The sequence below is a fragment of the Suricata suricatta genome, chromosome 9 (assembly GCF_006229205.1).
Source record: "Suricata suricatta isolate VVHF042 chromosome 9, meerkat_22Aug2017_6uvM2_HiC, whole genome shotgun sequence".
In the NCBI taxonomy this organism is placed as follows: domain Eukaryota; kingdom Metazoa; phylum Chordata; class Mammalia; order Carnivora; family Herpestidae; genus Suricata; species Suricata suricatta.
The window spans coordinates 110348511-110489173 of NC_043708.1; the positions used below are offsets into that span (position 1 = coordinate 110348511).

Below are 140663 nucleotides of genomic sequence, written 5' to 3' on the forward strand. Positions count from 1 at the left end.
GCACACGTTAGGTGCTCAATAAATATTTGTTGAATGAACAAATGCTAAAAGGGAGGGATCAATGGCAGCCTTTGTTCCCCAGGACAGGCCCAGCTTTCTGGCTTATTACCTGGTTTCTCCTCAAACAAACAGAGGGTGAGGTATAGTCCAGAGAGCCCAGTGTATGGGCTTTCATATGGGGCCGAGGCTGGGGCTGTGGGAGTGAGGGGGCAGTTCTCAGCTTGGGGTCAGTCCTGGCAAGATCATGTTCTTCACTCAGGGTTCCTGCATCCCTGCAATACCAGAGGCTGGAGGCTGAGGAGGAGAAGGCACTGGATCTGGAGTTCAAAGTCTTGAGGGTGGGGTTTAACAAGGAGAGCAGATATGCCCTGCAGCTGACAGCTAAGAACCCCAGCAGGCCGGCTCTGGGGCTGGGGTACACTTGCAGGTAAAGGATGGGGACCCCTTCCCTACCTGCTCTGCTGCCACTGATGTCATTGAGCAGCAGGATCCTGGCCAGAGCCTCGCCCCCAACAGGAACAAGTCTTCTTTACTTTGCCCAAAAGTGTGAAGTAAGGGGTGGTGGCAGGGGGGAGAGAAGGATCCTGTAACTCCTGCCTCAGCCCCTATCAGAGACCCAAGGGAGCCTCAGGGATACTGGGAGGGGCAGAGTCAGAATTCTAGACTGGATCCCAAAGCTTGGCCTGCGTAATCTTGGGCAAATGCTGGTCCTCAATGAGCGCCTGCCTCCTTCAGTGTGACACGGAGACACTGATGCTGATCACACGGTTTTGGGTGAGTAAAAAATAAAAGGACACATGAGGAGTGGCTTTGTAAATTTATAAGAGCTGAGTGCACAGCAGGTTTGAGCACAGTCCTGCTGTATGTCACACTGAGTGCCAGCCTGAGCACCACTGTGGGCATGGGGTGGACAGAGAGGTGGAGACCCAGGTCTGGCCTTCAGGAAGCTTCCAGATTAGGTAGGGAGGCAGGAATCTCAAACAGAGATTAGTTAAGTGATGTGGAAGGAGCAGAAGATCCACACCTAGACTGTGAGGCCATCTAGGCAGGCATCCTAGAGGAGGAGGGATTTGAGGGAACGGGGAAACCACGTCCCAGGCCTTCAGGTGGCCAAAGATCAAGGACAGGTTGCACTCTTCCCTCCACGTGGTCATATACAGGACCATCTACCCAAGTAAGAGCCGTCCCATCCCCACATGGGTAAAGCCAGGAGCCCGAGAGGTGTCAACCACAGGGAAATCTTAGCTAAGCTTCCAGCCAAAGGACAGTTATCCCAGGTTTCCTGAGGGCCTTGCTGGTTATTTCCACTCCTCCCTCGACCCCCCCCCCCAGGAGGTAGGGGAGGCCCCAGACACCATCCGGAGCCTGACTCAACACTTTACCCCTCTGCCCAGGGTTCTGCAAGAGGCGCCTGCGAGTGGAGGTCCTGTGGCTGGGCGGGGCCTCAGGACGAGCCGCCCAGTGGCTGGGCGGGGCCATCTTCCGGGTCTTCCGGTTCCAGGTCTCTCCGCATGAGCTTGTGGGCCTGAGAGCCCGAGGACCTGTACCAGCACTGCAGGCCACCCAACCTTGCTATGCGACAGCGGGGACCCCATGGCACGCCACTGCGGAGGTCTGACCTACAGCGTGGTCTTCCGCCAGCACTAGGTCCCTCAGCCTCCAATCCCAAACTGCCCTCCAGGGCCGGCCCCCAGGCCCCATGTCATCACCTACGGAGCCCCAGCTGCCCCGGCTGCAGGTGGGTGTTCCCTGGGACCCCGCTCCGGTTCTGGCTTCACTGCCTCCCCAGTGAGAAGACCCAGAGGTTCTGATAAGCCTGGATGTCCCCAATCCCGAGCAGAGAGCCAGAACTTCCCAGAGTGGCTTCCTTCAGTTCCAGAGAATACGCAGTCTGAGAATGGGGGCGGGGAATCCCAGTCTGAAGGGGGCGACAGAAAAATAGAGCAACGCCCACACAGAGTAGGGACACTGCGGGGTGGGGTTTCTTTTGCCCAGTGGATGAGTGTCCCCCAAGAGCCTTCAGTCCCAAAACTCAATTTCAGACGTTGTCACCAGGTCTTGAGGGACTCCTGAAGTGACCAGGAAACAGAAGTCTGTGGATGTCCTCTTTCAGGCCCCTCCAGTGCCCACCACGGCCAGGAAGGACTCAGCCCTGAGCCAGGATTGTGGCAGCCTGGGACCCAAGTAAGAGAGTCTGGTCCTTGTCCAAGCTGAAGGAGGGTGTCCTAGTACTATTGTGTGCCGCAGCTGGCAGTGTGCCTGGTGGGCCTCAAAGCTGTTATAAGTGGAAGCTGGTAGAGCAAATAGCAGCCCATATCATAGGTGGAGGAACTGAGGATCATCCCCAAGGATGCTTGATTCCATTTAATACCAACATTTCCTGGGGAACTTAGTGTACAATTGTGCATGGGATCCAAAACTAGGTCAATCCCGGAGCTCATGGTGCCACTCAGCTTAAAGACAGTGGGCACAGTGTGGGCATCATGTAGTCCTGGAAGGGGCACTCTGGTGAGGGAATGTACAGGTCAGGTTTTGGAGCCTCAGAAGAGATGTTATTGGAGATGAGTCTTTCATGTGTTCGTTCATCACTCATTTACACGTTCATTCATCCATTAAAGATTTTTAAGTGCTGACTCTGTCAGACCCTATACTACAGTTGGTAAGATCTCAGGCTGTCAATTCTGGGCTTTGGGGAAGGCATTCCAGGAGGAGAGACTAGAAGAAACTGGCTGAGGAGAAGGAAAGGGTTTAGGTGCCAGCAAGAGACTGAGCTGAGCCTGGAGCCATATAAGTGGCCGGCTTTTCCTGTAGCACCTCTCCTGGGCCGTGCGTTGGTCTGGGGCCGAAGCAGAGCCCAGGTGGTGGGCTGAAAAGGCTCCGGATGGCTGATGGGCCAGGGAAAGTGGAGGGAATCAGGGTACGGTGGCCAAAGAGCTAGGTGGGTATTCAATTCAGGAGGCGAAGGGTGAGAAAGTTGGTGCGGGAGAAAGATACAATATGACCTGGTGGCATGTGCCAGGAAGGTTGGAAGGAACCCAGGGACCAGTTTCTCTTGCCAGGTCTCAACCTGTTATGTGGACCACTTTGGCCTCTGTTCAGTCATTCATTCATCAGTCAATTAATATATACTTAAAAAACAAATCAACAGATACTTTTTACCACCTACTGAATGCCTGGGGCTGTGTGCTAGGGGCTGGGATGCCCTGGGTGTTTGAGCTCCCTGGGTTCTTCCATGACATTCCGCTCTCTCAGACTGCAGGAAAGACTGACTTTGGAGCCCTGGCCCCTCTGTCCTAGTTTGTCACAGGACTACACACACACGAGAGACTCAGAACTCATGGAGAAGCAGTCCCCTGCTCTCTGGGACCAAGGCAGGGCCTGGCAGACAGCTTGCAGGCTGCAGCCATGAATGCATGTGGCGGGGCGGCTGCTGCAGGGAAGCGGGGGGGCCTCGGGTGGCTGAGCCGTCCTCAGCAGCTCTAATTTCTGTTATTTAATGCCATCATCTCCCTGCCATTCTCCCTCTTAAAGTGTCAGATGTCTGCTTCTACCAAGACAAGAAAATGGCTTTCAAGGGAGAGGAAAATAGCTTCCCTCCTGGGGGCGGTCAGCAATCACAACCCCGACAACAGGGCCAGGAAGCTGCTAAGGGACAGATAATGCAGCGGAGTCCTTCAGAGTATAGAGGCACTGCCTTCTTTCAGCTCAGGTGAACTCATCCAGCAGATCAGCTTGAGGAAGGTGGGTACCTTTCTGGAGCAGGGACTTAGAGGTTCAACACTGGGGCTGGGGCTACATGCCTGTGGCCAGCTCCCTGGGGGAAGTGCATGTAGCCCAGAGCCACAGAGACCCTCGAAACCATCCTCCTTTCTCTCTGTGCAGATGGAGAAAATGGACCCCAGCGGGGAAGGATTTCACCCAGCTCTCCTTGGCTGTCAACTGAAGAGGCGGAGAACACATCTGAAAGTGGGGGTAGGGTGACAATGATCCGGAAGGTTGGAGAGAGGAGACTGCATTCATTGCATGCACTTCAGGGCCAGGAATAGATTTATGGGCTGCAGATGCAAAGGGGTAGACTCAAGGTCACCTCCTCCAGGAAGCCTGCTCTTCATAGATTTTGTTCCTTCCGGACTATCTTCCGTCCTGTATGCCTCAGGCATGTGAACCAATGAATCTATTCCATTTACAACTGTACTGTGAGCTCACAAGTTGTTCAACTTGTGTGTCAGATTTTTTTTTTAATGTTTGAGAGAGAGAGCAAGCAGAAGAGGGGCAGAGAGAGAGAGAGTGAGAGAGAACGAACCCCAAGCAGGCTCCATGCTGCCAGTGCACAGCCCGATGCCGGACTCGAACTCATGAACTCATGAGATCATGACTTGAGCCAAAATTAAGAGTTGGATCCTTAACCGATTGAGCCACCCAGGCAGACCAGAGCTGATCATGGTCATGGGGCTCAAGTGTGGCATCACGGGCCGAGGTCAAGGCGGTTAGGAATGCAATGATCAAGACTGAGTAGGCAGCAGGAGACAGGGCTCTGAGTGAGCTTCAGTGACTGACTTTGAGTCTGAACCACTGTGTCCCTCAGCTATGGCCTACAGGATACATAGCCATAAAATGACACACCAGGGCAGGTCACAGCATTTCCCAAATCCCGAAGACTCCACTGGAGCAATCGATCCCCTCAGACTCACAGTATATGGACAGGGAACACCTTCCCTTCTCCTGGCCTCAAGTTTCCTCCTGTGTGTGTGTTGGGGGTAGAGGTTGGTTGGTGATGAAGGGCAGATCCCCCATGGCTGTTTCCAGCAGGTACAGTCAGACTCCGGGATGGAGATCACTCAGTCGGCCCCCAGGATGGGGGGCTGGGGTGCACAGGCAGGGGCTACAGAGCGAAGTTTCCCGTGCGTGGGAGGAAGCCAGCTCCAGGTTTCCTGCCACCAGCTGCATGGAGTGTTTAGGTGTTTAGTGGCTTCCTTTCTGGGCAGAGCTTTACCAGACCCATCCTGTCCCCTGACGTTACCTCCTTATCCTCTTGGCAGGTTTAAGCCCACATGGCTATGCTACCCCAGCACCCCCAGGGCTCTCCTTCCCCTGAGGAGTAAGAGGGAGTTTATTTGACCTGAGTGAGGGCTGGCTGTCAAGTGCTGGGCAGAGAGCATCCCTGAGGGGGAGGGGAGCAGCAAGGTGCAGGCCACAGTCTGGCTGCTGGGCTGGCTGGGGTGACTCTAGCTCTATTCTTTCCTGGGGGGTCGGAGGGCAGGAGGAGGACACCACAGCCTTGGGCCTGGAGCCACAGGGTTCTCAGGGGCCACATGCCTTCTGGCACCTCACTGGACCTCTCTAAGAGACCCTGAAGGTTTAAGGACAAATTCCCGCAGGCTGAGCTGTTTAAGAGCAAAGCCTTGGGCTGGAAATTCCCAGTGATGAAATTTCTGGAAACATGAACTTAAAAATTCCTTGCGTGTAGCTGTGGGAGCCATGATGGGGGCTCTCACTCTCTGAGTGAGTGAGCATGAGCGAGCATCCTCCCACTGGAGCAGGAGCTGGGGGAGGGGAGGGTGTGGGGGCTCCCTACCCCCCCTCCAGCCCCGCATTTACCTCTTCCAAACAATCGCAGTTTTGTTTCATGGAAACGATTCTGTTCCCCAGGAGCCTTTTAAATGACGCTTTCAAGGGTCTTTTTTTTTTTTTTCTTATTCTTTCCATTTAAAACACCTTTTTTTTTTTCTTTTTGTCCCGGAGGGAGAAAAAAAAGAAGAAAAAGCTAATAAAGCAATCACCAAATGCTGAGCACCTGGCTCTAAGCCTCTGGCTTCTGATTGTGGATTTGGCACTGACTGGCTGGGGGCTTTCATTAAGGAGAAGTGGAGAGGAACGGAGCTGGCGGTGGCCGGCCCTGAGCGTCCCCTCTGCCCTCTGTCCCTAAACTTCTGGCTCTCTCTCCCTTTGTTTCCTCCCTCCCTGTCCCTCTCCCCAGTATCTTTCCCTTGTCCCCTCCCCCACCCCGTCTGGTCCTATTAGGGTGGAGCTCAGGGCTGTCCGGGCAGTTTTCCTGGCCTCTGGCTTACTGCCTCCAGTCCCAGCCGGTGCACTTCACGTCTACACTCTCCTCCCCTAACTCTTTTAAATTCATTGTGCCTTTTATTGCTCGCTATTGCATATGCTGTTTCTATTGCCCTGGAGACTAGAATGGTTCAAGCGGAGAAAGGCATACAATGTGGATTTCATTAACTTTACTGCCTGTTTCGTCTCTGGGTGGGGGTGGGGAGCTGGGCCGGCTGGGGGAGCTGGACACCTCTTTGCTCACACCCCTTCATCCCAGAGCCAGACCTTTGGTGTCCCTGCCAGCTTGCCTCATCTAGAGAAGCCTCCCGTTCTGCCACTCCCTCCCACTCTCCTGTGAAGGAGGACGCCCTTGGCCCATTTCACAGGTGGGGAAACAGAGGCTCCAGAAGGCAATGCTTGGGATGCTAGTAAGAGGGGAGAGGTGGGAAAGGTGAGAGCAGGTTAGAGCCAGCCTGCTGGCCCCCTCCCAGGCTACTGTTCCCCAGTCCCTCTGAATAGGGACTATGCTGTCGCCCCTCCTCCTCCTTTCCTGAGCTCCATCCAGCAAATAGAGAGGATTGGAGCAGGTCAGCGCCTCCTTGCAAATGAGGCAGTTTTATGGGCTTTAGAAAAACACTCCGATTGTTCCCTCAATTACCCCGAGCAGATTGAATATATTAATCTCTCTCTTAACTCGAGTGAGACTAGGCTGCTGCCCCTCCCCCAGCCACCAGCACCCCCCTGACAGCATGGCTGGAGTGACTCCCAGACCCTGGCCTTCCTGGCCCTAAGCAGGTCAGCCTGGGCCCAGGCAGCACGCTTCTGCTGCACACGCGCGCGCGGGCACACACACACACACACACACACACACACACACACACACACGCATGCACAGCAGACAGCTGCTTTACATTTCTCTATCAATTTTCATTGATTTCCTCCTTTGCCACTATTTGGAAGAGCCTTTTCCTTGAGTAAACTTGATCATGGGGAAAGTGGGGGTGGGGGTGGGAGGGAGACTGCAGGCAGCTCCCCCTTCTGCTCTTCTGACAACTGCCTCCAGCTTAAACACACTGTGCCTCAGGCAGCTGAGTCCCCGTTAAAAGCTACCTGAGGTTTCCCTTTGTAGCTCGATTTTCTTTTATTTCCGAGGAACAAAGGCACTGTCAAGGCGTTCCAGGAGAGCACTGTCACCCACACAGGGAGGGGTGCAGGCCCATCACTGGGAGGGGGCTGTGGGTTGGCAGGAGAGTCAGGACTGGCTCGTGCTGGCCCAGGGACGAGACATGATGAGCCCCATCACGAAGAGAAAGGCCATCAACTAAATGTACCACAATTGCCCTACAGGCCACCTGATGTCCCTTCTTCCTCTACAGTGCCACTGATTTTCTCCCCCAGGGACCTCTCAAGGAGACCTCAGAGGGTCCCTGGACATGCCTAAGTTGGGGAGTCCCATCTTTATGTCCTTGCCAAACCTGTCCCTGAGTCCCGCCCTGCCTGATTTCCATGTCACCTCCATATGCCTTTGAGGTTCTATCAGGGTCGGTGTCTGGAGCTCACAGGATGGGGGATACAATAGGTTTGGGGTTCAGGCAGCTTAAAGTAAGAGGCAGGTGTATTGGGGCTAGATAGACCTGGCTTCAGATCCATGTCTAGCATTTATTCAGGAGCTGTGTGGCCTTGTGCAGATTACGTAGCTTCCCTCGGCCTCCATTTCCACATCTGTGAAATGGAGGAGAGCAATTCCCATGTCCTCTACTGCTGGGAAGACACACGAGCCACCTCACAGTGGGCTCTGCCCTGCCAGAGGCGTTGAATAAATGCTTGCTGTTCTAGTAATGAGTTAAGATGTTTATATTGGGCAAAACTGATGGGTCTGGGCCTCAGTGTCTGCATCTAGAAAATAGGGTTGCTTCTTTTTGCCTAGCTAGCTTCCCAGGGGAGGGTGACAGGACCTTGTGAGCCCCACCCTGTAGGACTGGGGTACCATCTTTTGGAGTAGAGAAGGCTGGCCCAGCCTGGGTGCTAGTCTAGGAAGAAGCTCTGTTAGCAGATTGTTGTCACTGAGCAAGCCAGATGGCCCGGCTGCCCTCCCCCTATCTCCGCCTCCCCCCACTCCAGCCAGGGGCGACTGCTGACTCACACCTTCTGGAGTCTGTGTGAGTGTGTGTGTGTTTGTGGTGAAGGGGATGTGGAGCGGAAGGGGGTGCCTGCCTCTGATGTCCTTCCAGCCAGCCCCGGGGAGGGAACCATGGTGGCCCTCATCTCCAGAAATTACCTTCACAGTAGAAGACAGAGGGGGGAGGGGCAGGAGGGGATCCAGTTACCTGGCGTTTTGTGGTCATCTTCCTCTTTGCTCCTTCACTGATACCCCTGGAAGGTGGATGTGCCCCCAGCAGACACTCCTGCACGCAGCCACCCTCCTGGATGTGTGGGTACACACACAGCCCCCACATCTCGTCCTGGACAGGCAGAGAGCCTCCCCATCACAGAGATTCACACCAACTCACTGATAGCCGCACGTGGGTCACACACCCTCCCACACACAGATCTGTACCTCCTTGGGACCCTCCTGGCTTTATCTCTGTACAGAACCCCCCCCACCCCCCCACCCAGTGCAGCCTCTACCAGAGGAGAAAGAGACTTGGGGACATGGCATGTGTGATGTATGAGGTGAAATTAAAACCCCATGTGAAAGCAATCTTTAAGAACTGATCTTTAATAAAACAGTGGACGTGGGAGGGCGGCAGGGAAGGAACACTGACAGCATCCAGCCAGCCTGACCTGGGCCTGTGGGGAGTCAACTGAGACACCCCAGCCTGGGCTCAGGCTGGTTCTACAGAGGTCCTGGGCTCAGGAGCAGTCCCCAAGAGATGGAAAATGAGATATCCCTCCTCCATCTGGACCTGGAGTCCAATGGTCCAACCTCTCTGAGCCCAGGGTGTTCATCCAGCCATCCATCCACCTGCCCATCCATCCATCTGTCTGGCCATCCATTCCCCCAACAGTAAACAAGGTCCTTGTATCCCTCCAGCCCTGGGGAGCCACCAGGCTGGGTAGGGAGAGGCAATAGGAGGAGTTGGAGGACAAAGACTCTCCAAGCTGACTGCGGGGGCTGCTGGGACCTAGAGAGGAAGTGACGGGCATGACCGGGTGGTCATCAAGGACTCAGTCTGCTGTAGGAAAACCAGTTCCGGCCAGGAGGCAGAAGACCCTATTTCTCACTTGCATAAGAGCTTAGAACCAATCACTTGACTTAACTGTCCTCAAGTTCCTCATCTGTACAATGGGCAGAGAAGTGCCTACTGATAGCAAGGTTGTGGGGTCAGGTGAGGAAGAGAGTGAGAAATTGGTTCATTAAAACCCACCTCACAGATGTCAGGGGAACACCTGATCTCTGCCTTCAAGAATGGGTGGGGTTCCAAGAGAGATTGAGGACTGTGGTTTTCAAGTGGCCAGAACAGTGAGGGCAAAGGTGTGGAAGCAGGAACCTGGAGTGTGTGTGGGAACAGCAAGCAGGGAGAAGGGATGAAGTGGGGAGAGCGTGTTTATGGGGTGGGGAGTTGCAGGGATGCCAAGGGAATGGAAGGCAGGTGCTGCCTCCATGGGCCCCAAACCCTCTGCTATCACCTGTTTTCCCAGGCTGCTCTGAGCCAGGCTCGCAAAGTTGGAACCTGTGAAAGCCCACTGAAGTGTCATATGGGTCTTGGGAGGTGGGCAGGTAGCTTTCATACTGTCCATTTTCTGGAGCAGGAAACTGAGTCCCTAGAGGAGGTGGCTTGCCTAAGGCTTCTGTTTGGCAAAGCCAGGCTGGAATCCAGGGGCCTGCCATGTGTTTTGTTTTTTCAGGCATCGTAATCAGCATAGAGGTGGAGCAACCTGTCCCAGGGAGACCCCTACTATGATGAGCTTTCTAGATGGTGTGATGGGATCAAGAGGCAGCAGTTTGGGGGAATGGTTATCTTCCTGGTGGCCGCTATCACACCATGTCCAGGCAAGCCAGATTACTCAAGCTTAAATTGACCCCAATAACAAGTGCTCATTGTGCTGGGTGATTGGGGAGCAGGACCAGGAATGAGGCTAGGGCTGTCAACGGCTCAGAGTCCCCAGGCACCCCCCAACCCCCTGCCCACTGGAGTTGTCAGATGACACTGAAAACAGTGTTGCATAAATAATCTCAGGACAGAATCCAGCCATTTCCCACCCTGAGAGGTGAAAGAGAGTTACAGCCAAGAAGGTGCCGTGGATAAACATGGACCTTGGACTCAGATCCCTGCTCTGCCCCATACTGGGTGTTCCTGATCAGGTCACATCTCTGACCCTTTGTTTTCTCTTCTGTGAAATGGCTGTGGGAGTGGGGGAGTGATGGTTACTTTGCAGCATGATTGTGAGGATTAAATCTTAGGCTAGCCTGACTACAGTTGGGGGGGCCCTTCCTGGAGGAGAGGAGATTCCAAAGACTGCCAGAACAGAGACAGACTGGAAGGCACCAGGGATCCAGCCTAGGAGGCAGGGGCGGGACTCACAACCAAAGGCCTTCTGCTGCTGCCGGGAGGTGCCTGATTCTTCCGCACAAGAAATGTGTGTTAAGTCCTGATTCTGTTCCAGGCCTGGCCTCTCAGAGCTCTTGGGGAGATAAAAGACCATAGCGAAGCCACTGTGGTCATTGGATGTCAGAGGGGAGGCCACTGTGCCTACTACCCTGGGGGAAGGGATAAAAGACTTCTACCTTAAATCCCTGCTCTGTCGCCTTCCTGCTCTGGGACTTAACCCCTCTGTGCATCCTTTCTTCCTCTGTAAAATGGGGAATGATAGTCCTCCCCCTGCCCTCCTCCCCACAAGATTGTTGACTTGAATATACAGTGAATTTAAAGAAGAAACTAAATACAGAACATTAGCTATGATCCTTATGCCGGGTGCATGGCAGCTGGCCGGATCGACAGGTTGGAGGGCTACACTCCAAGGGGAGGGAATGTTTCTGCAAAGGTCCAGAGGCTGGAGAAAGCACAGTTTCCTTTAGGAACTTGGGGGAGATAAAAGGGTGGGGAGCATGGGGTCCGGTGAGGGGCCAGCCATGGGGGCACAGGCAGGAGAGAGAGGGTGGAGTCTGCCCCCACCTCTCACCCAGCAGGAAGCCTGCCCTTGAGTCACTGCTGGGCTGGGAGGCGGTGGGGGCCACGTGGAGCTGAGGCCCTCCGGTGGGCATGGGGGGTGGGGGTGGGGAGACATTATTTTAATTTTCTTCTTAAAGCATAATTGCTTTTTGTCGGCGGGTGTTCCGGGAGCTGCCTCCCCGAGAGATTGCTTCACAGGCTCCTGTCCGCCAGGAGCCAGGCAGGGCTGGGCCAGCTCCGTGCTGCATTAATACTCTGCAAATGCGATTTCATGGCCTCAAATGAGATTAGGGCCAGAGGCTGTGCTCTCTGGTAGAGATGGTGGGCGGGGTGGGTGAGGGACTGGAGCTGAGCAGGGAATCTGAGAGGGAGGGAATCACGGATCCCAAGCCCACTGGCCCTGAATAAGCAGTTTCCTGTAACTGGAGCTCCTCAGACCTGCTGGCTCATCCCAGCCGCAGAGCAGGCCCTGAGGCCCTGTCCGGTGGTGTAGGAGGGGAGGGATAGCTGGGGTACTCTCGGCTCTCTCCCCCACCCCAGACTCCCCACAAGCACCTCGGTAAGGGCAACGACTGCGATTACAGTCTCTGCAGCCATATGGCCTGGGTCTGAAGATTGGCCCTTCTGCTCCAGGCTCTGCCTCTGTTTTCTCATCTGTAAAATGGGGACTAGAGCAGTACCTATCTCATGCGTAGTTGTGACAACTGAGTTCATGTATGTAAAATGTATAGAATAGGGCCTGCCATGTAGCAAGTGCTTGTTAAGTGTTTGCTTTTTATTATAAGGTTCATACCCCAACTATTTGTACCCTAAAAGAAGAGAGAAGACCACTGAGGGCTTGGACCCTGGAGGAAGGAGCATTTTCTGGGGGGCAGTCACCATTATTCTAGGCTGAAGGGGGGGCTTCTGGGGAACTACAGGGAGGAGGTAGGCACCTGATGTTAATGTCATCCCTCACTCATTCAGTGAGCACCCACCTGGCCAGGCAACAGCCTGAGGATGGGCCCACCAGGCACTGTCCCTGTCCTCAGAAGAGATAGACCCTCTTCCAGAGAAGCTCACAGAGAGGCCTAGGCACTATGGATCTGATGCCCCTGGGGTGCAATGGGGGCAGTGGGAGAAGGTTTCAGGGCAGATTTGCTAGAGGTTGTTCCCTTTGTGTCTTGAGGAAGCCTCATGAATTATTCAGGCGGCAGAGGGAGGAGGACTGTCCAGGCAGATGGAGCAGTGGGTGTGAAGGTCGGGAGGCTGGAGAGCTCAGAGCAGGTTTCAGAGGACCACAGGTGTGTAGTGTGGCTGGAGCATGGGCGTGAGGCAGGGATCCGTTGCCATGAGGCTGGAGAGGCTGGGGTGAGGAGACTGGGAGGCCTTCAGGGGTCTCCTGAGAGAATTCCAGTCTCTCCCGAGAGCAGTAGGGCCCTCCTGAAGCATTTATAGAAGCAGATGGAGGGACTTAGTCAGATTTGTGAGGTTGGAAAAGTCAGAGCGAGGACTGAGCCTACGGTGCCCCCAGCCTGAGGGGACCCTGCATGGACCGCCTCCTCTGCCTTGATGGGTCTGGCCCCCACCTGAGGAAAGGGAATGGCAGGTGGCGTCACTGCTTACTCCTTTATTTAGTTCTTTGTTAATGAGTTATTGATTTTTCAAAAGAAAAATGCCCCCAAGCCACGTTGCATCTTTAGCAAAGTGATTCACGATGTGAAGATGGGCCCTGGACAGCCCCAGTGAGAATTCTGGTTACCTAACGCTGAGAAGGCTCTTTCCACAAGGTGGTCAGTAAGTGTGCCTGCCAGGCCAACAAGAACAGCACGCCTGTTACAGTCACCCCAAGTCCCCTGTTGCAAAGCTGGGGCCCCAGGGGTCCAGGTGGAGGGAGCACTCTCTCACCAGGCCCCTGCCAGGTAGGACATCCTCGCTGCTTTCCAGAGGAGGAATTGTAGCCCTGGCAGGCCAGGGGACTTGCATGGATGCTTGCGGCGGGGCCTCACCGGGCCAAGGTTAAGGCCAGGCAGGCTGTGGATTACAGGAGGCAGCTCTCCTGAAGTCTGCCACGCAACAGCCAACAGATGAGCACCTGCTGTCTATACCACCCCGGCTGCGGGGACGTGCTGTGGCGTTTGGAGAATAGAGACCCCCCGCTGGGAGAACTGCCTCAGTTGACACCTGTCAAATGCTGGGTGAGGGGCAGGGACTTGGCCAGGTCCCATACCCCTGCCTATGGTTTATCACCTCTTGAGGGATGACTCAGCAGCACAGACACAGGCAGGTGTCACCAGGGACAAAGAGGACTGTTCAAGGCAGGGGATGAAGGGAGTCAGGAATGCTTCCTGGATGAAGGACAGATTGAACTTAAGTAGGAAAGCAGGAGACCTTTCTGGTGAAGGGAGATGCCTGGAGAAAGGCGTGGCTGTGGGGAGGAAGCCGGAAGCCAGGCACAGAGTGGGACTGGGGAAAAGGGAGATTGGTGGCGGGGGAGGACGTGTGAAAGCTCAAGCACTGGATGGAGGTGTGCACACTTTACCCCACAGACATTTTTTTTTTGCTTCTCTGGCCCGTTTCTGCTGGGGAGAACCTGCCAGGTCCCAGTTTGCTCAGCAAGGAAAAGAAAAAGCATTTTTTGGAACACTCAAATCAGTGCTAAGAGCAGTACCTGCATTGATTGCCTCATTCAGCCCTGATTTCCCCTCTGTATGAGGAAGGACACCAAAGCTCAGAGAGGGTTATATTTTGAACTGAGATCACACAGCTATAAGCTTCCATTTGCTACAGGGTCACGCTAAGTTTCCCATGTCCTCCATCCTTTGTCTTTCCCAGAAGCCCAATGGAGTGGACCAAAGGAAATATGAGAAAGTGATTGGGGTGGGGAATGGAGGAGAGAGAAGAATATGGGGGATATCAAGGGGTGGGCGACTGGACTAAGGGGAAAGGAAGGCCAAGTTTGCGGGTTCTGGGAGACACCTTCCCTAGACTGGCTGCAGGGATATCTAGGCCTAAAGAGACAGTTGGAGCTGGGCCCTGGGACATAGTGTGAGGGAGTGTGGACAGCTGTTAATCACATGTCCCCACAGACTTCCCACTGCACAGCAAGGCCAATGCAAAGCCATGGGGAGAAGCAGAACCACCCAAGAGCCAGGCTCAGATCCAGTCCAGCGGCTTGCCCTCCGAAGCTGCAGGCTCCCTAAATGGCTGTGTTTAACCCCTGGCCTGGCTACTGGGCAGCTCCAAGTGCTCTCTCCTGGGGGGAGGCGGGGAGGGTTACCTATTAGCTGTGAGATCACTCATTACCTGCTTCTGCTCACACTGGGATCTCTCTGAGTCAGCAAAGCTTGGAGCTGGTCCCTGGGCATTTGGGGAGCAGGCTCATTTCCCTTGGCTTGGGGAGGACCGGGGATGGGCAATGAGGCAAGAGGAGGAGCTGGGAGGCAGAGGGAGAGGTGGGGTTCAAAGTGGTGTTGAGTAGGAAAGCCACACAAAGTCCCAGGCTGATAGCCATTTCACTGGCCAGGAGGAAGCAGTTCCGGGGGGGAGGACTAGTGTGGCACAGAAGTGTCCCAGGGGTCCTTGGCCCAGGGAGCTGGCCAAGCCACAAATAAAGTGGGAGAAAGGCCCTTCTGGGGGCTGCTGAGTGTGCAGGGCTCACTAGCGCTCTGGAGCCAGACTGCCCGGAACCAGTGCATTTATCTTCTCAGGCAGGAAGGCCAATGGGCTAGGGCTCCGGGTGCAAAACTCAGATGGCTGGTAGGGCAGCTGGGTGAGAGCCCAGAGCCCATGTGGGGGCAGCTCAAGGGGCTACAGTGAAGCAGGGAAGGGGCTGGGGTAAAAATTTGAGGAGACGGCGGCAGGAGCACTCTTGAGCCCCAAGAGCCAGTGCTTATTGACCTCCTTAAACTTTGCTCCCAAAGTGCCCTGCCGGCCTCTCGCAGCCCCGTTGCAGAATGCTGAACTGGGTCACGAATAATGGCTCCTGTAGGCACTGGGGCAGCAATGGTTTCCTCCCCACCATCTGCTGCTACAGGCTTGGGGACTAACAGGAAAGAGGGAGCACAGCAAGGTGGCTGGGAAACCATCACTGAGACCCTCTCCATTGTGCAACTGCCCTGTGGGGACATTATGGGTCCACGAAGCAGGGGCACCCCCTCTGCAGGCCTGGAAGGGAGAACTGCTGTGGGTCTCCTAGCTTCCATCCCCAGCCATCTGGGTGACCTTGGCTGGTCTTTCCAGTTCTAATTGTAAGTGAGGCCTCAGTTTTTCTGTCTCTAAATTGGGGGAAGCTACATCCTTCCTGCCTCTCTCTAGACTAGGGGTCAAGGGGGAAGGAGGAAGGCTCCACAAAGCCGTAAGCTCCTGTCTCTTGTTGCCAGGATGGGCCTGCTTTGGTCCCCAGACCCAGGAAAATGGGAAGGACCCTCAATATGGGCTCTACAACAGCTGACAGAAGAACGAGGCAGGCCGCAGGAGTCTTCCAGACACCTCTCAACCCCACCCAGTACCCCAGATCTCACCTTTGCCAGACCAGGGTTCCTGACCATATTTGGGGGCCCAGTTCATATGTGGCCTCTCTGTGGAGCAGACCTCGTCCCAGGCCAAGGGCCAGTCACTCCTCATGCTGCCATCTCACTGCACGGAAAAGCACTTAGAACCGTGTCAGGCACATAGCAAGTGCTCAGCAAAAAGAATTGTTATCTTTGTAATAATTTCTTGTGGAGCTCAGAAGTGGATTAGGCATAATATTGGGTCCATATCCTAGAGCCATTGTTGACCCTCTTTAGCTATTCATGATTTAATTTTCAACAATATAATGAACACCCCTTAACTGGCCATCCAGTCTAAGAGACGTTACAATAACACATCTACTTATTCCCCAGTCTGTCACCTTCCAGCCCAGCCTCCAAGAGGGTACTGTTTTCTTGAACTTTGTGTTTATTATTATTAAACAAATGAAAGACTACAGGTACCCAAAGAGGCAGGATGGCTGCAGATTCGTGAACAGAAATAGCTGTTTCTACCAACCCAATGGCAACTTCCTGTGGGTAGCATCCGGGTCTCCCCAGTGGTCTGGGCATATAGAGCCATTGACGAATTGGGTTGATAGGTTGTTTGGGGTCCCAAAAGCAGGGAGGGTGAGGACTAGATGCCAGAGAGGAGGCAGGACTCACCTCCAAAAATAGGGAGAAGGGCTTCGCTCCCCTGTCCCCCATGTACCTGCCCATGTGGCTTCTGCCCTGCCCTATGATGTCACACAGTGTTGCCCAGGTGACCCAGCGGGGTACAAAAGCTCACAGCTTTTCCAGGTCTTGGCAGAGAGAGGGCCACCCTTGTCTTTACCTTCCTGGGGATACTGAGAGCCGATTGTTTCAGCTGCTGACCCCTACCTAGCTGGTCACAGGCCAGAGCCCTGAGGACACCTTCACTCCAAAAATGTCTCACTACTGAGAACATTCCAGGCTGCCCCCTCACCTTGCCATCTCCCCTCCCCCACCCCTGTTTCCTCTGTCTAGGTCCCAGAGCCTGTGTGTGTACCCCCCTGAGACAACACTGACACTCCCTACTGTTTGCCAAGCCCCAAGACTCCGAGGTGCCCAGGCCAGCTGTCTGGGCAGGACCAATGTCTGGTCAGCCACCAATATCAGGTAATGGTCCCCAAGATTGTTAAACAAGGCCAAACACTCCTGGCCCCAAGAGGATGGAACGGAAAAAGAAAAAGGTGAGGCCTAGGGCCATGGATCATTCACCTGCATGAGCTCATCCCTCCTTCAAAGCACCTTGTTTTATTTGCTCCTAAATCATGACGAAAGCTTTCCTTATCTGGGCCTCAGTTTTCACAGCCAGGGAATGGAGAGTGAGGTGTTCTCTGTGTGTCCTTCCAAGTTAGGCATGCCATACCCTGGGGCCACGTGGGATCTAAAATTCGGTGCGCTTGCAGGCTCCTAGGACCCTTACCTGGTTGGTTCTGCCTCGTACCCCCATGATACAGAGAAAAATGTAGCTTGAATGGGTTTAGGACCCCTGCCCCTGCACAGCCTGGAAAGGAGTTTTTGCCCTGTTGTCACAAAGGCGCAGAGACCCCACTGAGATGGCTCAACTGGGAGTTAGGGCAGAGCTGGCCTGAAACCTACATTTGTGGACACTCTGGCCAATGGTCTTGCTCCCATAGCACTAAGCCAGGAGACTAACACTGCCGGAGAGTGGAGTGGATTATGGGGGGCACGCAGTGAATGTGGAACACCAGGAAGGCAGCATCTCTTAACTAGAGGGGAGGGATGACACTGAGCCTGCTTCTCCCCCTCCCCTCCTTTTGGTAGGAGTTCTTTCTGTACACTGACCTCCCTCCCCTCCTCCTACGGTAGCCTGGCAGGGGAACAGGGGAGAGGGGGAAGGGTAACTTTTAACACCTCTGCAGATGGTGAGAGGCCCCCCTGGGTCCTGCAGAGGGGGCATTCTTCAGGCAGAAAGAGGGGTCTCGCTGTAGGGCTGGCACCCTGGGCGGTTCTCACCTCCTAATTAGTCATCTTGTTAGTCAAGGACCACAGACTATACCAAGAAGGCCTTTCTGATAACATGAGATCTGTAGGCCACAGGGACATGGGATGGATAGACACGGGAAGAGGGACTGGCCCAGACAAAGGCTCAAAGGCGAGAGACCACTTGGGATGTGCCCAGAGGCCAGACGCCCCAGGGGTGTGAGGGAAGGTCACTTTTATGGGCCAGAGTGTGTAGGTCCTGACAGGCCAGGGAAGTTCTGAATGAAACAGGGAGCCACTGTGTTGAGCAGGGACAGATCTGGTGTGATTGGAATCTGTGAAGAATCACTCTGGCTGCTCTGTGCGATGGGCAGGAGCGCCAGAAAGGAAACAGGCATGCAGAAGGGGTCAGATTCTAGACATGGTTTCATGGTTGTTGTTGTTTTAATGTTTATTTTTGAGAGAGAGAGTGCGCATCAGTGGAGGAGGGGCAGAAAGAGAGGGTGACAGAGGATCCTAAGCAGAGCCAGATGTGGAGCTCAAACTCACAAACCCTGAGCTCATGACCTGAGCCGAAGTTGGACACTTAACTGACTGAGCCCCCCCAGGGGCCCGCTAGCCATGGTTTGAAGGCAGAGCTGGCAGGACATGCAGTCAGGGCTCATGGAATGTTCACTCCACTACTGTCATCACAACTGAATGAAATAAGAGGCATCAAAGTCAACAGGCTCTTCCTTTCGCTGTGCTGAGGCTTCTGAGAGCCAGGAGCCATTGCACCCAGGACCCCCAGGCTCAAGGTGGGGGCAGACAATGTGTGGGGACCTTGAGGCCTCACGAGGGAAGCAGGGCAGGTTCCAGATAGGCTGATCCATGCCCACATTGTCCCACTGGGAAAACTGACTCTCAGCGCATGACGGGCTTCAGGTCCATGGTGGTGAGGAGAGAGCCGGTTTAAACCCAGCTCGGCTGACACTCGGTGCTCATCAGGACTGAGCTAGGGGTCGGCCTGGCCAGGGCTGCCGCCAGCACCACAGCCCACCCAAGACCCAGGCCCTTACTCCTCTCCTGGCCTGTCTGCCCACCGCGTAACAGGACACTGTTCTCGGTCTCCATGGACACTTCCCTCTTTGAGGACTCCCCCTACCAGGGCCTGCCCTGGCATGCAGGTTCTGATGGATTGAACTTGCTATTATTTTGTAATGTTTGTTTATTTTTGAGGGAGAAAGAACACAAGCAGGGGAGGGGCAGAGAGACAGAATCTAAAGCAGGCTCCAGGCTCTGAGCCATCAGCACAGAGCCCAATGCAGGGCTCAAACTCATGACCTGTGAGATCACGACCTGAGGCAAAGTGGAACACTGAAACAGCTGAGCCACCCAGGTGCCTCATCCAAACTTTTGAGATAAAAGGGCAGCCCTCAATGACCCCTCAGGGTCCCATCTCCAAGCCCAGTAGGCAGAGACCCTGAGGGCCCTCAGAGGCTCCTCACATCAGCTAATATTGATTAATTAGCTGGAGGGACAAGGATGGGGGTAGCCTCCTGGCAGGTGGAGCCTAGTGAGGGTAAATCCTGGGTCAGTGGTGTCAACTCCAGGCACCGGGGATGAGAGTCACCAGCCAATGCAAAGGAAGACCAGGACACCCCAAGCCATAGCAGCCACACGTCCACACCCCTCCCCAGCCCACAGTGTTTACTTCCTACCATTGACTCCACCACCCTCTCTGACTCCTCCTGCCTCCGGAGCTCAAATGAGCCTGGCCCAAGCTGCAGGAAGCTCCCTCCCCACTTTGCAGCCTTGATCCAGCTTCCAACTCATCCTTCCAAGCCCATCCTTCCAACCATACACGTCTTCTCAGTCCTTCAAGTATTCCTCTTCCCAGCAGCCTTCCCTGATTGCCCCGCTGCTGCTTCTGTCTCTGTCTCCTCTCAGCAGCTCTCAATACCATGAGAGTCACAAGCTGGTGAGCTGGTGAGCTCCTGCGTGTGTGTCTGCATGGGACAGCCAGCCTAGGGGGTGCCATGTACAGGCCGGTGCCTCTCCTTCCTGGTCTGCAGGGTTCTCTGGGTAGAACGCAGAGGGGCATCTGGGACAGAGTCGTCCCTTTTCATTAATGCCTTGGATGACTCCCTGGATGTGGATGATCTTTGTAAACTCTAAAGGGCTGTGCACAGGAAAAACCTAAAGTGACAGGCAGACTGGGCTGTTACAGGAGAGACAGGGAGAAGGCTAGCTGCCAGGACCTCAAAAGCAGGTAGGAATTATGAATTAGAGGCAAGGGCTCCCGCAAAGGCAGAGGTTTTAGTGGTGAGACTGGACTTGAGAGATGAAGGCCTGTCTCCCTCTGTGGGAAGCGATCCAGGACTGGGGCAGACATGGGGTGTGGGACAGAGGTAAGAAGATGGGGTCAAAGGCAAGTGCCCTGTAGTTCCAAACTGGGCGGGTGGGCGGATGACAGAGGGAAAGGGCACTTGAAGGGGAGGGGAGCAGTGAAGGGCTGGAGTTCTAAGAAGGCTGTAAGGGCAGGGGACCACCAGGAGGCGGCCACTCAGCCCCGGCTCCTTCCACAGGTCACTGAGAGCCCAGAGGAGCCCCTGAATACCTTACAGAGTGTGGAATCTGTCACCAGCCACCTGTCTCCCCCTAACAAGGAGACCATCATGGTCACTCTCCATGGGGCCACCAACCTTCCCACCTGCAAGGATGGCTCTGAGCCATGGCCCTATGTGGTCGTGTAAGTGGTGCTGGGAGCAGGGGCAGGGGCTTGTGCGGGGCTGTGAGGAGAAACCAGTGGCTGCATATTTGGAATGTGAGCAACCAAAGGTTGGGGGCGGGGACCGTGATGCCCAGAGGGGAAAGCCAAGTGTGACTCACACAGAGGCTGTAGGCTCTGTACTTGTGAGGCCTGACATCTTCCCTGCTGCGTGGGAAACTGTTCACCAGGACTGGGGAAGGAAGGAAGAGACACTCCTTGATCCCACAGCCAGCGGGGCAGGGCTTGACCACAGTTTGACCTCAGGGAGGCAGGGCCCTGGGATGCAGAGGCCTGGGCTGGGCTCAGAGTGCAGTGGTGGTCAAAGGAAGAAGGCCTGAGCCTGCTTCTCCAGGACTCTGGTGACTCTGGGTGCCCGATTCCCCCATGCCTTGCTCTGGGGTAGGTCCTCACAGCCATCTTCCTCCTTGCCACCACCAACCCCCACCTCTAAAGTCATTTCTAGCTTAGGGGCTTCCCTAGTCTGGTCCTTTAATGCACCCCACATCCGCTGTCAGCTACCTGCAGTCAGGCTACACACTTCCCACTACCTGGGGGCCGAGTGAGGCCTGCCATGCCATCTGCTGTCCACGTCATGGGCCTCATTTCTCCCAGAAGGGCATCAAGGGGTGACGAGTGTCCATCCAGCCAATCTACAGTATGGATGTCGGACATTTGTTCAGTCCTGGTTATAAAGCAGTGCGCAGTAACCCCTCCCACAGGCTTGTCGTCCCTGAGCCCCTCTGTAAACAGTGGGAGCCACCAGGGCCTCCCCACAAGCTACTCTACACCTTCCCTCCTCTACTAATTCCAGCAGCATTCAGCGTCTGCCTCAGGCTCTTGCCCACATTTCCTTTTGGGGAGCGCCTGGACCAGCCGTCTCCCAGCACGTGCTGAAATCCTGCCTTCAAAGCCTTATTCATGACTACCTCCTCCTCCAGGCAGCCACCAGAGTTGAGCTCTCCCCTCTGGAGCTGCACAGCAGTGGCAACTCTGATCTGACACACTTCAGGTAAACACAGTTATGGGCTGCTCTTCTGTCCCCCAAACTGGGGCTCCAGAGATCAGATCCCAGGTCTTCCATCTCCCCCACGACACCCCCAGCCTAGGCCTGAGCAGACTCCAGGATCAAGGAACCACTGAGACAGACAGCCAGTAACTATGACAACAACCCCTGCACCTCCACAGAGTTGAAAGGAAGATAGATGGTGTGCTGGAGACCAACAGGTGGAACACTTGCTTGTCTCAAAAGGCCCATTTCCACCCACCCACCCAGCTCCTCGGTTCTCCCCTCCCCCAACTCCATTTCCGCCACGAGGAGGGACAGGTGGCAGAGAGTGGGCTTGGCAGGGAGCTCGCCTTCTCCCCTCAGCTATTTCCATAAACCAATTATCGCCGATCATCTCGGGAGATTGAGGCCCTGCCTATCACCAAGCCAGACTGGGCTGCGGGGCTGGGAGCAGGGGTGCCACGTTGCTCCTCGGCGGGGACTGTGACCCTCGCCTTCACCCGGTTGCCATGGGAACGCGCGGCGGGAGCCTGGCTGAGGGGTGAGGGGGCGGCGGGGAGAGCCCGTGGTTGCACCCATCTCCACCGAGGGAGGGGGCAGGGAGAGGAGCCTGGCCGAGACTGTGGGCCCCACGTTCCAGGGCGTTCCAGGGCGGAGCTGCCACCAGCCCCGGGGGTGCTAATGAGATGCAAATGACAGCAGAAGGGAGGGCTTCTGAGGAGGAAGGCCCAGCTGTCAGGGACCTGAAAGAGGCTTTCACAGACAGCCCCTAGCCCCAGGCAGGAACCCCAAAGGGAGGACCCAGACCCTCAGAAGCCAGAAGCCCTGGGAAGGATCTGATGCGCCCTGGATGTCAGATCCACATACACCATTAACAAAGCAGACCACAGGCATGATAAGCCAGCCCCCCACTAGCGACCAATATTGCCATGCTTCAAGTATATATGATATATATTTAATATATATTAATAATATTGATCTTCCATATTCTGTCAAAACACTTTCATCGTTCTCATGCCCGTGTTTCTGGTTCCCTCACCTTGGGCACCTGGCTGAGCCTCCTGCTCTCTGCTATCCTTAGGTGTCTCACCCCTGGGGCTTCCTGTCCCTGCCTAGTTCCGTCCTCTCTCTGGGTCTGTTGCATCCCCAGCAGGCCGGCCTGTGGGGCAATGGTGGAGTAGGAGTTAAAGCACAGACCTATGAGTAACCCCAGAGCCATTTACTCATTCAGCCCATTAGTGGGGAGCTGAAGACAGTTCAGGTCTGACAATGGGGACTCCCTAGCTGGGGGAGTGGCCACTTCACTCCCATGTAGGCTCTACCCTCAAGTGGGTCTAGTGTAATAGGGCACACCTCGTTGTGACAGACCCAGACCAAGAAGTCCATGTGGCCCATCCTGCCGTTCCATCTCTTTCCATCAGAGCCATTGGCCTGCTTCCAAGCTGACCCCACTACTCTGCTGAAAAAGCTTTCTCTCCCACAACAGCCGTGCTTGACCCTATCACATCTGCTGGGTGTCTCATCTTGCAAGATGCCGGCCTGTCCCAGGTTTCAACCCCTGGTCACTCCTCTTCCTCTGTACTGTCTGCATACATCCACGTCCTACTGTCAGTAATCATGTTCTTTCACACACACCCCCCATTCCATCCCTGAGTCCTGTCAGTGTCCCCTGTATCTGAAATCTGGCTGCTGCTCTCTGCCAGTCCCCCCACCTTAGGCTTCTTCACAGTTTTATTCACATGTCTGGTCTTGCCCCTCTTCAATCCCAAAGGTTCTCATTGCTCCCAGGGTACAGAGGATTCCAGGCCCAGCATGGTTGGGTCATTGCCCGCCCCTCCAGCTTCCCAGCAGCATGGCTCCCATGTCCCTTTCTTCACCCTCATACCTCGTACCTCAAATCTCTCGGTTCTCTAGCACACCCTGTTTCCTCCCACCCTAGGCCTTTCGCGATCCCTCCTGCAGAATGTTCTCCCTTTTCCTCCCCTCTTTGGATCCCAGCTAAGTCACCTCTTCAAGGAGGTCCTCCCTGACCTCCCAGACTAGGCCAGAGTTTCCTGCCTTCCATGCCTCCCTGGGACATTTTACTTATGCAGTGTCCCAGCCGGTTTTCACACATTTGATGTGCTTTGATGGGATTCCTGGTTTACTCTTCCTCGCACCTACCCCCATATTGCCCCTCTAGTTCCACAGGTGACCGCCGGGTCTGCTTTGGCAGATCCCTACTATTTAACATGGCACCCATTGCATAGAAAGCTGTCAATAACTAATTGTTGAATGACTCTGGCCCTGTTTCCAGCTTGCTCTGTGACTTTGGGAAGATTCGTTGTCCTCTCATTGCTCAAATACCTCACCTAGAAAGCCACCTCAGAGGGCCGTAGAGATGGTGGAGCCAGTGGGAGATACTGACAGGTGTAAAGGATGACACAGAGTAACGGGTACCCCTAGTGCCCACAGTGGGCATGCAAGATCTGCCAGAAGAAAGCTGTGGGGCAGTGAAGAAAAGCCAGAATGGGATAAGGAAAACCCAGAATCTGGCCCAATGCCCCTGACAGGGCAGTCCCTTCCCCTCTCTGGGTCTTAGTCTTCTAGTGGCCAGGATGTCCATTCTGGTCTCTGTGCTGTTCCAGGCTCACCAAGCTGATGTGTGCCCTGGCCTGGGAAATAGTGGCCATTCTTAAGGGACAACAAGAGTCTCAGCTGCAAGACAGATTCCAAGCCCAGGTCTGCTGGGCCAGCGCCCAGGCTCTGGGCCTCTCCAGACTGATCTGGGCCTAAGCAGTGCCTGACACCTGCCTCTTGGCCTGGCATGGAGAGATCTGCCAGTCAAAGCACAGCAGGGACCAGGAAGGCAGTGGCCCTGACAGGTGGGGGGTGCCCCAGCAGGCAGGGTATAGGGAAGGGGGCAGCCAGGGGGACATCCTGTGGGGTCCTGACCCTTGGCCAGAGGATTGGTGGCTGGGCTGCCAGCTGGCAGCTGTTTCTCTGACTGCCTGCTGCCCAGAGCTAACAAACAGGGCTGGAGCCAAGACTGGGAGGGGAAAGGCTGCTTCCTCTGTGCACGTGGGGGAAGGCTTGGCCAGAGCCACAGTGTAGGGTGGGGGACGGGGGTGGGGGGGTGGGGGGCGGGGTAGAGCAGAGACCAGAGCCAATGAGTCCTATTCAGAGGATCTTTGGTTTTCTTGGATGAGCCTGAGAGCCCTGACCTTGGCCCCAGACTGAGACTGACCTTGGTCATACACTGAGCCCTGACTCTGGCCATAGACTGAGCCCTAATCACACACTGAGCCCTTGCCCTGGCCACAGACTGAGCTCTGAACCCTAGTGACTAATTGAAGAAAGTATTGGAAGTAGGACAATTTTGTCAGGTCCTGGTAAGAGAAGGTTGAAGAAGGACACATTTATCGAATGCCTACCATGTACTTGGCAACTATGCGAGGTGTGCATGTGTTCGTGTGTGTGTGCATGTGTGTGTGTGGTCTTTATGTGCTGCACATAATTTAATCATCACTTAGCCCTTTGAGCTAGGTAAAATGTCATCTCCATCTTGCAGATGAGGTCACTAAGGGCTCTGTGAATTTCTATGACTTGGCCAGAGTTACAGAACTAGTGCACACCCAAGCCAGGGTGCAGGATTCCAAAATTGAATAGATGTTTTTCTTTCTTTCTTTTTTAATTTCATGTCAGACAGGTAATGTGCTGGCATCTTAACAAAGTTTAAGCGTGGCACATGTCACACAATGGAGTGAACACCCAATAATCCATCATGCTTATGAACTACAAAAGGATCTTGAAAAGCTTTTTCAACCACACTCCCTGACTTGATCTTCAGGCAGTGGTTGCCCCTCCTAGAAGGGCACTGTTGGCATCAGGGTTCTAACCCAGACCTCCGGAGAAGATCCAGCGAGCAGTATGAAGACCCCTCTTGGCATCTGGATTGCCCATCCCTTCCCCTCACCTGGCTGTGAGCCTTGGCCAAAGGCTCCAGAGGGCAGGGATTTGGGCAGAGTGGGTGGGGGCCTGGCATGACTCATAGGTGACCTGTGAGCTTGTTTTAGCAGCCAGAGGGCTGGGCTCAGCAAAAATAATGAAAATACACCCAGTGACGGTGAGCATGGGACAGTGCCAGCAAAAACAGCAGCCCCCATTTGCTGATGGAGGCCCACACTGAGCTCATGCAGAGCTCGGTTCTTCCCGCGCCCTGGGTCTAATACAGCAGCCCTGGTGCCAGTTTGCATTAGCCCTATGTGTTGGCCAAAGAGGTCAAGACCCAGGGAAGTGAAGGGGCTGGTCTGAGGTCACAAGGCTGGCCAGTGAGAATGGAGCAGATGAAGATAAGTGTCCTGTTTGGCCACTGACAACTCCCTCTGGTAGAGGCCAAAGTTCCTTCACTTCCAGCATGATGCTTGTGGGAAAAGGCACAGCGTCGGGAAGAAGACCCTGGAGAGGCCTGAGAATCTTGGGTCTTATCTCCTCTGCAGAATCCCCAGCCAGACCTATTCACACCTTCTCCAAATGATGTCAGTTCCTCGAGGGAGCTTCAGAATTTTTGTTCAGTGAGAACCTCCCTGTATCCCAGAGCTGTAAACACAGCTGGTGTCATGGTTAAAAGGGCAGGGGGTGCCCGAGACTGCCCTCCCCCCAGCCAGCCTGAAGCCACAAGGATCGTTCCAGATGTTCCCTTATCACCGCCATGCAGGGCCTCTGAGGTCTTCTCATGCCTGAAACACTTATTCAGACCCAAAAAGCATGAGCTCCTCCCTAGAGGCACTGGAGTCCTGGAGGGCGGCCCAAAAGGCCAATATTACCAAGAGAAGCAAGTTTTAGTGGAAAGATTTCAGGCAATGGGGAAGGCCAAGGGGGACTTCCTTACTGTATTACACATGGGCTGTGTCTGCTGCTTATTTCTGAGCAAGGGTGAAGCTGCTGGCAGGGCCCCTCCTTCCTCCCGGGGCATCACAAGCAGTCAGGAAGCTGGGTCCTCCCTGCAGGCTTTAACTGGCTTCTGTGCCCCTTTGCTTCCCACCACCAGCTTCCGGGTCAAAGGCTGCATGGCCTGGCATCCATCAAAGAGGGAAGCAGACCACTGGGAAGGGAACTGGGGTTTCAGTTCAGCTCCTCCTGCATGTCTCCCTACATGCAGTGAGCTTCCATCAGGAGGAGGGGCCCCAGGGGCAGCAAAATCGGTGCCTTCAGGAGCTGAGAGCTGCCGGCAAGTGAGACAAACTCAAGAGCACAGGGCTCCTTTAGGGAAGGAGCAGCCCCCAGTCATCCCCTCGGGTTCCTGCTGTGGAGGAAGGCAGGCCTGGGTTGTGGGCTCTCTATCTCATTTTCATGAGAAGCCAGAAATCCAGAGTGTTGTGTGAAATTAGCCAGTTTCTACACACAGACCAAACACCTCTGCTCAGCTGAATCTCTGGCCTCACCTCGTGTCTTCTCCTCCTGATCCCTCAACCAGCTCAGACTCAGCCTCCAACATGGCCAGCTGTCCTCTTCTCCCAGGGGCCAGGGGCCTCCTCGTGGGGGCCCGTTCTTTATACTTGTCTCAGAGGCACACCCCCCTTCCTGAAGCCTCCTCCTTCTTCGCTTCCAGTACAAACTTTCTCTGACTCCCTCTTTTCTCTGGCCACTTCTCTGTGGGATCCTTTGTGTCTATACCTGGGCAATGTTGATGCTCCCCGTTCAGTACTTAGCTTCTCTCTGGATCTCTCATTCTCCCCTGGAGATCTGCCTCATCCCAGGCTACCCCCAAGCCCCATCCTGAAGGCCCAGGAATGTCGAGATCCAGCCCAGGCCTCTCTCCTGCACTCCAGCCCTGTGCACCCACAAGCCAATGTATACTCCACCTGAGTGAGCCTTCCCCGTTCCCCTGCCCCCTGGGGGCTCACCATCCATCCAGAAGCCTGTGAGATACAGAACACTATCATGTGGAGGAGCTGAGCTGAGCTCAGAGATGTTTAAAGGATGAGCCCACACAGTCAGTATGGCTGGGACTCAAACCCACAGCCCGTGAGCCTGAGCACTAATCCATTCTCTCCAGCCTTCAACATGACTGGCCCAGAAATGCTCAAGAGGCTGTGGGTTTTATCCCTGGGGAGGGCAGGCTGTGGCTGCTTCCAGACAAAGGCAGGGGCAGATTTGCTGCTGGACCTGAGTGAGGAGAGAGGCTGGTTGTCGTGCATCTCCCTCCCTCATCTGACCTTCAGGCAGCTCTGGGGCTTGTGGGGAGTGCCGTGTACATGCTAGGCTGCTCTGAGGGTGTTGGAGAAGCAGGGCCTGGGGCCAGCCTGTGACTGTGACTGGGGGCCCTTAGGATGTCAGTGTGACAGGAGAACCAGACCCAGGATCCAGCCCTGGGTTCCCAGAGCCTTTCAGAGAGCCCAGTCCCTGCAGCTGGGCTCTGCTTCCCTCCCTTTGAGGATGTGCTCTTAGGCTTAGAACTTGAGATCTGAACCCTCCTCCCAGCCCATCAGCTGCTTCTGAGGCAGTACTGAGAAGCTACCCCAGTTTAGAGCAGGGTCCCAGCAGTCTGGGCCAGGAGGCTGGCCTAGTGGAGCAGGAGAGGAAGGTCTGCCACACCTGCCCCCGTTCAATTAACACTTGCTGGGGCCCACTGTGCCTAGGTGGGAACTGGAAACAAGTCCAGCAGTGAAAAGTCCCTGCCATTGAGAGGCTCACAGTCACAGTCTAGCATGTGTGTGGGGGGGGGGGGCACTAAACAGATAATACCTGCTTATCCTTTGCCCACAATCTCCCAAGGCAGAGAGGTCGGCTGTGAGCAGGCTCCAGACCACAGCACTTGGGTATCAGAAGGCTGGTCTCTTGGGAAGGGGGCAGGAGGCAGGGCTCTATGTCTGAGATGCCAGACTCAGAATGTGGACCATACACCATGCAAGTGAGGCCTGAAACAAGAATCAGAGTGATTCAGCTCATTCTCCTGAGGCTGGGAAATTCATGTCTGCCACCTCTATGTCTGTTCACATTCCTCCTGCGCTAAGGCCACATGCACGAGAATCTGATACTCAGAGAGGGAGTGTTCAGAGTAATGGATAAAGAAGGATCTCAAGTCATGGAGAGACCTCCCAGGGCTGTTTCACCCAGACCAGTACCTTGCCAAGGGACTGTCATTTCATCCTGTAGGGCCATGGTATTGTCATTTCATCCTGTAGGGCCATGGTATTGCCTAGCCAGCTGGACTGTCTTCCCCTCTGCCTACGAAGAAGTTTCTCCAGGCCCCTCACCAAGCCAGGCCACAGGGTAGACCCTCCAAAGGCTGGCAGATAACACTTGGCTCTATACCATCTCCTGCTTCCACAGAGAAGAAAGTTTTCTCTGGAAAACAAGAAAATCCTCCCTGGGAGAGGATAGAGGGTATGACAGTGCCCCACAGACCAGTGCTTGAGTCTGGCTTTGCACACATCACAAAATTCTGTGGGCTGAGGTTTTGCCCTGGGTCATGGGGACCAAATCCCCCTGCCCTGCTGCCTCCCTGAACATGGAGAGGCGTGCATGGTTGACCCTGAGGGGCTCCCCTGAGAACAGTGGGGTTATTCCAGACAAAGAATGGATGGGAAGGTAGGGAGCAGCATTCTTGTTTTGTAGAAAGACTTTTCCCTCTACCGGAGTGCTCATTTCTGATTTCCAGAGCAGCCCTCACCCCCTGCAGGAAGGTGCAGGGGAATCGGCCACGCCCATGTGGACAGGACTTGGGGATGCGGGGTAAGGGGAGCTGGCTGGCCTCCAGTGCTCCAGAGTCCATAATTCCTTAAATTGAGGCCCACCTGGAGCGATGTAGCACCATCGGCAATTAGTGACGGTTCATTAGAGTCCAATTAATAAATGGAACCCAGGATGAGATCCACTGCTTTGCTGAGGATAACAGCCCTGCTCATGCCTTAAGTGGCAGCCACCCAAGAGCTCAAAACCCACAAGAACCAGTTGTATTGGGGGCTGGGTGGGGGGGTGCACATGGAGTGGGGGACGTAGATGTTGATGGGCTGTTGCCTGGTAAAAGGAGAGGGAGAGAGGGGAGCTTCAGACCAGACATTCCTACCTGGGATCTTAGCTCCTCTTTTGAGGAACCCTGACTGCAGCTTCTTGCCCAGCAATCCCAGGGGAGCTGGGCCAACCCCAGTGGTAAGAAGGCAGGGCTTTCCCTTCCTTTCTGTCTGGCCTCAGAGGACAATGCACATAGCATAGAGAGAAGAGGGCTGGACAAGGAATGAGGTCCGGGAGGACCACAAGCCTCACTGTTGCCTCTGACTACCCCAGGCCATGTCCCCACACTGACTCGGGTTCAGCCAGTCATGCCCTCCCCAGACCTACCCATGAGACTGTTCATGGCTCCTCAAAGCCTCAGGCTCTAGCCTCCAATTGGAAGGGTCCTCCTCTCCATCTGTTCAAGCCCTGCATCCTCCAGGAAACCTGGCCTCCCCAGCCCAGCCCAGGCAGTGTCAAAAGCATCCAGCCTTTGACCACTCCATTTAGGTGACCATCCCTACAGGGGCCAACTCCCCCATTCTACCCCTGTTGCATAAGTCTCGGGTCCTGGGGAGGGGACAGGTCATTGGGTTTTTTAGGCCTTCCAGGGATGGAAGTAGATCTGTCCCTGCTGGCTTCCTCTTAAACTTCTGGAGGATGGAGAGGCTGGCCTTCCTGGCTCAGAGGCTGACATGGAGAGTGCAAATAGAGGGGAATTGCCCGGCCTTCTCAGGAAAGAATGGGTCCTAGTCATGACACACTGGGCCTCTGGCCTTAAGGACTTTTAATCTGAACCTGTTTCTTCACCTGCCTCTAAGTTTCCCAGGGGAGCAAGCAATAGGGCTGTGGAGGATCAGGTTAAAAGATTACAAGGCCTTTTGTTCTACCATCCATCATGTAAAGGCTCTGTCCTTTGTCCACCCTCATTCTGCCCACGCATCTTCTTCCTCAGGGCTTCTGGGAACATCCTTCTGGTCTTCCAGGATTCTGGGTCCTGCCTAGCCAGGACCCCAGCAGCCAGAACAGATCCAAATTAGGGTTCTGCCCTTCCACCTGATATTTTAGGAGTTGCCCTGGGATCAAGACTCAGGACAAGCCCTGAGCTTCCAAAGCCATGCCCTGGAGGAGGCCAGACCTTGGCATTTGTTTATGCTATGACACCTTGAGGAGTGCGGGAGACCAAGCAGACAGGCAGGGCAAGTGCAAGGGGTGGGCTTAGTGAGCAGGGAGGCAGCTTGAGGGCTGGCACTTGAAGGAGGGTATGGAAATGGGGTAATGTGTGGTGCACAGACCTCCCTGGCAAAGCCTGTGTGTCCATGCACACACACATGCCTGTGCTGGTGGAGGGGAACCAGAGGAGGGGCTGGTCAGGGGAGCCTTCCTGGAGGCAGGGACAATGTCGCACACATCCACCCCTAGAGGTATATGCTCTAGAGGGCATTTCCAAGGATGGATGGAGGGTGGGGGAATGGCTTGGAGCTTGCACTCATGTACCCCACCAGTTGCCCTATACTTTCCCACTGCGCACCTCACTGACGGCCTCTGGGGCCAGACAACACATCTCCCTTAGTTACAGTCTAGAAGGAAAGCAAAATCCGGCTTCTTCCCTTCCACTCACAGATGTGCTTGGGCCTGGCCTTCACCCCCTATTTGGGCAGGAGCCTGAGGGCCTCCTGGCTGCTTTGTCAAACCCACACATATCCCTTCAATGCACTGGGGGGTGGGGGAGCCTGGTAGAGAGGGGTTTCTGTTTCCTGGCAGCTTGGGACCCAGGATTGCTGAACTGTGCTTTGGAACCCAACCCCAGTCTATCCCACTCTGACTGCTTCTCGATGGCTGGATTAAGTCTGAGATCCAGACAGCAGGCAGCACCCGGCATCTCCCCCAGGGCCTGCCTGCTAGAGCCAGGCCAGGGCTCTAAGGACCAGAGGGAGGATCTTGCTCTTGCAGGCGGCTGTGTGGTGGCAGGTCCCGGAGCTGCTTCCCTGGGCTCAGAAGCTTCACTGTGAGACCTGAGTCCCATCAGGGGCCAGGGGTCCTATAACCTAGTCTTCCACGTGCCCAGCTGGGAGGTGCAGCATGGGAGCTAGGAGCAAGGAGTAAGCTCCCTTCTAGATCTCTAGTTTCTAGAATAGCATCAAGGCCCGAAGGAGTCAGCTGTGCCGGGAAAAGCCATTACCCTGACAGCCTCCTTCCACCTGCTAAAAGCCTCCCTCCTTCCCCTGGGGCCTCACCCCTCCTGAGTTATTTCATCTCCACTCACCTAGCTCTGACAGACCTCTCCTGTTGAGGGAAGGGAGGAAAGGGACGCTTGTTTAACCCCTTCTATGCCTGAGCAGCGTCAGTGCAGGCAGGCTCCCTTGCCTTGCCCATTGCCCTTCCCCATCTTTCTCCACCCGAATCCCTCCTGCTGGCAAGAGGAAGATAGGCTGGCAAGTACTGGTCATGGGCTCCGACCTGCGTTCTGTCACTGCACTGCTTGTGGCTCAGGTCCCTCGCTCACCCCCAGTCTGTCTGCCCTGTGCACTGGGAAGCCCCCAGGGACACAAAATACTGGGTGCCATGCAGGAGCAGGTCAGAGGTTGGGGTGTTGAGGACTGACTTCATCCTTACAAGAGTGTAAGGCCCAGAGGGTCAGGAGGCGGGGCTAACATTGCACCTCTGAGTTAGCAGAGGTTTGCAAGGCAGGAGACAGGGAGCTCCAACCTCTGCCAGCCTCCTTCTCTCCAGCCTGGCAGCCTCCTTCACAGCCCCCAGCCAGAGGGGCCTTCTGCGCAGGTGTGGGGAGACAAAGTGTCTGGACCAGCCCTGAGCCTAAGAGGCATTCCCCTCATCATCCCGGCCCTCCCTCGGTGCCCCCCTGCCCCTGCCAGGCTGCCCTGGGTCAGCGACTTCTGAGAAACACCCAGCTTGTATCATAAATGAGGGAATAACATGAACTGGGGCCTTCTGTGTGCCAGGAGATTAACATGCTTTCTTGCCAGTCTTTATAACCACCCTGGCAGGGAGGTCCCACCTACAGAGGGGGAAACAGGCCCAGAGAGGGCAGGTGGCCTGGTCAAGAGGTAACTGTGGCTTCAGACCCAGTTGTGTGTGGCTCTGAAGCCCGTCCTCTCCCCAGGACTCCACACCTTGGCCACGGCAGCCAGAGATCCCCACATGTAGACCCAGAGGTGGGGTCAAGTTGGGGGACACCAGACCAAGGGCAATTAAAACAATTGTGATTATTAACACCGTCATGGTACTTAACAACATGTCAAGTACTTTACACATATGAGTTAATCTCATGCCCACAGCAACCCTGCATTATCAACCCCATTTCACAGGTGAAGGAAGTAAAGCACAGCAAGGGCACATACCTTGACAAAGTCACACAGCTAACTGGGCAGAGCTGGGATTAGGAACTCCTGGGACCCTATTGTCATCACCAGGCCACACTGTCTCTCAGAGGAAGCAGAGAGGGGTCTTCGGCTGAGCCCTGGAGCTTGGAGACATGGCTCTCACAAGAATGCCTGTCCACAGGAGTCCTGCAGATAATTGGGGAGCAACAGTCCAGGCTGCTGTGTCACTCAAGTCCAGAAGACAGAGGGAGCAGTGAGGACCAGGGGGTCCGGAAGGCTTCCTGGAGGGGAATAACAGGCTGGGCTGGGAAGGCCACAGGCTGATTTAGCTACCATATGGGGCACATTGGCTCAGAGTTTCTGGGCCAGCTCGCCTGCCCCACACTCCCATTGGGGGCCTCCAGGAGGGGGCCAAGGCTGTTGAGGACACCATCTCTGCCTCCACCTGGGGAAGCAGTGGGACATGGCACCTCCCCCTCCAGAGTTCATGGCATGGCTCCCCCAGCTCCAGGCTCTCTGAGATGATTCCTCGCCCATGATTGCTGCAGTTAATGTAGCAGTGCCATTTACAGCCCCAACATAATAACCTCCTCAACGGAAGAAGTATTAACTCTCTCGCTGAACTGTTTGATGGCTTGGGAGCTCGGGACCACTTAACTCAGATACCTGCGGGATGTACTGGGATGCAGAGGCCCCAAGATCCCACCCCACCTTGGACAAACTGGCCCTGCATGACCCCTCACTGGCCCCCTGCTGTGTCCAGCCCAGGGCCCAGCACACAGTGGGTGCTGCAGAAGGGAGTAGTGTGCATGTGCTCCATTGCAAAGGTTCAGAGCCCAGGAAGCCGGGCCAGGCCTTGGGAATCGGGCCAGCAGCTTAGGGAAATGAAGGTCAAAGGAGAAGCCAGCCAGGCGGGCACCACACAGCCGCCCTGCCCAGAGACTTCCTCCCACTGAACAGAACCTAGAGAGGAGAGTCAGGATGAAGAGTCTACGCACAGAGGCGCCTGCTAGGGATCCCTGCCAAGGCAGGGGGCAGGAAGTCAGACAGGCAAGAGGCCTACCCCCATTCCCATCTCCACTCTTGGCCTCGGGTGCCTGAGTCCACGTGAAGGCTTCAGCAGTGGCTGGAGAGACAGGGTGGTCCTCTGGAGCAGCCAAGGAGAGAGACCTGGCATCCCCTGGGCCTGGGATGACAAGAGTGTGGCTGCCTGGGAGGGAGCTCTTCATTCTCTGGCCACCCTTTGCTCAGATTTATGGACAATGTGTCTACAAGGGGTGAGCAGCAGTCAGGACGCCCTTCTTCTGACTCAGCCTGCTCCTCCCCTCCCCAGGCAAACCACATCTGGGGATGTGAAGAACCAGAACACCAAGGCCATCACGTCTGTGACTACAGAGCCCACCACAGCCCCCATCTGGGGGGACACGGTCAAAGTGGAGCTCCAGGCTGAGGATGCAAGTCGAGAAGGTGAGGTGGGGGGGCAGGGAGGGGGAAGCATGGCTCGGCATGCGCGGGAAGGGTGTGAGGCAGAGGCGGGCTCCCTCTCAGCTCAGCTGGAAGCCACCTGAACACCGCTTTGGGCTCAGTTAAAAGCACTTTAAAGAAAAAAAATCATAGTCCTGTCATGCCTCATCTCCTCAGTCTGCGCGAAAAATGAGTTGTTCCACATAAATGAATTTCCCAGACAATGAAAGCTTATCTTTTTACGGCCGCTGTTATTATTCTCATGGTTGTTATTACCTCCATCTCCCACTGGAACAGCCCGTTACGGCTTCCTGGCACATCCCCACACATTGCTCGTTGGAGTCACACCTCCTGGGAGTAGCAATACTGTTCCCATTGCTTAGATGGGAATACTGAGGCTCAGGGAACTGGCTCAAGCTCATGTAATCAGTAAGTGGAGGACCTAGGATCAGCAAATACTTAGTCTTGCTGAGGCTCCAGTGTTCTAGCTTCTTCCCAGAATGGTTCCTTGCCCTGCCTTGTCTCCTGGGCACTGCCCACTGTGAGACAGCAGTGCCCCTGTGCTTCCTCAGGGCCACGGTCCACTGTCACAGAAACTGCCTACTAGTTCTTGCTCCTCCACCCCCCAGAAGCCTTTCCAGCCCCAGTCCTTTAGCAAATTCCAACACTGGAGGTAATTTAAGTTTCTCAAGGTGGGGCTTATACCGAAATCTCCAGGTACAGACATACATGAATATGTTTGTTCATTTGTGGTTTCCACTCTTGGGTCAGACCTTGGGCTGGGCACCCAGGAGTATTGACTGGCAGATGCCAGGACAGCTGTGGCCACTGGAATCAGGCACAGTAAGCACAGACCCACAGGCGTACACGGCATCTCTGCTGTCATCAAGTCAGAAGAACCTCACATTCCAGTTCCCGTCTTGCAGGTGGCCCTTCCCTCAGTGGACCAGCTTTACTCCCCGCCCCCTTGAAATCTCACCAGGCACTTAGAACTCCCATCTGCCTCACAAAAGAGCAGAAAGCCAGCTGCTAAAGATGGGGGAAGGCAAGAGAGACAAAGGGTGAGGGGGCCCATCAATAAAAGGGGCGGAGCAAGTTCTAGGTCAAATCATATTTTTCTGCCTGTAAACGGATAGCTGGGGCTGTTGGGGGGAATTGAGAAAATGTGGAAGAGGATGAAAAATTGACCTAGGATTTCATGCACATGCATGTGTGCACCTGAGCATGCATGTTTCTGTGAATGCCTGGCTGCTGGCTCATATGTACCTGTGAACATGATGTGTGTGAGTACATGCTTATGACTATGCCCAGAGGCACGCACGTCCGTGTGTCACTTATGTGTGTGTGTGTATGTGTGCCTGAGTGCAACAGTATGTTCTGTATGTGCTTAGATTTATCTGGGAGGTGGTGTATGTCTGGCAGTGCATGTGTGAGTGTGTGTGTGTGCATGTGTTTGTGCGCGTGTGCATGCATCTATGTGTCTGACGGGAAGTTAGGGGTTGTGGTGAGTAGATGTCATCTGGGACCCCACCTTGAGCGCTGCACATGTTGGGTAACTGTAGGAAAGGACATGATGAGTCAGTGGCCTTGAGCCCCATCTGTGCAGCAGAGAGGGGACGGGACTCACTGCAGGAACAAGAGAGTAGTGAGTCCTCATGGGCAGTCAGGGAATATTGGCAGGTGCCTCTCTGCAGATTGAAGTAGCTGGATGCTCATTGGAACCTGGTTGGAACTGGTTGCTGTGGTGATGTCTGTGGTGGGGGTAGGGAGATGGGGGCCAAGCCAAGAGGTGGGGGGAAGGGGGAAGTAGCTCAAGGAGGTGTTAATGAAAGCGAAAGGGAGTTGCAGACCCCTGTCAGGGCCAAAGCAGGCAGGTGGCAGAAATGGCTTGTTGGCCACACAAAGGGAGCGGTGGGAGGCTGGAGGGGCACAATGCCCAGAGAAGAAGCTGATGAAGCGTGTTTGTAGCATGGAGACAGGAACAGGGAGGGATGGCTATCCATTCCCCCCAGTTACGGCTCATCTGCTGGCTGCCCACACAGGGTTCCGAAGACTTGGGTGGTAGGAGGAGGAAATGGAGGACAGCCTCAGCAAATTCCAACCAGATTTGGGGACACAGGACCCATGGGTAGTGGCCATGAGGGGCTGCAGCCTCCGCAGCTACTGTTGAAGCTTTGGCTGGGAGCACTGGAATCCCCTAGCTGAATTTTTTTCAGTTCTGCTCAGGCCTCAGTGAATATACGGAGCACTACAGATGGTTAATGAAGAGGAAAATAGTGACAGCTACAAGGAGCATTTCCTTAGAATTTCATAGCTTGAAAAACACATTTCCCTCCCTATAGCAATATTAGGAGAGAGACAACGATTTTCCTCTCTAAAATATTAACAATTTACAGAGCAGGAACATGAAGCTCAGAGAGGTTAAGTGACTGACAGGTCACAGAGCAAGTTGGCATGTTTGTACTAGAACCCAGGTCTGTTCACTTCAAATCTCTTTTGGGTGCCCATTTCCCCATTTTTCCTTCTTTCCTTTGAGCACAGATCCTATTTGGCCAGCTCTTGAGAGACTTTGGCAAGTGTCTTTCCCTCTCTGTTTCCAGGGTAGCAGGGGCTAAAAGGAAGAAAGGAAGAGTAATTAGCAAAACCCTTCTCCTCTGCCTCCTCCTCCACCTCCTTCTCCTCCTTCATATGCTCCTCCAACAGTCCTTTTTAAAAAATCTTTAATATTTATTTATTTTTGAGAGGGAGAGCAAGCAGGGGTGGGGCAAAGAGAGGGGGAGACCTAGAATTTGAAGCAGGTTCCAGGATCTGAGCTGCCAGCACAGAGCCTGACACGGGGCTTGAACTCACAAACTATGAGATCATGACCTGAGCCAAAGTTGAACACTTAGCCAACTGACTCCTATGCTCATTCAGTTGACTCACCCAGCTCCACGTGACCCAGCCACACTGGGCTCCCAGACTGTTGAACCTGCTTGGCCAGCAGCTGTCCGTGGTGCTGATGTGTCTTTGTCTCAAGAAGAAGGCAAAGAGCAAGGGGCTACCCCAGTTGCCAACAGGTACTCCTGCCCTTCCCATCCCTCCCCTTTTCCATTCTTCTCTAGATCTTTTAGATCCTTCCCTCCTCCATCTCTCTCTTATTCTTCCTTCCCCTTCTCCCTCCCCTTTCTTCCCCTCCCTCTTCATCTCCTCTTCTTCCTCATACCATAGACTTCCAGAGTGGAAAGATGCCTCCAGGGTACGAGCCTATCCTTTCCCATCAGCCACTTACTAACTGCATGATGGCGATCAAGTAATTTAACCTCTCTCAGCTCCACTGTCCACATTTTGAAAACAGAGATGGTGATTCCTGTTTGAGGGGTTGTGGTGAAGATTTGTTGGAATAATGACTCAGGAGCCCCCATCCCCATGTCTGGCACACAGCAGGTGCTCACTAAGGAGCATTTCCATCATTATTTCCAGGTCATTGGTGTTCTCCTCAGAGTTCATCCTGAACTCCATGTGTTTTTTATAAAATGTAGTCTCTTTGGAGGCAGTTTTATAAGTAATGCATTATTCTTAGTGTTAGACTAATTTTCATATCCTTGGAGATATGTTATTGATGTTTGTGTTGAAAGATTTCTTGAGGGGCACCTGGGTGGCTCAGTTGGTTAAGCGTCTGGCTTCAGCTCAGGTCATGATCTCACGGTTCGTGGGTTCAGTCCCCATGTCAGGCTTTGTGCTGATAGCTAGCTCAGAGCCTGGAGCCTGCTTCAGATTCTGAGACTCCCTCTCTCTCTGACCCTCTCCTGATCACACTGTCTCTCTCTCTCTCTCTCTCTCAAAAATAAATAAAAAGCATTAAAAAGTTTAAAAAAGGAAAGATTTCTTGAGCAGATCAGTTTTCCTCATGGAGACTCAGTTTCCCCATTTGCAATATGTGGGAGATGACCCTCCCCTTCCTGCCTGAGCTGCTGGTGAGAGTGTCTTTGACTAAGGGAAGCAGCCATATTCCTAGAAAGCAGTACTATTCCTGCTTGCATCCACGTCTCTGTGTCAGCTCATGTGTGTCTGTTGCCATGGGGGCTCCGTTCTGCATGTGTCCATCTCTGGGCTGGGAGTTTCTGGACCACAGGACAGAATTGCATCTTTGGATCCTAACAGCACCTAGCACAGACGCTTGCCCTGCACTGGAACTCAACCGGTGCTTGTGGAGTTGTGGGCATGTGTGTGTCCCATATATGTGTCAGTTCCTCAGCAGGGCCCCTGCTCCGTGCTCTTGGCAATGTCTCACCTCCCACTGGCTCACCTTGCTGGGAGTATTGCTGGTCAGCTAAGCCCTGTTTTGACCTTGAGCTCACTTTTTCTCCCTTCAGATATGGTTCTCAAGGTGGTGGACAATAAAAATAAAGAGGAGCTATTGTCCTACCAAATCCCCATCAAGTACCTGTATCTCTTCCACCCCTACCACTTTGAGCTGGTGAAGGTGAGTTGGGGCCCTGGGTGCTGGGCCCATGTGAACCTGGGACAGGTAGAGGAAGAGCAAGTGGTGACCACGCTTATGTGCCCAGCTCTTCCCTCAGAGCCTTCTGTGCTCTCCCTACAGTAAGATAAGTCTTGGACCGTATAAGACTCAGGAGGTACAGGTTCTGGCCAGGTAGACATGAATGGTTTCCATGAGAAATTTGGAATTCTCCAAATTCATCTCTGTAAAACAGCCCCAATAGCATGGAACATCTACTACATTAAATGAATACAACAATTAAAGATGTATTCTGATTCCACATATATTAAAAGTGGGAATATATCTAAAAATCAAAGTACAGTATTTTTATAGTACCTACTGTGTTTCAGGTCCTGGGCTAGATGCCATCTTTAATCCTCAAGGTCAATTCTATTTTGCATCCATAGGACTGGGACCCAGAGAGAGGAATCCTCTGGGACAAGTGAGTAGCAGAGTGGAGGGTGAGGCCAAGTCACGTGGTCTCCCAAGTCAGTTCTCTTTGTGCTGCCTCCACACACTGCTTTGGCAGGAGGAAGGCCCAGGAGAATTGGAGCATGTGGGGAATAAAGTGTTCCCTGGAGTGCACCCCTTTTTGTAGGGAACTGGACACGATCCTGCAGTGGGGAGCCTCAGGGGACCTCAGTCCATGGTCTGAACCTCCCAGGCCTGCTCCCTTTTCCCCATGCCAATGGGTGGAAGGAAGGATTCACTTTTTCATTGCATGCTGGGCACTGGGCCAGAGATGAACAGAAACAAACTTTCCCCTCAGTGTGCACTCCAGACCCTATTATGGCTTAGAGTAAAGAACAATGTGATACAAGATTGTGTGGGTTTCCATCCCAGATCTGCCTTTTTCTAACTATACATCCATAGGAAGCCATTTAACCCCTGGGCTTCTACTTCTCATTGGCCAAATAGAGACACTGAGCATGGCCATTTGGACAGTTGGAAGCAACAATGGGCATAAAGCCTCTAGTGAGGTCCCTGGTACATGGTGGGTGCTCAGTTCAGGTTAGTTCCCCTCCTTTCCCCCCTCCCAGCTTCCCACCAGGTCCCACATTGATCCTCTTTCCAAGCACCACCTCAACCACTGCCTAGGGGCCTTTATCTTCCTTATGCCCCTTCCTTAAGCCTGGATGAGGTACCTGGGGCAGGCAGAGGCAGGCAGGCCCAGAGAGATTAGTGACTTGCCTGGAAGGCTCAGTGCTTTAGCTGTGATTCTATGATCATCACCGAGGCCTTCTGGCTCTCTGTCCACTTACAACCTAGGCCTTGTTATCACATCTTTACAGAGAGAGCAGGCAGGCAGTGGTCCTTGTGAAGGCAATGAAATATTCAAATAGAAAAGGGAAGATTTATTATATTGATCTTGGAAGGGCTCACAGGGACCATGAGCTTTAATTATCAGCTCGAAGCCCCGGTGGAGCAATGCCTAGTGATTGTCTGCAGAGGGCTGGATTTATGGCCAGGGTCTGCCCCTTAGTCACTCTCCTTCTTCTGTGTCTTCTTCCCTCGCCCTGTCCCCAGCCCACCCAGTCTGGGAAAGCTGAGGAAGCCACTGCCAACACCCAACTGTATGCGACTCTCATTCGGAAAGGCAGCTTCTTCCCCCGCTACATCGGCAGCAACCACACAGCTCTGGAGGTACCAGGACCCGAGCCCAGGCTGGGGTGGGAAGGGCCAGGCTTGGAGCAGACCCCAGGCCCTGCCCTTGGCCACCTCTTGTTGGCCTGTCTTTGTGGGGCAGGAAGGGGCATCTGGGGAAGAAATGAAGAAGGAAAAAAGCAACCAGGTCTTCTAAGAATAGCTGGAGTACTTTGTGAAGAACATGCTCTGGGATAACAGGGATGATGGGGTTAGGGATAGAGAAGAAAATGACGCTTAGCTTTTTCCGGCACTTTCCAGGCATCTAGTCCTGCTCTGCTCTGCTCCACACACACCATGCAGGGAAGATGGAGAAAGGGAGGCTCCCAAAGCCTTATGTCTGTTTGAATCTCATTGGCGAGGGGGGGGGATGCAAGGGGGGAGGGAGGAGAGGAAAACCCCCCTACCTTGGCCCACATTCCCTTCCTGTTTCTCTCCTATTCTGTCCCGCTTGGAGTAGTGACCCCTGACCTAGGGCCTACAGCCTCCAAAATTTTACAGCCTCCTCCTTTTCTTTGAGTCCTATTTCTGAAGAGGTTTGGCTGGCCTTCCAATTAGGCATTCATTCATTCATTCATTCATTCATTCAGCAACTGTTTAGAGCCTCCTCCAGGCTAGGCTCAGCTTGGACCTATCTTGCACACATGCCACCCCAACCTTCTACTCCTCAGCCCTTCAGCAGCTTCAGAAAGATGAGTGATGCTCCAGAAAGATGTCCAAGGACCTATCGCCCCTCCCTTTCCCCCATAGCCTTCAAACTGCCCAGGGATGACAGATTTAAATGCCGTGTTGGCCTGAGTATGAGAGGGGGATCTGAGAAGGCCCAAGTTCTGAGCTTCCCCTGCCCCAACATGGCTGACCTGAGCCACCCCACAGCACTATAAGCCTGGAAGGACAAGAAGTGTTCTTAAGTCCCATTTCACAGCTGGGGACACCAAGACCCAGGGAGAGTCTGGTATGGAAGTCCAGAGCTACTGACCCACATCTCTGCTTCCCCACAGCCACCTTGGAGGCCAGTGTGTGTCAGATCTGTGGGCTCCCTCTGTTCTAATCTCCCTCCCTTTTCCATCATGCTCTTTCCTGAGACCAGCCAGCACTGTGCACACACATGCACACACACACGGAACAAGGAAGAGGGGTAAGAGCTTGGCCTTGCTGTTCCCAGGCCACACCCCCTGGGGAGAACACCATACCTTTTCAGACCCAGCAGAACCCTGGCCTGAGGGGAGTCCCACTGAAGATCTGCCCAACTCCCACCCCAGCCCCCAGACTTACCTGGGAGTCTCAAGCCCCTCACCCACTCTGTGGCCCCAGCGCCTGGGCAGCTGTCTCATTCACACCTGAGCATTCAGCACTGAACAGGTGTAAATTAGTCAGCACCTCCTGCCTCTCAGAGGCCTGCTCTCAGCCCCTACACCTGTTGGAGTCCCTGTATGTGTGCCAGGGCCTGACAGCTCTGGAGTGGCCTCGCTTAGCCCAGGCTCCCACCACCACCCAAAGTTTGAAATGCCCTCATCAGATGCAGTCCTTTGAATTGGGGGAAGGGATTCAGTGTCCTGTGGCCCTGGTGAGCACTGAAAGGCCCTAAGCACTATTTTAAGGCCTTATTGGCTCACAGCTGTGTGGAGTTGCTGGCAACCTGCTAAGACGGGACCTGGGCATTGGGTCCTAGGAGAGAGTGATCAGGGAGGAGGAAAGAGGATCCAGAGCAAAGCCTTTACTCCTAGTCGCTCTCCTCCCATTGAAGGTCAGAACTAGGAGGACCAAAAATACCAAGGCCCACAGTAGAGCAGGGACCAGCCATGGTGACATAGTGACCCAGCTGTTGCGAGTGGTCGCTCAGCTGTGTTCACAGCCCCTTCTTTTTCCTGTTCTTCTTCCCATGTAATTATGACCCCTATCCATCCTCCAAGCCTGCTGAGGTCATTGCCTGGCTCCTCCCCCACCCCTCCCAGGTCTCCATGGTTCTGTCTCTCTCATATGCTCAGAAACACAATCAGCCTCTCCCTCCCCATCCTCCACTTTTCTCCTTCATAAATGGTGCTCGTTTATCCCCCAAACACATAATGAGCTCCGACTCTGTACCACGTGCATTTGCTAATAGCTAGGGATACAGCAGTGAATGAGGTGGACGTGATCCCTGCCCCTGTGGAGACTGGGTTCCAGTCAGATGGATGAAACATGAGCAAGAAAGAATTAGAATAAACACAGGATATGATGAGTGCTGGAGAAGGGGCAATCTGGGGGCAAAGAGAACGGGATGAGCTACTTTAGTAAGGTCACAGAAGGCCTCCAGGAGGTGGTGACATTTAAGCCAGCCACTGAGTCACTGGGGGTGGTGGTGGGGAATCTAGGCAGAAGGGATCAGCATGTGTGAAGACCCTGAGCCAGACAAGTGAGTACTTTGGAGGGGTGAGACAAAAGAGGCTAGAGCCCAGGACTGAGGGATTGGTGGAGATGGTGGGGCTGAGGGCAGACAGGCCACACACATAGGCCTTGACCATGATGGTAAGAATTATAGAATTCATTCTTTTTTTTTTTCAAAATTTTTAATGTTTTATTTATTTTTGATACAGAGAGAGACAGAGCATGAGAGGGGGAGGGGCAGAGAGAGAAGGAGACACAGAACTGGAAGCAGGCTCCAGGCTCTGAGCCAGCTGTCAGCACAGAGCCTGACGTGGGGCTCGAACCCACGAATGTGAGATCTGACCTGAGCTGAAGCCGGAGGCTTAACCGACTGAGCCACCCAGGCGCCCCATAGAATTCATTCTAAGGGCAGTGGGAGGAGGGTCATTGCTGGGTCTCATGCAGGAGAAATAACATGATCCAATTTATTTTTACAAAAGCGATTTTTGCCATTGTGTGTCACATTGCCTGAGAAAGGGGATGGGTCAGGAGCAGAATAGAAGCAGAGGCCAGTGATGGGGGGTCAGAGAAGTCAAAGAAGCCACAGGAATCACAGATGGGGGTGGGGGGGTGAGGACTGAGGAGACTAGAGGGAGCCCATTTGGTGAGTAAGGGGTGAGGGCCAGGAGCCAGATCAGGAATTGCTTGGGTTGGCAGTAGAGGTATGTGGGGACAGAATCTGTGTCTCCTCTCCCTGCCTTCCCAGTGCCTAGCCCAGGGCCTGAAGGAGAGCAGCCTTGAGCAGAGAGAGAACCAAGTGAGGCAGATGGAGGCATTACTGGGGAGAAAGATGGTAGATGGGTTGGCCTTGTTCCTGAGAGGGCCCAAGACCACCCAAGGCTTACTTGCTCCTCTCTTCCCCAGGTCTTTCTCCGGGGAGTCAATGAGCCCCTGATCAACAACTCTGACCCGATGGTGGTCATTGCCAGGGTGGTTCCCAACTACAGTGATTTTAAGTGAGTGGGGCCCACATTCGCTTAAGGAGGGTGGGGAGAGCAGAGCACAGAGGAGGGGAAAGGCTGTCATTGCCACATAGGCCACGATTCCGGGAGCCCTAGAAACCTACCCTCCCCAAGGCCATTTAAACCTCCCCACTGGGTCTGAGGTCCCAGGAAGGTGCTCACAGCCCCTGGAAAGGGGTGGCTCAGAACTCTCTAGAGAGCAGGCTGCAGGGGGAGGCCTGCATGTGGAGGAGGAGAGGAGGTCCTCAGCCCCTCCCAACAGGGGGGCAGAGCTGTCTGCCTGTGTCATTACCTCTGGTGGCCTAACAAAACTCAGGCATGCCGTCTGTTGAGTTTTGATGACCTGTGAACACCCCTTCCTTGTTGGAGAAATGAAGCTGACTGATTCACTCATTCCCAGCCATCCTAAAGAGCTCAGCACATGCACACACATTCACATACACGCCCCCTGAATCCTGCCCTCATAGCCTCCATGCCCCCCACCTTAAGCCTAAACCAGGACTCGCACCATGGGGGTGGGTCACTCTGGCAAGGACTTCCAAAGGCAAGACGTTTTAAAGATGGGCCAGCTGAGGCACTGAGATGTGGCCAAGCCCACAGTGAGTCATGGGGAAAGGAACCTGGGAGCCACAGCCTCTCTCCTGACAAAGATGAGCTTTCCCAAGGCCAGCAATCAGAAGGAGCAGGGGCCATCCCCTGTCCTGGTGTTCAAGTGACTGCATCCTCCTCCTTTCCCACATCAGTCCGGAGCCTGTCCAAGCTTGGGCAGACAGCCAAGAGTACTGGGTAGCACTCATGGGCTGACCCTCGTCTCGTTGCCTCCCCAGAGCCAATCAAATGAAGCAGGACCCAGCTTTTATGGGGTTGCCCATCACCCCACTTCCCTTCCCAATCTCCTCTCAGCTGCACTTGGATGTTCATCGGGTCAGCCAGAACGGGTGTCCTCAGGTATGGCTCCTTTCCCCACACACCCTATCACTGGCTCGGACCTCTAATGTCTCACCCACATGTCCATTCATTCACTCCTTCAGTCACCTATTCCCTTGACTATTAAGGAGTTTACCGAACCCAGCCATGTACCCAGAGCCTGTCTGTGCTCTTGGGGGAGCTGCCCTGGGGGCGCTCTTGGTCTGCTGCAGATCGGCATCACACACATGGAAAGGTCAAACATCAACACAAGATAATATGTAGTCTAATAACAAACCAGGAGGGACTGTCTGAGCTGCAAACATCAGAGAAAACACAAACGGACAAATATTGTCCGATGCCACTGATAGGAGTTTCCTAGAGTAGGCAAATTTGTAGAAACAGAAAGTAGAACGGTGGTTGCCTGGGGGAACAAGAGGGTATTGCTGTTTAATAGGTATAGCGTTTCTGTTTGGGATGATGAGAAAGTTCTGGAAATAGACAGTAGTGATGGTTATACAACACTGTGAATTTACTGAATGCCACTGAACTGTACACCTAAAAATGGTTCAAACGGGACAGTTTATGCTATGTATATTATACCACAAAAAAAATTTAATCAGAAGCCAGAGGGATGCGAAGCCTGGGTGATTAGAATGGGTATCCAGACACAAGACTCTTGAGTTTTTAATAGGGGAGGGTTGGTGCAGGGTAAGAGAGAACCAAGGTCACGGGACATGAGCCACATCAGGGTTGGAGAGGTGGGTAGTGTATTTGAATATGTGGGGCGGGGGGTGCAGATTGTGACTGGGCTCCAGGGAAAGGCCCGTGAGTCTCTTCCCATAGTCTCTACTTCAGCGGGAACTTGCCCCACATGATGGTTCTGACATTCCCGGGGCCTTGTAGAAGTCAGGGGAGCCTGGGAAGTCCTTCCTGTTGTCTGCCCACCACGGTAATGTCTGGAGGGCAAATACAGAATGAGGCACCCCTTGGAGCCCCAGCCTTCATTTAAAGGCAAGGACATTTGAAGGCTCAGACACAGGCAAGAGTGATGGTGGCAGGGAGGGGTGGGACGAAGGGGGACCCTGGGGACAGAGGCTTCAAACCCAAACCAATCCTCGGCCTGATTTCCCCAGAGTCCTCTCACACATGGCCCTGCATTTGCCCAGAAAATTATGAACCAATCAGCAGGTTATCTCACGGGGAAGGAAGTACTGGCTGCTTTAATGAGGGAGCCCCCTCACCAGCCCTGGGTCCTCTCTGGCCGCCTTTGCTAACGAGTCTTTGTGTGTGTGTGTGGGAGGGGTGCTCCTAGCTCCCAAGACTTGCCTCCTGTGCCTCATGCATGTGTGGGACTCGACATCAGGGTTCCAGTGATGGCAGGACACTTGTCCACTAGGCAACATGGTCGTTGGGCCAGGTTGAGAACTCACAGAGGGGCCCATGTACCAGCAGTGAGAGGACAGGGGCAGACTTCTGAGGTACAAGGTGGTGGGGGGACAGGGAAGGCAGAGCCCCACTTCGAAGGGGCACCAATCAGCCCCTTACACACATACCTGCCCCATCCCCTTTCTGAGCTTCAGTGCCCTCACCCGAGTTGAGGGGTGGTAGTTGGATCAGGTGATTTCTAGGAGCTGCCTCTGTGACATCTTCAGTTGCTGTGACTTCCCACCAGCTGCCCACCAAGCCAAAGCACTGTGGGCAGGGATTTGAGAGCCTGGCACACCTGAGTTCCACCCCCACCCCTGCTCTCTGACTTATTAGCTGCATTACCTTTGGCAAACATCTCATTTTCTCCAATTCCAGATTCCTACCTTTACTGGGCTATTAGGAGAGATAGATTAAAGGAGTAACCTGGGCACAGCGTCCAAGTCCAGGGTGGAAGGAAGTTCACTGGGCTCCTTCCCTTGCAGAGCTGCCCCCCCCCCCCCCAGGGGCCAATGCCTCCCGAGGCCAGCCTGGCCAGTGCCCTTGTTACAATTGTCTACAAGTAACAGAAACCTCATCAACTTAAGCTCAAAGGACATTTATTGTTAGAGTTGGCAAGGGGCCCCATGTAGGATGCGGCTAGAATTGGTTGATGCACAATCTTAGGAACGTCCTCAGGACTCAGGATCTTTCTACTGCCCCTGAATTGCCACCTTCAGGTGGCAGGGAAGCAAAATATTCGGGGTACCCCAGACATGACCACAGCCAGAGAAAGAAGGAGCCTCCTGCCCTCCTCACCTGTGGCTTTTAAGTAGCGCTGGAAACCTCAGCCTGTCCGCAGACCTCCTTTCTCGTCTCATTGGCCTGAATTGGGGCACATGCACTTCTCTCGGCCAATCACTGAGGGGGGGTGTGGCAATCATCACCTTGCGGTAGCTGAAGTACACTGGAGTGGTGAAGGGGGGCCGCCTCCTGGGCCAAAGCCAGGAGGGAGGGAGGGGAATGGTTGAGAGGTAGGCGGCTCTTAGAGTCTGCTTCACCCCTCTGGGAGCCTGGTGATGATGGCAAAAGTGGTGAGTGAAGAGATAAGTGGGGCCATAGGACTTGATCTGGCCCCACCGCAGGGACCCGAAATAAAGTGGGACTTAAGAATTACTCCTCCCCTGCACCCTGCACCTTTGATTGGGGGTGGGGGTGGCCCAGGGGGGCATTGCCCAGCAGACTGCTCCTTTTACATTGACCTGACATTCCTTACAGAGCTGAGGCCGAGCTCCTGGCTGATGAAACACAAGCTGTGGAGAAAGATGTTTCTGTGCCCACTGTCATCTCCTCCTGTCTCAGCTCCCATGGCCAGTGGGTACCCAAGCTCTCATGGGGCCCCTTTCCATCCTGCAGACCTTGCCCTACTGCTGGCCTCCTCTTCTCTTGGGGTGGACTACCTCAGCAACCTCCGCTCAGGCCCCTCCCATTCAGCCTGTGAGAGGCAGCCAGGGCAATGCCTCCCCCGAGGCTCTTCCCCTGGACCCCTGACCCCTTCACCCACAGGACAGAGCCCTCGCTGGCAGCCAGATACACAAGGCCTCATCTCCTGCAGATTCCTGTTTCACTGTTCCAACCCGCACAGGCTTTCTACAGTCACTCTGGATGCCCAGCTGTTCTCCACAATTGTGCTGTCCTCTCTGGCCTCCCAGACTCCACTTCTGTTGCCCTCAGCCTAGAATGGCCTTCCTCCCTCAGATCCTCCTTTACCCCATTCAGAAGTCATCCCTTCCTCCTTTGACATTCCAGCTTCCACAACCCACAACTTGCTTAGGCCTCTGCATGGATCATTGTGTGTGTGTGTGTGTGTGTGTGTGTGTGTGTGTGTGTGTGTCCTATCACCTAGGAAGACGGTGAGCTCCAGAGGGGACAGGGTCTGACTCTAGCTCTCCTGTATGCCCCGTAGCACCCCTGAGGTGTAGAGCATGGAGGAACCCCCAGTCAGCAATCGTTGAATTCAACTGAACTTTCATCTTGACAGCAAAGTATCCATTATCTCCTTTAGCCTTCATAACAGCCTTCCAAGGCATTGAGCATAAGACATTTCCACTGGACAGTGACAACTCAGTTCCAGCAAGGGGAAGGGACTTGACAGAGGTCATGCTGCAAGGTCCAGGCAGACCTGGGCCTGCAGCTAAGATGTCCTTGCTCCCTCGAGGCCCCCCAGCATCAGCCACTGTCAACTACTCTTTCTGGGATGGGCAGAGCAGGTAGTGGCACATGCAGGTGTGGATGTGGATGTGGTGGGCCCAGAGGAAATGGAAGGAGGGCCCATGGGCCCATGTAATGAAGGCTCTGTCCCTAGGGAAGACAGGTCTGCCTCAGAGGCCTGGGGTTAATGGCTTTGCTGAAGATCCCAGCTGAGGGTTAATCACATCCCTTAATTCCACAGCCTGCCATGGCCTTTCCCATTAACATTTGTGGTCAATGGCTTTCCCACCCCATGCCCTACCCACTCCATATGTGTGTGTATATTTGTGTGTACACACACACACAAACACACACACACACCTTGACCCTGGCATCAGACTCTGAAGGTGATTTAGCCTTGATTCCTTGCCCCTCCCCCTCACTCCATACACACACAAGAGAGGCTGGACCCTCTCTCCCCAGTTGTAGGTCTGAAGGGATCTTTCCTGGAGGACTCATCCTGCCTGGGAAACCACTCAGGGAAAGAACTGTCCTTACTGAGCAGTCAGACACTAGTTCTTGCTTTGTAGGCTGCACTTAGGCACATTAGTAGGCCCCAGAGAGGACAGCTAGTATCCATTAAATGCCTCTCTTCCCCCCAGGTGGGAGCAAGGCATGGGGGGCAGCAGGGGACTTCATCACAGGTCCTCCTTGAGTGTCCAGGGCCTGGCAGATAGTCCAGGCTGTGGGGAAGGCCCCCTGGCACTCAAGAGAGTGGGGTGGCTCTGAATGGGCATGGTTTGGGGAACAGTCCTTGAAAGATCACTCCCAAGTGGCATGGAGCCTGAAAGCAGCTTCTCTAACCTGGCCCCGTGGCCAAGTGGCTGTCCCCAGGCTCCCTCCAGAGCCTGTTCTCAGGAACACTCCCATCACCCCAGTCACTGTCCCTGTGTTCAGGACCCCTACCCCCAAAGTAACTGCAGCTCATGTCCCCAGGGGCAGGGGCCGAGGCAAACACAGCTGAGCCTCAGTCTGGGCCTCAAAGAACCAGTGCAGGCACATTAGTGTGACAGGCGTCAGGGCCCTGCCACCACGGGGGGAGTGGACCCACACTGATATTTTGAGATCCTGCATCAATAACTCCCGGAGCCAACGGTGCATTTGTGCTGACCTTTCTGAGCAATGACTGATTCTTGCAGGGGAGCAGGAGAGGGGAGCGGCCGCCACTGGTGCTGACAGCCCCTGGCTGGGGACAGAGGCAAGACAAGCCTGCCAGGAGTCCCTGCCCATGACCCCAGCCTCTCCCTGTGTTGGGACGGTGCAGAGCTGCCTGCGGGGTGTTCCAGGCTAATGCCCCACTCCCCACCTTTCAGCCTTTGCAGATGCCAGGACTCCTCCACCTGGGGCCCCTCCTCATTCCAGGCATCCTCCACTTTTGCCATGCTTGCCACCCCCTGCCCCTTTTTCTTGGGCTGTTTTCCCAGCCAGAAGCCTCTCCTCCTTCCCTACACCCTGCCATACTTCACTTCAGAGCCTTCCTCTGGTCCTTTGTCCTGCAAGACAACTCTTCTGACCACCCTCTGGAGTGTCTCATCTAGCCCCTTATTTGGCGGCCGTAGTCAGTGCTGTCTTGTTTCATTGTTTAAATAGTACTCATGTGTGTGCCCCAGCTGTGGGCCTAGTATGCTATCAAGTCCCCCAAATGCCCAATAGCCTGCCCTGCAGACACACCAAGCCTCAGGTGTCTACACACCTGCCATAGCCTCTGCAAAGGGCTAGGGAATCTTTGGGGTGCAGAGAGGGGCCGGTGACAAGGGCAGAGGTCGTGTCTAATTTGGATCTCTGACACCACCAGCCTTGGGTGTGGATACTAGTGAAACTCTTCAGGAAAATAGTTCACTGGTGATCAATCAAGTGCCTTAAACGGCACATCCTTTAACTTGGGGTCTCCATTTTGGGTACTCAGGAAATAATTTGAGATCCAGAGATACATGTCAAAGAATATTCAATGCAGTGATATTCTAGGAAAACATGGAAAGGGAGAAGCCAGGGTGCTTGGACACAACAAAATGTCCTACAGTTACTAAAATAATGGTTAATGGTTACCTGTGCCTCTGGGTGTGCTCAGGTTTTCGTGGTGAATGAAAAACAAGATGTTAGGACGACAATTACATACAAAACAGGCTTTGGAAAAAGACTAGAAAGAAATGCACAGTCTCAGGGCAGTTGTCTTTAGTATGTAGGAATTTAGGGTTTTCTTTCTAATCTTTTTACTCTTCTGTATTTTCCAAAATTCATTCCTTACACGTACGTTGCTTTTATAATTGGGACACATGTTTGTGACATATATAGACACACATATATGGATATATCTGGACATCATTTGGGAGAAGCTGCGGGCCCACCACCCACTCCCACTGCCTCCTTTCAGCTGTCCAAGCCTGGGGGACCCCCGGAACTGCCCTCGTGGAATCAGTCCTTCCTCTTTCAAGGCCGGGATGGAGCCACCAACTTCTCGGAAGACACAGCCCTGGTGCTGGAGTTCTACCCCTCAACTTCCAGTGAGTGTGCTTGGCACTGTGCCAGGGCAGCCATGCATCAGGACAAATGATGAAGGGGTGTTCAGATGTCCTGCCTCCACACCCTGCAGGGATGGGTTAAAGGTTAAGGGGACCCAGTTCCCAGTGCATGCACACAGGTGGAGAAGCTCGTGGCCACCTTCCTTGTCCTTGTCCCACGGCATGGGCCAGCACACATGGGTCCTATTCCTGTACTAGCTCCACGCATTTTTATCACACCACTGCCCTCTCCGCATGTACCGTTCCATGAGGAGGGAGGCATAGGTCCCCCAGGGCTCATAGAATACAGGGGAAACAGAATTCAGAGACCAGATGATCTGAGTCTGAGTTCCATCCTGAGAGAGTAAAGCCCCCGAGGGAGGAGACAAGGGAGATCCACAGACACACCCTGAAACCCAGAATATGTTTGGGATTTGGCCTGGAACTCAGGAAGCCCTCAAGGGCAGAGGAGGAGGATACTTGTGCAAGGCAAGTCCAGGAGGCAGGAGAAAGGTGGGCGGTGAGAGTTGGGAGAACTAGATGTCGAGTACCAAAGGATCGGGTGCCTGGTGGGGGCCTCAGATGCTGGGATCCGAGGAGCCTGGGGTGGGGGCTCTGGTGGGAATCCCAGCTGGTCCTCTCTCTACAGTGAAAGGCAGTGAGCCATGGACGCTCAGCAAGCCCCTGGGCGTCTCCGTGTTGCCGCTCAAAAACCAACTGTACCACAGAATGCTGACAGGGAAAGGTCTGAATGGGCTGCACCTGGAGAGGCTCCCCATCACTGTGAGTCCCCTACCCTGGACGGAGCTCATGACATGGGGCCTGCTTCCCCCCTGCCCCCTGCCTCCCCCACTCTGCCTTGCCATACCGCACAAGCGAATCTGGCTTCTCCAGCAGCGTCCGCCAGGGCCACCAACAGGGCAGCCAACCACTGTCAGGCGTAAGGTGCTCCCCTGAACTCCTGCCCCAGCAACACAAGCAGAGGCACAGGGAGCTCCCATGGGGTGGTGGCAAGAGCTCAAGCCTTTAACCAGCCAGACCTGGGTTTCAATACTGACTTGCCCTAGTTCTCACTGTGCAACCCGGGGTAAGTTCCTTAGCCTTTCTGAACATCAAAGTGCCCATCTCTAACATGGGAACAACATACCCATATAGGATCTCTCTGTATGACAAAAGAGCCCAGAGCCCAGGCTCTAGAGCCTGACCATCTGGGTCCAAATTTGGGTTCCACTCCTAATCAGATTACATGACCATGGGAAAATTAAAGTTCCAGTGCCTCAGTTTCCTTGTCTGTAAAATGGGTTCCTCATAATATATTTTTCTTTAGGGTTGCGATTGGATTTTTTGAGGAAATACTGTAAAGCATTTAGAACAGAATAAATTCCCATTAAGAATTAATACATGATTATATCGTTTTTTTCCTACACCACCTTTTCCCCCAAAATACTTCTGGCCATTCTGACATAATAGACCTCAATAAATGGGAGTTCCCCTACTCTGCCAGGAAAGAGGTCTGGAAGTGCCAGTCAGGTCTACAGTGGAGTTGGGGAGGGAGGTTTGAGGCAGTGAGGGTGAGCAGCAGCAGGGGACCAGCTCCTGCCTCCCTCTCAGTCCCCAGGCAGAGCCCCCTAGCAGGCACCTTCTGGGCCAGTCCGGAGCACTGGGCGGAAGCTGTCTTGGCCAGCATGGGCTGACTGTCCCCTCTCCTCCCTAGGACACCAGGCTGAAAACCATAAATGGTGAGGCTCCCACAGTGGATATCTCTTTCCAGCTGCTTTCTTCCGAGGTAAGGCTGCGGGGCATGGGAAGGTCAGGGCCTGGCAGCCACATGCCAGCCCCTGGAGCCCCACGGTGGATTCTGACCTCCTTCACAACTGCTGGCTTTGTTCAGGGCCTGGGGCCAGGGGCTTCTGGTAGGAGGAGATGGCTGCTTTGGATAGAAATATCTGAGGAGGATTTGAGGCTCTAGAAAACAAGATAAAAAGCTGAGATTAGGGAGAAAAGAATTGAAAACAGGGCCACCCAGACCTGGGAGTCAGCCTCTAACCCAGCCCAAGTCAAGCCACGTTCATTGGGATCAAGGTTCTACCAGGTTGAACTAGGATTTCAGCTTCTGTTGCTGCGGAAAAAACTGGCACCTTAAAACAGCACCCATTCATGAGCTCACGTTTCTGTGGGGAGACAGTCTGATACAGCATGGCTAAAATCAAGATGTTGGCAAGATAACATAATGCTCTGGAAGCTCTGGGGAAGGATGTGCTCCCCAGCTCATTTAGGTGGTCCACAGAATCTAGTTCCCTGCAGTTGTAGGACCTAAGGCCCTGTTTTTCTGGCTGGCTACATTCCCAGAGGCCTCTCAGCTGCTGAAGGCCACCTACATTTCTTCTCAAAATGGCTGCCTCCATCTTGAAGCCAGCAGGCACATCCAATCCCCTGTACACTTCTAAACTCTCTGGCTTTCTCCTTTGTCAGCAGCCAGAGAAAACCCTCTGCTTTTTTTTTTTAATGTGTTATATATTTTTGATACTGAGAGAGACAGAGCATGAGAAGGGGAGGGGCAGAGAGAGAAGGAGACACAGAACTGGAAGCAGGCTCCAGGCTCTGAGCTAGCTGTCAGCACAGAGCCCGACGCGGGGCTCGAACCCACGAACGTGAGATCTGACCTGAGCTGAAGTCGGAGGCTTAACCAACTGAGCCACCCAGGTGCCCCAACCCTCTGCTTTTAAAGGAGCTCATGTGATTAGGACAGGCCCACTCGGATAATGACCCCATCTTAAGGTCAACCATGCCATGTAACATAATCACAGGGGTCATACCTTATCATAGGCACAGTTCCCAGGGATTAGGATGTGGAATCTTGAGAGCCCATTTTTGGAATTCTGCCTGACTGGGTTGATCCAAGTGGAAAGATACCACTGGCTGAGCCCTGCCTAATGGATGGGATTTCTTCCTCTAGCCAGCTCTCCCTGGACTCTGAGTCCAGGTTGGACCCCGGTCATTTGGCCCCAGGACACCTGGCAGGCACCCGCTGGAATTCTTCCACTTTTTGGTCTGTTGTGCAGGGACAGATGTGAAGCCAGGATATGGGCAGCTGATGACCATGAACCCAGGAAATACTGGCAGGGGCTGATGTCTGGGGCAACCCACTTCTGCCAGCTTCCCATACTAGGAAAAATAGCTGGCAGCCCTGGGGTAATACTTGGCCCTGTACCCTCACCAATGGAGAACACAGGAATTCCATGGAGAGGGATGAGAGGTATAATCTGGGAATGCAGCCACCTGCAACTGTGTCCCTACAAGGCCTCTGGTGAGTTCCTGGAACCTCCCATCAGCACTTCCCCTTCTGGAATGTTCTGCATTGTCTTCTAATTCCTGGTGAAAGAGAGTTTGTTAGACACAGCTGGACAGCCCCCACCACCACCACCACCAAACCACGTGCAGGATCAGAACGGTGCTGAGAGGGGAAGTCACAGAAGCAGTGAAGTACCCCAGGACAGAAGAAAGGTCCTTGAAGAAAATGTCACGGATTTTCCAGGACGAAGCTCAATGCTCCACCACCTCTTCTGGGGATCTAGAGCCTGTCAATGGCCACTGCCTGTCCCTCCCTCACCTTGCCCTCCCTCCTGTCCCTTCACTGGGCGCATGTGTCCTGAGGACTGAAAGGAGCATCAAGTGCCCCTGGTCAGACCACTGGGGGACCCAGGCAGGCAACAGGCAGGTGGACGGAACACTTCCCCAGTTGCCCAGGGGCTAGGCACAAAGGTCTCAGTGATGAATTATTCACCGGAGCTGTGCTAAGTGCAGAATTAATCCCTTTCCTTCCAGCTGGCGGCCTCACTAAATTATCCCTCCAAGTCATGCGGGAAAACGCTGCCGAATTCATTTAGCTGCTGAGTGTTTTGATCTGGGCCTTGTGATTTTAGCTTCCCCTTCCCCCAGCCCCCCTCCCCCTGGAGGCGGGTAGAAAAACCTTTCAGTAATGGATTTCTGAGAAGAAAGGAAAAGAAAGGGATCGAGATTGGGTGTGTACCAGGAAAATTGTAGGAGAGGAAATTCACATTCTGCAGCTGAGTGCTCACACACATGTGCACACTCTCACACCATCACATTCAAATACCAACACGCAGATAATTGCATATGTACAAACACACACACTCTCCTTTGCAAGGGTGCACACACTTAATGCATATATACATGCTCACACTCGCACATGCAAACTGACACACAGACATTTTTCACACCTGCATTGGCATACAAAGAAGTTAAATCTCTTTGTGGCTAAACTGTTTCTTGGTGAAACTCTCTGTGAGTTGGCCCATAACTGACTCACTTTGATTCTAGAATCTTGAACTCCAATTCTGGGGCCTGAGTGCTAATATGGTGGCTTCGGCAAAGGTTCCTATAGCCATTGCACCCATCCATTCATACTTTTATTCTGCATATATTTGATGAATTCAGCGGCCTTTGTGGATTGAGATGCAGAGAGGGAGGGGCTGGCAGCCATGGAGCCCATCTGCCTTGAATTCACCCTCATCAGGCTTGGACATGGCTCTCTGCTAGCGCCTGAGCCCTTTTGGCATCCTTCTCTCTAAGGGGTAGTGGGAGGATATTGAGATCTGATGAACAGGTGGATGGCATCGCAGCTGAGTCCAGAAGGCCCATCCCCAGCTCCATCACTCACCATCACCTTCACTCCTCTTGCCCCAATGACCTCCGTGCAACTGCAAACATTTATTGGGCACTTGCTATGCAGCAGATACTATTCTGGTTTTAGCGATCTTACACAGAGGACAATGAGAAGAAAACCCTGTCCTCATGAAACTTGCATTCTTAGAGGACAGGGAGTGTGGACCAGACAATGAGCAGGTCAATTCATGAGCAGAAATCAACTCCTCGTAAGGGACCTGATGAAACCCAATGAGGTGATGTGATAGCAAATACTTGACAGGCTCTGAATTCCTTACATCTTACTGGTCCACCTGAGATGTTGTCTGCAAATCCATGGTGGAAGGTACCTGTCCTTCATGTTTGCATTCCAGCCTGTGGCACCAGAAACATTGTTTCTTCCACCATTTTAATCAAACACTGCTCAAAACTCCACAAGCCATTGCCCAAAGCCTGGGATCTTAGAGTCCCATGGACACTCAGGTTGCAGGGGGGCTTGGGATAATGGGCCTCTTAGATGCGCCCCTGCCCCCCGTCCATGGGGCTAGCAATTCCATCTGAAGGGCACATGATCCAATGTGCTACTGAAAAGCGATGCTTCAGAAGGGAATAGGCATGCCCTACTTGGGTAGCTCCCTGCTGAAGATACATCTTCTTTCTCATGAGCCTCCCCAGGACAGACAGGCCATTCTGGTTAATTGAGGTTTTGGTGAATACCATCTCCCTGCACCCACTGCTTCCACATCACCCATTCTCAGGGTTCTGGGGAACAAGAGCATTGTGGAGTTTCCAAACGGGCAGAGACCATAGAGGTATCTCTCAGCAACACCCCCTGCACAGGATTCTCCTTGACAACATCCACCACAGGTGGGCTTACTCTTGCTCTGCAGTGACAGGAAGCTCACTACCACCAGAAGCACCCTTTCCCATGGCTCAGTGGCCACAACAGATAGAATTGATCACCCCACATTGAGCCTACCGTCTCTCTTCGCCCAGGCTCTTGGCTCCACCATTTGGGGCTGCAGTGAAGCCCTAGCCAGCCTCCTGTGCTGGTTCTGGGGACCCTGGCATGTGGTCAGCCACTCAGCATCCTAGCTGGCAGACAGGCTGACAAAACGCCTGCAGTTTCTGTGGATGGCAAGATGGAGTGGTCTCCTGGTTTGGGATATGGCACTTGCAGTGGTTCTGTTGGTGATGGGTTAAGCTTTCTCTCCTCTGATGGGACTCTCAACAGCCACCTGCTGCTAAGAGTGATCTGCTTTAAGCTGGGGTTGTGTGTGTAGTATGTGAATAACTACACATAGATTCACAAAAACTGAAAAAACATATACCTGCATATATGCAGCAAACTTCCCTTTATTACACAGTCAGTGAGGGGTTGGCCTTGGAGGTCCATTCGGCTTTGAGAATCCAGGAGCCTATGGCTACTCCACATACACATATGTGAGTAACCCCTTGCTCTCCTCCATTCCCCCTCTGATGTTGGCCTCTTCCCTTTGAAGAGTGTGATCTGGTCCCCCAGGAGTCTGTGCTTCTCCAGGCTAAACAGTCTGCTTCTTTTAATGAACTGGTTTTAAGATCCCACAGCACTTTCGGTGCCCTCCAGCTGGCAGACAACCTCTTTGAAGTGAGGCCCACAACTGACCAGGTCTCCTAGGCTGACCCATGTGGATTGGGGCCCAGCATGCACACAATAGATGTTCATTGTGTCAGTCCATTCCTCCTTGCATGGAAATGTGCCTCCTGCGAGATTGGACAAGTCTATGCTGGCATCTGAGTGTTTGGCAGCCATGTGCAATCTTCAGCTGCAATATGGAATCCAGAGTCTTACCCAGGCAGAGCATCAAGGCACCAGGTGGAAATGGGGCCCCTCACATGGGTGGCTGCCTCCTTCTTAGCCCACAGCCCTGAGAGATGCTGGGAAGACTTGAAGCCCACAGGTTTCCTTGGATGTTAGCACAGGGTGAGTGCCTTTGTGGAGAGAAGGAGGTGGCACCTGCTGCCACCCACTGAGGGAAGAGGCAGCTCCCACAGTTCTGTCTGACCCTCCCCCTTCCCTGTTCTCTCAGGGAGAGGCAAGCAGGTCTTCAATGCCATGCGTAGGACTGCCCTGGTGTTTTTATTCAAATCAGTCACAAAGCTCTCTCGAGGCCAGACCAAAGTGGGGACAAATGGCTGTTTGACAGATGTGGAGGGGAGCCCAGGGGACAGGCAAAATCACACTAGCTCTTGATGAATTTTTATATATTTCTTTGAAAGCCACATATGAAAGCCCTGGTCTGGTCCTCTGAGAAGCCTCAATACAAACCTGCCTCCATTTCCTCACCAAACACAGCTGCTTGGAAGGCCTGGTGTTCAGGATCACAGGCGCCTTTTTGGCTGGTTCTGTCCTCTGGAGGGTTCTGTCCCCACCCATAAGTATCTAGCTCTGAAAATGCTACCACATGGATGATGGTGGATCCAGAGAAAAAGACCCTTTTCCCCTCCCGCAACCTCACAACACCCCTACCTGTCTTCCCTTCTACCCCAATTCCCCTATACAAAGAGTGTGCATACTTAGATCTGGGTTTGAATCCTGGATCTTCCACTTGACCTTTCACTGTGAGTTCCACCTTCATCATCCATAGAAGGGAGTCATGATCCCTACCAACCAGGAATGTAGTGGAAATTGAATGAAGGAGCATATGTAAGTGCCCAGCCCTGTGTAGTTGCTGACAAACATGCTGAACTCATCAGAGATGAGGACAGGGTTCCTAGGGGAGGGGAACAATGGAGCCTTGCTAATTCATCACTCGGCGCCCGCCCTTCATGACAGCTGCTCCACCAGATTCACATCCATAAGGACATCAGGAGGCCTTGTCAAGTGCTGAAGATAAACATCACCAGCCCTGCATTTGGTTTCACAGCAATTTTTCAGGGAATGAAGAAATGGAGAAGAGACAGACAATCATCTCTCTAGAGGCCAGATTTGCTAACGTCCCCAGTATACCCTGCCTTGAGCTGGGGCTGTGGAGGAGATGGAGAAAGTGAAGACCTGCTTCCTGGACTGTGAGTGGGCAGAGCTGGACAAAGAGCCATACTGAAGGCTCATATGAAATGCCTTACCAACCACAGGGCTCTATGACCTTGACCTTGTGAGCTTGTGCTCTCAACCAGAGATAGAATGTATTGAGTCTGGATACAGAGATGGCTAAGGAAGCTGGAATGTTTGGGCCCTCCCCTGGTCTGCTCTGCTCTTCCATGAGCCCAATGCACAGTTGGTATACTGAAAAAGGGGGAGGGAAGGGGGAAGAGAGAGAGAGAGAGAGAGAGAGAGAGAGAGAGAGAGCGAGAGAGAGCAAGCGAGCAAACCTTCTAGACAAAACCACTCAGAGAGTGGGGGCTGCTCTTGGATTTCTCCCCATCTCAAAGCCATACTAAGCCTAGACCTCTCTTCAGCCAAACCAGATGTACCCCCAATCCACCCAAGGCCATTCAGGCATGAATTCATTAACCATTTGTAATACTTATTTTTTATTTTTGCCTCTTAATGTTTATTTTTGAGAGAAGGGGCAGTGGCAGAGAGAGAGGGAGACAGAGGACCCAAAGCAGGCTCTGCACTGACTTCAGAGGGCCTGACACAGGACTTGACCTCATGAACCATGAGATCATGACCTGAGCCAAAGTTGGATGCTTAACTGACTGAGCAACCAAGGCTCCCCCATTAGCCATTTTTCAGATCCCTAACCTGTGCCAAGCAGTAAAGGACCCTGACAGATCATTATCACTAGGGGTTCTGGTTGAGCTACATTGCATACCAAGGTCAAAGGAAGAGTCACAGAGATGAATGGTTTGAACTCTGCCTCAAAGAGTGGCTTGGAAATTAGCAAAGCAAGGGTGCTTAAGGCAAGGGAATCACAAGTGCAAAGCCATGGAGGCATGATAGTATCTGAAGCACATGGGACATATGGAGGCTGTTGCTGGAAGTGAGACTGGAGAGTTAGTTGAAGCCTACATTGTGGAGGGCCTAATGCCAAAATATAGAGTTTAGACATGTCATAAAGTGGTTCAAAGCTAAGGAAGGTCTTTGGGCAGCAGTAGGATGTGATCTGACCTATATGTTGCAAAGTCTTTCTAAATGTAAATGAGAGACCCAAGAGAAAAGATTCAATGCAGAAAGACCAGGTTTCAAACTAACGAGAATGAATCCACAAACTCTCCAGTGAGCTATAGCCAGGGCTCTATTTAATACTAAAATCCTTGCCAGAATTTTTAAATATCCTTATCATTGGCTCCCCTCCTCTGACCCCCAACTTGATTTTAGATTAACCCTCTGATAGTAATTTTTGGAGAATAAATTATGGCCCCAATGAGGATTAACATTCAGGCCCTTCTTTACTGACAGACAGACTCAGAGCTTCAAACCCCACTGCAGCTGCAAGACCAAGTGGGATCCCATAATGAGGCTTGTGATATGCATGGGAGGCAGCAAGCCCTCTTGGAGGGGCCCATTTTCTGAGCCTCGCCTTCAGCTGAAGAGATAAGAACCTACAACTGGGGCCACAGGAAATGACAAAGCAGTGACTGATCGGGGAGCTGCTGCACAGGGCTCATTATGGTGCTTGCCAGCGGGCGAGACACCCTTATCAGGGAGAAAATTGCATCAGGCCTCCTGAATTACTAGCGATTGGAAGCAGATTTCTTGGGACGCACTTTGTTAGATACCTAATGAGCGGGATATAGGCGGGCAGAGCCCAAGGCCGGCGGGGCGGGGGACAAATGTCTTTGTTAAACAGAATTTGTCAGTTTCCGCTCCAGGCTCCCTGGGGAGGGTTCAGGGCCAGCTAATTGAATTAAGAGCAAGTGCGCTCCAGCGGGAAGGCTCAGGGCGGGGCAAGAGGCGGGCAGGCCGGAACGTGGGCGCTTTCAGCACCAAGGACAGCAGCTGCACCCTCGCTAGTTGTAATTGCTGGCCGACTGGAACTGTTGCATTTTGCATGACCAGGGATCTAGGGGATGGAGTGGGTAGGAGGGAGGCAGAAGATGCTGGGGGAGGAGGACGAGACAGGTGACCCAAGAAGCCTTGAGCCTGTGATGCTATTGGCCTGCTCTGTCTCAAAAGACCCTCCTCTGCAGGCAGGCAACAGTGAGGGCTGAGAGGGATGAGGAAGGGGTGTCTTCTCTCCACCATGACGCTCACGTGCTGTGGGGCAGCTGTGGCAGCACAAGGAGTGGTGGGATGCGCAGCGAGTCTGAGTCAGTGCATGGCTGTGCATTGCTGTGAGCTTTCAAAGTAGGTCTCCAATTATAGCTTTAATGAAGCAGGATGTGCTGCAGCCACGGAACCACAGAGTGAGGGGCCACTTGTCAGCCCCACACTGCCTCAGCCAGCAGGACAAGGCCTGCCAAATAGAAAAGCAAACAAGCAGGCTTATGGGGTGGGCTAGCAGACTCCACCTGGAAGAAAGGAAGAGAGCTAGGAAAAGCTGAGCTTACATAAGGAGGATTTGGTCCCCAAGGCTCTGCCCTCGCCTCATCCCCATTTTAGCATTATCCCCCTCCCCCATCCTCCACCCTGACCACCCATCATTTCCAGCAGCCTGGTTCCTTCCTATAGCCCAAGACAAGCTCCCTTCCCATGAGAAGCAAGGAAGACAGGGCAAGATCACCTCCTCCAAATGTGGGCAGACTGAGGCTAAGGAATCTAAATAGGCAATGTTGGGGAAAAGAATGACTAGGGAGAATTTAGGCACTGTGTCAGGCATTGTACCCCTTCTATGACAAGACTACCTCCCTTTGGGGCTGCACTTTATGGAAGTCTAAAGATTTTTCCATAAAAGTCACTCACCTACTTGCCCCCAGGCCAGAATGGATCCTGGCAAAGGTGACTAGAGCAGGTGACTAAAATTGTGGGCAGGAGTGTCCTGCAAGGCTGGGTGTGGGAGGTGGGGAGGTACTGGCATGGAGCAGCTGTGGGAACAGGTACAATCCAGGGCCAGCCATGGAGAGGGCAGAGCAGAGCAGAACCACTGAGTCTGGCAGGGGCTACAGGAAGAACAGCTGGGGGTCAGAAGGGGCAGAAGAGTTGATGTCCATAAATACTCCACCTTTCCTTCCCTCTTTCTCAGAACATCCTCCGCACCAACCTGCCCACCAGAGACTGAAGGCATTGGTATGGCCTGAGGAGTCAGCATCATTTTTTAATTTTATTTTTAAACAAAATTAAGTGAATTATACATAACAAATTTCAGAATCCACATAAAATTATCTGGTGAGTGGAAGTGAGGGACATCTGCCTGTAACATGTCTCACCCCATTACTCACCAGGGTGGATCAGCTGATCTGCCTGGCTAGGAAGGTGTCCCCTTCCTCCCTCACCACTACACGTACATGTCTCCAGAAGCTGACTGAGCTTGGTAGATAGAGAAAGACAATTCTTGGTCAAGGGCATGTGAGCAAATGAGTAGCTGAGCTCCCCTGCTAGAGCCTCCAAATAAGTTCTCAAGATTTATTTGTAGGAAAATGTAGGGTAGTCAAGCTTCTAAGACTCCAAATACATCTAAATGGGGCACTGCAAGTGGCAATCTGGCTTTCTTTTGAAAAAAAAAATTTAAGTACCTAGTAAGTGCCCAGCTCTGATCAGTAAATGTCAGCTCTGGGCCACTGAGTTTTCCCAACTGGTGCTGAACCCACACAGGGTGGATGGTAGGGAGACAGGCTCTGGGGGAGGGGACACCCTCTGCAATGTGTCCCTGCTTTAGCACTGATGGGGCACCTCTGGAGACCTCTCCCTTGATTTCATTACTTCCACTTCCTCCCCTAACTGGATTAGATGGCAGTCTATGAAATCCAGGGCATTGAGATTGGCTTTCTGCCTGGAAATGAGGAGAAATGTCATTATAGGTCCTGAATCAGCATCTCGCCCCAGCCCCAGTGGCCACCTGGTCAATGGGGAGTTAGTCTTTGCCCTGGCTAGCTGTTCTTTCCTTCATTCTCTCCTGCATCCATCTACCTCTACATCCACCCATGTGCATTCCATAGTTCTCCTGCTACAGCCAATTTGGTGCTTATCTGTTCAGAACAGGAGACACGCGTGGTACCTTTTCCTATTTAAAACACAGAGATGAGGCAACCCCAAATCACCTGACTCAGATGCTACACAGAGGTACTAGGTGTGTTCAGTGGGGAGCCTCTAAAGGAATCTTGCCCTCCCCAAACTATAACTACTGGGAGGAGCAGGTGAGAGAGATAGCAGGCCTAAATCAGAGACAAAACAGGCCCAAAAGTTTGGGTTATGAAGCACAGTAAGTGCTGAAATCAATCTCAAGGTCATCTATTGCTTCCCCCTTCTCATTCCAAGAGTCTTCATATCACTGCTTTCTCTTTGGAATTATCTGTCCTTGTACCCATATGACAGGGTGGGAGATGAGGCCCATACTTGACTGGATACCTCTGTCCGTGTACCACTACCCATCCCTTACTCTATTGACATAAGCCTGAAAAGACTTCATGTTCATGAATTCCTGCATACTAAATTTTACCTTTTTTACATTTATTTTTTTTAGAAGGGGCATGGGGTAGAAAGAGAGCAAGAAAAAAAATCCCAAGGAGGCTCCACACTCAGCACAGAGCCTGACTCAGGGCTTGATCCTAAGACCCTGGGATCATGACCCGAGGTCATGGAGGCTCAACTGACTGAGCCACCCAGCTGCCCCCCAAATTTTATTTTAAAAGGGCATAAAGGAATCATTATTTAAAGGATCTGATTGGTAAAGTTAAGCATCTGATTCATCTGTCTCATATGTGTGAGTTTTCATATAGGGTTTCCACTTAAAGAGAGGCCCACCTGTACTCATTCTCTCTGTTTGTTCAGGGTCAGACATTCAGGCACATCTAACCCTGAGAACATCTGTCCTGGTTGGCACAGTGCCTATTGTTCTCTTTGCTTCTGGTACAGATAGTGGCATATTTATCTGCTATGTGGCCAAGACAGAATTCCAACAATTGATATAGGAAGAACCTTTGAGGTCCTTTGAACAATGGGCATGTGTTAGGGCTAACCATGGATTTCCAAAAGAGCTTTAAAGTAACCTCTCCCCCAAAGGAAGCATAACACATGTCCCTAAGCCCAGGAAACTTAAAATTTGAACAGAAAAACAAAAGTGGCAAATAAGCCTGGAATTAGAGAATGGTGTCAGGGCAGAGAGAGCCAGATGGTGGGCTGGAAGATCCCAGGAAAGCTTCGCACAAGTGTGGGTGAAGGCCATCAAGACTTCGTGGAGAGGCTGGTATCTGAGTGGGGCTGAGTTGTAGACAAGCAGAGATGAGAGCAATAGTCATGCCACAGGAATAAGGGAAGAGGAAAAAGAACACAGAAGGCCAAAGAGGAGGCCCAATGGAGTAGAGAGAGAGCAGACTATTTAATGGGTGGTAAGACAGGAGGATGACAGCAGAGATGGAATGGAAAAGAAATCTACCCAGCAAAGGGGGTCCCAGGAGCGTGGAGATTTTAGAGGCTATTGTTACCTCACCAAGTATGAGAGTCCTAGATGGCATGGTTTATTTGTTCTTGTGACAAATATTTATTGAGCACTTACAACGAGGCAGACACTAGGGATAAACAAGGTCTCTGCTTACATGTTACTTACATTCCTTGTGTGGGTATTAGAGGAGGGAGACAGACAGCGTCTTTTGAAAGTTAATGTTCTGGTAGAGTTAAATACTCCAAACAGTAAAATGGGACTATATGCATAGAGAGTATATTGGAGCAGGAGTGACTTTAGAGAGGATACACTCCATCTCAAAGGCCAGGGCCTCTCTAGGAAGATCACATCTAGGCTGAGACCTGAATGATAAGAAGGGAACAGCCATGTAAAGACCCATGAGACTTCTGGGCAGAGAGAACAGATGGAAGGGTCCTGAGGTAGGAAAGAGCTTGGCTTGTTGGAGGCAGGCCAAGGACAGTGTGGTAAGGGCCCACAGAGCAAGGGGGCAGGTGGTAAGAGGTAGACAGGAGCCAAGCATGCAGGGCCTCCTGAGCCAGGAGGAGAGGCCTGGGGGTCTAGAAAGTACACTTAGGGTAGAAATTTCTTGCACCTAAATTTCTTGCACCTAAATTTCTTGCACCTAAATTTCTTTTCACCTTCTCTTCCCAGAAGCCAGAAAACTTCTTGACACCAAACAACAGCAAGGTTCTGCCCATCCTAGACCTCAAGATCTTAGATGAGAAGGTGGGTACCATCCATGAGTCCTGGTCCAACACCACGGTGAGCTCTACAATGGACTATAGCACATCCACCTCTCTGGAAGCAGAGGAAGACCCTCTGGTGCCCAAGATGTCCTGTGAAACGGTGAGTGTCTCCAACCCACCACTAGGAGGGCCAGAGTGGTGATGGGGGCCACAGAGAATTGATTTGACTGCCACCTGAATCACTCCACAGGTGGCAAGTAAAACCTCCCTTCAGACACACTCTGTGACTTACACCAAAAGTAAACTGGTAGAAAGTATGGATTCTTCATCTTACAGTTTCTTCACCTTTTGAATGGAACTCTCACACAATTTCCTTCAAAGCACACCCTTGCAACGCTTATAAGGCAGGGATCCATTGACTCAAGTAGTGATCAACCCAGAACTTTCTCAAGAGTATGTCCGCTGGGTTATGGGAAGCCCCTCTGAGTCATTAGCTTTTTTTTTTTTAAGTTTATGTATTTTGAGAGAGAGAGAGAGAGAGAGAGAGAGAGAGAGAGAGAGAGGGAGAGAATGAGCAGGGAAGGGTCAGAGAGAGAGGGAGAAGGAGAGAATCCCAAGCAGGCTCCGTGCTGTTACTGCAGGGCCCGACACTGGGCTAAAACCCATGAACCACAAGATCATGACCTGAGCCAAAATCAAAAGTCAGACGGATGCTCAACTGATGGAGCCACCTAGGTACCCCATCAGTTTTAATTTCTAAAAGAAGAAATTAAGGCTCAAAGAAAAGAGGACACCATCTTTGATTACTGAGCCTGTGTCCCTGGTCATGGGAGCTGTTGTGGCTGTATATTGCCAGTTGACCAGATGCTGGAAAAGGTTGGTGAAGATGGCCAAGGTGTCTTATTTGGTGAGGGGTCGGTGCTGAATCATGGCCCCTTGATGCAGAGAGCTAAAGAACGGGCAACCAAGACACAGTCCCGTCAAAGTCCCCACTTGGGGTTCCACTCCAATGACCACGGGTGAATTCATGGGTGGCTTCCTCCATTCCTCCACAGCGAATCCCATGGGGAATGCTGCTCAGAAAAGGCCCCAGCCAAGGCCACTGGTCCATAGGGAAGCCCTTGGCCTCCTCTTCTCAGGACCTGCTCCTCTCCACCGACAGCCTTTGCATCTTTCCCTGGCACTTTTGAACCTTTCTGGAACATGTCCCATCAGATGAATAGGAAGGGTTGCTGCCTGCTGTGTATGCCAAGGATGCCCAGGATGCATGGAGTGTCTCTGCCCACCCTGGAGCAGGCCTCCACTGGCAGATGCCAGAGCACTCGTGGGCAACCTTCTATACCCCTTTCTCTACCCCTTGGGAAAGCAGCTCTCAGGCCTTATCTGCCAGCTCAGTCCTCAACTTGGTTGAAAATAAACATTCAGACTTTGTGTTTGGAGAATTTGGCAGCATGACTGGACTGCAGTCAGTCTTTGTTTTCCCTTAAAGATGAAACCATAAGAGATGGCACTGGACTGCAGCCTGAGAAGTCAAGCTGAGTGACTTTTGAGCAAGAGACTGAGCAACAGAGGGGAGGAGGAGAAATAAGTGGCCCAAGGGCACTAAGACAAGATTCTAGAAGGCTCTGAGTGCATGCAAGGGGACTTAGGGCTCCCCTAGAGCCACAAACTATCAGAGATGCTGTGATTCTGGAAATCATCCCAGCACTCCTGTTGGTGGGTTGGTCCCTCTACCCTCCCCCTCGCTGGGCACCTGGCAAGATGTTGGTAAATACTTACTGGACCTTGTGCTAGAACTCCTGACTAGACAGCAAGGGCATCAGAAAGCACCTTAGAGAGCATCTAGTACATCTCCTAATTTTATGAAAGGTAGCAGTGAGGAGGCTCTGAGGTGGGATGACCCTGCCCAAGGCTTCCTGACCCCACTATCCCATGCTGCCTTGCTTATAACCAGGTGAGTACCAGAGAGTGGCAGAGGCCTGCACACCCAGCTCTACACTGTTCGGCCAACCTGACACCACTGGGTCCCTCAGACACTTAACACAGTATTCAGTATAGTGGGCCTGCTCTTCCCCCTTGCCCATCGCAGCCTTCCTCAGGCCCAGCCTGTTCCCTCCTTATCCCGACTCTTGGTTCCATTCCATTTCCCCTCCCTCCCTTGCCTTTGTCTTCCAACCCCTTATTCAATCCTTCCTTCCTTCCTCTCTCTGTCTTTCTCTCTCTCTCCCTCCCTCTCTCGGCTCAGATTTACCACCTGGCTATTCCCACCTCTGACTCTCTGCTCTAGCTGGGTCCTGGAGACCCAGCCCCCCAGCTCCAGCTCCTACGCACTCATCAGAGCCACCCAGGACCAGGGCAGGACCCAGACATTCACAGGCCCAGTAGCGCCCCATCACAAGCAATTGAACGTGGGTGGTTAACAACAATATGTAGCTCCGTGAAATCACACATAGCCGCGTAGCAATGGGTCACTGTTCCATAGCAACCAAACAAAATTACATAGCAATAGACGGGCCCATTCACGCAACCAAGAGACAAAGTGACAAGCAGTAGAACGCAGTGAGGGAGCAGTGGAGTATAGTTGCATAGCAATAGACCCAAGCCATACAGTGACATTACACAGCACTGTATGATAGGCGACGCAGTCGTAGAACATATTGACGAGCATAGAACACAGCCTGTAAGCTGTGGAGAGAATCACGGAGCAGGAGAAGACACGTGACTAACACTGGAACACATCTGGGTGGCCATGGTGCCATCGTGGTGTATGACGCCTGGACGCGAGGTCAGCAGCAGAGCCTGGGGAGTGGCAGTGGGCCCTAGTAACAACCTGCATCCCTCAGCTTTCTACCTCTGTGTTCAGGCTGTGAGCCTCTCAGGAGCACCTGATTCCTGGAACAGAAGTTTGTCTGCATCTAGTCTTGTAGCACAGTCCCCAGAGCCCAAGAAATAATTTGGCTTCTGAGTCCCTCCAGAGCCCACTCTGGCTTAATAAGAAATTGAACATTTTCTGGTGGAAAGAGTACCTTGGGAGGGACAAGGAAGTGGAGGGGACGCAGGGTTTGTTGGCCTCTCTGCCAGGAGCCACAGATGCCCCCGGCTGCCCCAGGGCCTGCCAGTCTCACCTCTGTGGCCCCAACGAGCCCATTAGGCACCCATCCCCGAGTGCGCCCATGGGTCCACCTTCATTCTCAGCTACAGTCCAGCCAACTCTTCCATCTTGGGCTGGTTTTAACACAGGCCTTTCGGGTGCCACTTTGTCCATCTTGGGCAAAGCTCTGGTCCTGAATGGACCTGCCAGAGCCAGCATTCCACAGGTATGATCTTGGGTCAAGTATAAGGGCCCAGGCAGAGGCTAAAGGAAGTCTTCACCTCCCTTCTGAGCAGCCCAGGTAGTCTTTTTTTCTTGGAAGAGGTGGGCTTTTGAGTCTCAAGAGTGCGATATTAAGACTTGTCTTAAACATGGCAATTCCCAAGTATTAAACAACTTGGACGCAGTCCTCTTCACCTCCATCCCTCCTGAGCTCACCTCATGCTGAACCAGGCAGTGTCAAGAGCAGGTAAGATGAGGGGCTCTGTGCAGTCTCCAGACAGGCCTGGTTCCATTCATAAAGGACTTCTAAAGCACCTGCCATGGGCTAGGATTCCCAATTCCCTGGCAGCTCCATTACCAAGCAATTCCTCCAGCCTTCCAGAAAACCAGAACTCCCCACCCCTGCCAGGCGCCCAGTCACTGTGTCCAGCTTTGTGGGGGGCGGGGTGGTGGAGGAAGAGGCCAAGGCTGCAAGTCTGGAAGTTCCCGGCAGATAGGAGCAAGCCACACTCCAGGAAAACAACAGAGTGACCCAGAGTAGGCACACAGGAAATATTTGGTGAGGGATAAGTGGCAAAGGGGCATGGCTAAGAGTTTATCTTCTTAAGTGCCACCCTTCCCCAGCATTGCTGGGCACACCTAGTGAGCCCTCAATTAAAGAGAGAAAACAAGGAAGGCTTCCTGGAGGAGGCAGAAGTACCCAGTTGCTATTCAAGAAGTATGTGATCAGTGTTGTTTTCAGTATAGAAATACCAGCACAGGGTCATTACCTTCCTCTCTCTGGCCCTCTCTCTTTATTCTCCCCCAACACACCCCCTCTTCACTCCCTCTCCCCCTCCCCCCCCCTCCTTATTTCTGCCTCTCCCTGCTTCTGGCTTTCTTCTGTTATCTCTATTTCTTTCTGATTCTCTGGCTTTCTCTCTGTCTCTCTGACTCCCCCATTTCCTCCCCTTTTTTTCCTCCTGTGCTCAGAGGAGATTTGTGGCGGACCAGAGGGCCCTCATACCAGCAGATGAATAATTGACAAGGGTTGTTTAAAGATTCAGTGGAGTTTTCTCAACCTCGCCACACTGGAATAACTCATCTCTTTCATTCTGTCTTTGAAAGCCTTTCCGCCTCCCTCCGTCTCTCCCCTTCCCGGCCCCACGTTTGCACAGCTCCTGTGTCTCCTCCTTTCTTAAATCTGCTGGACCCCAGAATGATCCCTTGGCCCTCATTTCTTTAACTTCCCTTACTTGCTGCACCACCCCGTTTAACCTCTCCTAAGGGTGGGAAGCTGACTTCTGCTCCTCTGGACACCATTGCCCCAAGAGGGGGGCCCCTTTCATGGGCAAGGAGTGGAAGGAAGGACCGAGGAATGATGACCTCTCCCAGGCCACAAGGAAGCAGGGCTGGGGTCTGGACCACAGGCAGGCAGGCCTCCAAGCCCAGGAGACTCCCCACCTCCCCCAGCCAGGTGGAAAGGTGCTGGCCCTGCCACACCTTCCCATGGTGGCACCTTGTGTCCCTGAGCTTTGATTTTTCCATCTACAACACAGGAGAGCTGCTTACCCTGCTCTAAGTGCCCCTTTGGGTCAGATGGGACAGTTGAGGGGCCTTCATAAAAAGGGGGGCCAGTTGTGCAGCAGAGATACTGGAAGCATGGTTCTGCGTGCTTACCTGGCACGGCCCCAATGGGCCCAACCATCCCTGCTGAGGTCCAAGGGCTCCCCGAGTCACAGGGCTTGTGGTGCTAACCCAGAGGCAGTCTCACCCTGCATGGTATGGGTGCTCCCCTGCCCAAAGCTGGCCTCATTCACGGTTGCCACATCCTTGCCCTCTGACCCCACAGCAACAGGGCACACACCCTCTGCCCACCCAGCCCTGCTCCCTGTGTTCTCCTGCTCTCACAGGGCTGTCGGCACTTCCTTGAAGTGACCTTGAACTCTCTTCCCCTCACTGGTCCCCAGTTCCTTTCTCCATCAGCAGAGGAGGTTGGAGCCCTGGTTTTGCCTTCAGCACCCCCTCCCTGATGAGGTCTGTGAGCTGGGGAGGCTGAGAGGCTCAGGCCAGGCCCTGCTCCTGAGGCACCACCTGGTGGCAGGTGATGGGTCCCCAGCAGGAGCCTCCTGAAGTCACAGGCAGTAGGTAGCCTGAGTATGACACTGCCCATATTGGTGACGGGCAGGAATGCCTGCCTGGGATGATGATGTCACGAAGCCCAGGAGTCTGGCAGAGGCCCCCATGGGCCCGAGCGACAGTGGGAGGCAGGTCACCGGGGTCCTGTGTCTAAGCCCACCAAGGGATCCCGATACAAGGAAAAGTACAGCCATCTGGTGCTGCCTCAACAGCCTCCAGTCGATGCCCCCGACTCCCAGGCCACTCCACACAAACCACCAGACACGTCACTGCCACCTTGTCCCTCCATCTCCCCAATTCCCTTTCCCAGTGCTCTTGGCCCCGGCTTGCCAGGTCAGTCTTCTGTCCTGTCACCTTCACAAGTACCTGTGTCCTATCTGTCCCCAAAGCCAGAGACCCAGGTAAGGGTATGTGTTCATGACGCACAAGCACCACGTCACACCCACGCCCCCACCTCTCCGGGCCTGGCTCCCCCAGACAGGGCTCCAGTGCTCCCCAGTTCTGCCCCTGCACTCCTGCGGCCCCTAAATTGTGAGCCCTGAGGGTTGGCATGGGTGGCGGGTGGGGGAGAATTCCTAAAAACAAATCTTGTAAGTGTGCAACAGTCACAGCTCCTGGGCTCAGTGGAAGCTCTCACCAGCTCCTGACTCTACCTCTCCTGACTCCTCCTCATCCACCAGTTCCTACACATACAGAGAGATAGAGAGACACACAGAGAGAGACAGAGAGAGACAGAGAGAAAGGGCGGGCTCACAAGCATTTGAGGAAGGAGGGAGGGGAGAAACGTGAAAAGGAAGAAATAAGAAGCCCAGTTGTCTCCTGTGACCCCTTCTCTCCTCTGCTCCTCTGCATGCAGCTCTAGAAGGCTTCAGTCTGTCCCCACCACTCGAGATCTGTGTGGCCTTGGATAAATCACTCTACCTCTCTGGGTCTGTCTCCTTATTGTTAAGTGGAGGGAATGCTCTTCCCTGTCCCCCTTTTGAGGCCGTGAGGAGGATTAACAATAGCAGATGACAGTGAGTTGGAAAGTGAAGGGCTGTCCACATTGCAGGGGGCTTATGACTAGTTACTGTGTTCATGAGCCCTTGGAAGGGGATGTGGGGGAGGCAGAAATCTTGCAGGCCTCTGCCCTCTGACCCTTCCTCCAGAAGGGACGTTCCCAGACCCCTGGCCCACTCCTCTCCCCTCCCTGCCCCCGTCCTCTGAGTCTCTGGTGGGCCATTCTCCTCCCCCATCCATCACCTGGGACTAAAGAGATTAATAAACAAGACTCATAACTCAACTGCTGGGATGCAGCGGATATTTACGGCTCCGTTTCAATTTGCAGAGAGATTAAGTGTTTGTCGATTTATTGTCTCTTGGTGTGTGTGAGCGCTGAGCAAGGCCCCCGCAGGCCAGCTGCCCTCCCCCACTCACATGATCACAGCACTTGTGGGCACACCCCTCTCCCATGGCCTGGTCCCTAGAGCAGGTGGGGAGCCTGGTGCTGCCCAGCACGGGAAAGCCACTGGCCTCTAGAGTAGGCTTTTCCTTTCTGATCAACTTGACCAGAGGAGCAAGTGACCTGGGCCCTGGGAAAGGGCTCCCTGGGCCCATGGAACAGGGTGATTAGACAAGATGTGAGTACCATCCTTAGGTGATTCAGAGGGTCCTTTCTGAGCTGCTTCGATACTCATCTCTCCCCAGAGGCGGGGGTCCAAGGGGCTGGGTAAATGCGCCCCAGAGCCCAAGGCCCACAGTTCTAGATCACTTTCTGGGTAGCTAAGACCTGAGAATTCTCTGCTCAGATGGACCTAAGCCTACTCTAGAGAGCCATGCAGGCCTCTTCCCAAAACCCACCTGCTCCAGAGTCGAGTACTTTCAGAGAAAAACCTCGCTAGGCCCAGGGGATGGCCCCTTGGGGAAGGAGGCACATGCTGAGAGCCTACCTCAGGCCCCACAAACCTTAGGGACTGGATCTGGACAGTGGGAGGTACACGTCCAACGAGAAAGCTTTCCAGCCCAGCAGGGACCAAGGGGAGTGTGACAGCATGGGGAGGCTGGTGAGAAAGGGGCACCAGCCCCAGGGGTGCCCCCAAGTATGAGAGTGCTTGAGAAGCCAAGGAGGGGACACAGTGAACCAATGTCAAGTGCTCCCGCACCCCCATGGACGCTGAGCTGCCTCTCTCCTTACCTGTTGACTTTGTAGTCTGACACATGTGTCATTCATTCATTTGGCCAGCTTTTCTCGCATGTGCCCTGTCACCCTGCCCTGCAGAGCCCTCTACTCTATGCACCTGTGGTACATTTGAGTCCCGTCTCCACCACTGAAAAGCTGCGTGACCTTGGATAAATCACTCCACCTCTCTGGGCATGTGGCATCTGTTAAGTGGAAGGAATACGTTCCCAGTACCTGACTGTCAAGGCTTTGGAGGGACTAACGAGTGAGCGGATGGCATTGCACAGGAAACTGAAGGGCTGTCCACTTTGTGGGGGGCTTATTAAAGGTCACTGCGTCCATGGACCCTTCGAGGTGGGGGAAGGGGGAGAGGGGTAGCAACACAACTCCCCCAGGCCTCCCCTCTGACCCTTCTCTGGAAGCTCATCCCCAAGCTCAGTGACAGTAACATAAAGATAACTACGAAAGCCCCTGTCCTACACAAGACCCATGGGGATCAGCGTGGAAGGGTGGCCAGGACTGGGGTTCAGTCAGCTCAGGGGACTGTGGGAGCACAGAGGAGAGGGTACCTAACCCCTACCCCACCCCACCTCAGATGTCAGTCGTCGGTGGTTGTTGGTATGCAAGCCATGACAGATCTTTGATTTGCTGGTAGATAGGTTGGTGAACTTGTCCCTGCAAGAGGAACATGTTGAGTCAAGACTACCTATGTGTGTCTCTCTGTCTGTCTGTGTCTGTCTCTGTCTCTATATCTGTCTCCCGGGTAGGGTCCCAGCCTGGGGTCTCACCAAGAGGGACTGTGGGGCCTTTATGCTAGTCCCTTTCCTCTCTGGACCTCAGTTTCTTGATCTGTAAAATGGGGAGAATACATCCATGCAGTGAGAGATGAGGACATCTTAAGGCATGGAGGTGAGAATGGAGGGAGCAGATGGGACAGTGGCTTGGCCAAACCAGGGCCTGCCCCAGGCACCCAAACACCGGGCTGAGAGGAGATGTGGATGAGAGGCCCACTGGGCCAGAGCCTCCCCCACCTCACCCCCAGTGCAGAGAGAAAATTAACAGCTGACGGAGCACGGGATAGGAGGGGCACTGAGACACCTGGGTCCACTGACCTGAGTGGTCACCTCCTCTCTAGGCCCCAGCCTTCCCTCTCTGGAGTCAGGGGCCTGGTCTTGATTTGCTCTTTCATCCAGTCCCGGCAAACAAGGCAGACGGAGATAGGACGGCCTCTGGCTCTGCTCCTTAGCAAGATGTCTGAGGCCACACCGTATCCGTGCCCATCTCTGCTCCCGATCGCACGGTGGGCCCGTGGGGCAGAAGTGCAGCTCTCCCGATAAATAAAGCCAAGATGATGAGGCCATAAATTGCTGAAGGCTTGAATCATCGATTGGTGAGGGTGGGAGGGACTACAGAACCAGGGGTGACACCTGGGAACGGGGCCCATTCCTTCCGCAGACTCCTCTTCATAATACTCCCTCCTTTTCATAATACTAATTACATCCATCCGTCTTTATTGAGCTTGTACTCTGCTCCTAGAACCTTAACCATAATCTCATTTCCACCTTTGCACCAACCTGATGAAGGACATACCGTTATCACCCCTACTTTACAGTTGAGCAAACTGCGAAGCTCCGTAGCCCTCCCAGGACCCTGAGGCCAGAGGAGGGAGAGCAGACACCAGCCCAGCACAGGTGCGGTGCGGGGGCTCCAGCCCAGAGCCTGCTCCCGCAGCTGCCGTGGCCAAGCCTCGTGACTTACAAGTCAAGAGCCTGGTGAGCTCGACTCATCCTGTTCCTAGCCCATCTGTCTGGGTAGGAGGGCTGCCTCAGTTTCCTAGTAAAAAGCAAAACAGAGCTCCATGGCTACTGGTCCCCTCCCTGGGCCGGTCCCAAACCTTGGAGAGGTGGAGGTCTACACACCCTATGTCTGAACTCCAAATAACTGAAAGTTATAAATTATAGCTGTAGCTACCTTGACAAATACACCTTATTAACCACTTCAGAGAATTCCCAGATTCCACATTTTGGACCCTGGTCACCAGGAGACAGCGCCTCCCAGCCCCCTCCCCCCATATCCCCATATCCTAGGAGATGGCCCCTTTCCTTCTAGCCTGGCTCAGTTTGAGTCCCACCCCTTAATGGCCCAATGATACTTTGCCTTCAAAAGGATGGGCCCTGGAAGTCAGAGGGAATTCTGGGTCCCAGGTACCGGGCTGTGGTCTGGAAGGTGCTCTGGTTGGACGTGTCTCCTTGGCCCTACCAACTCTTCAGCTCATGGGGAAGGTTGTGGCCCAAGGGAGGCCAGAGCAGGACCCTCTAACACACAGGGCCCAAGGCAGGGGCCCTGCTTGGCCAAGTCTGAGGGCCGAACCGCCCCTCCCCCATCTCTGTGACTCTATTAGGCTGTACTCCTGAGCTTCGATTAAATGCTTTTCAGTACAATCCAATTTCCCCCTGACACAGACTAGAAAAGCCCAGTCTCTGCACACACACACACACACACACACACACACACACACACACTACATTTGGTGTTAAATATCCAATCAGGTCCAAAGATAATAGAGAAGAGCCAGTTCACTCCCAGTTTAATCAGATAAAATGCCCATTCATTGGCTCCTGCCAGAGACAGCCATTCCCTCCTCAGCCTCGGGGACTGAGAAGAAGGGGCGGCGGGCGGGCGGGGCAGCTGGAGAAGGGCTGGAGCTGGGCTGGAGCCGGGGGAACTGTGGGGAGGAGAAACGGGTTGAGTAGGTGGGCTGTGCCTTTAAATCTTCAAGGAGGGGGGACAGCATTGCCCACGGGGGACTAATTATCCTTCAGCCTTTAGCCAGCTCTTACTCAAACAGACGAAAGGCGGGCTCAGCCGCCCTGATGGCGCTAAGCTTCTGCGACAGAATTTTTTTTACTCTCAGATATGCAAATCCACCTCATGGCGGCGGACCCAGGGGATGGCTGAATAGTGGTCTGGGGATTTGCAAGGGCCAGCAAGGGTAAGGGCCTGGCGGCCAGACCCCCCTCAGAGGACTGGCTGGGGAGACTGGAGGCATCTCACTCTCCCTCCTCTGGCTGCGTGGGGAACCCTGCTTCACATTGGGGGAGAACTTATGGGGGCCAAGAGGAAGCACCCTCCTTCTCCTCTATGTGGGTGGGGGGCTCCCTCAGCAAGCTGACAGAGACCAGGAGCTGACAATCCACTAATGGGGCCCTCCTGCTCACTTGGCCCCCTCCGTTCTAGGACGTAGCTACCAGGTGACCTATCCCAAGTGCAAATCCAGGCGTGTTGCCCTTACTGCAAACCTGCCCATGGCTTCCTCACTTGCAGCGTGAGTCACTCAGCCTTGGTGGCCCCCATGACCTCTGAAGCCTGTGCCGCAGCCCAGAATATTCTACCCACACCTAACCATAATGGTCTTCACTCACAGCTCCAAGCCTTGGCTCCTCTACATTCAGCCCTTTGTCATCTCCCCCAACCTCACCCCAGGTGCCTGGCACACAGTAGGCACTCAGCAAATGTGGCCATTAATGCATAAAAGTGCCCCTTCCTAGGCAGTCACATAGCCTGGGGAGATGATAGGTCTGGATCAGAGACCAGAAGTTTGCTTTCCACTCAGCTCCCAGCCAACACCTACAAGAAGCTCAGTCTTTCCAGCTGTGAAATGGGATAATGATAAGCCTTATCCTGTAGGGTGGCTGCAAAAATCCCATGCTGCCTGCAGAGGGCTCTGTGAGCTGCGAAGGGCCTCTGGCACCTTATCATTCACAGAAAGGAATAGGGGACAGTGTAGGGAAGTGGGGGAAAGGGGCAGTTAGAGCCCAGATTCCATCTCTCTCAGCCCCTCCAAGACGCTCCTATCAGACAACCATCAACCACTCCCTGGGGGAACCTGTTCCCAACTATCAGCCCTACCTCTCCCACCTCTCCAAGTCCTCTGCCGAACTGAGATATTACTGCCACCTCAGCAGGAGGGGCCTGAGATCTGAACCTCAGAAGTGGGAGGGGAGCTTAAAAACTCAGGAGTGTGGTCCTGAGGTGGACTGGGGATGGCCCTGGTGCCGAAGTCTAGCGAATCCAGATTTGGATTCTGAGACGGAACCCTGGGCTTGAAGTGGGCAGGGGCACAGGCATCCCAGGAGACTGAGTACGGGCGGTGTCCCCAGGCAACGGGAGTGCCCCTCACGAACCCCCTCCCCTCACTGCCGCCTGCATTGTGAAGGTCTGGGCCCAGGCCAGGATTCATGGGGGAAGGTGAGTCATGAGGGGGAAAGTAGCCAAAAGAGGCCGGGTGACAAGCCAGATGAGAAGGGTTTCTCAAGGGACCAAATGCCATGAGGCTCAAGTCTCCAAAGGCGAAGTGTGTAACACACGGAGTCCCGGAAGCATTGCACAGGAGTCTGAAAGCAGAGCTATGGGGTGTGCCTGGAGCCTGGCAGAGAGGGAGTACCGCTTCTAGCAACTCAAGGCTGCGGAGGATGTGCTGGCACGGGCTGGAGGCGGGAGAGGCAAACCAGCCAGAAAGGGTCCAGCCAATGAGGATGAGGGTGACTAGAGGACATAACAGCCCCTAAGAAAGAATCTAGAAGAGGCAGGAGAGGCAGAGGCGAAGTAGGTGAGTTCCCAGGGATGGGGACCTACAGATGTCCCAACCTCAAGTACCCTAAGAGATTGCCCAGCCGTGCCAACCCCCCTCCAGAAAGCCCCTGGGAATCTGCTCCCTCTAGCTCACTGGGCCCAGGCGTTTGGAGCAGAAGACCCTCCCTTTCAGTTGACTGTCCCAGTGTGGGCTTTCCAGGGGCTAAGGGGAGCACATGGAAACAGGGAGCTCCCGTCCCTCCACCTACTGTCCCCTTGGCTGGAGATTGTGTCAGCCTCCTTAGATTTCCCCAGATGCCCAGATGTCCTGCCTAGGACTCCTCCTCCCCACAGCAGAGCAGCCTGGCTCTGAGGCTTTCCTCTAATGGCTCTTGGATGCTCTCAGGAGGTGGGATAATTCTGAATCCTCATTCAGAAGGCAGGAGGAACAGAACTGTCCTTGATACAGAAGCAGCAGGGCACTCAGTCCGGCCAGAGAAGGCTACTGTCTGGTCAAGTTTGTTGTTTGAACAATGTTCGTGTTTTAGCTGCGGTCAGACATGATTTCAGAGTGGCCTTGTTTTTGTCATGCTCCCTATTGTGGGCAGAAAGTGGCTTCAAGTGATGCTGTTAAGTGAGTCCAACAGAACACCCAGGTGAAGCCACATAGGCCGGACCAGCTCCTGGCCACTGGGGCTGGGTCACTGTCCCTCGGTAGCTTCAGGCAGGGTGACCCGGGAGAGGGGGAGGGGCTCGTGTTATACAAGGACCAGTGGCAGGCACTGTGCTTGACCCCGGACAGACTTGCCCACTTAATCTTCATCACCGCCCTCCCCGCACTGTACAGATGATGAAACTGAGGCTCAGGTGGGGGAGGGGCCAAAGTTCTCACCAGAGTCCACAATAACTAGGAAAACCAGAATGTAAACCCTGAGCTCTCTGGCTCCGAAACCTTCACCCCTGTGCCCTTGGCCTGGAGGTCAAGCTCCACCAGCTCCACAGGGCACAGGACTCTAAACTGTGTGCCCCCCAACACCCCAGCTGGACATCTCTTGCTGCAGGGCTTCAGCCGGGCTGTCACAGGCCAGCCACGGTGTCCGCGGCCGCCACGCTGGTCCCCTGTGCCTAGAGGTGTGAGGGGTAATGAGGCTCCATAATTAAGGTTCCTGGAGACGTGGCCAGGGGATTTATAGACAGGCTTTGTCAATAACCGTGCTCTGGCCGCAGATCCAGAGAGACATCGATAAGTGCTCGTTACGGCTTCTGCCCGCTTCCTGCTCTACACCTCGCCCCCCCCAACCTCTCCCGGGCCTGTCACACCGCCTATTCACAGCGCCTATGTACACAGGCTTCGCTCAATTAATTTGCACTTGTTGGCACCATCTGTCCTTTTCATATGTCCTTATCAGGCATGTATGGGTCCTGCCTCCATCTCCAATGTGCTCCAGAGCAGAGACATGGCACCCCCCTCAGACTGAGGCTCCTCAGGGTGGGGCGCTGTCTCCTCCCTCAGTCTAGGATTCCTGAAGCTATGGCCAAGACTTCCTCTGCCTCCATCTCCATCCCCGCCCCTAGCCCCCCACTCTGGAGAGCTATGCCTGGTCTGAGGCCCTTGCAGAATCCCTCTGAGCCTGACTTGGCCAGGCCTTGCCCTCTAGAGGAAGCCTCCAGGTGCCAGTCAAGTCATCCCCTGAAAGGCAAGCTGCTCCCCAGGGGGGCTGAAAGGCACGGTTCTAGATCTAGTCCCAGCTTTGGCTCCCACAGCCTGTGAGTCACGGGGCTGGAGAGGGCTAAGAAGCCTCTGCCCAGTCTCTCTCTTGAGTAGCATGGGTCAAGGGTGGTACAGGAGCCTAGACTTGGGCAGCCCCCAGAGCAGAGTGGCCTCGGCCTGGTGGCCCCAGGATGCCAGGCAGATGGCCCACCCAGATGACTAAGAAATGGCAGTCCCCTAACAATGCCTGCCCTTGGCCATCTCCCCCTCCCAAGGCTCTCGGCAGCCGGCATCCCAACCTGACTCCTCTCAGGGCTGCTTTTTCTTCCAGAAGGGTCTCAGCCCCTTCCAGCTCTGCTAGACTGTGCTTCTAGCCCTCAGCACAGATCTCAAGATGGCCTGGCATTCCTGACCCTGGGGGATCAAAGTGCTGAATGACCCTGCCAGGCCAGTGCTGGAGGAGGCTGGGAAACCTCTTGCCCTCTCTGTGGTCACCTGTGAGGCATGCTGGACACATTTACAAGGACACCAAACCTGGGCACCTAGGTGGCTCAGTCAGTTAAGTGTCTGACTCTTGATCTCGGCTCAGGTCATGATCTCATGGTATGTGAGTTTGAGACCCACATCCGGCACTGTGCTGACAGCAGGGAGCCTCCTGCTTAAGATTCTGTCTGTCCCTCTCTCTGACCCTCTCCCACTCAATCTCTCTCTGTCTCTCAAAATAAATAAATAAAAACTTAAAAACTCAAAACAAAAAGCAAGGAAACCAAGCCTTATCCTGAGACTTATCTTTGGAAATTCATCCTCAGTATCTAGCTCCAGCCCAGCCCACCTCACCTGACTGTAACAGGCTCCACAATTGGACCTTGGCCTGGCATTCAATGCCCCACAACTAGGCCCCGCATCCACTTCAGCCCCCTCTCCCACCACCCCTCCTCACCACACATCCTGTCTGTCTATACTTCCCCCAGGGTGCCAGGCTGCTTTGTCCCTGCTGTCCTTTCTGCCAGGATTGTACCCCTTCCTCACCCCTTTATCGCCTGGCAAACTCTTACTCATCCTTCAAAACCCATTCCAAAATTACTGTGGGATAGCCTCCTTTATATCTTGGCCTGCATCCCAGGGTGAGAAAGAGCCTGGTTGAGGGGCTCCCCAACTACTGCCCTTGCCATACTGATGTATCATATCACACTGCCTGCTCCCATAGTCACTGCAATACAGGCTCCTCAAAGGCAATATAAGCCCCAAACCTTGGTCTCATCTGGATCCCAGGTGCCCAGTACAGGAACAAGCCAAATGGGGCTACTGGAGAAAGTGTGTTGAACTGGACCCCCAGCATCCTTAGCCTGGGTTTGGGGAAGGGCAGTACTCATGGCCCCCCATAAATGGAAGTTGACATACCCCTCTTGTCCTGGCTGTCCACCAATAGAGTCATGGAAGTCTCGGGTGGGCAGGAGACTCATTAGGGCCAAGTGCACCACACTACTAGGGAAGCACGCAGAGAGAGAGCTTTGCCCCGCTCCCTGCCCACCCTCCTCCTTCATCCATCCCAGGAATCCATGAGTCGTCTGCCACAGACAGACTGCCCAAGCATCTGTGGCTGGGATTTCAATGGATGGTGTGTGTGGGGGTGTGGGGTGGGGGGTGAGTTCAGACTTTCCAAAGTGCTTCAGGCCCACTGACGGCATTTCTGCCAGGAGAGGGTCTTAGAAATGGGGATTTGTGCTTGCTTGGCACATGCTGGTACTGGTGTCTCAGGCCCCAGACAACTCACATGCAGGGACACAGAACCCCAGTTGCCCACAAGCCCCATCCGAGGCTAGAGGGGAGGCCCACAGCTAGGCAGCACCCAGAGAAATCTGACAGTATGCCAGAAGCAACACTGTGGGCCATCTCAGGCCTAGTCTCTTCTCCCTTCCCATGTGTCAGTTCGGTGGCTCTACTTCGGGAAGGAACTGTGTTCAGGACAGCCTGAGAATGTGGGAATCAGGCCTGGAAACTGCGGGGCCGGGGTGGGGGGCTCAGCGGCCAGTGGGGACTGATGGCCTGTGTGCCCTGCCCCGAGTTCCGCTACGCTCTAGGTCCAGCCTCACAGAGGAAGCAGGGAGCACGAGCCCTGCCCTCGTGGACTGGAAGGCCAGCTGGGGACAGGAGGGCCAGCCCCAGGGTCTGAGCAGGTGGCTAAGAGTGTGGGCTCGGGGCTCCTGGGTGCTCAGTTAAGCATCTGACTTTGGCTCAGGGCATGATCTCACGGTTTGTGAGTTCAAGCCCCAACTCTGGCTCTGGAGCTGCTTCCTGCTTTAGATTCTGTGTCTCTCTGTCTCTCTCTGTTCACCCTCCCTCCTCCCCCCGCCCTCATGCTTTGTTTCTCTCTCTCTCAAATATAAACATTTTTAAAAATTTTAAAAAAACAATGTGGACTCAGGAAGCAGCTTTCCCATGGAGACCATTTCCCTGACCGCTTCCTGCCTCACTCCCATCCTCTATAGAATGGGTATAGTGGCAGCTGCCTGTTGGGTTCCTGGAGGCATAAAGTTAGAGTGACTTGTATAAAGGATTTAGAACAGCGCCTGCCCAAGGTGAGCTCTTGTTGTAATTACCTGACTCGTTCAGGCTCTAGAAAGTCAGAAAAGGAAGCCGCCAGCCATTCCTTCTAGCCTAGGAGAAGGAGAAAAGCTTTTGTCTGGAGGCCGCTCTGAAGAATGGATCTGCAGAGACAGGGTGAAGGCGCCTCCGTTCTGTTGGTAGAGGAACTACAAGGGCACAGAGAGGACAGAACAGAACTCTTCCCCATGAACTGTGAGGCTGGAGGAGGAGGGGGCAGCCTCACGGTGGACCTTGACCACCAAGTGCCCCCAGTATTACCGGGCATCTCTGCTCCCCTCTCCCTGCTCCCCACCCAACCCGATGCCTGCCCTGCTTCCCAAACCCCACAGAAGATTGTGCCCCACACAAAGAACCCTAATCTTGACATAGCAACTATCTGCTGTATCTCGCCACACTTTTAGGGCTGGGGGGCTCCTTAGCACCCATTTTATAGATGAAGTGTTTGAGATGACGCAGGTCCCGATGGGATTTCAAGGGGACAGGCTCAACTCTTCTGGGATGGCTTCCCCTCCCTCTCAGCATCCCATACTTGTCCTGTGTCCAGCGATAGACCCCCTGAGGGGTCTTGGTGCCCTCCTGCCTCCCTCCAGAGCAGAGCAGGAAGACAGCCATGTCTGGGGTCTGGCTGAGCGCGGCCGATGCCTCCACGTGGTACATTATTGATGGAGCTTCTAATTGTGCATTTCCCAAAGTCTACAGGCCTTTGATGAAAAATTCATAGCACGCCTGAGGATGGGAGCAGATTCAATCGATTGGTAGCACAGCAGGGGCAGGAGGGCCCGGCCCCTCTCAGTGAGGGGGCAGCTGCAGGCTGGGCTGGGAGTGGGAACCAGTCTGACTTCGTCTTTATTCCAGGCTTCTGGCCCCAGGTCATGGTTTGAGAGGGACACACAGCAGCCCTTTTCCCCAGAGCAGGATCAGGAAGGTCTAGGCTGACATCTGGGATGCCTCCTGGGTGGCTGGTGCTCTCCAGAGAGGATGGCCATCTCCATCATGGGCCTCATGTTCATTTTGGAGGAGTATTTGACCCTCCGGAGCCCCTATGAGTCACACAGAGGTGCGAATACCACTCCCAGAGCCATTCATTTGCCAGGTCCTCTGCTCTGGGCTGTACACTCACAAGCTCAGTAAAGTCTCTCTAGGAGATGGGGGAGGTCCTGCTCTCCATCTTACAGAAGAGGAAACTGGCTCAGAGAGGTTCAGGACCTCTCTGACCAATATCACGCTGATAATTAGAAGCAGAGCAAGCACTGGAACCCAGAACTGAGCAAACTTGCGGTCCACTGTCTTTCTACTTCTCCAGGCCAGCTGAGATCAGAGCCACAAAGCAGCCTAGGGGGCTGTCCTGTCCAGCTCTCCTGCCCTGTCCCTAGTATATAGAGGCAGAAACCCCATTTAGGAAAAGGATCTCTCTAGGATCTCAGAGTGAAATAAGTAAAAAGTGAGGTTTGCAAATGAGAAGAGTAAGGGCCCCCCTGCAACAGTAATGGAGGCCAGAGGCCCCCATGCTTGCAGAGTTCTGAGCCAGCACCCAGCAGCCAGGGGTAGGGGGCTCCTTAGACAAGGTTGGGGGTGGACAGATGAAGTTGTCTTGGACTGTCCAGTCAGAGGCCCCAGAGACCTCTGACATTCCCTCAGCTGTTCATTACATAGCTGAACAGGTATTTACAGAGTCCCAGCCCTGTGCAGGCACTTAGCTGGTGTAGATGGGGTGCCTATCAGGAAAGGCTTTGAGGCCAAGCTTGGCTGAGACAGACAGTCTGGACCCAACACAGTTGGGGAAAAGCCAGACAGACCCTTCCATGTTCTGGGAGGGGGGTCTCTACAAACCAGGCCAAGGGTGGTTAAAACAGATGGCTGTCTTAGTGACCAAGGCCGTTTCTAGGTGGGGGGCTGCTTTGTTTGGGTTTGTTTTCCCTTTGCTTCCCAGTGAGCTCCTTTTAAAAACATCCACCCATGTCTCCACTGAACTAAAAGGAAAGGAATTTGTCCAGACCATCAGGGAAGCAGAGATGGGAAAGCCCGGGGGGCAGGCGTGGGGCCCTGGGCCATGCTGTCCAGCTGTAGGAAGGGCCTGGCCCTCCCGGGGTGCAGTGGGGAGATTGCTGGGGGTGGTAAGGGGGCATGGGAGTAGAGGAGCAGAGAGAGGGGACACTGAGGGGTAGAAAAAGAGGGAGACTGAGGTATAGCTAGAGGTCAGGCAGGGGCACAAGTCTGCTGGAGGAGGAAGAAGGCCACAGCCCCCAGGGCCTTGCTTGTTCAGGGCTCCTGGCCCCACAACCCTCCCAGGCCCTGCAGTCTCCTTGCGGCTCCCTGGCCAAGGAATGAACCTAGCTTGAGGAAGCCTCCCCACCCAGATGCTCCCCACCCTGGAACAAAGGGGAAGTGGCCCCTCCAGTCTGCTTGCTCTAGTTCAGGGCTGGGCTCCGTCACCAGGCAGGCACTTGTTGTAGCAACAGTCCCTGGGAAACCCATCCCGGGGACCAAGACGGCCAGCAAGAAAGATGGGGGAGCAAGAGGCCCCATCCCCTCCAGCCCCCAAGGCTGCCCCAGGCCTCCCTGATAGCCGAGTAAGTCTGCCTCCATACCCGCTGCTTCTGGGAAGAGGGGTTGGCTTCACCAGCAGCCAGGTGTGTTGGCGCGTGTTGCCTGGCAACCCCTAGCTGTGTTTCCAGAGCAAGGTGCAGGGAGGGCCAGAAGATCAGGCCTACAGGCGTTGGCCCCCACCGGGCTGTATTCTCAGGAACCTTCTGCAGGGCCCCTAGCCCAAGCCCACACACAGGAACCCAGAAAGGGAAGAGAGAAGGGCTTCTGGGAAAATGCCTTAAAGGTGACCAGTGTCTACTGCTAATCCAGGCCCTGGTTCTGGACTTCTGGAGGTCCAGCCCTACATCCTAGAAAGTAGCTGGGCCTGGGCTAGCCTGGGGCAGTCAGGCAGAGCATTGGGCACTGCTCACAGGGGCTATAAGAGGAAAGGGGTGAGGCAGATGGGGGCATTTCAAAGGAAGTGGATCAGCCCCTGGCCAGGGGTTAGTGACAGCACCTCATTTGAACCCCAGTTACCAAAGCATTTCCTCTGCTACTGTGGCTAGAACCATGTAGCATACCCCCCTTCTGGGATCTTCACCCCAGTTTGCAGATAATGAGGCACAGAGTGGGCAAGGGCCTTGCTTAAAGAAATACAACAGATGTGGGCAGAGGTTGGATTAGAGCCCAGGGTTCTAGACTCCAGCCAGAGCTCTTCCCATGCCCCACACGGGGCAATCAAAGGCAGCAAAGCTCTGACCAGAGAGGATTAAGGCAGGAGGTGACCAGTGGGGTAGGAAGAATAAGCAGGGCCTGTGGGACCAGAGCTGGGGTCTCTTCCTTCACCAGGCCCCTGAGTGGCTGGCCCTGTACTTCCATGGGGGGCGGGCAAGGGTCAGCCAGCTCCAAGGGGAGTCTGGAGAGGAAAGGCTCTGAGTCATAGACCTGAGGAGGAGTGACTGAGAACTGGGCCCAGGATGGTCCAGTGGGTCTTCCTGGAGAAGAGGCAGAGGCCCAGGGTACAACAGCCTCCAAGTTGAGGGGAGGATTCTGGGAGGCTTGGGAGGGGAAATGGGAATGGAAGGAAAGAGCATCCTCCAGGCGGCCCCTCCCCCAAGCCAGCCCCACCCCCAGCCCCATTGTCTCTACCCAGCCCAGTTAGCCCCCACGGCTCCTGCAGAGCCATTAGGCTGGGGCTCAGGTCAGAATTGGCCAAGGCCTCACCACCCCTCTGAGCTTTACTGTGCTAAGCATAAAAGGAACCTTCTCTGCCTCAGCAGAAAGGAAAATAAAGAACAGAAAGAAGGGAAAATTCACTCCTTTTGTTTCTTTGCTGTAACCTTGGGCTGAACAAAGAAGCAACTGCCTCCCCCAAGGGAAACCTGTTTTAAACAACAATTTGCACAGATTTCCTTGTGGCTCAGCTGACATTCAAGGGGTACTGAGAGCAGGGATCTGGTGGGGAGCAGGGGCCTGGCTCCAGGACCTTCTGTAGCTCTTGACTGGGCCTGATTCAGAAGCAGAGCCCCTGGCTGCCTCAAGAATGGTGGCAGGTGATGTGATCCTCCAGAGTCACACATCCTCCAGGAGCCCACGCCCAGGGCACCCTGAGCCACCACCCTCACCAAGAGCAGCCCCTCCCACTTGACCACACCCTTGTGGCGACCTCTGGTGGGCCAACCCAAGCCTTGTGTCCTCTCCAGCCAATGGGGCTCTCAGGCCTTTCTGGCCCTCCCTCTGGTGGTGAAGAAAGAATGAAGGAAAGGGGACAGAAGAGAGCTTCGCTGGGTGGGCAGTGGCCAAGGGAAGAGGGGTCATGGATTTAGAGTCATGACCCTGGGGGTGCTTGTGAGTGACGGGCTACTTGGCCAGCAGGAGCCCTGGAAGGCACTATCCCCTTTCAGCAGGTACTTAGCACAATCCCACCCCCGCCTTCACTCCCTGCCTCCTTGAGACAGCCCCCTAGAACTGGGCCCTTGCTCAGAGCTCTGACCTTGAACTAGGGAAGGCTGGCACCAATTTACACAGGCAGAATGCATCCATTTTATTTTAAAGAACTGAGGCTAATTCCCATTAAAGCTACTGGAAAACTTAGAGTGGCCAAGGGTGGCCTCTCAGACATCCTGAGGGGACCTGCCGGATCTCTGTTCTTCACGTGATGGCAAACCTGGCAGGAGCAGTGTCCCTGGCCACCAGTCCTGGAGGGCCTGCCTGGCCCTACTTCCCCATCTCAGGATGGCCACCAGAGTCCATGGAGAGAAGGGGATGCCCTTCCATGCTGCCAGGGTCTCCCAGGAGCTAGAAGGAGGGAGTTAGTGGTTCCAGGTAGGGTGGGGAGTGCTGGTCTGGGGGGTGGGGGGTCAGGGATAGCTTCTTGATGGAGGCAACAAGGCATCAGTGATAGAGGGCTGGCCTGTGGTCAGAGTGACAGTGGCCAATTTCTGAAGGGAGTCTTGTTTTGCTGGTTGAGATGGCCTTGAAATTCAGAGCTGGAAGCTTATCATGAGGGCGTGTGGGAGCCCTTAAAGGGTTCCAGAGGCTAGGGAGAATGTTCCATTTATCTACTGCTGCTTAACAAACCACCGCCAAAATATTGTGACTTGTTGATCATTTTTCTCATAATTTTCTATCTCTGTTCTTGACATCAGGAGCTAGGCCGAGGTATAGCAAGGAGGGCTGGTCTCCATCCCTGGTGGGTGGGTCCTCAACCGAGGTGCTTTCCTGGGCAGGGGCTGGAGTTGGGGGGGTGGTTAGGAGGGCTGGCTCCTCCCGCACCATTGTCTGGGGCTTCCTCAAAGCATGATGGTCTCAGGGCTTCTCAGGGACAGTGAACCTTCCAGGGATTGGCAGCAGCTTCAAGGAGGTTCCAGAAGCTCTCCGCACCTCTGCAGTTCTCTAAGACTGGTCCGATTTCAAGGGGAGAGTGGTAAGTCGCCACCTCTCACTGAGAGCAGTAGGTCAACCATCTTTCATCTACCAGAGAGGAAGGTTGTGTGTTGAGGCCCAAAGAAGCAGAGAAGTAGGAGGCCTGCCTATAGGAGGAGGCTACAGAGATCAGACCAATTCGCCAAGACAGTAAGAGAAGGGCTGCCACCAGGAGATGCCCCTCTGACCAGAGGAAATCCCCGGGCTGGAGGTGGAAACACTACATTATTGGCAGGGGGCTGTCCTGAGGGAATAAAACTGGCCCCTCTCAGCCTTGTGTAGAGGGGTACAGGGACACCAGGAAATAGGCCTGGCTGGCCTGAGGGGGGAGGGGAGGCAAGCTGGGGAGGAGGGTGGGAATCTTTCTATCTCTGACTCAGAAAAGCAGCCCAGACAGACCCTCAGAGCACCTCACATGCCTGAAGGGGATCAGACAGGCCTGGGTGATGGGTACACCTCCCTTCCCCCAGCACATGCCTGGCCTGGGACAAATAGCCCCAGTCTGGGGAAGGGAGAAGGTCAAGGGCAGAGTAGAGACTGTAGCTGCTATTTGCCACCCAGGCTCAGCACCCCGGGCCGGGCCTGCGGGACAGTCCTTCAACAACATGCAGGAAATGCAAGTCAGACTGCAGCTCTGGCCTATCAGTGGGGCAACTTTGAACAAATCACCCAGCCCTTCCCCCTCTGGGCCCTGGCTCCTTCCTCAGGGACCTGAGAAAACAAGGCTCCTTGCATCAAATTAGATGACTGGCCAGTGGTAGGCACTCAAGGGGGAGCTTAGTTATCAGGCCCCGTGACCCCTGTAGGCCCTGCCTGGTCCCGGTGTCCATAGCTCGACTTCCTAGGTGGATAGAAGAATCCTGTCTCGTTTGCAAAGATGTAGCTGGTGTGTGCACGTGTTTGGTACACTTTCTGAACTGCATCCAGGTCCCTCACAACTGTTCTTCTGCACAAGGCTCAGCCTCCGTCTGACATGGTGCCGGTGTTACTTCAGAGGGGAGTTACTTCAGACGGGGTCACTTTGATGGGGTCACTTCTGCTTGGAGATGGCTCTTGTCCCAAGCCACTCCACTCCTCACTTAGCCCCATTATTGGTCCCAGGGCTGGCTCAAGACAGAGGCCCCAGGTGAGGTTCCAGATTTGCTGTGTTACCTTGGACAAGTCACTGCACCTCTCTGGCCTCTGTGGGTGATTTTTGGCAGAGGACATTCATGAGAGCCTCCGAGATGGGAGTTCGTGGGCAGGACCTCTGGGAGGAGAGACATGTGTGGGGCTGAACAGCAAGACAGCCCAGTATGCCTCTCTCCCCCCACCCGCTCTGGGAGCTGTGGGGCCGCTCAGGCCAGCCTTATTCCCGCTACAGGCTGAAGGTAGCGCATCTGTGGGAGGCGGCTGCCCTCTACCGGCGGAAAAGGCACATGGCTGGTAGCCTGGGCCTGCCAGCAATGGGTTATGCGGGCCTGGCAACCCAGAGGTTAGATGGCCGCCCAGGGAAAAGCGAAGGAGGGAAGGGTGTATGCTGGGCCCAGAAAACCCGCTGCCCTGGTTCAGGTTCACCACTCACCTTCTGCACCCACTGCAGAACCCTCCCATCCACATTGCCTCTGATCCAGACACCTGTCCACACCTGCCTGCTGTGGCCTCAGGCTTCTTCCCTCCCCTCAGAGAGTGAAGCCCCCCACCCCGCTCTGACCCCCTGCTCCAGTCCCTGCCCCCCATACACTCCTCACTGCCTATCTCCTCTCCTGTCTCTCCACCCCATGCATCTCCTCCACCCAGTGTCCCCGACTCCTCTCCCCTAGCCCCCACCCCTGGCACCCTGGCATTTAGAGCACTAGCCAAGCCACTAGCCACCAGAGGCCACATGCAGAGGCTCCCTCTGCAGATTTGGAAACTATCGGGCCTTCTCACAGTTTTTTCAAAAAACCTTTTAAATTGTGAAATGTAACCACATGGGTTACCTTGAACAGAAAAATAAAACACAACCAGGGGCACCTGGGTGGCTCAGTCGGCCCAGCGTGCAACTTAGGCTCAGGGTGTGATCTCACAGTTTGTGGCTTCGATCCCCACATCCGGCTTTGCCCTGGAGTTCCTGTTTTTCATTGCGTGGTCTTCCTGGGTCCCTTATCTCTGTCCCATAAGCCCTCAGTGTCTTGCCCACTCTTTCAGGCTTTGAAGAAGGTAGTTTTTACTTAGTATCCAGGTTTTTAGGATCTCTGCGGGGGGCAGGGGGAGAGTCTGTCTTACCCAGTGTATCATTACCCAAAGAAGACCCTCCTTTCTGAAGCTCCGTGGCCTTGGCTGGGCCAGTTTTTCTCCCACCCCACTGGCACTTGCCCTGAATCTGAGGGCTCCTGTCCCACCACTGCCTCCTCCCTTTGTTCCAGAACTCCTCCCCCGCCCCCCGCCCAATTCTATACTTTCCTTCACTCTGGAAAATCTCCTTCCTTCCAAGGCTTCACTTAGACTCCATGGGCTGCACTCCCCACCCTGTCTCCAGCCAAGATGCTCTCCAAGCTTGACCATCAACTGCCTGTGGCTACCTCACACCCAACATGCCTCACCCCTCTCCAGGCCAGCACTTCCTTCTCCCCACTGGGTGCATGCACCTCTTTCCTGTCCCCCAAGACCCCAGACTCCACTTTCTCCTCCTTCCTCTCCTCCTCCTCCCCAGCCTCTTTCCTGCAGCTATGGCCCTCATCCATGCCCACTGCCTCAGCTGGCATGGGTCCCATCTCTTGCCGCCTGGGGCACTGCACCTGGCCTGCATTCCCTCTGGGCTGGGCAGCCTGAGGGGTCGTCTCTCTCTCTCTCTCTCTCTCTCTCTCTCTCTCTCTCTCTCTCTCTCTCACACACACACACACACACACACACACACACCTGTCCTGCAGCTTAGGCCCTTCAAAGGCTCTATAAGACAAGTCCCAGATCCTGAGTCTATCCTCCAAGATCCTCTTCTGTTTGCCCTGCTGCTCCTCCACCCATACCCCTACACCTTCCTCCATTCCCCCTGCCTTCCAGAAATTCCTCTGCTGTGTTCCTCACCACACACTCTCCTCCCTGCCTTTGCCATGGTGTCACCTCTGCACAAAGAGCCCTCCCCATCCCCCAGGTAACACCTACTCATCCCCAAGAGTCAACTAAGATTATCAACTCCTCCAAGAAACCTTCCCAGCTCCCTAGCCAGGGTTAAGAGCCTCCTCTAAGCTCCCTTCTGTCACAGGCACTTCCTGCCATCTCCTCTGTGTAGACAGGAGACCACTGCAGCAGGGAGGGACAGTCAGGGCTCCTCTGTGCTCCCTGGCCCCAGCATGGAACAGACTCGGCTCACAGTGGTGTTCAGCAAGTGTCAGTTGACTGCTTGCTTATTGAGCGGCTTCCAGCGAGTCTCTGTGACCTTGGGCATTTCCCCATCTGTACACTGAAGTCTAAGGGCATTGCTGGTCAACACAGGTGGTGGTGGTGGAGGGTATGCTGGAACACCCTCACGGGGATGAGACACCTCAGAATTCCACCATAAGAACTTCTTAAGGGTGGTGGTGGTGGTAAGCATTGCCCTCTTCAGGCTATTGTGAGATATAACCACCACCCTTTCTTTTTAATTAACAATAAGGAGGGTGTGGAAAGGGCTGGGCCTCGGTTTCTATAAAATGGAAGGAGTCAGATAGTCATACCTTCTGTGCCTGGTACCCAGGGCTATTGTAAGAATAATCTTTTAATTACGTTTATTTCTTTATTTTGAGAAAGAGAAAGCAACCAGGTTAGGGGCAGAGAGAGAGAGGGGAGAGAGAATCCCAAGCAGGATCTACACTGCCAGCACAGAGCTTAAGACGGGCTCAAACTCATGAAACTGTGAGATCACAGCCTGAGCCGAAATCAAGAATTGGATGCTTAACTGATTGAGCTACCCTGGTGCCCCAAGAATGATTTTTTTAAAGCATTCAGAAGGTGAGGGGCACCTGGGTGGCTCAGTCAGTTAAGCACCAACTTCAGCTCAGGTCATAATCTCAGGGTTCATGAGTTCGAGCCCCATGTCAGGTTCTGTGCCGACAGCTCAGAGCCTGGAGCCTGCTTCAAATTCTGTGTCTTCCTCGCTCTCTCTCTCTCTCTTTCAAAAATAAATAAACATTTTAAAAAATTAGAAGGTGGTACCAATTCAGGAGTTAACATCCTATGGTGCCAGGATCCTAGCTGCCCTCCTCACACCCACTCACCTCACAGCCATCCCTTGAGTTAAGGCTGTTTTCTCATTTCACCGGTGAGGACACTGAGGCTCAGAGCACAGCTGACATCCTTACAGAGTGGCAGAGGGAATATTTGATTCTGGGGTTACCTAACGCCTTGCACCTGAACAGACTGAGAGCCAGGGTCCTGTGGGGGACCAGTGGGTGGGCGGGGTGCACTCAGGGTCAGGCACAAGTAGGATCCATGTCCCTGGGGGATGTGCTAGCCCAGAGAGGAGACAGGGAAGAGGCTGATATCCTGTTCACCCCTGCCCCCCCAGAGCAGGCTGGGAAGTGGGAAGGAGGGAAGGAGGACACAGAGAGGCAGAACTACAACAGGAATCTGAAGCATAATGTCCCCTGTGTCCTCAAGGCTGAGTTGTGACGCAGAGCGTGACCCTGAGCAGAGATCCTTGCCTAGGATGCAAGGAGAGGCCGGAGCTGCCGGCCTGAAGGCTGCAGCTTCCCAGCCCAGCCTTCCTGCCCAAGGTCACTGCTCAGCTGTGGAGCCACCTCTCTGGGTCCCGTGGATAGAGGGCACTGGCCAGGCAGAGGCTGGGGGGTAAGCCAGGGTTCCGCTCCATTCCCCTGGGGAGGCCTCATTCTCAGATAGCCGCCAGGCTGAGGGCGGCATGGGGGACTGTAGAAGTTCTATAGGACTAATCTCCAAGGGAACAAGTCCCAAAGTGCTCATTGCCCTCCCTCCAGAGGAGCCATCTGACTGGGGCAAGGACACCCTTCCTCGGAGCCGTGCCCTCCCTCCCCTCTTTTCCCCTTTGCTCTGAGTCTCAGCTTTCTTCCTCTGTCAAGAGCTTTGCTCACCTTCAGGACTATTGAGTTGGAAAACAGTGGGGTCTTAGAATGAGTGAGGCCCTGAATGAGAACAGGGGCAACTGGACCCACGGCGACCCTCCCCACACACACCCACCAGCAGTGAGATTGTGATCTGAGCCGAAGTTGGATGCCCAACTGACTGAGCCCCTCACAACTGCTTCCTGATGCACCCATGGACACATTTGTGTTAGGTTCTACCCAGGAGTATAACTGCAGGGTTGTAGGCTGTGCCTACATTCAACCTGAATAGTATCCAGTGTGCAGGCAGCTCTCCAACGTGATGGTGGCACTTCAGACCCCGCCCCCAGCACTGGATAAGTGTTCCACTCATTCCACACCCTTATCGACATTTGATAGAGTCAGGATTGTTTTGTTTCTGTTTTTGTCATTCTAGTGGGTGTATCTCACTGTGTTTTTTAAATAGTTTTTTAAGTTTTTAAGTTTAATATTTTTCAAGATAAATATCCATTTATCTTGAGAGAAAGAGACAGACAGACAGAGAGAGAGAGAAAAAATCATAAGCAGATTCTGTGCTGTGAGCACAGAGCCTGATGTGAGTCTTGATCCTATGAACCATGAGAACATGACCTGAGCCAAGATTAAGAGTTGGACACTCCAGGCACATTGAGGGTTATACTATGTTGATGGATTGAAAGATACAATATTTAAAGAATTAGGACAGTCCTTCCCCAGCATCCCTCTGATGCCATCTTAGTCATGAATTAAGACTCCATATATGTGTGGGTCCATTTCAGGGCTCTCTATTCTGCCTCTTTGGCCTACTTATCAATCTTTGCACCAATATTATCTTGTCTTAATTACTATAGCTTTATCATAAATCTTGATAGCTGATAAAGCAAATCTTCCTTACTGTTCCTCTTGAGAAATATTAAAGTATTTTAGCTATACTTACCCTTTTAATTTCATTATAGAATTAGCTTGTCTTTTCTACACACACACACACACACACACACACACACACACACACACAGTGCTATGATTTTGATTGTGAATGCACTGAATCTATAAACCAATTTAAGGAAGAACTAATTCTTTAAATATTGCATCTTTCAATCCATGAACATGGTATGACCCTCAATGTGTGTATGTTTAAATTATTTTTAATTAGATGAATAATATATGGATATATTCTTATTAGAAATATAAAATTAGGGGTGCCTAGGAAGCTCAGTCAGTTAAGCGCCAACTTCAGCTCAGGTCATGATCTTATTGATCATGAGTTCAAACCCCACGTCAGACTCTACTGACAACACAGAGCTAACTTCAGAAACTCTATCCCCCTCTCTCTGTGCCCCTCTTCTATGCTCTCTCTCTCTCTCTCCCTCAAAACTAAACATTTTCTAAAAGGAAACAAAATGAGAGGGGGCGCCTGAGTGGCTCAGTTGATTGAGCATTCAACTCTTGGTTTCAGCTCAGGTCATGATCCCAGGGTCATGGGACAGAGCCCTGCATCTGGGTCTGCAGTGAGTGTGGAGCCTGCTTCAGATTCTCTCTCTCTCTCTCTCTCTCTCTCTCTCTCTCTCTCTCTCTCTCTCCCTTTCTCTCTCTCTCCCCCTCCTCCTCTGACCCTCTCCCCTGCTCTCACACACACACTCTCTCTCAAATTAAAAAAAATATATATACATATATGTAATTAGAGATGAAACAATTATTCCTTTCCCTTCCCAAATACAGCAGTTTCTTATATAAGCACTATTCTTATATACCTATATGTGCACGTGCACGTGCGCGCACACACACACACACACACACCAGTTTTGGATGGGATCATATTAATTTGCACATGATTTTTTAATTTAAAAATATTGTGTAGATATCTCTCTGTGTCAACAATTGAACTTTGTAAGTACTGCCTGTAGCCAGAGACAGTGTGTCCTAGTGTGAGACTACAGACTGAACTCAGTGAGCATCCTAGAACAGGTTTTCTTGGATGTGTGTGTGTTCCTTTAGGAGCTTTAATCCTATAAGCAAAGAAACCCATTTGGATGCTTCTGTAATTATTCAGAGCAGACGTAACAAGGCCTGAAATAGGCAGGGGAAGGAGAAGAGAGACAAATTTCCTTTTCTAAAATAACATGTGTTTCCTCTTGAGAGTTTGCTGGGCCTCCCAAACCCCTGTCAGTCACGGGTCTGCCATGAATGGAAGATGTAGAGCACAGCAGACGGGCGGGCAAGGGAGCCCAGGGTAAGGACTGCAAAGAAGAAGGGGAAGAGGTCTGAGCGGTTAATTAAAGCCACCACTGAACATAAATGGGGTGGGAGGAGAATGCTGCCTTCAAGTCACACCTGTCCTGGGTAGGGTCATATGCGACCTGCTGCCCACGCTGACCTGAGCTTCGCAGCCACCCTGTGCTTAGCCTGTGTGAGGAATCTGCGGCTCAGGGAGGTGACGGGGCTTGTCTGGGCTCACTCAGTGAGTCAGTGGCCGCGCTGGGCTTCTGACCGAGGCCTGACCACAAAGCCCTGTGTGTGCACAGCCTCCAGGCCGATGCTGCCCAAGAACACCAGATGGGCAGACCTAGAAGAGCCAAGGCCTGGAACTCAACTGGGGCGGGTGCTGGGGAGATGGACCCAGTGCTGGCACCAGGCAGAGGGAGGCCAGCCAGAAGGCTGGACAGTGGCAGGTGACAAGTGGTGTCTGGTGAGTCCCCGCTGTCTGGGACCCCTTCTCCAAGGAGCAAGTGGCCCACACACAGCAGGTTGGAAGCAGTGGCTCAGAGCCAGGCTGGATCCCCAGGCAGCATGGGGCCCAGGTGGGAGTTCAGGGCAGAGCTCTGCTTCCTGGACACTTGGGAGCCTGGCTGGGCCTCGGAGCCCTGACTCTCTGCAGCCTCAGGAAGGCCACAGGCCACCAGGGCTTAGACAACTCCCCTGGCATCACTTCCCTCCTCCTACCTCCTCCCCCTCAGTGGACTTTCCTGGCCTCACATTTCGGGTCCCTCTTTTATATTTATATTTAAGAAATCCTCTTTTGAAAGCTTTTTATAAATAACAGGAGGGAACTTTTTAGTGTAAGATGAATGCCATTAATATAGCCCATGAATCTCTTAAGCATACATAAGGGCAGACATCAATTCTTTTCCCAAATTGATGTATGCTCATTATCCTTTATAAGAAGATGCTCTCATTGCTTCTCATATCCTGTGCAGTTTCCACGCACGGGGGCATCTGCGCTTAGGAACACGGACTCCAGCGCCCGCTGGCTTGGGATTCAGAGCCTTTCTCTCCCACTCATTATTTTTGTGACAGAGTGAGGTCAGTAGCTCCCTCAGCCTTGGTCTCCTCATCAGTAAAATGAGAGTGCTAACAGGCTGGGTATGAGTCTGTGAGAACTCGAGAAGCGGGGTGGGGCGATGGCAACAACGTCCGTGCTCGGTGAGCACCCGATGTTAGGACCAGCGTTACTCTTCACCTGGCAGAGCCCAGCCTCCTGGCCCCACTTCGTCACTGAGATCCTGTAGCTGGATCCCAGCCCTGACCCCGAGTCTTTATCCGGGTCTCCTGGGCCTACCCTAGGTCTCTTCCTGCCCCCTGGGCTGGTGGGGGTGCTGGGGCCTGGGCTCTGCTTCCAAGTAGCATTCCGTGAGATTTCTGAAGTCTTCCTCAACAACATGAGTAAGGACAGGGGTCAGAAAGAGGAAGGGAGAAGGCAGAGAAGTGGCCCGGCTTTAGCCAGGCCCTGGAAACCCGGCCCTGGGTGCTCTCGAGTCCCTGCCGCACCGGGCTTCCTCACCTGGCATGTGAGCCCCGGGTCCCTGCTCGGTGGCATCACAGGGAGGAGACCTGGCCCCTGGGAGAGGCCATTGGCGTGCCTGCTCTCCCATGGCCAGGAAGAGTGAAGACTAGATCATAACCACCTCTAGAAGGAGTTGCTCAGACTCAGGGGCACAACTCGGGGCTCACTCTGTTCGTTGGCCTTGGGGGTGACTTCCCTGCTGACTTCCAAGTGTGGGAGCATGCGCGAGCTGGGACTCGGTCCTGAGCTCTGGAATCCACAGGAGATGAACTACCGGCGGGCCATGCAGAAGATGGCAGAGGACATCTTGTCGCTGCGGAAACAGATCAGCGTCCTGGAGGCCGAGAACTACATTCTGAGGAGCCAGCTAGCCCAGGGGGAGGCGGAAGAGGAGCAGGATGATGCCAACAAGGCCCAGAATCTGGGTGAGGGGGTACGGGCCACCGAGAACCTCCAGGTGCATGTCTGAGCCCAGGCTCTGAACTGCAGGTCACGGTGGCCAGGAGCCTTTCCCAGGTGTGCCCGCTCCTGAACACTGGTGGGGTCCTCCCCGGGATGAGAGACTCCAGCCCTGTCTCAAGCCCCAGGACTGAGAGACCCCTGCCCCTGTCCCCAATTGTGCTGAGCTAGGAGATGCCCCCTCCCTGAGCCAGCTCCCCCACCCCCATCAGTGCTCATGAAGCAGAAACTGCTGCTGTGCGAGCTGGACGTGAAGAAGCTGCGGGACAAAGTGCAGCATTTGCAGAATGAACTGATTCGAGTGAGCTGGGACTGGGGGACAGAGGGAAGGGGGCTGAGCTGGGGGCTGTCTGGCGAAGTGCCTTCGAGCAGAAGGGAGAGAGGCATGGAGGGAAGGAGGCAGTGCATTTGGAGGCTCGGGAGAGGGGCCAACAGTAACCCCAGGCACCCCTTCTTTCCACACTCCCTCCCCTCCCCCCTCCATCAGAAGAATGATCGTGAGAAGGAGCTACTCCTCCTGCATCAGGCTCAGTGGCCGCAGGCTGCGCTGCTGAAGCAGTACCAACACAAGCTCCAGAAGATGAAGCTGCTGGAGGAGACTGTACGGCACCAGGAGAAGGCAGGTGCCAGAGAGGCCAGCCCACCAGGCGCCAGCCCCAGACCGGAAGGTCCAGAGCCCCCAGGCCAGCCCAGCCTTTGTGCCCTGCCCTCCAGGTGATTGAGAAGATGGAGCGGGTGCTGGAGGACAAGCTGTGGGATAGGAAGGAGCCCCTGTTCACCAGACTGCAGGGAAAGCCCAACGTGGGTGAGTCTGCTCCCCAGCTTTTTGTCCCATCCCCAGGGGGCCCTGCCTTCCTGGAGCATCCGCTTCCGGAGCAGAACTGGGGCAAAGGATGCTAACCCCCCTACTGACGCAGGCAGTGAGGACCGGGCTCCAAAGGTCCTCTGGGCTCCCTTCTCCTGCCAGAGAGCCCCTCGGGACACATCAGGACAGTGTGTGAGCCAGGCTAGAGCCCAGGATGTGCTTGGACCCACAGAGGAGAGGCCGTGCAGACTGGGGTGAGCAGACAGGGGCTGCCAGAACCTTCCACGTTATTTCCTCATCTCCCCATGTCTTCAACGGGTCTGCTTCTACAAAACAAACAATACCTGTGTGTTCTCTACATTGATGTCAACCAAAACCACCTGGCTCTGATGGGCAGGGGACAACCAGCTCACCCCACATGAGCCCAGCCCAAGCATAGGCGTTCCCTGAGCCATCTGCACAGCCTCATCCCTGCGTGCCAGCCCTGTGCTCAGCCTTCACTGCATGGGGGTGTTGGGGGGTGCGTTTCAGAAGGCCTTTGAAACTTTGAAAAAGAATTCAAGATGAGGGACTGCCTTTCAGGAACCCTGAGGTCATCCCAGAGTGGGAGGGGAGAGAAGGCAACCTAGGTAGGGCAAAGGGCCAGAGAGTTACAATGCAGCAGAGCAGAGAAGGGAAGAGAGAGGTGAAGCACTAAACTAGACAGAGGGCAAAAGGCGGGGCGGGGGGGGGGAGCCTTGCTGGTTATGGAGAACACTGCAATCTGATTGTAAAGAGCCTACAATGACGGCCTGAGGTGTATAGATCTGATTCTCAATGCCAGGGAGCCATTGAGGGCTTGGATACAGAGGAAGGACAGAACGGAGCAAAATGCTGGGGCAGATCAGGCAGAGGACGCACGGATAGGAAAGCCTAGCTCACAAACATCTGTGGCCACGCCCGCAGCCTTCCCTGTGCTCTCAGCCTCTGGCCTTCCCCCAGGTCCTGCAAGAGAGAACCTTCCTGTGGACCTGTACTCTGTGCTGCTGGCAGAAAACTCCAGGCTGCGGGCAGAGCTGGATAAGAACCGCCACCAGGCTGCCCCCATCATTCTGCAGCAGCAGGCCCTGCCGGTAAGAGCAGCCGGCACAGGCTTGGCCTGGGCCTGCCCAAACAGGTCGCCAGGTGCTCGACAGTCACTCATAGCATGGTCCAAGTTGAAGACCAAGACCAGGAGCTAGGCTTCCCAGGGCCTCCTGGAGGGTCAGCTCTCAGTTCTGCCTCTTTTCTCCCGGGGAACACGCACGGGTCTCAAAGCACCACCTTTGCCTTCATCTGAGCAGCCTGGGAGAAAGCAAGCCCCCAAAAGGCCCTTGACCTTTGATCCCTGACCCCTTTTGCTGGCCTGCACTCGGATTCCCCACAAGCCTCCCGGAGCATTTCCCGGGATTGACTGACACAGCCTTGTAGAGCCCTTTTCCCCCATCCCAGGTGGACCCCAAGGAGCTGGGAGCAGGAAGAGACCTGGCAGAGAGATTTCAGGAGACAGATGGCCCAGGCCACTCCACGGGCACAGAGACCCTGCCCGTACAGGTGGGTGCCCTGGCCCCAGAAATGCCCAGCCCCACTCCGTCTCCAAGGCTGCTGCAGGTGCCCCTGCCTGACGCAAATCCAAAGAAAGCATTTGGAACCCCAGCAAGGGTGGGCAGGGGACACAGGAGAGTTTTCCTCTTCATCCCAGGACTTGCGGAAAGTGAGTTCTGTTAGAAAGCACACCCAATGTGCAGGCATCCAGGTGAAGTGTGAGGGCACAAGGATTCTTCATTTTACAAAAAGACTCCCGTTCAGGATTCCTTTCTGTGCACTGACAGGTGCCGCCTAGTGCATTTTACACTTAGAGATTGATGTCCAGAAACTCCATATAACCAAGCTCTGTGGGGGAGTACAGCTGTGGAAAAAAGCACACGCCGTATCAGGTCAACTTTGAGACGAGGGTTTGGCCCTGGGTCTAAGGCTCTGAATCAGGGAGCTGAGTTTGGAACTCAGACCTGGCTGATGTCTCACTCAGTATCTCACGGCCTCCTGAGCCCACAGGGCTGCTGGCCCCAGTTGGAGCCCCGTGGGGGTTTCTTCTTTGCCCACAGGATCTCCTTGGCAATACTTCAGACAAGTTCAATCTTCTGGCCAAGCTAGAACGAGCTCAGAGCCGGATCCTATCCCTGGAAAGCCAGGTAGGGGAGGTGCCGGCATCAGTGAGGCTGGGCAGGCTCACCTCTCAGCCTTGGACCAGAGTCAGGCTCAAAGCTTGACCAAGGTGTTGGCTCAGTCTATGACCAGAGTCAAGTATCAGTGTGGACGGAGGGTCAGGGCTCAAGTATGTTGTTGGAACTCAGAGAAGGTCCATCTGTGTCTTAGACAGTGACTTGGCCCCTCCCCACCCACCCCTGCCATTCCTGCTGTCTCGAGAAGATAGCAAACCTGCATGGCCCAGGGTTTTGTTCACTGCCCGGAGAGGAGGCTCAGGCCTGGATCACAGGACTGGGCCTTGCTCCCCTGCAGTCCCCCATCTGTCCCTCTTCATGTCCGCAGTTAGAGGACTCAGCCCGACGCTGGGGACGAGAGAAGCAGGACTTGGCCACACGGCTGCAGGAGCAAGAGTATGGCTTGGGGCAATCCTCAGACTCCATCACCACTGACCTGCCTGTGAGTGGCCCCTCAGGACAAGCTCCTTGGGGATCAGGCAGTGGGGCTGGCAGCCACTCCCCGCCCCAGTCCCAAGTCACCCGACCTTGAGAACTATGCAGGGGGACCAGCTACCCTCTGGAAGTCCCCGTTTCTGCTCTGTTACCATCATAAGACCTTGCCTGGTCTTGATGTCCCACCTGCCTAAGGCATCGCTGAGATGCCCCACGGGCAGTGGTGGGAATCAAGGGGTGATAGCCGTGGGTGGGGGTTGTCCCGGCATTTCTGGAATGCTCTGGCCCTGGCTGTCGGTTAGCATAGGCCGAGTAGCTGTGGCCCCCACCCAGCTCCTTAGCACCTGGGATTCTCCCATGAGCTCACCTCCTTCAGCAACTGCAGGGCTGCACCCCTGCCAGGAAGGGGAGCATGTTACCAGAGAGAAACGCTGACAGCTTCCTAAGCACAGATAGGCCAGTCCACAGCTCCCCTCAAGCGCAGCCCCAGGCTCCCAGTTCCCTCAGAGCAGCCCCCCTGATGGTTCCTGCCCTTGAGCCATCAGTGTTCTGCTCATTTCCAGGCTCCTAGAAAGGCTGGAAGAGGATGGGGGGCGGGGGGGAGGGTAAACACTGACAAGGGACACAGGGCTACCTTTGCAAAGTCACCTGCTGAGACATGGGGGCTCTTGGAGGCATTGGGTATGACCTTGCTGTGGTGAAACGGGTTCGGAAACCTTTGTGAAGTCACACCCACTGTGTTTTGGACCCTCTGTGGCATGGCTGGACAGGATGCACTTTAATGGGTCGCCCCGTGGCCCCGTGGCCCCGGGGACAGGGGCATGCTCGCCTCACTTTGCTCTGCACACCACAGAACTACTCGGCCCTCTCCAAGGACGACAGGCGACCCTCGAAACTGGACCCCTCAATGCCCAGCTTGGAGACTAAGTTCAACAAGCCCTCAAGCTCCCAGAAGACCTGAGTCTTAGCAGACCTGAGGGCTGGAGCAGGCCTCCCTCTCTGCGAGCTGGGGGGTCTGATTCCCCTCCAAATGACTTCATTAAATGCTGTAAGTCAGTGAGCACTCGCCTCTTTCCTGGCATAAGGCAGCCTAGTGGGCCCCGCTTCCTCCTTCGAGACCCCACTCTGGGCCTGGGCCCTCTGCTGCAGCCTTATAGCCTCCCGCCTGTCCCAGAAGCTACCATTTTGGGAGAGTGAAAGGCCATAGTGGACCCAGGAGGGTGGGGGAGCCAGGGAGACAAGCCCCTTCGAGAACTCCAGATGAAACGAGACCACCTGAGGGGTGCCTGGGTGGCTCAGTCAATTAAGCCTCTGACTTCAGCTCAGGTCATGATCTCATGGTTTGTGGGTTTGAGCCCTGCATCAAGGCTCTGTGCTGACAGCTAGCTCAGAGCCTGGAGCCTGCTTCAGATTCTGTATCTCCCTCTCTCTCTGACCCTCCCCTGCTCACACTGTCTCTCTCTGTCCCTCAAAAATATATAAAAAACATTTTAAAAAATTTTTAAATAAAAAAAAGAAAAAGAAATGAGACCACCTGAGGTCAGCTTTGCTGGGAGATGAGGGAGGCTTGGACTTTCCACTTGCCCTCAAACATCTCATATCTGAAATTCCTTCTTTCACATTTGATTTATCTATTTCTCAGGAAGGGAAAGACTTAAAGCCTACCTGTGGCAATCAGTTACATGTTAGTATGAAATAGCCCATTAACCAGGGCTAGGCTGAGCTGGCAATGTTGTGTCCATATACAGCCAGGGACAGGAAAGCAGATGGGGCCAGGGGAAGGAGCTGAGAGTTGGAAGGCCTGGATTCCAATTATAAACATGCTGTGTGCCCTTGAGTGACTCAAGCAACCTCTCTGGGCTTCCATTTCCCCATCTATCCCATGCAGAGCTTTACTTCTTTGATGGTAGTGCCCTTTCCAACTCTAACATTTCTGCATCAAAGACAACTGGGACCCAGAAAAGTGAAAGGAAGCAAGAAAGAAAGAGGAAACCAACAAGAAAAATGAGTGTATGGTAGGGAAAAGTAAAAAGGTTCCAAGAGTGGACTCAGAGCCTGCAGATGCTGGTAGAAGAGACCAAGGCAGCAGGGCCGCTGTCCTGAGCAGGACCAGCTCCCCTGTCTGCCTGCAGGACTTAGACTTGGCAAGCAGAGAGGGCCAAGAGGGACCAAGCACCTGGTCAGGAGTTATAGAACTCAGAGGGGGTTAGGGGGCCAAAATTGGGACCAGTGTTAGGCAGCCCAAATAACGCACCAAAGATCAGCCCCAGTCTTCCTGCCTACTGCCCAGAGCCTGGACAAGTGGGCACATTATCTGCCTAGAATAGGAAGTCAAGGCCTGAGGAAGCCCAGAGAGAGATCAGGTGGGATAATACAAGTATACTGGCCTCTTAGTCTCTAGATCTGCCACCTCACACCAGACCCTCACTCACAGGCTTCAGCCCTGGACATGCCCCCAAGCTCTAGCAGGAAGTTCTAATGACCCCATAGGTCATGAATTCAGCCAGTCAGAGCTCTGCAGGAGCCTCATTCCTGATAGGTTGGCCTGCCCGGAAGTGTGGATTGGCCCACACCTCTCAGACCACCCTGTCCCCTCAACAGAAGCCAGGTCTTTGGCCCCCTGCCCGCTGCTCCAGCACCTCCCCACACAGTGGCTACAGCCCCCCACCTGCGCTGCCTTGCCCCCAGCCTTAGGCAGCCAGGAGTTTAATCCTACTGGCTCTCAATCCCACTGCGAATTGGCTTCAAGTTCAGCTGCCCTGGGTCCCCCATTCATGCTCACATCCCATTGTTGACCTGGGTCAGGGAGCATCTATCCCCACAGGAGTGATGGATACCTTGGGGGTCAGACAGAAATGAAAACAATTCACACAGTTCAGCTATTTATTGCCTTCATGGGGCAGGAGGAGATGGGAAGAGGTGACGTGAAAGAGGGGTGCCCTGGCCAGCTTTCTCTTCTCAGAGCTGGTCCCAAAGGAGCAGGGGAAGGGGGCAGAAGACTGAAGAGCAGACACCACCATGGGCCCCACCCTGACCTTCCTCCAGCACCCCTGCTGGCCCGAGAGGTGGAAGAGGCAGTGTCCACACTCTGATCACACCTGGGGTGGGTCCTGGGTGTAGGGCCTGAAGGTGAAGAAGATGGGCTTGTCGGGCATCAGGATGAGGTTGAATGTAGTGCCCACATCGCGGAGATGTTGAATTTCAACTCTGAAGTTCTCCAGAATCTGAGAAAGAGGGGTGGTGGGCTTAGGGGAGAGAGGGGGAGGGGCTGTCTTCCCCAGGGCCAGGCTCGTTTGCCTGTAGGTGTCACCTGTCGTGAGTGACTGAAGGAGCTCCAAGGGGCCAACAATCAGCTTCTATAGACCCTGCACAGTGCCTGAAAATGCACCACTAGCTCTGTCCCCTTGGTTAGGCTTAGCTTCTGCAAAACCTTGTCCCACCCCATACCCATCCCATCACCACTTTGGGGGAACAGATGACCAGCAGACACCAATGGGCAATAAGTAGATTAGCCCAAAATTATCAGGGAAGAGGAGGGCAGGTAATAGGAGACAAATGTCCCCAGCCCTGTACTCCCTGGATTCTGGACAGAGATGAGAGGAGGGGGGTTGGTGCCTTCATTAGGGCCATGGCCAGGCCAGGGTGGCCAGATGTCCCCAGCTGGACTCACGTGGATGAGGAAGAGGGTCATCTCGAGCTCAGCGATCCTCCGGCCCACACACTGCCGCACACCCCAGCCAAAGCCCAGGTTCCGGAAGTGGATGAGTTCCTTGTCTTTACTCAGCCATCGGGTTGGGTCAAACTTGCCCGGATTGAGGAAGAAGGTGGGATCTTGGCCCAAGGCATAGGTGGACACCTGCACCAATGTCTGCGGGCAAGGCGGGCAGGGGGCTGAGAGAGGCTTCATCTATTCCCAGCTGGGAACACTAACTCAGCTTCCCCACCTCCACTCCCCAGCCAGGCTGCCCAGTTTTCCAGCACAGGACAGCACCTACTGTGTGACCTTGAAAAGTTCGCAACCCTCCCTGAGCCTCACCCATTAAAGTGGCAGGACTGATGACTCAAAGCCGGGGATGGCCCATGGGATTGTCTAGTCCTTCCCTCAGTCCCAGAGGGCTCCCGAGACCCAGGCAGCCAGTAGGGCCTCCCTTTTAACCCTGGGTTCCAGCAGCATTCCAGAGATCATCACCCACTATGCCCAGTACCCTTCATTCCCACTTAGATTGCTGCACCAGCCAGCTCCAGGAAGAGAGAGGGGACAGAAACCCTCATCGCCACCATCTATGTGCAACTGCAGACTGCCCCCAGCCTCCTCTGTCTGACTGACAAGCCGCAGCCCGCCCCCCCCCCGGCCCCCCGCTGCACCCACCTTGGCAGGAATCAAGTAATTTCGAAGAACCAAATCATTTTCAAGGTACCTCTGCAGGGTCACAGAGATGGGGTGGAGTCTGCCAGAGGAAAGCATTCAGAAGCTGATGCCCCAGGGTACCTGGGTGGCTCAGTCAGTCAGGCGTCCAGCTCTTGATTTTAGCTCAGGTCATGATCTCATGGTTCATGAGTCTGAGCCCCCCATTGGGCTCTATGCTGTCAGCTGTCAGCGCATAGCCTGTTTGGAATTCACTCTCTCCCTCTCTCTCTGCCCCTCCCCAGCTTGTGCTTGCTCTGTTTCTCTCTCTCTCAAAATAAATAAATAAGCTTTAAAACAACAGAAAAAGAAGCTGATGCCTGAGGTCTGGACGGAGCCCCTGCCCCCAGCAAGGCATCTCAGCCCCAGCTCCAGCACCCCGGGGGGATCTGGGGATGGGACCTATACTCTTACTTCCTCCCTCCCTGTTCCCAGCTGTCTCCCCAGACTTCTCACTTCCTGCTACCAATCCCCTCCCTTATGGCCTGCCCAGGGACTCGGGGGATGAGGTGGGCGGGCACAGGAGGGCTGGGCTTGCCTCAGTGTCTCCTTGATGCTGGCTTTGAGCAGCGGGACCTGCTGCAACATCTCGCTGACATTTCCCTGGGCCTGGCGCCGGGCAGCCAGGACCTCGTTCCGCAGCATCTCCTGCACCTTCAGGCTTCGTGCCATCTCATACAAGTGCCACTGCAGGGTCATGGACGTCTGGCAGGGAGGTGGGGGTGCAGAAGACAAGGAGCACCCGTCACTCCTGGGGCATCTAAACCCATGCTAAATTTCTACTTGCAAGAATCTCTGGCCACCCTCATCCCTGCATCCAGAGACCACCATCCGCAAAAGCAAAACACAGTTTGACGCGCAAAGGTCCAAAATGCCTTGCTCACCACCCAGGCAGGACTGTTTGGGCAGCGCTTGTCCCTGATGTCACCAGAGCCCACCGGTTTCCCCAGCCAGGAGAGTCACCCATACAGCCAGTGCCTTCTTCCAGAGGACTCCAGAGGCCTTTGGGAACCAAATCCTACTTATGCAAGGGCTGTACTCCCAAATGATGGCCTCTCCACCCCTCTCCTGATAGACCTTCCCCAAACATTAGCATTTGCCAATAGGAACAGAAAAGAACGTGAAGCCCATAGATACCAAAACCAGAGCAATCAGACCTGTTTTCTATCCGTGTTGCACTTAGCACGTGGTCTACCCTGGGATGAATCAGCCCATCTCAGTATTAGCTGGAGGCAGTGACCATCAGTCCTTCACGGAAGGTGTGAGTGACACCCCTCACACCCCACAGTCCCAGATTCTTCAGGGGTGGGGCCCCAGGTGGAAGCAGCCCTCCCTCCTAGGGCCAGGACATGCTGCCATCTGACCAAAGGTCATTGGTTTGTCTCCTTCTTCCTCCCGGCAGGAGCACTCAGGAAAAAGTGCCATGCGGTCACTTCCCAGCTTGAAAGCCTTTCCTGGTCCCAGAAGCTCTTGACTGACCCATGAAGTGCCCCCAACACTTGCCTACCACTCCCAGCCCCCCTGCCCCTTAATGCTGTAGCTGCACAGAGCTATACGCAGCTCCCGAAGTCCAGAAATCTTCCTCATGCTCTTTCCTCGTTCTAGAATTCCCCTCCCCAAACCTAGGAAGCAAAATTACTTCTTCCTTAAGGCTCAGATCAAATGTGTGTAATTGTCTTACTAGGGACTCGGGAGATATTTAATACGATAGTCAACTAAGTTACCAGCTGTGTGACCTTGGCTAAGTTACTTAACCTCTCTGGACCCCAGTTTCCGCATCTAAAATGGCAATAATAGTAACATATCTCGTAGTGTTGTTTGTGAATGCTAAATGAGCTAATACATGTGAAAAGCCTACCATCTAGGAGAGGCTTAATAAATGTTACCCATGCTTTGGTGCAGGTGAGCAGTTTTGTCTCTTACATAATTACAATGAACTATGTTAAAATATGCTCAAAGGCTCATCTGCGTCCTGTCCCAGAGACCAACAATCCTCTGTTAGAACCCAACAGAAACATGAGAACAGGAAAGAAATTTATTAACCCGGGGGCTTTGGCACAGGTGTCTCCCTAGTCCTGAAATTTCTGCTCCTCTCCCCTCCCAGCATCAGCCTTCAAGACACAAGCTGAATATTAGCTCCTCTATGATATGACATGGGGGTCATCTGTGCACACACAGCCTCCTTGTCATGGGCACACCTGCATCCCCGCCAGGTTCACATGCTGAAGTCCTAACCCCCACCTCACAGTGTGGGGACGTGGGGCCTTTCAAGAGTGAACTAAGGTTAAATGGGGCCATACGGGTGGGGCCTAATCTAACAGAACTGGTGTGCTTCGAAGACGAAGAGGTTAGAACATAGACACGCGTGTGCGCACAGGCCCCGTGAAGACACATGGAGAGGACAGCCATCTAAAGCCAAGGAGAGGCCACAGAAGACACAGCCCAGCCACCTGGGTCTTGGACTTCTAGCTCCAGAACTGTGAGAAAATAAATTTCCGTGTTTTAAGCCCCCCAGTGCATGGAACTTTGTTTTAACAGCCCTGGCACGCTGATATGCCCTTCCTTCCCGAGCTACGTGGGACATTTGGGGTCTATGGTATTCATCCTTACAGTCTCGATGCCTAAATCACAAGAAAGACTCCACAAACACTAAATAATGAACCCTCACTATCACAGCAGCTTGGGAAAGTTCAGGATATTGGTCAAAGCAACTGCACACAGGCCAGAGACATTTTGACATTCAAGAAGTTTCTGGGGTATTGGATGCCTTCGGAGAGGCCCTGAGGGAGACACCACAGAGCATGCCTTCAGACAACATGGTGGACTGAGGTCTGGAAGCGGGAAGATGTTCTACTGGCTCCCAGGTCCTCTGAGGTCTTGCCTGCCTTCCTGCCGTGTCCCCCGCCTTGGCCTGGGGCACCCCTCCCTCAAAGACTCCATGAACAACCCAGGGCCGCCGCCTATGCCTCTTTGCTCCCTTCTCACAGGCAAAGAAAAAATGGTGCATCAGCCTGAAGACATGCTCCATGGCTGACCCGGTGACCTGGCCCTTCTGGAGGATTAGGATTTAAGAAATGCAACGAGAGAAAGGGGGATCCACCCCCACATGGGTAGAGCTTCCGGCAATGAGGCGGACTGGTGGGGAAGGGGGCCTGGGGCGAAGGAAGGGACAGGATGTGCCTTCGGCCCCCTCACCGTGTCCACACCCCCTGCCAACATCTCTGTTATATTGGCCTTGACGTCCTCAAAGAGCAGCTTGTTGCTTCTCAGGAGGCGGTGGAGGATGCCCGGGTAATTGGTGAAATCTCTCTTGTGCCTCAGGTCCCAGTAGAAGTTCTGGGTGTAGATCTCCGCTGTGCAGGAGGGGAAAGGAAGAGTGAGCTCTCTGCAGGTGGGAGGGGAGGGGGGCGCGGCACCGAGGGCCTGGGGGCTCAGGAGCCCAGCCTGCTCGGCTGCCTCTTCACTGAGCCCACACTCTGCTTGAGCACAGCTCTCGGGGGAGGTGATATCATCCCCATTTTCCAGAGAAGGAAACAGAAGAGGGCAGTGGCTTGCCCAAGGTCACAAAGGTGTCGGGGCGGCGGGGGGGGGGGGGGGGGGGGGGGGGGGGGGGGGGGGGGGGGGGGGGGGGGCATAGAGGTGGGATTCGGCTCCAGGTCTGAGGTCAACACCACACCCCAATCTGTCTTCTCTGCCCTGCCTTGCCGGTCTCTCTCACCAAAGTCCTAATCTGTCAGCAAGCACAACTGTGTCTAGAGCGCCAGTCCTGAACCCTCTGCAGACGCTGGGCTCCTTGGAAGAATACGATGAACACCTTCGATTCTCTTTCTAACCATCTCCAACAGCCAGTCTTTAGCCCACCGTGGACAGGGGTTTCAGAGCCTTCCTGTCTCCTCTCCCTGCCCACCAGAGAGCAGAGATCTCTTACCTCTCTCTTCCCTCCATCCCAGACCTGGGGTTCCCACCCTCTGGGGTAGACAGGGCTCTCCTGGGGCTAAGCGGCTTTCACCTTTATTGAAAATCACATCCCATGCAGCCACATGGTCCCTCCAGGTCTTGGTCTTGAGTAGACGGAACAGGTCTGGGGGTAAGGTGAGCATGGGGACACTGGTGTGGAACATCTGGTAGACAGCATCGATGAACCGCTGGGCCTCGGGGTCCACCATCTCCTCCAGCATCCCCAGGCGCTCCCCGAACATGACGTTGGTGATGGCTGCAGGGGGAAGCAGAAGGGCCCCTTCCAGCCTGGCCGTCTGAGGCTCTCAGCTCCCAGGAACCCTACCCCCGCCAGCCCATAGGATCTCCCGCACCCAGCCACAGGTTCCTCCAGTAAGGAGACTGAGGCCTGAGTCCTGAAAGGCTGAAATTGCAAGACTGAGGGAAAGCTGTCCTCTGAGGGCCACTCAGGTCCTTCAGAGGGACATGTGGAAGGCCCTGCACAGGCTGGTGGGAAGCAAGGTCTCCCACAGAGCTGGGAAAGTGCCCAAGCAGGGCTGAAACAGCTCCACCCACCCTCCAACAGCACCCCAAGCAGCCTCTGGGCTTTCCTCCTGGGAAGAGAGATCAATTTCTCATCTATACGTGACCAAATCGGCTATCTCCTGAAACAGGTCACGTGGGAAAGCAGATTGGCCATCCAAGACATTACTCTGGCTGGACCTAAAAAATCACAACCACCCCAAGTGTTTCCTGCCTACTTAGTCAGGAATTTGAATATTGACTTCATACCAAACTCTGGGCACCCGAAATCTCCTTCAGTGATCACAGGTTCCCCATCAAGCCACAGGGCCTTTGCATGCACCATTCCCTCTTCCCATATTGCCTGACATCCTTACCCCATCTATAAAACTCCTACATATCCTCAAATACTCAATTTAGATTAACCACCCACCCTCCCTTCCCCTCCCAGACCTGAAAGGTCAGGTTCCCAGGAGAGAGAGAAGTAGAGGATGTGTCCAGCAGCTCATCCCAAAAGCCAATCCCAATGCTTCTTCAGGGTCTATGCTGGCTCTCAAGGTAGGAGGCTGGGTTGTCCCACCCAAAGGACCCCTGCCAGGCAGAAATAATCTCCTTACACTCAAAGGCAAAGCGAAACAGGTCGTCACTGATGTCCCCTGAGAACTTTCCGGAGCCCTGCATCTTGATACGCCTGTGGAGGACTTTCACAAAGTCCTGAGACACTGGGTCCAGCAGGGGAATGAAGCTCTTTATAGCCTCTGGAGACATCACCTCCTGGTTCAGGGCCAGTCGGTCTTTCTTCCAGGCTCCTGACTTCCTGAGAAAACACAGGCCCTCAGGCCCTGATGGCCACAAACCCCAGGCCTGGCAAACACAGAGGGAGCCAACTTGGCTTTCCCAGGAGGCCGAGCCACAGCTTAGAGACCGGCACTCACTTCCACCCCCGACACCCCAGGCCTCCCATCTCCCAGCTGCTGCCTGACCTGCAGGCAGGAAGAAAGAGGGTGGGGGAGAAACCCCCCCACCTCTCCCCTGCCCCCACCCAGCTGCTGCTGTGGCCAAGAACTCCTATTCTCAAAACCTCTAAGGAACTTTCAAATCCTCTAGTGTTCGCCTTGGCGGCAGACAAGCCTTCCCCTTCCTCTTGGCTGATGGTCACCTCCCGCCATTCCAGCGCCCCTCTACTTCTCCTTTTCTGGCCCCTGCAGAGAACAACTGGCAAGTCTCTCCTCCTCTGCACCCCCAGTATGTCCCCCTACTGCCGGCGGGGGGATCTGAGGTGCCCTGAACTGGGTGCATGATAAAGCTCAGCTTACAGCCCGACCTTGGAAACAGATCCATGAAGAGCCCTCTTTGCAGTTTGAGGGCTTTGCTTGTTTATAAGGAAATTATTACAAACTCACGAGGCAACGTGAAAACTGGGAACTTGGCAGTAACATATATACCTGCCTGGCCAAGGGGACCACCCTGACTCCTTTGCTTGCTTTTGTATATAGTTTTATCTGCTCTGTAACTATTTCAAAACATACTGTTAAAAATACATACTTGATGAATGGATAAAGCAGATGTGGTATATATACAAATGGAGTATTACTCAGCAATCAAAAAGAATGAAATCTTGCCATTGCAACAAAGTGGATGGAACTGAAGGGTATTATGCTAAGCGAAATTGGTCAGAGAAAGACAAATATCATATGACTTTACACATATGTGGAACTTAAAATACAAAACAGAGGAACAGAAGGGAAGGGAAGCAAAAATAATATAAAAACAGGGAGGGGGACCAAACATAAGAGACCCTTAAATACAGAGAATAAACTGAGGGTTGCTGAGGGATTGGGGGGGAGGATGGGCTAAATGGGTAAAGAGCATTAAGGAAAACATTTGGGATAAACACTGGGTGTTATACACAGGAGATAAGTCAATGGAATTTACTCTTGAAATCATTATTGCACTATATGCTAACTAACTTGGATGTAAATTAAAAAATTAAAAATAAATTTAAAAAAGGGAAGTTGCCTGGGGGCTTGCCTCAGTCAGTTGAACGTTGGACTTCAGCTCAGGTCAAGATCTCACAGTTCATGGGTTCGAGCCCCACACCAGGCTCTGTGCCAACAGTTTAGAACCTGAAGCTTGCTGCAGATTCTGTCTCCCTTTCTCTGCCCCTCCCCTGTTCACACTCTGTCTCTGTCTCTCAAAAATAAATAAACGTTAAAAATAAAAATAATAAATGTATACTTGTTTTCAACTTTTTGAAAAAAGTTGTTAATATTTATTTTTGAGAGAGAGAGAGAGAGACAGAGTGCGAGTAGGGGAGGGGCAGAGAGGGAGGGAGACACAGAATCCAAAGCAGGTTCCCGGCTCTGAGCTGTCCATCCAGAGGGCTCGAACTCACAGACCGGGAGATCTTGACCTGAGCCGAAGTTGGTGCTTAACAGACTGAGCCACACAGCCACCCTTGTTTTCAACTTTTTAAAAAAATGTCATGATTTGCTTTTTTCCCTCAGTTTTACATTTCTAAGTATCATCCCGATGGTTGTGGGTCCATGCACTTTGACTGGAATATGCCACCGCTCACTCATTCTCACTCCTGTTGGGCATTTAGGTGGCCTTTAGACTCACGGTGACGGGGCCTTGCCATACCTGCCACTGTACCCCAGAGCCTGGCACATAGCAGGTACTCAATAAATCAGGACTTAATGCACAAACCAATAAATGCGAACTCATTACAGTATTCAGCCTGAGCACTCCCCTGAAAGCTGGCAGAGCCAGCCCCTATCAGCTGTTTTCTGGTGACAGGAAGACGCCAGGGATTTACCCAGAGGCCCCATGCCACGGCTGCCCATCATCTCCCTCCAGCACCACCACCCCGCCCCAGAGATGGCCCAGGACTCACTTCAACAGGACACCAACGGGTCTCTGGTAATGCTGGTGATAGGCCACCCAGGGTGGGACGGAAAATCGTTCTGGAGTGGGACCCTCGAACTTAAAGAGAAGGGCCACGTCTTCAGGGTCAATGATAAAAACCGACTCTATGCTGCCCAGCTTCTCCCTGGAGGAACAGAGGAGATGGGCTAGGGTGGATTCCAGGAGACCATGCGGGCTCTAGGCAGTTGGGACGCTGCCCAGCTCAGATATAACTGCCTCTCTTCCAAGACTGCAGAGCAAACAGTCCTGGGAGGGGCCCCAAATCCACAACACTCCTTGCTGTGTGACCCGAGACAAGGCGCTCACCCCTTCTGAGTCCATTTCCTTCTTTATAAAATGGAAATACAGTACCTGGTCCACAGGGTTGCTGAAGGACAAGGTGATGAAGTCTATGGATGTGACTCCTGTTAGGCACTCTCCAAGTGACAGCTTTCTGTTCATCTTATCATCACAGAAGCTGCTGTCTTACACGGCAGGACCCCAGGACGAGCTCACCTCCACCCAGGGTCTGCCATGAACCATCAGGTCTCACTCCCACACTCTTCTTCCTGTGTGTCCGCACCCTCAGCACCCTCCCAGCCTCGCACCCACCGCAGAGCTCAGAAACAACATGGTCCTGTCACCACTGGAGTGACTCGGTGTATCTTTCTAGGTAGGCTGTCCATACACCCAGCCAGCCAGTCCCTTCTGGGCTCTGGGACTGAAATTCTGGGAGCGGCCACCCTTCCTCTCCTCAGACTCCAACAAAGCACTTTATCTCTATTCAAACAAAACCATGGTAAAATATCAGGCCTTGGGCATAGATATGTCACAAAGCCCCTTGCAGACAGTCTATTAAAACACTATCGCACTTTTGTGACTCTTAAAGATGGAGAATAAATTGAGGGTTGATGGAGGGAGGGCAGTGCAAGGATGGGCTAGATGGGTGATGGGCATTAAGGAGGGCACTTGGGAAGGGCACTGAGTGTTCTATGTAAGTGATGAATCCCTAAAGTCTACTCCTGAAACCAATATTGCACTGTATGCTAAATAAAAAATTAAAAAGCATGAAGCACAACTGTGAGGAAACAGCAGAAAAGTCCACATCTTCCTTGCATCTGCCTTTTGCATATGAAAGTTGATCCAAGATACACTATAAGACAAAATATAAAAACATACAGGTACCAGCCACGTTCTCTCCCCTCCCCCTTCCTCAAAGAGATGGAGGGATGAGGGAGGAGGGGAAGAAAGAGGAAGAGTGAAGAGGGAGAGGGCCCTCGGTAACCACTGATCCATTGCACGCCAGCCTACCTTCTCAAGTTCCCTTGGGCTTCGTCTGTGGCCTCCCAGAAAATCCCCTGTGTTTTTCCAGCTACCAAGCGTCCTCACACTAGTTCCATCCCCCAACCCAGCTCAGCAAAATCCTTGAGCTGCTATTATGATCAATTCCAACTCTGGGAATCTAGCCCAAGGCAGTGATCTGATGCGTGACAATGATGCCTGATGGATAAGCCTCACGTGTAATAGGAAAAAAATCCCAGAGAGGGCTAGATGTCCACTTCAAAGATGTGGCTACAATCATATGGCTTATCCATACTACAGACCACAATGCTGCCTTTTAAAATGATATTAAAGAGAGAAAAGAGGAAAGAAGTCCTCTATCAGTTGTTGTGGGACCCCTCCCCACAAACAGCATACATAATATATTCATATTCTTAATGCTACACAAATATTATCAAAATTGAGAGGCGCCTGGGTAGCTCAGTAGGTAGAGCGTCCGACTCTTGATTTCCCAGTCCTGGGATCGAGCCCCACATCATGCGTGCACTCTCTCTGAAATAAAAAATATACGTATTATCAAAATCGAGATTGTATTTGATTGTAATTTTCCATTTGTGCTTGTCTATATTTTCGGAATTGTTTATTCTCATTGATTCAGAAATGTATCATTTCTGGGCCATAAATTAGAAGATAACAGTGACACTGAACTAGAAGTCAGACAATTGGGGTTCCAAAGATCGTCCTGGCTTTGCCCTGATAAGCTGTGTGACCTTGGCAAGACCAGGGAAGGAACTTCTTCCTGGCCTCAATTTCTCCATCTGTAAAATGTGAACAGTAACATCAAATTCAAGGACGGACGTGTTGAGAGGCTCAGATCCTAGTGATTCAGAAAATGGAAGGGGCTTGATAAAATATGCGTTTCTACCAGAGTCCCTACCAAGGGAGAAGCAGCAGGGAAGGAGGAGAATGAAGGAAGTAGGGAATATGGAAAGATCTCCCTAAAGTGAGGAGCCATCTTTTCCCATGCCTGGCGCTAAGCCTGGGGGGCTCCCTGCCTCCAACCAGCTGTACAAAAGGCACTTTAGACTTAAAAAGGGCTTGCGGGAGAGGAGGAAGAAGGAACCCTGACCAATGGGCAGCTGCACCCCCCCACAAACAAGCCCGCCCTCCTGCCCCACCCCACCTGCAAGCCAGCCAAAGTATCCTATCAATGCCCTTTCCCCCATCCTGACCCTTTCACTTAAAGGAAAATGCACAGTCCCTCCGGTGTCCCCTCCCTGCTTCCTAATCGCACCTCTACCACCTCTCCGTCCGTTAAGTATCTGCTCCGAACAGAACCCAGGTGTGCCTTGAAGGCTATGTGCCTTAGAAACTGCTAAATCAGAACAAGTGAGGACTCCCACCAAGGGCAGCCAGCAGACCCCCAACCCCGGGGTGGGGGGTGGAGGCACATTCAGAGGCTAAAGACCAAAGGCCCCTTCCTTCTGGCAGAAACCAAGGTAGATGCTTGGAGAAGAGGGTCTCTAGTGGCCCAGTGGAAGGGACAAATCAGCTGCTCCAGAGCAGGGCTGAGGGGTGAGGGGTGAGGCCGGCACCCCAGCAGGAGACCTTACCTCTCTGAGCTTCAGGGGATGACAAACTTACCTTCCAAGGTGTCTTGAGGACAGTAGAAGAAGGGAGGCAGTTAACCTGGCTTCAGCTCTTAGCCCCTCCCCCCAGCCAATTTCAAAGGGTGTAGGGGCATCGAGGCCTCAGGGCTGGGAATGGAATAGATCCCGTCCCTGGGAAGCCTTCTCCCTTCTCCTACCACCAGCCCCAGGCAGGGAACAAAGTCAGAAGTAGATGAGAGCCTGGATCAGGGGCAGAACTTTTGGGGAAGGGGGACTCCCAGCCGAAACCTGCTGTGCAATGTCTGATATTTTCTCTGTTGAGAAATCTCTTGAACTAATGACTGTTTTTTTGTGGGCTTTTTGTTTTTGTTTTTTGAGCCTGTAAGCAGATTTATCATCTCAAATTTCTTGAGTTAAGTTGATGTGAATGGCTTTATGTTTGAGACCTCCCTCTTTAAGAGGTTTTTCCTAACAGAACCCTGTTATATCTAAGATGGGCAGCCCTCCACCCTTTCCTTCAGCCCCACGATCTGCCAGGCTTACCTGTAAATGGGGCCATACTTCTGGAAGTTCTGGAGTTGGTGATAGTGGATTTTCTGTGAGCCCATCTCCCTCCAGAAATTGTACAAGTTTAGCCAGCCATTGTTTCCAGGGGAGGGGATCTCACTGAAGGGGCGAGGAATCTGTGTGGCGATCCCGGCCACCTCCCCTGGGGGCGCCCAGGGATGCCCTGGACCCTCCCGTGCGGTGTTCAGGAGGGACTGGCAGCCTCTGACCAGGACTGAGCGAAGAGGGAGTCCCTTGGCCAGCATGCTGACGCTGCTCGCAGGGGTGACTCTGGCCCTGGGCCCCCGCGGCCCAGCTTATAAGCAGCAACTCAAGGCTAAGCCAGCCTCCGCCCTCCTGCTGGCTCCAGCCCACACACGGCCCCTCCCAGGCTCGGGGTGCCGAGACCTGGTCCAGGACTTCTGCAGGCAGAGAGGCTCCTGACGCACGGGAAGAACCCTCTGCTTCTGTCCTCACTATAGCCCCAGCAGACCCCTGAGATGGTGCCCATTTGTGCCTTTCCTCTGCTGGGCCTCCCGCTGAGCCCCGCTGTAGGACCCAGCCACGGGCAGACACCCCTCAGATATGCGGACACTGGGACCTAAGGGGAGGTCAGACTCTGCAGCTTGATGCAGCCTGCATCTTAGTTTTGGCCCCATTACTGACTGAGAGAAAGAGAGAGAGAGAGGTGATTATTTATATAGCTCCCTGATTTTTAAAGTTCTACTTTTTCTGCTTGGAAAAAAAAACTATTACTTTCTGAAAATGGCAGGTATGGTTATCATTATTTTTTAATGTTTATTTATTTATTTGGGGAGAAAGAGAGCGTAAGTAGGGGAGGGGCAGAGAGAGAGAGGGAGAGAGAACCCAAGCAGGCTTTGCGCTGTCAGCACTGAGTGGGGGTGGTTCTCACAAACCATGAGATCATGACCTGAGCCAAAATCAAGAGTGGGTCGCTCAGCCCACTGAGCCACCCAGGTGCCCCAGGACTTATCATTATTTTCAAAGATACTATCTATAAAAAATAAACTAGGGGCACCTGAGTGGCTCCGATGGTTAAGCATCCAACTTCAGCTCAGGTCGTGATCTCACAATACATGATTTCGAGGCCCACGTTGGGCTCTGGGCGGACAGCTCAGAGCCTGGAGCCTGCTTCAGATTCTGTGTCTCCCTCGCTGTCTGCCCCTTCCCCGCTCATGCTCACTTGCACTCACTCTACCATTTAAAACATAAAAACATTTAAATTTTTTTCAAAAATAAAAAATAAAACTAAATTCCAGTTGTGTCTGTAGAACACAGGAAAAGGACAAACAAGAAAAATTGAAATCTCCTGAGACTTTAATGTTGACTGAAAGAAGCCGGACACGGAAGAGCCCCTGGAGCGCAGCATCGGCTCAATGAGCCTGTGGTGTTGGAAGTGGTTCTCCTGTGGGGGAGTGACTGGGAGAGGGCAGGAGAGAACTTTCTAGGGTGCTAGAAATGTTCTCTGTCGTGACCTGTGCGTTCACATGTGTGAAAATGCACCTGAGCCATAAATGTGTGATATTTGCATTTTATGGAATATAACTTACTACAATTAAAATGTAAAAAAAAAATTCCTCTTTTTCTAACAGATTCTTTTTCCTATAAAAAACAACGGGCCTTTAGAAAGAGGACACAGACTCGCTAAGTAGGAGTTAAACCTGACTCAAGCTTGGCACTGCTCCCTGCTGCTAAGGTGGAAGGAGAAGGAAGTCCCTGGGTCAAGGGACAGGGCACAGTCCCTGGGGCAGAGCGCGCGGGCCACCCTGACCCCACACTGAGAGTGGGGAGGGGTGCTGGAAGCCTGGCCCCCAGAGGCTGTGTGGGGCACTGCCACCTGGCAGGGAAGGGGCGCAGTTCCCCTCAGTGGGTCCCAGCAATGGTGACAGCTTTGCCACACCCGGACTTCAGTCCAGCCGGCAACCCGTGGGCTCTCACTGTATATACGGGGCTGATGAATGCGATCCTGGTTTTTATCTAAACTTTCCGGGGACCCAGGGTGGGGCTGCCCAGGCACAAATGCTCACAGATTGGGTTTTTTGGAGATGCTCCAACTGAGGACACGGCACTCAAGGCAGAAACTTTTCACTTTTCCAGCATCCCTTGTAACTGGGATGCAGGCAGACGTCCCCTCATGAAATTTTGGTTGAAAAGGTAGTGACTCGAAAAGGGGAGGTCCATGTGAAACGCACTATGGCGCATGTGATGGCAGAGACCTCTGGCCAGGGCCAGCTGCAGCATGGGAGACCCGTTCGCGTCAGTGCGGGGCACGGAGGCAGCCCTGGGATGGGATTCGGGTGACACTTCTGACACCTGGCCATCCAAGCCTGCTTATCCACCCTCCCCAAGATTTTTGTGAACTATGTAGTATCTCTTGATAAACTCTCCCCTAGGAAATACTAGCTGGGCTGAATTCTGTTCTTGATAACTAGGTACTCTGAAATGATAATAAACAATTATATTGCTAGAAGTCTGTCACACATTTCAAATATCATCTGCACCTAAATTAATATGACCAAGTTGGATCACTTTTGAACCAACTTACTATATAGGCTTGACCTCATTAAGGGGACATTCTGGGACCAAAGAGAGGAAGTCTCATCACAGAGTCATGTTCAATGTTAAGAGGGGAGCAAAAGGTTCTGGAGACAGCCGCTCTAATATCTGTGGCTTCACCACCCTGAGATAAACATAAACCCTGGTGAAAACATGTTCATGCCTTTCCTTCCGGTCCTTTGTGAACTACTTCTTTTCTGTTTGCTTCTTTCTTTTTCTGAGGGATTGAAGTTTTATTTATTTTTACTTCCATGTATAGTTTTTTTCTTTTTTAGAGTGGTTTAAAAATTCAGTTGGGGGGGGTGGTGCCTGGGTGGCTCAGTTGGTTAAGTGTCCAACCGGCTCAGGTCATGATCTCACAGTTCATGAGTTTGAGCCCTGTGTTGGGCTCTGTGCTGACAGCTCAGAGCCTGAAGCCTGCTTCAGATTCTGTGTCTCCCCCTCCGCCCCCCCTGCCTCTTCCTTGCTCACACTTTGTCTCTCTCTCTCTCTCAAAAATAAATAAACATTTTTAAAAATGTTTAATAAATAAATTGGGGCGCCTGGGCCAGTCTGGAGGTTCCGTTGGTTAAGCGCCAACCTCAACTCAGGTCATCATCTCGCAGTTCGTGAGCTCAAGCCCCGCGTCGGGCTCTGTGCTGACAGCTCAGAGCCTGGATCTCTTTCAGATTGTGTGTCTCCCTCTCAGCCCCTCCCCAGCTCACACTCTGTCTCTATCTCAAAAATAAACATTTAAAACATTTTAATATAAAAATAAATAAAGATTCAATTAGCACATATAGGAGTCCAGGTTCAACCAGAGAAATGGAACTAGTAGAAGGTGCATATGGGATTGGCTTATGCACTGTGGGGCTGGCTGGCCAGTCTGAAATCCACAGGTGGCACCATCAGAAGGGCAGTGTGGACTCTTGGCACAAATGCAAGCTGCAGCCCACGGGTGGGATTTCTTCTCCTTCAAGGGAATCTCAGTTCTGCTTCTAAGGCCCTTCAACTAGTTGAATCAGGCCCATTCAGATTGTCTAGGATAATCATCTTCACTTAAAGCCAATTGCCTTCACAGCAGCACCTACATTAGTGCCTAAAGAACCGGGGCGCCTGAGTGGCTCAGTCGGTTGAGCATCCGACTTCAGCTTGAGTCATGATCTCACGGTTTGTGAGTTCAAGCCCACGTCAGGCTCTGTGCTGACAGTTCAAAGCCTGGAGCCTGCATCAGATTTTCTCTTTCCCTCTCTCTCTCTCTACCCCTCCCTAACTCATGCTCTCTCTCAATAATAAATACATGTTAAAAAAATTTTTTTAAAAGAAGAACTGAGGACTGCAGCCTCACTAGGCTAACATCTGCACCTGACCATCACGTTACTACTAAGCGTATCAGGAAAAGCAGCAATCCTCTGCTCTGGCCCCCCCAACTCCTGATGCCACGTCCCAGAGGGGAATGGAACTCTCGACTCAACACGGTCAAACTCACCATGTTTGGGCTGGGTACTTGGTAAGCCCTTCTAATCTGGAAACTCCTGTCCTCAAATTTCTGGACACATTCTTGTACAATTTATTTCAGAGTTTCTCCCTCCATTTCCTCTTCTCTGTTTCTGGAATTCCTATTCTTCACATAGGAACTTCCTGGATTTACATGATACTGAGTTTTTCTTTCCACTTCCATGTTACATTTCTTCTCACCCCGCCTAATGAGAGATTCCCTACTTTGGCTTCCAACCCCTCCACTGCAATTTTTATTTCCACTATCTGGGTTTTGTTTTGTTTTTTTAATTTCCTAAGGTCCCTTTCTGTATCTGGATATGGACACAATATGGACATAATGACTCCTCAAAACTCTCTAAAGATATTAATCATACTGTTGTTGTTTAATTGTTTGGGGGGTTGTTTGTTTGGGTGTTTATGTTTGTTTTCTTTTGCTCTCTGTATTGTCCCTGTTTCCTCTGGGTTCCTTTTCCTGTTTGTTTTGGCCCCTGTCTTTCATGTTAGAAGTTTCCTTAAATGTCTACCGATTTGGGGCAGTCCTCGAAAAGTCCTGCAGAACCCGGAGGGCTGGCGAGTTTGGAGCATGTTAGCCGGACTCATCCAGCTGTGGCAGGTCATCAGGGAGGGCTCTGACAGATGTCCAGTGTCAATGCCTACTAAGGTTGGTCATTTGCCCTGAGGAACAATCTTCCACGTTTTCCGTATGGGACCTCTCACATACCTCGCTATGGCTGATGTCCCCAGGGCCAGAGCCTTCCTGGTTCAATGCATCCAGAGAGCAAACCTCACCACACCGACCCAGAAGCCCTTCAGGTGGTCTGGGCACATGGCTATGGTCGTTGGGTTTGCACAGTTTTGTGCGCTACTGTGTTTGCACCAAAATTGGCATATGCACTGCCCATGTATTAGTCAGTGCTCCTGAACGATCTCTTAGAAAGCTGCACCACATTCTGGGATCGGGCTGACCCGGGCCTTACACTTTTAAGTTCAAAACTCCAAGATTTGAGGTCACCTTGGGTGGTCAGGTAAGGCCAGACCATGTGGGGGCAGGTGTACTGATTTGTTCCCACACCTGTAGCACTCCACTCCTGGGCTAGGCGGTGACACAGAGGGGAGGGGCACACAGGCGTGGAGGGCACAGTTCAGGGGAGCGGCATGAAATCGAGGATGCAGGGAGGCTTCCAGCCTCCGAGGAGAAGGATGAAGTTCAGGGGCCCCCACGGGTGGGAGTGGGAGAAGGTGAGAACCCTAGGGAGAAGGCAAGGAAGGAGCACTTACAGAAGGCTGGAGAGAGGTGGGAGAGGGCCAAATCTCCAGAGGAGAGCGGACAGGCTTCCCCGCTGAGGGAGAGGCCGTGCGGCTGGCCCAGCCAGAGCTGGCACTTGTCATTCCCGTGAGTTTCCATGCCATCTGTGTCCTGTACTCTGAACTGCTTCACTGAGGCTGGCTGAGGGCACCATCCAGAGTCTGCTGGTCTCTTGCCCGTCCTCAGCTCTCGACGGCAGTCACTGAAGATCAGTTCCGGAGAACAAAGGAGGCATGGGACAGGAAGAGTTAGATCGCAGCTCGGAATGAAACTGGCCCAGACTAAGGCGCCACCTCTTACCAGCTGGCTGCCCTGGGACCCTGAGGCATCTTCTCTGAGAGTCCATCTCTGTCCAATGAGGTGGACCCATGATAAGATCACTGAATGTCGGGAGGCACTGTCCTTGGAACCCTGCACACAGGCATTGCGCCCCATGACTCAAGGGCGTGGACCTTCGGCTGGAGGAGCGCGTCCATGGGGGGAAGGCTCCTGGACAGTACCTGCATGGGCCAGCACCCTCCTCAGCTGCCCTCAGGGTGCCTGGGAAAAATAAGGGGACCCTGTTCGGGTAGACAGAAGCAGAGGGAGGAGAGGCCAGAGAGGATGCAGGGCCAGGAGAGCAGGTGAGCAGGCCCGGAGCCTGGGTGGAGGGGACTGAGGCAGTGGGAGCAAGGCCAGTGGGGACAGGAGGGAAATGGGCTCTACAGAAAGTTCTTTCTGGGTCACACTATACCTGGCAATGATGAGCAGGGCTCGGGACGACACAGGGGAGAGACACTTACAAGAAGAAAAGTGATGGCCTAGGCACCATGTCTCACCACACTGCACCTCTACAAGAGTAAAGACCTTGGCCCCCCCATGAGCAGGACATGGCCTTGTCCAATTACCTAAAGCTCACTCTCCAGGCCACCCGCATCCCTCTCATCCCAGTACCCTGACCCATGGCTCCAGAACTTCCCACAGCCCCCTTCAATGCATTGCCAATGGGAAACAAATCGGACCAGCACCCAACAGAAGTAGAGAGGTGTGCTCCCAGACCCCTTCCCCCCCACCTCCCAAGCATCAGGATTTAGGAACATTGAGAAGAGCCTGCTTTTCCATTTCTGCTCCTGGGCAATCCCATAACATCCCATGTCCTCATCCTAGAACATATTGGCCATTTCCTATGTGCTGAGTACCTTATATGCATTATTCCACTTACTCATCACCTCGCCATGAGGTAGGTCCAATACTTTCCCTCTGTTAGAGATGAGGGAACCAAGGCTGGGTATCTGCCTGAAGTCACAGCACTAATCAGAGACAGCGCTGAGATTAAAACCCAGGTGGTCCCCTGGAGAGCCTGGCTGCCTCCATTGGTGGAATATGCAACTCTTGACCTCAGGGTTGTGAGTTCAAGCCCCACGTTGAGTGTGGAGCCTATATAAAAAAAAAAAAATCCCAGAGGGTCCCTCTCCCAGACCTGGACTCTCAGTCCCCTTGCCATACTGCTGAGAAGAAGGTCTAAGGGCACCAAATGAAGGCAAATGATGAACACTCTGACTGTAGACCAGTGACCAACTCCCCTAAACTAAACAAGGCTGAGAGATGCAGAAAGGCCCTTCGGTATCATTTCTTTGGTCTCCCATGATACAGAAAAGAATACTGAGATCCAGAGAGGGGCAGAGACTTGCTCTGAGTCACTAGAGGAAAGCAGGAACAGAGGCAGGCCTGAAGCCAGGCCTTGAGCTCCCTGCCCCCCGGAAAGAGCCACAAGGACCCAAATTGAGAGTGGCCATTTGGAGAGGCATGGCTGATTCCTACCCCCAGCCTGTGTGAGGCTAACCCAGTGATCTCTGCAGACTTTCACAGAGTAGGCACCTGGCTGGTAGTAGATGGGAAGTCCAGAGGAGGAAGAGGAGGTTTGAGAAGGCCTTCATCCCCCTCCCAGGCCTTGAAGAAACTCAAAACAAAGGAATTTCACCTTGAACCCCAATGCTCGTCATTCCCCCTCAGCTGGCCCTGATCTGGTGCCAAGATTCAACATGGCTGACTCAGAAGGAGCCCTGGGTCTCTTGAGCGAGGCCGGTGGTCAGGCCACTCTGGACCCACTCCAAGATCTTGGCAAATCAGGTCACCACCCAACCCAGAATGTCAGCTTCTCCCTGTCCACACACAAGGTCTCTGGGCTGCCTTGGCAACCCCTACCACACCCCTAGATCCGTCCCAGCCAAGGCCAGCCCCCCACACGTGTCCCCTCCCTGCACCCATCACCTTCCCAGATGACAAAGATCAATCATAATAGACTTTCAACAAAACCGCAGCCCACTTGATGAAATGATGTATGTCAGAGGGCATGCACGTGCCACAGAGGACATTTCATGACAACAATCTACACTATACCTTATGGACAATATAACCTCTCTCCATTTTTTTTCAGAATTGTATCTGCTGGCAAACAAAGGATAGATCTTAAACAATTTTAAACATAACTTCAGGAAACAGAAAGTAGAGTAGTAGCAGCTGCTTAGGGCTGAGGGGGTGAGATCTAAAAGGTATGGAGTTTCTTTTTGGGGTGATGAACATGAAAATGTTCTAGAATTGATTATGGTGATTGTTGTAGAACTCTGTGACTACAGCAAAAAATGCTGTGTTGTGCATTTGAGGTGGATGGATTGTGTGATATGTGAATTACATCTCAATAAAGCTGTTACCACACACACGAGCTATTGTCCTCCTGACCCCTTTGACCCTTTCTGTTATGTCCTTCAGCAAATAGATCACCCAAGACAGCGAATGTTGTCCCTATACAGTCACTGGACCCAGGATTCAAATAGTGTTGGACCACTTTCAACAAACTTAGAGCAGTAGATTTTTAGCTAATTAATTAATTAAAAATACACACACATATTTGCACTTATCAAGAGTGGTAATTGCATTGCTCTCCCTGGACAAATGACCACTGTCCATCCAGGCATGAACTCTCTGATAAAGAGAGTTTAGAGAGAGCTGTTTTGCCTCACTGATGACCTTGAGCCTGGAATGACATCAGTCGGGGAAGGTCACGTCTCTCAGGCAGCACTGGGGCAATAAGCTTCCACAAACAAAAAAAAGAGAAGAAAAGAAAAGAAATAAAAAGCAGTCAACATGTTTTCCTTCACAGAATCACAGAACCAAGGTAAAACTCATGCATTCCTGACTTAAAGCCAAGTACTTTAAGTGACCCCCACTTTCCTCCCTGGGAGGAGCTCTGAGTGGCGTGGTGTGGAAGACCTGGGGTCCTCTGGGCAGCCCCCCAAATGTAGTCAGGCCTCCTCACTCCTCCCCTCAGCCCACGTGTCTGGAGGCGCTGATCCCGGGAGTGGCCCAGGCCCCAAGTTATGGGGCTCGTCCTCCACATGCCCAGTCATTGGATGAAGGATAGGCCTGTGATTAATCTGAGCCAGTGGGACATGAGGAAGGTTTTGTTGGAGGCTTCTGAAACAGAAACTTCTTCTCTTTTCTGAAAGAGCTTCTAGAAGCACATCGTTTTCCCTGGACAAGCTGAACATGTTAGCTATTGCCACTTAACAAACTATTCCAAAATTGTGGCTTGAGATAACAAATGGTCGTTACCTCAGTGTCCACAGGCCAGGAACCCAGGAGCAGTTTCGCTGGGTGACTGCAGCCCAGGGTCTCTCATGAAGGGCCTGCCGTCACCTGAGGTCTGGCCGGGGCTGAGGAGGAACGGCCAAGTTCATTCATTGGATTGAAGTGGCCCTACTTCATGACAGGGGCGCCGTGGTTCTCGCTGGCTGTTGGTCAGAGGCCGCGGTTTCTCACCTCGTGGGCCTCTTGCTGGGCGGCCTGACCATCCTCACAGCAGGGCGGCCGGGTTTCTGAGCAAGCGCGAGCAGAAAGCGACACCCTCTTTTGACGTCCTGCTCTCGAAGCTGTGCTGTCACCCCTGCTCTTCTCTGTGTGTTGGAGTATCCCTTCAGGAGAAACCCTGGGACAGTCCCACGTATTCTATTTTTGTTTCCCAAAGAGAATGCTTAACTATCAGATTTTTGAGATCAAACCAAAGCCCGGGGACCCATGAGTCAGGCCCCAGAAATGAGAGAGGTCGGTGCATTCAGGCTTGCCTGGGTCTTCCACCCTCCGCGCTATAAAAGCCTGGATATGCCTCCTTATGCCTTCAGCCTCCGGCTCGGACAAAGCCCCACGAATAGCAGGAAAGTGTCAACAATTTTAAGAATCTGACAAGTACGTGGACCGGTTTCATATCTACCCGCTGCCAGCTGCGAGGCCCTTGGCAAGTGCTCAGGCCCCTCACCTGCTCGTGGAAAAGTCAGCACCCACCTCACTCCCGACTTCTCTGGTGGGTGAGGTCGGACCAGCGAGTGGGCGCTGGGGTCCCTCCTGCTCTCTCAGGAGGGCCGGCCCGTGCTTACAAAGTCCACCTCCCCTTCTCCCCGTCCTGCCTCCTGCATGCCATAACCTCCCTGTGGTTCTCAGAGTGGAGCTAGAATCCATCCATCCATCTAGATCCAATGTTGCCTGTGACCAAGATGGCGATTGTATTGACTGGGATCAGATTCTGATGGATAAACAGCCAATCCAAAGTACAGGTTCACCCAAGATAGGAGCCTAGTCTGTCTCACAGGAAGGGAGCCCAGAGCTGGGCAGTCTGGTGCTAACGCATCAGCCCTATCGGAACCCAAGCTCTGTCTTCCTGCTCCATGTGTGCCGGGACTTGGCTTCCATCTCCCTGGTCACATCCTAGCCTAAGATGCTGCCAGAGCTCTACCCATACCACTGGCCAGAAGAAAGGAGAGCCAAAGAACACAGAAAGGGCACTCCCTGCTGAGGAGCTCCATCGAAGAGGCCCCAGTACATCTCATTGGCTGAACCTGACCGCATGAGTGCACCTAGCTACAGGGAGGCTGGACCTCCTCAAAACAGAGGTGAGTCCCTAGTAACCCTCCCTTCTGGCCGCAGATGACAGTTCTCCTTGAATATCAATTGACCCAGACTGAGCCATTCATGGTCACTTCCAGAACATTCTGAAGTTCAAGGGAGGAAACAGCATCAGTATTTCTATTGTGGCCAATGCTGAGGTATGTGGCCACGTTTTGTCCACCCAGAGGGGAAAGGCCAACAGACAGGACGAAGCCAGAGCCAGAGCAACTCAGAGCCTGAAGCACACTGGTCACAGCAGACACTTGGCTCCCGTTCTCAGGGCCCTAGAGGCCCAGCGACTCCACTGTCCTTCTGGTAGACCACCAGCCTGCATCACCTAACTCCAGCTGGCTTTCTGTCACTCACCCTCAAGAACTGTGACTACCCCAGTCACCTTTCCCTTTCCAGCAGGGAAGAGCTCTGTGTCCATAACACATTTAATTGTAGAATCATATTAGCTAGAATTCCTGCCATAGCAAGTGGCAAAAATCCAGCTCAAATGGGCTTAAGCAAAAATACATACATACATATATACATAAAAATTCATTGACATAAATTTGATAAGTCAAGGTAAAAACTGGTGATCCAGTAGTATTCCAGGGCTCACACACTTTGTCTATAATTCTCTCCCTGTCTCTGGATTCTCCTTTCTTACACACTGGCCACACACACCCCCACAGTCATCTGCTTGGGGCAAGAGAGAAACCCATTCCGGACTCCATGGCCCCGGGAGCTCACCCTCTCAGAGGTAGAGGGACCCCCTTTCCAACATCCACAGATCTCATGGAGGAACTCTGACTGGCCAGCCTGGTTTATGTGCCCACATGTCAGTCTAGAACATAGTGGACATGCCCCCAGCCTGGCAGCCAGGGGCCAGCAGCCTCTGTGGTTGGTGGGGACTCAGGAACCACACAGAATGAAGGAAAGACAGTGTCCAAAGTCAGAGATCGCTAGGCAGACCAGGGACACAGTAATACAGTTTTGTTTTTTTAGAGAGAGGTGTGTGGCAGAGAGAGACCGAGACAGAGAGAGAGAGGTTTTTTTTTTTTTCCAATGTTTATTTATTTTTGGGAGAGAGGGACAGAGCACGAGCAGGGAAAGGGCAGAGAGAGAGAGACACAGAGAATCTGAAGCAGACTCCCAGCTCTGAGCTGTCGGCACAGAGCCCAGTGCAGGGCTTGAACCCACAAACCATGAGATCACAACCTGAGCCGAAGTCTGACGCCTAACCAACTAAGCCACCCAGGCGCCCCGAGAGAGAGAATCTTAAGCAGTTTCCATGCCCAGTGCAGAGCCTGACTCAGGGCTCAATCTCACATAACTGTTGAGATCATGACCTGAGTTGGATGCTTAACCAACTGAGCTACCCAGGCACCCCAGTAATACAGCTTTACACTGTGAAACAGGCAAAGGCTTTGGAGTCAGATGGATGTGGGTTCAAATCCTAGGCCAACCCCTGAATGTGGCCTTGAACAAGCTACTTGAGCCTTAACTTTTTAATCTTTAAAATGGGGAATCATATCTGCTTTTCGGGATTGTCACAAGGATTACAATAATGAAATGTTCAGAAAACCTGTAGTTCTCAGAGTAGCCAAGCTGACATCACTGAATTTAATACCCCCCACCACTGTCTTGTGGCTCAGGTTAGGATATAAACACCGTACATGCTCTCTATGCTCCTTTCCTTGTTTTCTGGCGCACAGCTCCAGATTGCATCAGACCTCCCCACGGTCAGGCCGCACCCTCCCCATTCCCTTCTCAGTGGACTTTCTTCTATGCTTTCACGCCACGACCTGCACTGCAACAGTTCAAGAGTCTGGGGTGGGGAGTAGGCAGGACCTCGACAGTTTGGAGAGAAACCAGCCCAGTGACAGGCTGCAAGGTTGTGGCATATCTAATTTTAAGTAGCAAAATGTGACTCAAAACTTTATTAGTATTAACACTAAATTCCTTTTGCTGGTGACTGTTCTTTATTCCCTCTCTCCCTCTCTCTGGCCTTGGGAGGGGTCATGGGGCCATTTGCAAGTCATGAGACCTTCCCAGGAAGAAATGACAACGTCTGTCCTCCCCACCCAGGCTGGCCATCACGGAACCAGGGTTTATAAAGACCATGCTTGTGCCCTGAATTCCCCACATGGGGAACTTTTAATGGATCCTGGGCTAGTCCTTCTAACCAGAGAGAGTGAAACGGAGGAAAATATGGGACTGAGTTGACAGAACTTACGAGGTGGCAGTAAAGTAGCGGGGGAGGGGGGATGGGACCCAGAAACCAAGGGCCTGGAGCACTTAGCAAAAGTGTTCCCAGTTTGGGGGTCCCTGCAAAAGGCGCCTCTGAGGGCTGACCCCAGATGCCTCCTGTCACAACCCTCCTAGGAGACTATTCCTCTCGGGCAGAGGACTGGGCACACGGACTTCCCACGGGTGAGCTCAAGCCTGAGCCCTGATCTTCACTCAGTGACAGTGCGGCCCCTCCCTGCTCCTATAAGACCCCATGATCCCACAAGACCAGAGGAGCCCCGGCACCCTAGCTGGAGAGGTTGAGTAACACTCTCTAAAGAAGTAAAAAAAGACACTAAACCTCCCTCTCTCCATCACCATCACTGTCCCCATCCTGTCCCCTGAGTCTCTCCTGTGCCCCATCACCACCCCACCCCACCCCACCCCTGCATCCTCACTGCCTCCTGCTTCTCCCCAAATGCTGTTTGTAGGACCTCTGCAAGCCCTGGCATTCCTATTTTTGACAGCTTTGCCCTATATCAGTGCAAACATATTGAAATATTAAAAATCTGCTGTAATTTGTTTGAAAGGATATTTATAATTTTGCTCTTGAAACCATTTGGCTAGGAGTAACTGATTTAAATTACAATTGGGAATTCTTGTAAAACCTAGCCCACACATTCCTTCAAATGTAATAAAAATTTTATGAATACTAAATTTAACAATTAATGAGGCTGATATAATGTTACAGTTGGACATTTGATTAAGAATTTATTGATTTCAATTTTGCAGTATTATTTTAGAGCCAATCTTTTTTTTTTTTTTTTTTTTTTTTTGCAGCTGTCTAATGGTCCCTGTGGAGGCCTCGACCATGGGTCCTTCACTGGGCAACACTGAAGTAACCTGGGCCAGTAGATCTTCTCTATCTTCCGCCCAAAGCATACGACCCTTCACACACACACACACACACACACACACACACACACACACACCCTGAGGACAAACATCGCCTTGGCTAGATTGCGGAGGCAGAATCCAGCTCCAGATGGGGAAGACAAGGGAGCCAGTTAGGAGCAGGGGAGGAGGGGCTCCTGGGTGGCTCAGTCAGTTTAGCGTCCGACTTCGGCTCAGGTCATGATCTCACAATTCATGGGTTGGAGCCCTGCGTTGGGCTCTGTGCTGACAGCTCAGAGCCTGGAGCCTGCTTCAGATTCTGTGTCTCCCTCTCTCTCTGACCCTCCCCTGCTCATCCTGCTCATCCTCTCAAAAATAAATAAAAACATTTAAAAAACTTGAAAGAAAAAAAAAGAGCAGGGAAGGAAGCAATGCTATGTCGTGTTATGTCCAGTCGTGTGAGATAGGACTTCTTTAGAACTTCTTTACAGCAACCAGTGGCTGGCTCAGCTGAGGGCACAGAGGCTGAGACAAGCCAGCCTCAGAGGTTGGCACAGGCATTTCATCCCACCTGAGGGTGGTGGGTGGTGGGTACTGCCGGCAAACCCATCTGAGGACTACAGAGGCAGGTAGACACAGGGGCGAGAGGGCTGTGAGAAGCTTCTCCCGGGCACCGGAGAAGCATACCGCCAGCAAGGCAGGAAATGTACTCACAGCGACACAGACAGATGCACAGTGGGACAGAAGGTGATGAGATAGGGCAGAGAGCCAATGGCTGAGAAGAAGGCAGAATGAGGGCAAGGAGAAAAGTGGAAAGAGGGCTGGTTTGGGCACCAGTACTCAGGGGAATGGAAGCAGGACCTCTTGGAATTGGGGGTGGGGGACCTGGGACAGCAGTCAGGTGTGAGTGCCAACCCAGAAATGGGGTGCAGGGGCACCAAATCCTCTGAGAGTCCTTGCTCGTTAGGTCACCAAAGCCTTCTGGATGCAGAGGGGACTGAAGGGGCATCTGTGCTTGGCAAGAACCTACCCCAGTGCTCCAGCCTCCCCTCGGAGAGAAAGGGGCTGGGCTGAGGCAGACAAAGGCCACTTTGTGCTCACTCCGCTGTCATGGGGGTGTATCCAGGTATCCGCTGCGTACCACCGCCACCTTCGCCCCAGCCTGTCAGCACCTCTGAAGTTACACTTTGTGCCACTAGGTGGAGCCAAAGCTCATGGCAAGGGCTTTGGACTCAGCTGGGACACCCAGCGGCCCGGGTTTAAGAAGATAATGGGCTAGGGAGGCAGAGGACCGAGAGAAAGGGGCTAAGTCTGGACCCTACAGCGGGGATAGGGAGGGGACGGGACAGCCAGCCCCAGCTCAGAGTGGACTTATTGGAGCTACAAAGTCTGTCTTAGCAGTAAAGGCTAAACAGTCCCAGAGCGGACCGGGATGAGGGCGCACGTGAAGAAGGTGCCGCCTCCAGAAAGGGCGATTCCGAGAGCGGGCAGTGACCGAGTACACGCTTCGCTCCGCGGCAACACCCGGGTCGCCGTCCGTTCCAGCACCCAAAAGAGCGGAGGGGAGGCCCAGGATTCCCCGAATAAGCGCAGAAGACCCAGCATCTGAAAGCGACCACACGCCGCCACTGCTGGTGGGGGCGGGGCGGGGCTTGGGCCGAGAGGCTCCTCATTGGACGTGGGGGTTGCTGGGGCTCTCGGATTGGCTAGCGGTGAGGGGCGGGGCCAGGGCGGAGCTGAGAGACGTAAAAACCTGGATAAAGACTGCGGGAGGAAGGTGTACAGACCTGGGGCAGGTGTTGCGCGTTCCTTTCTTAGGCCAGGAAACGAGCTGCAGAGCTGATCTGGCATCTGGGGTAACATCGGCCATGCTGTCCCCAGGCACAGGTGTGCTGCGGGAGACCAAGTTCCAGGCTCCCTCAAGCAGCCTCGTCAACTCCAGAACTCCCCTTGTTGGGAGGGCCTCCGCGACAGCCAGAATCCTGACTCTTGCAGTCCCTCCCCGTAGTCTAACTGTTCTCCCACCAGCCAAGCTAGGTAGGTGTTCAGACCTTCTCCAACCCACTCGCCCCCTCTCACCAACAGCAACGACTTCCCTTTACCTTCATCTTTCCTTTTAAATAAGTCTCTTCCCAGATTCCATCAGCGCTCAGCACAGAGCCCCCCCTCCCCCAGTAAGGCTTCGGTAGGTGCCCCGCCCCCTTCTGTGGTGGCGGGGCGGGGAGCAACAAGGCCACTTGGTCGTCATGAATCCATTACTCATTTCACAGACAGGAACTGAGCACCTACATGAATCCATTACTCATTTCACAGACAGGAACTGAGCACCTACTACGTGCCGGACCCTATAATGAGCACCAGAGATAGAGCTGTCTCTGCTGATCCCTAGTTTCCACACCAAACTGTAGGAGGAAGAGGAAGAGACAGAATCTGAGGAAATGAAGAAGTTATCCTCAGGCTGCGGGTGTGGGTGATCACGTTTGGCTGCGACAGTGGAATAAGGAAGTTTGCAGAAATGTGTTGGAGTTAAAGGTAATCACCCCTGTGAAACTTAAAAATGATCAATTAATATCAATGTCAAGAAGAAAAATCGCCCCCTTGTAGCTTTTCCATTACAACAGGGTGCTGCTTCAAACAAACCAATATGCGAACACCAACCCACAGTGAGTTCTATTTGGAAGGAAGGGGAAGGAGTTAGTTGTTTGATTCTATCCAAGAATCAACCGTAAGGTTTCCTTGGATGACAAATTTCCTTTGCAATCTGAGGGAAGAAATCACCTATGTGGACACCCCAAGTGTTCCCTCAGGACAGTGCAGCCAGTGTCCACTAGAGGGCAGCAGAGAGATGGAGATGCTAGAAAGAACTGTAGATTAGATTAGTTCACACCCACTCGAGGGCCTGAGTAGCCTACCTAATAAAAACAATACCAATAATAGTTCACATTTATTGAGTGATTACTCTAAGTTAGGCATTCTCCTAAGGGCTTTATAAAAAGTTACCTCATTTGATCCTTCCACCAACTCTATGAGGGTGGTGCAATGGTGTTAGCTCCATTCTACAGATGAAGAAACAGAGAGGCAAAATAACTTGCCTAAGGACACACAGTCAGTAAATAAATGCCAGATATAAGCTCGGATGCGGAGCTATAGAGCCCGTATGCCTCACATGATGCAATTCTGCTTCCTGTGAAGATGGCGGGCAGGATGGAGAAGGGAGGAAGCTGCTGAGATCCCGGCAGACTGAGCTCCAGTGGGCTCTCCAAGGCCAGTTCCAGAAGCAGGCAACAGACAAGGGCTTTTAGCTCATCGAGGACCTCGAGTCATCTTTCAAGTAAGGTCAGAAAATCTGATTTTCCCGTCACAGATACCCCACATGCCTGGCCAGGGATATAGCCGTGGGGAGGTGGCCATATCTGCCCTGTCACCACCTGCAATGGGACCCAGCCTTCCAGTGCCCACTGCCATGGTATACCTTTCCAACTGCTGAGGCCTCTCTGGCTTAGATGCGTGATGTTGGCTTCAACCCACCTTTGCCCCTTTGGCAGCCCTGCCCACCCCCACCATCAGCCTGGCTCCGGCCTCCTCACCGCAGTCAAGAAGGGGCAGTCAGGGGCTACACCAGCTGCCAGGAGGTTGGGGTCCAAAAAGGATCAAGAAGACATGAATGAGGATCCTGTCCAGGACGACCTTGAGGAGTTTTAGGCCAGAACCCAGTCCTTTCTTGGCTTTCTTCCCTGCTGTGTGCAGACGTGATACTGCACAGGCGGCCAGGGGGCCTTGCTGGGTGACCTTGAACAAGTCATTTATCTGGTTGTTCCTCTTCTACAAATTAAGAGGTTGGAGACCAGGGTTCTTCCCTGGGGACTGACATTGCATGCGTGTGTCTGAGTACATCTTTCTAGATCCAGGTTTCTCAGCCTCGGCACTGTCTGTGTGGATCATCCTTTCTTGGGGGGCGGGGGGCATGGCTGTCCTGGGCATTGTAGGATGTTTAACCACAACCAGGGCCTTTACACGCTAGATGCCAGTAGTGTCCCCCTCTCAGTTGTGACAATAAAAACAATGTCTCTAGATGTTGCCAGATGTGCCCTGGGGGCAACATTGCCTTTGGTTCAGAAATGTAGAAGAACTGAGGGAAACCCCTGGGCTAGGTGCTCTGCAAGTTCATGGGGGTCCCCTTCTGTGTGATGAGGGGAGAGCAGGGCTGCCTTGTGCGCTGTTAAATGAGACAATGGCTAGAAAGTGCTCAGCCTGTCTTCTTCCTCCTCCCTGACTTTCTGGGATGCTAACGGATCTACTACCCAAAGGGTGGGCACTTTTTTTTTTAATGTTTATTTATTTTGAGAGAAAGAGAGTGAGAGCGGGCACATGTGAGTGGGAGGAGGCAGAGAAAGAGGGGAGAGAGTCTGTGCTCTCAGCACAAAGCCCCATGCAAGGCTCCATCCATCCCACCACCCTGGGATCATGACCTGAGGCAAAATCAAGAGTCAGCTGTTGGGGCGCCTGGATGGTTCAGTCGATTAAGTGTTGTACTTTGGGTCAGGTAATGATCTCACAGTTCATGGGTTCAAGCCCTGCGTCAGGCTCTCTGACCCTCCCCTGTTCATGCTGTCTCTCTCTCTCTCTCAAAAATAAATAAGACATTAAAAAAAATTTTTTTTAAGTCAGCTGCTCAACGAATTGAGCCACACAGGTACCCCTCGTGGTTTTTCTCTCCCATGTTCTTTCTTAAACAACTGTTTTTATTTTAGTTATTAATGTTTATTTATTTTTGAGAAAGAGAGAGACAAGGAGAGAGGCAGAGAGAGAGGGAGACCCAGAATCTGAAGTAGGCTCCAGGCTCCGAGCTGTCAGCCCAGAGCCCGACACGGGGCTCAAACCCACAAACTGCGAGATCATGACCTGAGCCAAAGTCAGACACTTAACTGACTGAGCCACATAGGCGCCCCTCCTGTGTTCTTCCTTAAAAGTGGTGTCCCTCAGGATCACCTGGGTGGCTCAGTCAGTTGAGCATCTGACTTGATCTCAGCTCAGGTCATGATCCCAGGGTCATGGGATCGAGCCCTGTGTGGGGCTCTGTGCTAACAGTGCAGAGCTTAAGATTCTCTCTCCCCTTCTGTCTGCCCGCACCCACCACATGCACACTGTCTCTTTTAAAAAAAAAATTAGAAGAAGAAGAAGAAAGAAAGGGAAACAGAAAGAAAGAACCAAAAGGAACAGTTCTTATCTAAAGTCCTAAGGGAGGCGAGCACTTCAGGCACCCTCTCCGAAGCCAGCCCAGCTGCATGGCCTTTCTACCCACCCTTTCTGCCGTGGCCAGGCTGGGAGGGGTGCAAGAAGGTGGCGTGCTGCCAAGGACCGTTTGGGAGGGGAAGCAGCGGGACCTCCTCTGGGCTCCGCTCTCTGTGCACCCTGCCAAGGCCGCCCACACCTACCGCCTCTCTGCGGCCCCTGGGCCCTGGCCTGGGAAAGCTGACTCCCCTCCCCCCTCCCTCAGTACCCAAGATACAGGCCCCAGCCATAGGCCTGACCTGTGTCCCTGTGAAAGGCCCCGGAGGCAAATGGGACAAAGGCTAGAGCCAGCACTCGCTGGCAGAGGTTGGAAGCCCGTCCTCCTGCTGCCCAAGGCAAAGGATACATACTTTCTTTGTCTCATCTTGTTTGGTGGCCCTGGCTCAGCACTGCTGGAAAGGCCAGGAGATCAGAGGTGAATTCAGCGGTGCACTGAAAAGTGTTAGACGCGTAGCTCTCTGGGACCGGGCGAAGCGCCCTGATAGTGGCATCTGCCCTCGTTCCTACCGCAGCAGATACCAAGGCACCAGCAGGAGGTCGCTGAATGCCGAGTTGGTCCACATCTTTGTAACGTGCCTGTCTACCACCGGACACAACAGCCATAAATAACCTTATAGCAGTAAGATCATTGGGAAGTGATGAGTTTTTAGTGTGCATTTCCCTTTTGAAGAATATGTTTTGCATTGTAAGTGTGTAAAATGTGATTGTTAACAGTGGCTGAGCTTAACAACCAATTCGCATAATTCCGAAAAATTTAACCAGCTCTCGAAAGCCACTGTCAGCCAGCTCCAGGCCCCCACTAGGAATCGAATGTGGTCAGTAACCTCGAGATCATACTAGGATGACCCCCCCCCCGCAGGGTAGGGTAATCAGGGAGGGACAGAGGCACACAGTGGGGCCATGGAGAACCTGAAGGGGCACTGCCCCTACCCAGAGGTTCAAGGAAGGCTTCCTGGAGGAGGTGGTGTCACACAGAAACCTGAGGGAAGAGTTAAGAGGATCCCAGAGAGGGGGGGGGGGGGTGTCAGGCTGAAGGGAGTGCCAGGGAAAGGCCAGGAGAGGAGAGAGTGCTTGCCATGAACCAGAAACCAAAGTGGTGGGGGGGGGCGGGTCCTGTGCCTGTTCTGCTGTTGGCACCTCTGTCACTTGGGGCAAGTCCCCTCTTCTCCAGGCTTCTTCCTTCTGTCAGGCTGGGGCCTTGAACCAGATGGTCTCCAGGCCCGTTGGCTGTCTAGAGCCCCCAGGGGTCTGTGGAGGGGCCTGGGCAGTACGGGGGCGGGGGGCAGTGTCTGGCCCACAGCCGACCCTGTGCAAACAAGTCATCCCATCTCTCCCCCTCCCCCCTTTCACCCAGTTCCCCCAGGTGATGCCCGAAACTCCAGGCTTGGCTGCATAAAGTAGCAATAATTATAGTCATTTACAGAACAGTGTGCTCCTTCTAATTACCAAGCCATGCAATCCCAATTACATGTCTAAGGAGGGATCTCGGGAGCCCCCTTCCCACGGCCAGCCTGTCAGCTACAGCCCCAGGCCAACCAGAACTGGGGAGGCAGGCTGGCAGCTGCTGCCAGACCTCCCTCCATGGCTCCCTTCATGCCAGACCATGCAGGAAATGCTGGTTCAGAGGCCCGCCCTGGAATGGGCATGGGGGGAAAGGAGGCGAGGCAAGCGCCCCCAGGAAGCAGGGCTCCAGACCCAGAAAGGGACAGAGGCTCTCTCTGGCGATGCCGGAGGCCTCCATGTACACAGCAGGTGCGCTGGCCCGACTGCAGCACAAGTGAGGGCTTGAGCCGGGGCAGGAGGCTGTTTCATGTTCAGGAAGCAGTGCCCCCCACCACCCTGACTAGATGCAGGTTCTCTGGTCTCGTGTCCATCACCACCCACTGCAAAACCCCCTCAGAAGCAGCCCTCACCCTGTGTCATGCGCCTCCTGTGACAGGGAACTCAGGATCCCAAGAAGTCTGTCCTCTCTTCAAGGGCTCTGTGTGTGAGAAAGAGAAGCCTACCACGCAGCCCCTCTCCACCCCCATCTACTCTTCCCAGCGTCCATGGGTCCCAGGGGCTGCTGCCCCGCATTGGTCCTCTCCCAGGCAGGTGTCTGGCCCCCAGACCTTGCCTGGCTCCTCAGCCAAACTACTTTCGGAGAGGACCCTGACTCCCTAGAGCCCCCCTGGACACATGCTCCTAGGTGCCCACATCCAGTCCCACAGCTGACAGCTCCCGCTCTGAGCCCCTGACCTTTGCCTCCTACCCCCTCCCACAACCCGGGCTTCCCTAGCAGCCCCCAGGCCCACACCCATACCATGCCCAACCCAACGCCAGGAGTTTCCTCTGCCCTGCCCCCTTTTCATCCAGGATTCAAAGCCTCGGACTCCAGCACTTCCTCCTCCCAAGTATATTCAAATTCCCTCCCTCTCTTTCAAGACCCCTGCCCCTGCCCCACTCAGGCCACCATCCTCTCTCACCTAGAGCACCGCAAGACCCCTAGCTCGTCTCCCCCACTGAGTTGCGAGAGGCAGCAGAGCCTGGAAATCGGATGCATGTCTCAGTGGGTTCCACTCCTGGCTCCTCTGCTCACAGCGAGGCTCCAGGTCACAAGTGAGCTACTGAACACCTCTGTGCTACGTTTTCTTCGTATTAGCACCTGCCTCCCAGGTGCCTGTGACCCGTATGGTTCCCAAGGAATTCAGAGTGGCCAGTACAGGATGGGGACAAAGGGGATAAAATGAGGCAGAAAGGGGCACAGGAGGGTTCTGAGAACTTCTGTATTTGAATACAGAAGGCCCATGAACTTGCTCCTGAGACAAGTGGAGAGCCTGCAGGATAAAATCTTCCACCAATGTTCTATCTTAGATGGTGCCCAAGAGGGGTGCCTGGGTGGCTCCGCTGGTTAAGGTCATGACTTCGGCTCAGGTCATGATCTCACAGCTCATGAGTTCCAAGCCCCACATCAGGCACTGTGCTGACAGCTCAGAGCCTGAAGCCTGCTTCAGATTCTGTGTCTCCTCTCTCTCTCTGTGCCCCTCCCCTGCTCATGCTCTCTCTCTCTCTCTCAAAAATAAACACTAAAAAATAAAAAATGATGGTCCCCAAGGGACGACTTACCTCCTCTCTTGCAGGAGCTGAAAGGCTGCTCTGCCCCAGGGAGGGTCTGGCCGCAGCCCCCACATCGACTCCCGTAATGGAGAGTCTGGAGAGTCGTAACGGAGCTCTGCCAGTCGCAGGCCTCAGCTCTCACCCGGCTTCAGGCCTCTCTCACCACGAGGGACCAGGACAGGACAACCAGGGTTCCAACCTGAATCCCAACCTGGAAGGGTGCACCTGCGGCCAGCGAGTGCCACTTGTGCTGCCATGGTCCTCGGGGCAGGGGTCTGGGGACAGTGGCCTCCCAGAGTTACTTGCCGCCCCTCCTCTGACACATATCCGCCATCTACGAAGCTCCTCTGTGAACATATTGTCAGGCTGTTTCATTCTCAGTACAGCTCTGGGAGTTGGGTGTCATTATTCTATTTTACCATGGGCACACTGAACAGTGGTGCTCGCTCAGACAGCTGGCGCCGGGGTAGGAGGGAGGCTGAGGCCAGTGAGACCTGGAGGAGAGGGTGGAGGCCCGCGGATGGGAGAGGGGTCACAGAGACATGGGGGTGTTGCCCGGAGCTGAGGCCTGCCAGACACACTGAGAAGAGGGGTTGGGAGGGTTCTGGGGGTAAGCTGAGAGAGGGGTCTCAAGCTGAGGTCAGGGGGACACCTCCTTGAGCCACCCTGATGATTGTACAGATTGGGAAACTGAGGCCTAGGCAGGAACAGAAACTTGCATAATAAGGTCACTCCGCCTGCCAGAGACCAAGCGGGCACCTGTCTCTTAGGCTGAACTCTACCTCTACCCAGTGTATCCTCAACTGGCCAGGGTTGGGGGCTGCTGGGAGGGAGGGAGGCCTGGCTGAGGCCGGGTCCCAGGGCACACCCAGCTTGGCCTTGGGGACAACGGAGATCCAGCCTCTCTGAGACCCCAGCACTTGTACTGGGCTGACCAGCGGGCCTTTCTGATGGCCAGCAGAGGGTGGTGCTGACCCAGAGTGAAAGCTCCCGGGTGCCCGGCCACCTCCCCAGCATCCGTCCAGAGGTCCCAGGACAGGTGTAGGGAAGGCGCAGGACAAGAGTTCCCAAGAGTAAGGAGAACTGAAAATCAGGACTGACAAAGTCCCCCCCCTCTGCATAAGGGTCCAATTTCCCCAACTGAGTGCTGGACAAAATCGGTCCTTCTCCCCCTCCTTACATGCCCACAGCTTAGAGAACATTTTGGAAATGCACCCAGCTCCATCTAACCTCTGCTCTCTGGAAAAGAGAATGCATCCTAGGCTGCAGCCCTGCATAGAAAGTTGTCTTGCAAAGGAGGCTGGGCCTAAGGAGGAACTTCCCAAGATCTCCACAGAGCGTCCCTGATGGATTCCAGGATTGACCTTGTACTGAAAGCCTAGTCTGGGGGGGCCAGGAGAATGGTCAGACTGCTGTCGGGGGAGAAGGGCCAGATGTCTCGGTTCCTCCTCAGGTGAAGGGAGAGAATTTTCCCCAGGACAGCCGAGGGAAGGGAGTGGGGTGATGAACTGCTCCAGGCCCCAGAAGATATCCCAGTAAAGGGCACTTGGCTCATTGTGAGAGCCACGTCACTGCCAACAGCCCAAGACCCTTCTCCCTGGTGAGATTTCCTATTCCCAGTCTTCTAGAATCTGAGAGCTCACTGTATCACCTGAGGCCTCCTCTCAAAGCCTCAGACGTCCAGCTGCTAGGGACAAAAGTCCTGGGACAGAAGGCAATGCAGAATCAGAGGCACTGAGGATATTGAGATCCCCGTGGTCAGAATTGGAGGCCCTGCGTCTGCCGAGATTTAAAATGCCCAGGAGGCCGGAGGCTGTCATCCGGGGGTGCTGTGCTTTGCTGTGGAACTCATACAGTCTCTGGTCCTCAGCCCCCAGCCTGGCTGTGCCTTGTCAGAGACAGTATCATGGTCCTAGAGATTCCCCCTGGTGCCCCCCATCCCCACATCTAGGCGGGGTCTGAGGGAAAGCCCCCGGTAAAGGCCCGTTGTCCTACACTTAACCCTTGGGTCCTCTGCCCAAGAAAGCAGACAGGGTGAGCAGGGAGCCGGGTGCCACAGCAGGCACTCGGAGACAGTGAGGCAAGGACAGTGGAGATGGGGGCACATAGGAGGGACAGCATCCTGGCAGGTGGCAGGCAGGTGGCAGGTTTAGACTGCCTAGAGGGGGCGGGTGACTCATGGGACAACAAAGGGGCATTTCCTCCCAAAGCCGAAACCAGACAGGGAGGAACTCGCATCCGGGAGCCTTTGTTCTCCCAGGTCCACTTCCAGGTCGGGTTCACCACGTGAATCACTGTGATCCTGCTGCCTCATGCTATCGTCAGAGTCTAGGGCTCTCGATTCTACAGTCAGAATACCCACCCCATTCTACGGCCACCAACACCCTGGTTCAGGGTTCAGCCACCACCACCACCTCCTGCCCGGACCACAGTGAGAACTCCTTCCAACCATTCCAGTCGCAACTCTCCTCCCGCTTCAGGGGCTTTTTCATCCCTCAAATGGTAAAGGTGGGTCTCCTGGGGCCCCCCAGCCCCTCCCCAGCCACCCAGCTCCTCCTCAGCCCCTCCCACTGGCACCCTTCTGTTCCCTCTGCCTGGAATTCCCCTCCCATTTATTTTTGCCTAATTGGTACCTACTCTTCAGGTTCAAATCAAGTCATCTCCTAGAAGCTTCCCCTGACCCCCAACTAAGTCAAATTCCCCATGACATGTGCCCCTGACACCACACAGGCCTCTCTAGGCCTTGTGGGAGCTGCATGTATTTTATGAGGTTTAGTCGCATGGTTAGTGATGAGTGCCTTGCAAATTCCCCAACAGGAACCAAGGATAGCCTCTGTGACACTAATTGCCATGACCTAGTGACTCAGAAGAAGCCAGTCCTCCAGAACCCAGTCCCCGCAAACTGAAGGAGCCCCAACTAGAACCAGAGGCCCAGAGAGGGCCAGGGCCTAGCCCAAGGTCACACAGCAAGGCTGCCACAAAGCTATACCAAGAATCCAGGGCGCCAGCGCCAGCTTAGGGTTCTCCCTGCGCTATATAAATGTGGCTATTTTTAGGAAGCTAATTAGCAAGTCAAATATGACTCCTGCTAATAATAATACCACCTTTATGCTTTTCAGTCTCCGCATCACCTCGTTTGCTCCTGCAGCAGCGGAAGGACCAAGCAGTGAAGTAGGAGGTGATCTCATCAGAAAGGTGTGGTCAGGAAGGAGGAAGTGACTGGTCCTTCAGTCTGTCCCACCAGCTGAGTGGCTCCCTGAGACCAGGATGTCCCAGAGGCTCCAATGTCCAAGGCCTGACTCAGAGTCTCTCAGGTGGCCTGCTGTCCGTGTAGGGCCCCCAGCTCCACCCACCCAGCTTAAGTCAGCCTCCTGCCCCTGGGAGTCCCCGCTCTGTGCTGGCTTCAGTCCCAAACCTGCCTCCTCCTACCCTCAGGGCTTCAGGTGGCTTTGAGGGCTGGTATCGCTGGGTAGATTTTTTTTCTCCCTGCAAATCTATAGCACATGTAAAGGATCATTCTGGGCAAACAGGCATGGGCAGCCTAGCTGTACAGCTGCCCCCCAACCCGGGACCCCAGCTAGAATAAAGGACAGCTTTGGGGTGCCCAGGTGGCTCAGTCGGTTAAGCGTCCAGCTTTGGCTCAGGTCATCATCTCACGGTTCGTGAGTTTGAGTCCCACATTGGGCTCTCTTCTGTCAGCACAGAGCCCACTTCAGATCCTCTGTCCCTCTCTCCCTGCCTTTCGAGCTCTCTCTCTGTCTCAAAAATAAAATGAACATTTTTTTAAAAAAAGAGTGGACAGGGGCGCCTGGGTGGCTCAGTCGGTTAAGCCTCCGGCTTCGGCTCAGGTCAGATCTCACGTTCGTGGGTTTGAGCCCCGCGTCGGGCTCTGTGCTGACAGCTAGCTCAGAGCCTGGAGCCTGCTTCTGGTTCTGTGTCTCCTTCTCTCTCTGCCCCTCCCCCTCTCATGCTCTGTCTCTCTCTGTATCAAAAATAAATAAAACATTTAAAAAAATTTTTTAAAAAAAGAGTGGACAACAGCTTTATCCCAAGAAGGGACAGAAAGTCAGGTCCAACCTCTTGTCCTGCCCACCCTCCCCCTGACCTTCCTGCCCGCAGAAGCTCCCGGGACATCTGGTGGCACCAGACAGGGCTGGGCTCAAACATGAGGTCAGATCCTCGATTGCTTCCTGTGACCTTCCTGGAGGAGAGCAGTGTGTCCCACCAGGATGCAGCTGGGCTGTTCTATCAAGGAAATGGGTCGGGGCAGGGTGTGACAGATGTTTCTCAGATGGGCAGCTAAGGCCCCTCACCTCCAGTAAGAGCCTGCACTGAGGGGTGTCTGGGGGGCTCAGTCGGTTAAGTGCCTGACTCTTGATCTCACAGTTCCTGAGTTCCAGCCCTGTGTCAGGCTCCAAACCGACAGTGCAAAGCCTGCATGGGAG

At 53.5% G+C, this 140663-nt stretch overlaps 2 protein-coding genes, 1 long non-coding RNA gene and 1 other non-coding gene across 11 annotated transcripts; 2 read left to right on the forward strand and 2 right to left on the reverse strand.

Moving 5' to 3' along the window:
• The first annotated feature begins 16456 nt into the window (after positions 1–16456).
• On the forward strand, positions 16457–100293 carry CCDC33 (coiled-coil domain containing 33). 8 transcript variants are annotated; one of them, XM_029952743.1, is made up of 21 exons: positions 16457–16863; positions 20188–20351; positions 21184–21381; positions 34030–34163; positions 38516–38625; positions 40171–40287; positions 43558–43649; positions 44483–44603; positions 50590–50719; positions 51366–51499; positions 52431–52502; positions 64516–64710; positions 95557–95719; positions 95966–96054; positions 96241–96372; positions 96468–96558; positions 97540–97670; positions 98029–98130; positions 98682–98768; positions 99127–99240; positions 100087–100293. In XM_029952743.1, the coding sequence occupies exons 1-21, from the start codon at positions 16843–16845 to the stop codon at positions 100192–100194; spliced, it is 2505 nt and encodes an 834-aa protein (XP_029808603.1). In that variant the 5' UTR covers positions 16457–16842; the 3' UTR covers positions 100195–100293. The 8 variants fall into 8 exon arrangements, with proteins under 8 accessions (XP_029808603.1, XP_029808604.1, XP_029808607.1 ...); XM_029952744.1 differs by having other exon boundaries at positions 21187–21381; XM_029952747.1 differs by having other exon boundaries at positions 16457–16789.
• LOC115303264 lies at positions 25057–25164 on the reverse strand. The gene has a single exon (XR_003913955.1). It is a non-coding gene; the product is annotated as a small nucleolar RNA U13 (small nucleolar RNA).
• A 1809-nt stretch (positions 100294–102102) lies between the features above and the next one.
• Positions 102103–114717, reverse strand: LOC115302523 (cholesterol side-chain cleavage enzyme, mitochondrial). Its single transcript, XM_029952440.1, has 9 exons — positions 114438–114717; positions 110993–111148; positions 108714–108913; positions 107648–107851; positions 106834–106991; positions 104177–104343; positions 103603–103681; positions 102904–103101; positions 102103–102457 (listed from the first exon to the last, which is right to left on the reverse strand). The coding sequence occupies exons 1-9, from the start codon at positions 114704–114706 to the stop codon at positions 102326–102328; spliced, it is 1563 nt and encodes a 520-aa protein (XP_029808300.1). The 5' UTR covers positions 114707–114717; the 3' UTR covers positions 102103–102325.
• Positions 114718–129588: 14871 nt separating this feature from the next.
• LOC115300824 lies at positions 129589–131625 on the forward strand. Its single transcript, XR_003912871.1, has 4 exons — positions 129589–129867; positions 130239–130362; positions 131023–131166; positions 131376–131625. It is a non-coding gene; the product is annotated as an uncharacterized LOC115300824 (long non-coding RNA).
• The last annotated feature ends 9038 nt before the right edge of the window (positions 131626–140663 follow it).

Excerpts from the sequence above, each read along its gene's own strand:
- LOC115302523 (XM_029952440.1), bottom strand. The coding sequence starts at position 114,706 with ATGCTGGCCAAGGGACTCCCTCTTCGCTCAGTCCTGGTCAGAGGCTGC. Across the intron at positions 103,682-104,176 it reads AGCATCAAGGAGACACTGAG|ACTCCACCCCATCTCTGTGA; the intron begins GCAAGCCCAGCC and ends TTCCTCTGGCAG. Across the intron at positions 102,458-102,903 it reads TGACCCTCTTCCTCATCCAC|ATTCTGGAGAACTTCAGAGT; the intron begins GTGAGTCCAGCT and ends CCTCTTTCTCAG.
- CCDC33 (XM_029952743.1), top strand. The coding sequence starts at position 16,843 with ATGGAACGGAAAAAGAAAAAG. Across the intron at positions 38,626-40,170 it reads ACCACTTTGAGCTGGTGAAG|CCCACCCAGTCTGGGAAAGC; the intron begins GTGAGTTGGGGC and ends CCCTGTCCCCAG. Across the intron at positions 51,500-52,430 it reads TGGAGAGGCTCCCCATCACT|GACACCAGGCTGAAAACCAT; the intron begins GTGAGTCCCCTA and ends TCTCCTCCCTAG.